General features: G+C 38.7%; 1 protein-coding gene across 21 annotated transcripts; it reads right to left on the bottom strand.

Moving 5' to 3' along the window:
• Nucleotides 1–47631: 47631 nt before the first annotated feature.
• Nucleotides 47632–124503, bottom strand: NRIP1 (nuclear receptor interacting protein 1). Of its 21 annotated transcripts, none has more exons than XM_035540255.2 (5): nucleotides 124323–124475; nucleotides 117324–117408; nucleotides 72006–72054; nucleotides 71205–71262; nucleotides 47632–56528 (listed from the first exon to the last, which is right to left on the bottom strand). In XM_035540255.2, the coding sequence occupies exon 5, from the start codon at nucleotides 56163–56165 to the stop codon at nucleotides 52707–52709; it is 3459 nt and encodes a 1152-aa protein (XP_035396148.1). In that variant the 5' UTR covers nucleotides 56166–56528; nucleotides 71205–71262; nucleotides 72006–72054; nucleotides 117324–117408; nucleotides 124323–124475; the 3' UTR covers nucleotides 47632–52706. The 21 variants fall into 21 exon arrangements, with proteins under 21 accessions (XP_035396148.1, XP_035396151.1, XP_050564000.1 ...); XM_035540258.2 differs by having other exon boundaries at nucleotides 124206–124464; XM_050708043.1 differs by having other exon boundaries at nucleotides 124416–124462.
• Between the last annotated feature and the right edge of the window lie 19676 nt (nucleotides 124504–144179).

Raw genomic sequence — 144179 nt, 5'->3', positions numbered from 1 at the left:
CCTGCTATATGGCATAGGTGATTCGAGTCATTTCTTCACCCACCACCCCTTCCTCAGGCACCTCACCTGACCTTTCTCTAAATCCCACGCTCCAGGAAGTGTCTAATTCCCAGTATTTGTCATCACTGGCAACTCCCTGCTCGTCGTCCCACTGTGTAGGGCTCACAGGGTTTCTAGTCCCCTTTGCCTCCCTTCCCTGCCCTCAGCAGGCTCCTGGTGCTCCTACCAGTGCTTTGCTATCTCTTTGGGGTGCAGAGCACCTCCTCTGGGGGGTGCTCGTGTGAGTATATCCTCACTCTATGCTACTCCCTCCCCACTGCTGCCAGCTCAGAGAGGAAGCAGTAAGCCAAAGGGACCCAACTCCTTCCTTGTGTTTGTAGCAGAACTAAATCTGTGTTTTCAGCAGAATGGTATTACAGATGAAGACATAGCTAAGATGCAACAATTATTTTCTCTTCTGATTTTGGTTTTCTTCCTACACTTTTTTTATCATTTATAGTCTTACAATTATTTCTATACAATAGATAGAAAGCAGATAAAATATATGCTTTTATGCTGTTTTTTTTTCTTCTTTTTAAGTAAACAATTTTCATGCCAGCTGCTATTAATGTCCATTAAAAAAAAAATCTATTATGCCAACAAGAAAAAGACTCCGTGCAAGTACTATTTTTTATCCCTAATCAAAATAGAGTTATTCTACAGACTTAATGAGCTACAGTCATCTCTTGTGCAACTGACTGTGCTGGAGTCAAGGGAGTCACACTGGGAACGGATTTGGCCCATTCTGTGGAAAACAGAGCTCAGAGGTCATGGTGACCTGATTTGCAGCAAGAATGTAAATACAAGTGATAGAGTATTTTTATTTTAATCACTGAACTGCAGAATAATAATCTAATTTCTAGACCCTGGTTTTTGTTCAGTTGGGCTCAGTAACATAAGCCCAAGATTTTCTGCATAACAAACGAATAGCAAATTGCACATCAAAACATGGATCATAATCCCTTTTTACCAAATTATTATTGTAAAATCAGTATTATTAAGTACTATTTACACACCTGGATCTACAAAGTGCTTCACAAGCTGGTTGAGCAAACTGTAGAGCAGAAATCTCATTGCCTATTCCTAAAATGCAGCCGTTTCTGTAACAAAAAAACAGCAGCTGTTAACACTACACAGCTGTACTAGACAAAAGCTTGGGGCATAAAATGAACATGATGACTCTACTTATCCTAAATTGCAAGTGAAGTGTAAGTAGGTAGAAAGCATGGTAATAATCCAAATACAGAGAGTAATACACTGCCATTCTCTTGCCAGAAGCAAGAGATTGTACTTACGAGGACATCAGTCTTATCCAAAACCCCTGCAGATCCTTGCCCATTAATGTCACAGGCAGAGATTAGCTCTGCACTGGTGTAAAGAGAAGATCACAGTGGCTAACCTGATAACTGCACTGTATTCTTAGAGCACCTCAACATTTTCCCAGGAGGGCCTCCTACAAGTAGCCCCCTTAATTAGTGAGTTCTCCCAATTCAGTGCTTCCACAGACCACAAAAATGCAGCCTGTGAGGAACAAAAGGTGTTTCCTATCTGTTAACCACAGTCTCTTCCTTTTTTGGTTATCTGGGCTGCTCAATGGAGATCCGGATGATGGAGAAGCCTTTCCATCTTCTCCAAGCCCCCTCTCTCCAAAGGTAAACAAATTGTTCAGAAACAGTGGCAGTATAAAGGGAAAAATCTGCCATCTTTCTTCCCCATTAAACCAGTTATCTTAAAGTAATATAAATAGAGACTGTATTAAAAATTTCCATGTATGTTAGCATGTGTGTACTCTAAACACAGAGTGCTTTATCTTACAGCCAGGACAGCAGGCCCTACTTCAGATATTGTTACTGTCACATCAAGAAAGAGGATTCTCTAGTAATTTGAACACTTTTAGATTACTTTTTTTTGAAAAAATACAAATGAAAAAAATATTTTTCAGCCTCAGTTGTAAAAGCAGCCTGCTGCTAAAGTTTTCATTCAGCATGTGCCATCTCCAGATGCAAACTGTATAACATGATATTTTACCCATCTCTCTTCATATCCTGGTTGTCATGAAGTATTTTCAGCAGGCTCACAAGATGTGAAAACACAAAAGCCCAGTAATGTTTTCAACATCAGAGGCACAAGCTCCCTAGATGTCCCTACATCATACAGTATTTCTTTAAGTTCTCTCTTCTCTCCTCCCCAGCGGCTCCAAAGCCTCCAGAGAGACCCTGTCCTCCTCCATCTCACCGACAGATATCTCCACAGTGGGGGGTCCCTAGCCATTAAGCAGCCTATTAAAAAAATGAATCTGCTTGCCACGCTACTACGAAGAAAGGCAAAATTTGCCTAAGAACCATGTGACAGACTAAAACGTCCTTGGGTCTGTCAGGCTGCAGAGAAGAAAGCACCTTACAGCCAAAAAGACAAAAAGCAGGGAGTAAAAATGCCGTGCTGGCAGGTGAGAGCAAAGCTTTTTGCTTCATGTCTCCCAGGGATAGGGTGGAAAGACCTGCATTTCTCTATGGGTTTTGTTCCCCCCTCTCTTGGGGAGCACCTCCAGCTGACCTGACTATGTCAATGCCTCCTGAAACTCTTTCTAACAACTTCCCTCCATCGCAGTGACACATCTGATGAAAGCAACATTGAGCTGACCCAGGGAGCGGCTGCACATTCCTGGAACTGGCTGCAGCTCCTGTGCTACCGTGAACTTTGCAGATAGGGATTTTGCTACCCTAAAAGGAGAAAATGGCAGTAGGATGGAGGAGAGTGCTGCACTGTGCCCATCGCCACCAGGGAGAAAGGGCAGGCTCAGCCCGGTCCTAACCGAGGTCTCATGCAGTGCTTTTTGTGTTCTTCATTTTTTTTCATTTCTTCCTTAGGGAGGGCTGTTTACTTTAGATCTATCAGTGCTGGAAACAAAACATGAAGTTTCTTATGACATTAAAATTACCCTTCTTCAGGGAACAGGGTACTTGTAAACAAGAACATGTTAAGACATAACGTAAACCCATTTTGTTAAGTGTAATGTGCAACAGCTAATAAAGCAAGTCAAATTTACAGCTGTGACTAGCAAATGTGAGGGGATGATTTTTTTTTCTTAGGTGGTAATGTGCTTTAAAAGGAGTGTAAATCTGCATTTTTTGGTGGGAAAAGCTGGGTCACGGGCAGAATTCAAACCAGATGAGGACTCCTGCTTTTCTTTCACTGGGTCAGATTCTCAGCTCTTTTTTTTTTTTTTTTTTTGTGATTTTGTTGACATGCTTACTACAATTTACTTCAAATTCCTTACATAGTGACAAGTTACAAAACTCACCAATCCTTTAATTTCCTTTAATTTGCTTCTTTTCTGTGTTCCTTCCTTCCATGTATTGTCCACCTTCCAATACATGATGGTGGACAAATATTAACTCATTATAATGATATATTTCTACAGTATAACAAGAATATTTTACAAGGGGAAGTGAAGCAAACATTTTTGAGATAATAACAGCAGTTTTTCAGCATTGTGGAGTCCATATTTTTTCTGTACTACCTGTGACCACATATTTTATCTTCACCGTGGACAAACACCACAGTTTTTTACTTTGATTTGACTTTTATGGCACATCCAGAAATTAAGCCTTGGGAATGAGTAACAAACATTCAAAATCCAACATGTCCAAACAGGTATTCCTTGAGTATAGTGTCCAGCAGTCCTGATGACTCTGTGTCTAGTAAGGTAGGACTTGAGGCTGAGATGTTAGAACAATACAAATTCCTGAACTACTTCCAAAATACCAACCTGTACTCCTCATACCAAACAGAAACAAAACCATTAAAATATGAGCAATTTATTAATGACTCTTTATATATATTATTTTCAGTTCCTCATGCTAATACTTGACACTAGGAATACTAAGGGTATGCTATCTACCATATGCAATAGTGTACAAGGGACACTGAAAAGTCTTTAAGGATTTTTCTTAATAAAATAACTTGTAAGATTTTACTTACACATCTGAGAAAAATATTCTGTTGTCTCAGTAGACAGATTGAAATCATAGAATCATTAAAGTTGAAAAAGACCTCCAAGATCATCTGGTCCAACCATCCCTCTACCACAAATATCACCCAATAAACCATGTCCCTAAGTACCACATCCAACCTTCCTTAAACACCCCCAGGGTCGGTGATGCCAGCACCACCCTGGGTAACTCGTTCCAATGCCTGACTGCTCTTTCTGAGAATAAATTTCTCCTAATTTCCCCTGGTGTAACTTGAGGCCATTACCTCTTGCCCCATCACTAGTTATCTGTGTCGGAGGAACAGCATGTTCTCAGATGAACTAAGCTATGCGCTTATACCTTAAAACAAAACAAAACAAAACAAAACAAAACTGATGTTTTTATATTGAAGAGACTGTGAAATAAAAGAAAATTTTATAAAAATAAAATGGAAAGCAAACAGGAGATATGTTCCCTATCATGGCACTATGAGAAGTTCAGCTTCGTGGGATGAGCTTGGATTTTATGTTTTCTTTTGATTTGTATGCCACTGTCTGCTTGTGCATTTCACAAACGCATTGTTCTCAATACTCATAGCAATAAATCAGCCCCACAAACCTAAACAAATAAATAAATTAAAAAAAAATACCTTTTTCCAGTTCACCTTAAACTATGAAGGCTTTGATGAGAATGCAGTCTTTTTTGCCAATAAAATGCCTGTTTGGCTTACATCTATTTACTGTGTTGTCTTGCTATCCTTCATTATCAAGTCTCAAATTTGATTGCAAATGCTTTTGATCAGACATCACATCTTTATCCCTGTAGACACTCCAACATCGTCTCAGCAGAGTCAAAAGAAACAATGAAAAACAGTCACACACATCCATCAACCAACCCAGCATAAGTACTAGTCACTGCAGACAAATATTTGCATATTATTAGACTCAGGAATAATCCAAGAAAACAACATATTGGGGGTGTAAATGCACACCTTCAGAGAAGCCTGATTTCACACTGTCAAGCAATCACTTTCTCGATCTCCAGTATGGCCCCTTTTTGTTGGCAGGGCTTCATCCTTGCACTCCTTGCAACCACTCCTCCTGTCTGGCACTTTGAATCAGGGTCTTCCCATGACCACGGTATGAAGTAGGCAAAATGGCTCATCTGAAAAAAAAAAATTAAAAAGAGCTGCAGGGGAAAGCTTTAACATGATTCAGTCCCACCTACAGATTTGGCTTTTGGTACTCAATGTGTCAGTTAGATACTCGCGGCTGCGCTTAGGCCAGCCAGCAGCTGCTGCAAGCAGCACAGAGCCATGCGGTGAAAAGATGGATGTGTGTTCCCTGCCAGTTTTTACAGCTATTATGTTAAAACTACCATGATGTGACTGGTTCAAAAGTGTACCCAGCATGGTTAAGTAGACCAGCCAATTCACAGTGGGTGAAACCTTAGCCACCTTGAAATCAGCAAAATATTGCCTGTGATGGGCAGTTTCACCCAGTCTCTCCAGCAGTGGGAAGTACCCTGACTAACTGCTTGCATTTAGAGCTAGGTCTTTCCATTTAGCCATGGCAAGTAGGGCACACTCCATCTAAATGCCCAAGCAGGGACTGTTGCTCACTTATTAATTCCTTCTGTCTTCCACCTTGACTAGAATTAAACTGTAGTATTGCTTTGCAAGGTGGAGCAGGTTTTCTCTTTCTCTTCCTTCTGTGCAATACATTTCAGCCTTGACCATTTGGCTTTGAAGGACTCAAGGGCAGAGTGTGTGGGATGTGACATTTATCAGGATTCCTGTTTTACTCTTTGTTCAATGCTCAGGGCCAGGTGAGAATTTCCTTTCCAATTTTGACAAACTCTGTCCATCACACACCCACATAGAACGCAGTGAAAAGAAAAACTACCTACGTTCACCATGGGAGAAGGATTATGCCATATGGGTTGGGTGCAGGATTGAGAAAAAGGCTTTGGCTTTCTAAACCTTGTTCTGATAGTTTCTTCCTGAAGTGCAGGTAAGACATTTAACATTTGTATACAGGAGATAATAATTTGAGGGTTTATATTTTATCTTTTTCCATAACACCTGCATGCTCAGTCCAGGAAAATATACACTGCAGCCTTGCCCCCATGTTTTCGTATAATATAGTTACTGTGAGGATTAACTGAATTTCCTGATGATGCCTTATATGAGTGCTAAGTATCTCTATTGCTAGTTTTTTTCTGCTTGCATCTCCATCTCCAATAAATGCTGAACACGTTATCTGTGCTCAGGAGGCAAGTCTGCAAAAACAGATGAGTTTGCTCTTTGCTCTGATGAACGGCAAACACAGGTCAGCCAAGATGAGGGTATTGCCACAGAGAACAACCGGTATTTATCCACCAGTGCTGAAATCTAAGGGAAAGCAGAAGTTCCACAGGAACAGTGGTGCACAAAGACAGATGAATTTGTAGAGGTCTGATAGAGGAAGGCACCGCCAGTGTCTAAACATGTGTCTAATTGCCATCCTTAATCCATGCCTAGGGTCAGACTGATACTTTCTCACACAAGTAGCTCTATAGTACACAAACACATGTAGGTTGACACTTTCCATCCATCCACACACTTACATGCATACATACTCATGCTGATTTTACACAACTTATGTCTGTGCGTGAGCTACAAAATTGCAGGAGGGGCTGATAGCAAGGTTTCCTAATGCTCGTTATGATAAACACCCTGCTATCAATTGCCTGTAACTTTGCCAAATTTCTCCTGTCTAGCTCCAGTGCCAACTATATTCTTTTTGGAATATTTCAGTGAAATATTTCAGACTGTTCAGTGATCTGAATCAGGCAAAAAATGCACTGTTACATCTATAAAAAAAAAAAAAGAAAAAAAGAAAATCTGGATAATCTGCTAGTAGAGATGTTTTTACTTGCCCCCCATATTTTTCAACAGGAATTTAAGCTTCACTGGATGACATGGACCTTTATTTCAACGGTGCTTTTGCTAACCCCATGAAAAACAGCCCACATTCGTCCTAGTCACTGGTCTCTGAAGCATCCTACTGTGCAGTGGAAAATCTGGAAAATCTTCAGAGCTAAAAGCTGTAAAAGGAGCAGGGGAAAGCCTGTCCACTCTCCCAGTCTGCTGCATGTGATGAGCCAGGTCAGCCTAACCATGAGACTTTGCCATGATTTTCATGCTCCCCCTCGAGGTCAGGGCGGGATGAATGGATTCATCCTGGGCCAAACGTGCAGAAGAAGGAAGCTAGCTCTCACAAACATAAATGACTTCTCTTTACAGGCATGGACTGGGGTGGGCTTACAAGGGCCCTGTAGCTCTGGCTTGCTTTTTGTCCCAGTTGTGCCAGACTTCAGTGGGGACCAGGAGGAGAAAAAGACTGAGTGCAACCCTCCATTGCCTTCAAGGAAATGGTCGCTGCTGCCTGCAAAATTCCCCTTCCCAGCCCCTGTGTCCTGCTGGTTCTGTTGTGGAAACTGACATGAGGATGAATGGGGGGCTCAAGACCATGGGGGCCATATTTTTCAACCCTGGCATGGTAGGGACTCCACCAAGTCACAGAGACCTTCCTCCTTCCCCCCCTTCCCCTCCCTGCCTGCTTTCCTCTTACTGTGGCCTGAAGAGTAGGCCACGTCCCCATTGAGGAGGAAAGGAGGAAGACACCTGGCTGGCTAGGTGCTCAACAAGACCCACTGCTCAGCTGCAGGCCTCACAAAAGAAAATGTATATTTATACCTGTTTAAAAAAAAAATTATGAATTTTCTTACACGTAACAACTAAAGTGTTCTTTCCTCCACTGTGGGTTTTGATTAACAGCAATGTCTATTAATAATTTCAGTTTCCCAGTGCATGAACAGTAGCCTAAATGCTTTTCTGAGTTAAGACAAAGTAGATACAGGGCAAAATTCCTTTCAGATTTAATACAGGTATATTTAATTCAGACTTGCTAGGACAGTCCTACCCCGTATGGAAGCTTATCACTGAGCCCAGGTGTCCTTCAGCATCCCTCTACCTACAGATTTGAATCCCAAACAACCCAATGTAATTCTGAAAACTACTAAGGGGCATGTATGATGTCTGCAGCTGGTGGTAAGATTAAAATTAAATAGCTGTTTATTAATCTGTTCACACATCAACCCTTACAGGCACACCTCTGGAAGCAGGGCTACAAGGCAGCTCCTTCCCAGCCATGAGATTGTACTGCAAATTTCCCAAGGACGACCACTCCTCCATCCACTGCTATAGGCACTGCCCCGTCTGCGTATTCCCACACCTGCATGGACATGCTGCTGCTGCTGTGGGTGTTCATCACATGGGATCAGACCTGAGCTAGTCTGAAACATACCCCCACATGCCTACGGTGTGAATGCCAGGCCCTCCACACTAACCATTTCACTCTACAGAGCAGCTTGAATTGCATCACACTATCTGATAACGCAGCCAATGTTCTTAAGCAGTAGAAAAACAACTATAAACAATAGCTAACCAGGCTAATCTAGTGACTTTCCAAGATAATGTGCTTTTTTTTGCCAAAATTTTCAAGACTTGTGTTTTCAGATTTCTTTTCATTGGGATATATAGGGCGTATAGGGCGATTCCCTAAATAACTCATTGATTTCTGTACTTGTTTTTAAAGGGTTTCTTCTCTCTCTCTCTCTCTTTTTTTTTTTTTCTTGTGCTCATCTGGCTTCAATCAAGAGGTTTGAAAAATCGTCCAAATTCAAAACTTTCAAAATTTATGCATCCATCCTTACTGTAACATCCAGCCAGCCTCTAAATAAATAAATAGATAGATAGATAAATCCTGGTAATCTTCTAATAATCTTAACACAGCAATTTCATGCTCTAGCACATCTGCTTCCAAAAAAATGCTTTGCATGTTTTTCTGATTGTGTTTCTACATTTAGACAAAACTGAAACAAATTTTACAGTTCCCATTGAACACTGTTGAGTTCCTCACAGAGTAGATAAATGATTGCTATGACTGGAAACACCATGATATGCAAAAAACATTTAGAGAATCAGAAGACATTAACTCACTTGTGTTCTTTCTTTTGTTGTTGTGAGAATGCCACTTATTGAAATTTTGCCCCAGAAGCTTATAGCTTTCTCTTAGAGGCAATATTTTCATTCAACATTATTTGTATATTTTTTAGCTAAGTTATTTTATATCCAACTACATGGATTCAACATAATTCTGTTTTACACCCCAATAACACTAATGGTGGGAGATTTAAATGAAGTTCTTACTGCTTCCCACATAGTTCCCCACACTAGTTCACAGTAAATAGCATTCCTGATGAACAGTTAACAGATAATTTTTGTCTTGCTGATACAAGAAGTATAGATTTTTCTTCCATTTATGTAAAGGGTATGAGAAAGTATAATTTATGTGCTCAAATACAGAACTCACAATACTACTTGTTTGGTTATTTCCTAGTCAATAAATCCATAATCTCCTGGGCTGCTGAGTATCACTATGTTTAAAGCTTGAGGAAGTAAAACGCAGTTGAATAAAGAGATAAAATACCCCCACTTTGCAAGGAAAATTTTGCTCAGAGGCAACACTAAAATATTGTTGCATGTCCTAGAGGTAAAGCCTAATGCAGTCTGAATTACAAACCTTACTGCAGTGTCTGACAGATTCATGGCTTCTTCTCCCTTTTGCTTGCCTACTGTACTTGCTAGTTCCTGGAAAATAGTTGTCTGTGTCACTTCTTGTATCCAAACAATATCTCCCTTGAGTTTTAACTGCTACACAAATAAAAATATGACACAAAGGACAGAGGATAATTTTGGCCTGATGGCATTTTTTGTGTCTGTGGGTTAAAGAAAGTTAATAAGAGAGTTTACTGTGTATAACACTTGCACACTAAAAATGTTCCTCAAGAGGTTAAAAGTTCAAAGTTGAGTCAAAGTCTGTACTGCCTCCGCTCTTCCCTTTTAATTATCCGAGGTCAGGAAGTTAATAATACCAGAAATCCCCAGTAGAGACCTCTTGCTCTGTGTATGAACTTTAAACTTGTTCAGTTTTTTCAAAGGGTAAAAAGTTCAGTGAAAACACAGTGGATTTTCCCTCTGGTCTCTACCAATTCAACCTCAAGGGTTAAAAGTTTAACTGTAAAAGAGAAACCTTTGTTCTCTGAGCTACATTTAAAGAGTTCACTTATTAGAAGGTAAAGATTTCAAACAGAAGTTAAAGTCCAAAGTTATTCTTTTCCATAATGACGAAAATATCGCAATAAAAAAAAGTCCTTTGATCTGTTATCTCTTCTCTCAGAAGCGACTGTCAAAACTTATTTTTCTCTTTATTTTGAACTTTGGATGAGTAATGGAGTCATGTGGGTCCCTAAGGCCACGTGTATCTGTTAAACAGCAACATCCTGCATTTGTGAATTTGTCCTACATTTTTCAGCCAGACAGTATCTTTTTTCCCGCTGAAACATTTACAGTAGATGTTTATCCACCAAGACCTTTTACACAGTTTTTCACACAAGCTCAGGTAGACCAGTTGCCAATGGTGAAAGTGTCAAGTATAGGTGTTTTTATTATCTTCATTCTGTAAATAAGATCCTCATGCTTTCTCTAAATAGTAAGATCCTCATGTTGGCCTTTTAGCAACTATGCTGGTGGAAAATATACAAAACAGAGGTAATTAAAATATATTGTTTTTTATATAACACTGTTCAGGTCTGTGCTGTCAGAGGTCCCTGAGGGGTATTCACTAGGTGCGAAGAGACTGATACTAATTGTTAGGGGTCAAAAGGATTCAGGAAAGAAGAAAAGCCAATGAAAATGTTACTTCTGTTTTTAGTATTCGTCCCGTGTTAACTGACAGAATAAGCTTTTATGAAACTCAGATAGGAAATGCCCTTGGCTTGAAAGATAACAGTTAGCTGTTCATGAATTTGGGACAACTGCAGTCTTGCAAAACAACAATTTCTAATTTGGACTGTCATTAGGGAATTTCTCATTATATGAATTTCAGATTACTATGGCATGAGTGGTCTTTTCATTAATGATCAATTTATTAATGTACAAATACTCACATAACAGTTTGGTCCTGCTTCATTTATGAAGAAGATGAAGCTCAGCATTTCAGTCTTGCTGTATATGCAAGAAAAACCTCCCAATGTGCCTGATAGCATTGCTCTGACCAATAACTGTGGCTGTGATCTTTGATACAAACCTCAGCAAAATCCAGATGAGTTCTACCTTCAGTTTTCTTTAGATCTGACCATCTCACTCTCAGAACATAGCTGGAGATTTTTTTTCCTCCTCCTGCTCTACCCAGCCCACATTTTCAATTTTGAGAAATGTGATTTTAAATCTAACTTAACTCTTGAAATTCTTTTACTTGGATGAAACATACACTTTGCCTTTCTTGTAGAATAATGTCTAATGCTGTGTCTATAAAATAACAAGCACCTCACGATCTACCTGCAAATATTCCCTATTAAGAAACTTGTCCTAAACTACCCCTTTGGTTTTCGTTCTCCTACAGACTTTGTATGACTTTTTCTTTCAGTTAATCTATCATTCATCGAGTATTTCTACTAGCATCTTTCCTTTATCACTTCGGTCACTTTTTTTTACACTGTCTGAGGACTAGAGCAAACAACTTTTCTTTAAATATTTTGAGAGATTTTATGTTTCTTTTATGTGGTCAGCAATCAACTATGACACATGAGCCATTTCAAGTTAATTTCAGTAGGACAGGTTTGCTATTTTGTCAGAAGTACATTACTAGGTTGAGAGGTCCTGAAGTTCAGCTAATGATAGTGACCTTATGAAAGGGTGTATTTGGGCCAGCTCAGCCACATTTGTATCAGTCTCTCGAAAGGGGCTTCTGGGCATTAAGAACAGAAATATACGTAGAAGTTATTTTGCAAATATATATGTATATATATATATATACACATACATATGCCATGCAACTAGCTCCACATGACCTTCTCAGCAAGCTCTGTTCAAAACCCAAACTTACAAATTAATAACAGATTCTGTGGGTTACAGGCCATCCAGATGGAGGAAGGGATGACAGGATCTGATGATAAAAACATTTGTGAAAGTTGCAATAGGCAGTATAGCATAAATTTTTATTGGAAGATATCTCTTTTGTACATAATTATCATTTTACTCAACTAATTATAATTATGTTTAATATGGAAAGAAAAGCAGACTGTTCAATACAGCTGACATTAACAATATTTGTGCAAAGCATGACTGTTTCACAAATACAGTCTGTGTTCAAGTGATTCCAGGACCAAATTGAATACCTGGCAATCAAACCTCTGTGAATTATCGTTTTAAAAGGAGCATACTTTTTCAGCTTCACTGCAACAAGAGCCATTCCAGTTCACTTTTGCTTCTGTTTCCACATATACCCTTTTGCCTTTAACTATAGCTGTTTCATGCCTCAGCTCCACCTCACTACAAGCTAACTCAAACAAGCTTTTGCTGTGTCTTAACCCATAAGCTAAAAAATTAAGTTGATATTTTTCTTGATAGTAAAATAAACTTCATGGGCAAAGTAGCTAACTTACACTGTACTCTCTTGAATTTTCATTTTATTTTATTTTATTTGGGGGGTGGGGGGTGGGGGGGAATTGTAGTGCAATTTCAACCATAGAGTTCAAAACCAGTACTTCAGATAGCTTTTTTTACTCATCTCTGCAATCATCTCATCCCCTTCACACACATGTATCCCATACAAAAGCGTTTCTGAGTGTAAAATTCAGCTTCTGGCCAGAAGGATAGTAATACTTTCTAAAATAAGAGCTCTGAACCCCAAGAACCATCAAACTGCACTGGGAAGAGAGCAGGATTAGGCTTCCCACCTGTCCACTTAGTTGGCAAAACATTCAAGTGTCTCTACTCCCGTCATCTCAATCTACAGCCCTGTGTATTAATATACTATGCAGCAGTTTAAAGTAAAACAACCAGCAACGAGATGTGGCAGCTTATATGCCATCACATATGCAGATCTGCAGCCTCTGCATCAGGGGTGATGACCTCCCACTGAGGAACTGGGAAGGGTGGAAAGCTCTGCAATTTCATCAAAATGAGTCACCAGCACTTGTGAGAAGTGCCCTGAAAGACACAGCATACTTGGGGGTAGGAGGAAGCTTGGTTTTGGATATTTTCATTGTTTCTGTGCTTTGTCAAGACTCTACAATTTGTTCCATCTCCAATTCCTCCTTCTAATTCTCTGCTCAGCCATTATGCACTACTTATGCCCTTCTACTGTAAACTTAACTGACAAAGCTCCGTCCCTTGACCTGCAGGAACATACTGCAATGATAGAAACTAGGAAAATTCAAAGTAATTTGAATGTCTTTCCTACAGAGAGAGCTCTTCTGGAGGAGCTGCTCCATATTCTGTATGAGAAGAGAAGGAGAGAACACAGATTCAATCACCATACATTACAAAAAGTTACCCACAGATAAAACAAAATCTGACGCTATAGCTCCTAAGCTTAGTCCTAATGGGTCCTTTGAACAAATGAGCATTTCCTCATAATGTAGCCTCTGCTTATCTAAAATGAAAACAGACAAGAAAAATAGCTGGATGCCAGCTGCCCACAATACATTTCAGATAAAACCTGTTAAAAAAAAAAAAGTCACAAGGCAGTAAACAGCACACTGCTACCTACAGACAGCTCTAACAAACAATTTGGGATCTTATTATTATTTTATTGTAGTATTTTCATGGCTATCATTTTACTAGGCTGGACCCACCTAATGAAAGGATAATGTATCTTGTGAGTGGATGATCAGATCACCTATCTGACAGCTGTAGAGAAAGGTGATGTGAAAAATTAGAGCCTCCCTTGCATCTGAATCCTTCCACAGGTGATTCATTTTATGGGATTAAGTTAATATTAATTCAACGATTGACTAATTTAAAGGAGAGAAATGTCTTATTCCCTTATGAGTTCAAACTCTGAGTTCAGAACCAGGTGTGCTGACCACCACTAGGACCATGGTTACACTTGCCAAAATTACATCTTATGCAACCAAGAGGAAGGAAAAGAATAAAAGAAGAATAAAATGTGAGCTTTCAAGTAATCCCTGAAGACCCAGGGCCCTGAAACACTGAAACTTTTGTCTTTTCAAGAACAGCAACAAAGGTTCTGAAACAAGCTTTGCAAATAAAAACACATGACATGTCCCTTTTCCCCCATGCAGGGAACACACATGTAGGGAACAACTTGGTCCAGTTTGGAATGTGTCAGACACTGAAACAGCTGCTTCTAAAGACATAGCTGAGTTAGAAGACCTCAATTAAAACAAAAGGATGAGCACAAACAATACAAAATGGCTACCTACTCTTGTCAAAACCAGCTGTGAGATGAGTAGTCCTAAAACAATGGAGTCTTTCAAAAAATAGTAATAATAATAATAAAAATGCACACAAATTAACTTAAGCACACAGCTTTTGCAATTAACTTGTGTGTTAGCCCTCTATTCCTTTTACAGAAAAAGAACATTGAAGGTCATTAAAGCAAATGGGCTAATGGGAAATTTGCTCTGAGCAAATTTCTCAAAGAAGTTTGCAACCCCTCATGAAGACAATTCACTTACATAAATTATTGGGTGATAACTAGTATGAACATTGAAAAGATTTAGGCAGTACCCAGTAGAAGAAAAAAATCTGCTTTGACCTATCCAAAAATATGAGCAAACCATGTAGAAATAATTAATCATATGCAACCTATTACAATTAGAAGTGTATTCTTAAATAGCTTCTTGATTGAGAACAAATGCCTCATTAATCTGGAACATATCAACTTAGGAACACAAGAAATGTCAAGTAGAGAATGATGACCGACATGATATGGGACTCCACATGCTGCATGTGTTCCATCTCAAAGGCTCACAAAGAACAATCAACACAAAGTTCAGTGGACGTGATGAGTTGGAAAAAATCCACTGAATTTAAAAAAAAAAAAAAAAGTAATATTATTTCATTGTAGAGCATTAAATTATACAGGAGCTCTAAAGTGGTCACGTCATCCCATCTGCTATTTTTTTCAAATGCACCTTCTATCCTGATATTTGTCTGGGAATGTCTCTACTATTGTTAAAAAAAAAAAAAAAAAAACCACTGTTATAACTGCATCTTACTGTATGTCCACATAATGCTTTCTAAGCAAATGTGAGCTTACTCTGTCCATGATAGAAGTGACTTAAGAGGGGTACAGTCACACCAGAACAACTCCAAACCTAATGCCACACATCTTACCTCTTGGCTGGCTGTTCTGTCCTGGGCTTGGTATCATGTTATTCAGGAGGCAAGAAAGTTGCTCAGCACAAGGCAAGTTTCTGGAAAGCTCTAGGAAGATCGAAACACATGCTTTAAAATGACTTCACCTTTCAAATTATTTATATAAGTTCACTGCTGATTTTCAAAGGCCACACTCTAACATAAAAATATTTTACTGTTACAAAGCTGCAGTTTAAAGAGGAAATTTCAGTAATATTTTTACACTAGAATCTCTGGTACAAATACAATTACAAATAGCTTAAAAGTGTTTTTCCTTGAAGACTTCATTTTGTTGGTGGATTTCATTCAACAACTCAAAACTGTCTATCATGACACAAAAACTTGTGAGGTCTACATTGCACTACCACCAGCAGGACTCGGCAATAGCTGTATCAGCAAACCTCTTTCAGCTACAAATTTAGCCTTAGCCAGTTAGGCCATTAGGTCTCCATAGCACTGTTTGAGATGAAGAGGGTTTATATAGCTTCTCTCCCCTCTCCTCCCCTCCATAAGGAAAGCCCTAAAGCACTATGTGGCCTGTAACTGCCACCATGCATATGCTGCTATTACCTCTCCATGGCAAGATGTCTCCTTTGACAAAAGTGCAGATTTCTTGGCATTAATTAAGTGTCTTAAGGGAAAGGGAAGTTTCTGTAAAAACCATAAGCACAGGTGGGGGAAAACTATGTTTTCCTGATAAGTTATTTCTTTGTTGAGAAGTAACTCCACTGTACTGACATTACCCCTCTGACTGAAATGCAGCAACAAACCACAGGAGTTATTTGATGAACTGCTTATGGGAGATGACGGTGATCTTTCTCATATCTTTAATCTTCTGTATGTCCCAGATTGTATTTCCTGTTACACAGTGTGAAGTTCAGGAGAGTTGTTGGACTAGGGTAAATTCTGCTTCTGTTTCAAAGTGTTTTAAAATTGATTTGTGTGTTCACTGTAAATATATGCTTACAATCGGGTTTATAATTGGTTGAAAGGGATTAGGTTTGTAGGGAAAAAAAAGTTACAGGCATGGGAGAACTGTCTTGACTGCACTTACTGTCCAATCAGAGAATAATGGCAATGCAACATAACTTACTTTTCATACATAACCAACAGGACTTCAAAAGCAAGTACAAACATAAAAATCTCTCAGAGTGCTTGATTGAAATGAACAATGAAGTAATACTTTGTCAAATAATTCTTAACAACAAATGCAGCAAAGAACATTGCAGCTTTCACAGAACTATTCCATGAATGGAGAGAAGAGTTACATTCATCAAATAAAGTACTAATTGCATGTAAGTCATTTTAACCTCTCTGGATATTGCAGCAGGAAGATTTTTCTTATTAAAATTTTGTTTTTCAATGACAAAGTTAAAAATAAAATTGTTTACAATGATATTCTGAAAATAGTACTATAATTGGATCATGCTGTTTATTTTACTGCAGCTCAGCTAGCTGTGCCTCATGCTTTTCCAGCCTTCAGTTCCCTTTGGGGAGAGGCTTGGCTCCCAGCACTCACTCACCATCTCAGAGGTTGATGTGTTTTGACTGGTGATTGAGGAAAAGGGAAAAATTGTCAAGAACACTGCATTCTGAGAACGCTGCGTGCCTGCAAAAAGGTTCTCAGGAACCATTGTGCAGGTAGATACTGCCAGGTGAAATGTAAGACCAAAAGAGGGCTTAGGTAGCTATTAGTTTATTGATAATATGTTCACATTCCTAACAGCACAGAAAGCCCCAGTGGCAAGGCAGGTTGCAAGGGAAAAGTGTCAGGTCAGGTCGAGGATCTGCTTAGGGATGTTCCTGCCTCAACTTACACACTTTTCATTTTGTCAGCAGATTAAATACATCATGCCCACGTTATTACACATCAAACGATAGAACACTGCAATAATTAGAAGCTGGGGTCATTGTGACCTGATGATCATCAGTGGTGGCAGGATGTTCACTCTGTGAACTGAGGATAAACCATACACAACAAGCCGTGTCCTTGACTTCTCGCCAACTTTCCAAGTCCTTCCTTTGCACTGGGTGCCACTGTAGAGGATGTATCTAACTAAACTGAATTTAAGTTTTCAAACACAGGGCAGGGAAAGTGAATGAAATTGTGAGCTATTCCATATATCTTAATCTGTAACATTCCCCTTGGTGTAATGGATCAATCTCCATTGCATTTCTTGCCTTCCAAACAACCTCCAAACATTGTCTTTCCTCTTACAGCAGTGTATGATGCCCAGTGCATAAGTCTGTTTTGGCTCTATCAGTTCTTCCCCGTGGACTAATCAATTACCTTCCACATGACTCCACCAACATCTAATAACATTTGTCAGTAATTTAAATATGTGGGTATATTTTAAAAACACACTTATTTTCACAACTTTGCCTAGACTATAGTAAGTTGTAGTTTAAAATAAGTCCTCAGATAATCTGTTACTTCAATTAAAATTAATCCTTTAAATAAACTGCAGAAAATCAGAGACAAAGGTGAGAAGGCTGCTGAGGCTGGAGAAATTCTACAGGGAGATTATATGCAAATAAACTAGAGAAAAAAACTTTCTCGTGTACTACTCACATGTCACCTACTGTTGAATCAGGGTCTGAGTGTTTTTCTGATATTTGAGTTCTAAGGAAACAATATTTGACAGCCTTTAGAAATGCTTTCTCACCATACATGCTGATGTTGCCGGTGGTCCTTGGGTGGATCCAGATTTGGTCATGCTGAATACAGAGCACACACATCCATCAAACCATATGGAGTGCCTCTCAAGCAAGAAACGTGTGCCTGCCTCACCAGAAAGGACCAAACTGCAGGACTTTTAAGATAACCATCTTGGCTATTCAATTTTGGTCAGATCCTTATCATTTTGCTAACATGAATTTTAAGGGGTGACAGATTTTTTTTCAAATTTTCAGATTTTTTTTTTTTGTACTGAACTATCTTCTTTTAGTTGAGACTGTCTAATAATTGGTCTAATCTTTATTAATACCCTTGGTGTTCATCATGGTTACATTAATCATGACAGCCTCATTTGGTATTAATCTAGATGTCATATACTTTTGTAGGAATTCCATTGTAATTCACCCTTAATTAGTTTACTGTTCCTGCCAATTTTGATTGAAAATTTAAGCAGTACAGCACAAAAATCATTCTGAGAATTGTCAGGATCTTTGGTACCTTCTGTGTACTTGGTAAGAAGTTTAATGACTATTGCTGTTGCTTCTATTAAATTATTTGCTTACAATACTTCTCATAAATCAACATTTAACTGTTTACTGTTACTTGCTTCATAGTGACGTAAGTACAATAGTTGTCAATTACTGAGGCATTTTAGGAGAATTTGTTCCCCTTGAGGTGCCTCTGCTCTTCTCACTCAGCCTGACGGATGGCCATGGATGGGGCAGTAGCATTTTAAGCATGCGTAGTTGTGTTTGCAGGCACTGGCTGATCATGGCCTTAGTCTCCTAAATATTCAACTTTATTTTAAATCAGAGACTTCAAGTAACAATTCCAGATGGCTTTCAGCAAATCAGGGACTTAAGTACTGGCTGGTTGAAAACAGTACTTACAATTTCTTACCTTTTCTTCAGTTCATAGCTTGTCCCTCCAATTATTAAACCTGAACCACTTAAACCACCAACTAAAACTCTGCTTTAGCAGTCTCTGATCCATTGTTTGCTATTAGCTTCTTTTTCCTTGCATTATACAGTTGTCCATTTGATGCTCCAAATCCACTAATAACATTTGTCAATAAACCCAGGAAAATAACATATTTTTTAAATCTTATGGTATTGGTGTCATGGTGTCTCTCACTACCTTTCATATGATGTACTAATGGGATTAAAAGAGATTTCATTTTTTTAATTAGTTTTTTTGCATAACACCAATGTATCAATGCAACAAACCCTAGAAGACACATTATTACAACATGACCATGGAGTAAGGGAAGACATATCCATGGAATAGGAACCAGGAAATAAAGATATCTGAGATAGACTTCTTATACATTACGATTCATTCAACCATACAGCCCTTTCCAGTGTAATGGATTTTGCCAACTAAAATGAATAAGAAGTTATGTTGAATTCATGGAGTTTCCATTCATCCATCAAAGTAGAAAGATCATCAAGCTTCTGCATCTGAGTCCATACAATTCAAGTGCAACTCATATGGCACCTTGAAAGAAGAATGCTCTGCTTATGTCTAATACTTCTAAGAAGTCACCCAAGCTTGAATAAGCTGTAATTTTACATATAGTCCCACTCAGGACAATAAAACTCAGCACTGCATAGAGACCACAGTCCAGCTTCCACCTTCTAACTTTGGTCGCAAGGTATACCACTTTGGTGTCCTGCATGTGTTACAATGTAGCCTAGAGACAATGAGAAACACAACAGACCTGCCTTTTTGACCTTCCACTACCCTTACAATTTACACATCTAACACACTATAGTCTCAAACTACAGAGCAAAATCCAGGCAAAAGTTTTATGCTTCAGAAAATGCATCTGAACTAAGCTGGGCCCAGTAATCTCTGCAGTTTTGTGAATAAAATTCTGTGAATTTCCAGTTATTTATAGCTATGTAATAGAAAAGGAATAACTGTCTCTTGGCTAGACAGTTTCTTTGTCGTAGGAAAATGAACCCCCAGGAATAACAGATTCTAAATTCTTGACCTCTCTTACATTGCTACTTGTGATAAATTATTTCTATGACACCCAGATACACTTACGCTTTTTAAATACAGCAACTGGTAAACTCAGGTTAAAAATGTACAACTCTGCAACAGAAAATACACTCATTTCTTTTCATGTATAAAAACATATAATACTTCGGACTGACAAAAGTGTTTCTACAACATTCAGAAAGAGTAACCAGACCATCAGGTAGACTGACAGCTGATTTAGATACTCACCAAAAAAATATTTAGCTACACAATTAACCTAAAATGGTTGGGAAACTTTTAGGTAGCCAAGTATAAAGGAAATTAACTCCACCCTAAAACACTTCCATGTAATTCAGATTGTATCCACTTCATGTGCCTTCCAAGAAGAGGGTTGCAAGAAAAAGCCATTCTCCCTCTGTCAGCTTAGCATTAGTTGAAGGTCCCCAGCCAGAAAGACTGTTATATGAGAAAAATCATGCCATCTTGTAAAAATATGACAAATCATGATTTTACGGGGAAAAGGCTAATGGATGCTACAATGGCAGAGCAATAAGACTCTTAGCAAGTATTGCATGAAGCCATACATTAAAAGGTACAATGCTATCCATACATTAAAAGGAACAATTCTATCATAGTAATAATGTATAATTATACCTTCATACTTATATCACCTCAGATTGGATACTAAGGAAGGTAAGAATAAATACCTTCACTTTGCAGTTGGCATACCAGAGAGCAAAATATCACTCTCAAAGTTGCATAGTAGAGCACATAATGAGTTCAGGTGGCCTAAACAACTTTGGCTTCAGTATATCATTCTGATTCATCACCAACAAAATAAATGAGATTTTGTGCAGAAGAAAAGTGTTTTATGGATCTCTGTCTGTATGATGCATAAAAGAGCATCACTACAGAATTCCGCAATCTAGAGTACCTGCTTGCCATTCTTCAGAGACCAGGGAAAGAAAACAGTTTAAAAAATGACAGATGAGAAGAAACATTTTGCAAAAACACTCAAGATGTTGCAATAGTAAAATTGTATTCAACAGTACCTGATGTGCCCCAGTATTTGCCCACAAGTGTAACAGAGCTCTTCAGGGATCCTATTCTTGCTGTATTTTAGGATACCCAGATATAGCAACCTGCTTGCTTTATTTCCAAACATGTTGTTTAGAGATTTATATATACTGTATTTACTGAAATGTTAGTGGAGAAGAAGAATGTAACACTTACATGCCTAGAACAACAGAGAAGTAAATAAGAAGGTTAATAATCAGCTACATCCTAAGACAGTGTAATTACAAAATTAAATCTGTTTTGCAAAGTATTTTGCAATTTTTTGGATCTAAGTGTTGCAACAGGGAAAGGGTTATTGTTCTGATGTCTTCGCCGAGGGACATGATAAAGTGCCCTTTCTGGGAGCTAAAGGCATATCAGATGCCATGTGCCTCACCAGCAACCCAGGAAGACCAAATATGTAGTCAGGTCATGCTAGACAATTGAACATGGGGTTATAGACCTGGGAAAGGATTTGGGCAACTTCACAACCTGCAGGGAATGGCTTGAATGACTTACAAGCAGCAAGAAAACTCTAAGACTGAAACACGTTTTAAGCATGTAATCTCCCATCACGTGGTATAATGCAGGAAGCTGCTTGAGTTTGGAGGTGACAGGGCTTATTCTCTTAGCCAGAGCTGGTGCGTTAGCAGGAGATTATTGCTGTGCATGTAACAGGAAAGGAAAAGGATTGCAGTGCATGTGACGTAGGAGAGAAAGGAGGTTACGCAGCATGAGCTAGAGAAGGAGAAAGATCTACAGGCACAATGGAAGCAGAACGTGACAGTCCCCGTGACTAGTAATGACAGAGCCGGCATCCTCTGTAACAAGAAAGATCAGTTATTTAAAGTTGAAATCGCAGCAACTGAATCTCAGAGGAAACAATCACTGAACATTCGTTATGAAAAATAAATAAATAAATAAATAAATAAATGTTAATTTGTGAAATGTAATAGCACCCTTTAGAGTAAGCTAAGAATTTCTTTGCAGCCCTGTACAGTTTACTTTACAGTAATGATTCGTTTGGATATGCGAAAATTCCAATGAATTCTTGATGTATTGCTGAAGTCCTCAAAAGCAAGCTGACTCCACCACTTTCACTAGCACTGAACCTTGCCATCATTTTTCAGAATCAATACCTAGAGATGTTTCCAAGGCATCACAATAAAATTTTGGTATTCTTACAAATGAGAAAGCATCCTCTTTGGATCTGCGTGTGTGTGCTGCCTTTTAGGTAGACATTAGCTTCTAAATCTTTCATACCTGTTAGAGGAACAAGAAAGAACTATGCTACTTACTATTCACTTCAGACAACCATTGGGGATACAGAAGGTATTTAGTAAGGTTCAATGAAGTATCAACACTCCATTTATATTTTTGCAAATGATATAAAAAGTCATAAGGTTGCAGATCCCTCCAGTGAAGACTATCACATCACAGCATGCATCTAAGAATGAGCAGCTGGTAATTCATGTCACTGATTTACATTTACCAGGCACATGAAAGTCTAGATTTTTATTTTTATTTTTCTAAAAAAATTGATACGTGAATTAGTAAGTGTTTTAGGCATGAAGGTTCTTGTCATAGCAATTCCAAGTGCTCTTTTGTCATCTTGTGAGGTGGAAATTGACTAAAAAATGGCGTGCTCTTTTATTATTTTTATTTTTATTTTTATTGGAAAAGACAGCAGTAGCAGCAGCATGCCTATTTCTTCTACAGGGATTTTTCTGACATATTTTCTATCTTTATTTTCAGTCTTTGGCTTTTGCAGACAACTTTCCTTGTAGTTCTGCCACATCCTCTGCTTTATTTTTCTCTGGACTCAGTAAGCATTATGACTCCCAAGACTCTAAAAGTCTATCTTTTATAAGGGCATGTAGTGGTTTTAATACAATAAGTGATTTCCAGAACTTCATTGTCACTTCTTGACTGCACTGCACTTGACCATATAGACCATAACTTAAATTTAATTCTGTTAATAAAAACGGTTTGACTTTTTGCCTTATATGCTTCCATGCTCTGCTGGTTCTCTCTTGGTGACATGCATTATCCCTAGTTTAGTCTGAGACTGCTCTTAGTAGTTTATCTGTACTCCTTAGCTTTTATTGTTCTGGAGTTGAAATACTAATGTAATGTCACTTGCAGCCTGACTGCTGACCAACTGGTTTTCTTGAATTCCATGTCTAACACATCAGCTTTGGTGTTTTTTTGGAGGCTGGTAAGGAAAACGTAGGGGGACAGGGTAGCAAGACAACAAACAGGAAAAAGTACAGAAAAGATATCTAACAGTTCTAACAGAACTTCAGCTAATGTCATTATCAGAGCCTCAATTTAACTGTGCTACACTGATTTTCACAAAACTAGCTTCTTATCTATTAAAGATGAAGCTGAAAGCCTCATTTCTTTGGCCTAGTTACTTGTTAAAGCTTTCTCTAGAGATGCATCATTCCCAGTGACTTTAACAGCACCATTCCATCAGAGTTTCTTTAAACCTTAGATATTTCACTTCATATTACCTCCACAATCAAGTTGCTTTGTTCAGCAACTTTGAAATATTACGTAACTCCAATTTTTCTTGTCCCCTTGAACAGAAAACATTGCTATTAATTCTTTTGCAACTGTGAATCTAAGCCATATCACTTCTTCTATAAACTTTTTCTAAAGTTGATAGAAAATGCAGCAAAGGTCTTTTCCAAATTTAAATTTAAGATTTTTTTCCAAATGTAGTTCTACTCTATGGGTCTTTAGGTCAATCAACTAAGACAGATATATTTAAAGAAAACATCGGATGCACTGAAACTGACAAGATGCTGATACAGTCTTCTGGGCATTTTCAAATCTGTAGACTGAAATCACTGCAGAATTTAGACATGCATTAAAAATGTAAGGCTGAACTTCATTGTAATGAGAAGCTTGTTTTGTTTGTTTTGTTTGGTTGGTTTTGTCATGGTATTTTATAGAACCTAACTTCAGTTTTGTATCTCTTCTCACATATTGCTCAGAAGTTACTCAGGTAGGAAAAATATACATTCAGCCTAATTGTCTCTAACACATGAAACACATGTTAAGATTTTGTGGAACGGTGTGAGAAAGTTTATAACTATATCCTCTATATTCTCATTAAGAAGCATTTTAATCTAACCAATTAAACTAGCGCTGATAAAATAAATTCTATTCTTATTCAGGATATACATCTGAGGGCTGCTAAATGAAAAGTAACTGACTCACTGGGCAAAACTGCTAAAAAACCTTAAAATTCTGCAGATAATGAAAAAAAATGAAATCTTTCTCTGTACTTTGAGTTTAATTCAGATCCCTGTTCAGTTCTGAATAAAGTCAGTGGTTCTTCATTTAACTTCAGTAAGCTACAGATCAAGCTCAAGAATCATTGTACTGCCAAAGTAGAGATACTGTTGTATTGCCATTGTCTCTGCTGAGGTAAGAGACCTGCAACTGAATAACCTTTGTTTCTAAAATTTCATACACTGATAGATCAACTATATGACTTCTAATTTAAAAAGTGAAAAGAGAGACCTTCTTAAAGTGTGAAAACAAACAGAAACTTTCAAACATTAACAGTACAAGAGTTGTAAGCATTAAGGATCTTTGATTTTGCTTCTGTAGTGGAGCTTAATCAATAATTTATTAGTTGTCCAACACAACTGACAGTCACTGCTTGGCAGTCAGTTCTAACTGTGTTTACTTTTACCATCTGTGCATACAATGTCAAAACAAGCCAGTCTAGGATGAACAGGTATTATTTCAGACCGAATATATAAATTTCAGGTGACCAGAACATTATTATGTCTTCTCGTTAGCTTTTCCTCTGTTCTGGCCAATGGCTTGCCTGGGTGCTTCTTCTAAGAAACCGAGCCTGCATTCAAAAGATTTGACAGAGATATCTGAATCCAAAGACTTTACCTGACACACAATGGTAACCTTACCTTTTGGGCTGAAGATTTTCAGGGTGTTCTTAAAAGGCTCAAGTGTCATCCTCAAGGTGATCTTCTTTATAATAGCAGACTGTGGAAAAAGACAAGCTGGAGGATGCTGCAAACCCAGGAAGGATCATGCATTGGCAGTTTTGCTACATGGGAAGTTGCTGCAACGTAAGAAGCTCAGTGTTTGTTACAGAGTTATGCTAGTGAATATCCAAAATTAGCAGCATTGATAGAGCTGTTTGACTGCTGAATATGCTTACTGTATACCATCCCACCTGTGGAAAATAGCAGAAAGTAAACATCAGATCCTCGGCAGAGCACTGGATATCTTAATTCTAAATAAGACTTAACTGATGATCAAAACAAGCTTTATTCCCCAAAGCAAAGAGATGTTTCGTCCTCCCTTACTGCTGACCTGGAAAGAGTGCTATAAAGGTAAACATGTCAATCACTTTGAACCTTGTTTCATCAAATTTGGCTGTGAAAAAGCTGAATAGCTGCCTTGGGTCAGCTCATACGATGACCTCCATCTTCTGTATACTAGTGGAAAGACAATTGTCTCTGGATGACAAGGCAACTGAGGGTAGCCTAAGGTCTTCCAGCAAATAGGTATGCAATCCTGCATTCATCAGTGAATGAAAACTCCTGGATGATGCCTCCCTGGGTTGGGCTCTCAGTCAGATGAGGTTAAGCTTCACTAGAGACCTTCAGTTCTCTAGTGAAGGTGCATTCCTTTGTCATGCTCTGAGAAGCATTACCAAGGACAGAAAAATAAATAGGCTAGGTTCAAGTACAGAACCTTGTTTGAGTCCACTGGGAACAAGAAACTACTCTAACATGGAGGATTATGGGCTTTTACATCATCTTGAAAGGAGCAGATGAGGTTACAGATTCTATCAGACTAGCCTGGCTTACTGAGGACTTGCAGACTGCTGAGTTTTGAACAAGAAAATCAAATAGCTTAGTCCAATTAGCAGCACTTACTTAGAGTATGGATTCTGATCTGAAGAAATACTAAGATGCTGATTGCTGAAGCTCAGAACACACTGGGGGAAGTAGTAACATGTTTTCTCTCTTCTTATACTCACCCGTAAAAATCCACTAATAGCCACTCCAAGCCAAAACACTGGACAAAGATGGATCATTTATCTTAGAAAGCACTGAACTCTTCCTAAGCTCTCTGTTTGTCCTAGGTTTGCCTGTCCAGAAATAATTATTTCAGTGTTACCACAGACCGTCCAGAAACTGCCTGCTCATGAGGCACCACTATCAGAAGGATAAGCTCACATTGCAAACAATCTGAACCAACAATTTCTAGAGTATAAATTGGAGGAAGATGCAAGACTGTTCTCACATATTGAACAAACACATTTCTTTTTTTTTCTTTTTTCCTTTTTTTCTTTTTTCTCTATAGATATGCAATTAAAGCATCCTTACAGTCTTCTACCACTACTCCTTTTCTACAAATGTGGGTGAATAATGAAAGGACAACAGACAATAGTTTCCTTCTTCCACACTTAAGTATGCTAGCAGCTATCCCACCATCCCTGGGGATGTATCTTCTTGTAGCACTATTACATATAAGATTTTTATTTGATCACATTGATCCTTGCATGAAGGAGAGGAGAGGTGGCTGACTAAAGGGAAAAGACCTTATTCAACTGCCAAGATCAACTTCTTTTTCACATGCAAAATGCTACTCCAAGATCTGTCAAAGTAGTTAAAGATGGAAATGGTAGTACCCCTTACAAAGATCCTTGCAGAAATATTTTTGATATTGTATGTACCAGTAAAGGCTTACATGTCCTCAGCATTGTCTTTCTACCATGCATCTTTTATTTCCCAAAGGAGTGTCTTTTTTATAATGTTCCTGCTTCTTGAGTCCAGAAGGATCATTGTGAAGTTCAACATGTGATCTGTGCTAAACAGAGCCTGTTTGAGCTCTTCATAATTTGAGTCAGTCCATTTTGATGTCTGCTTTCAATATAGCCAGTAGCTGTTTTGGGTAAGACAAGTGAGATATCTTTAAAATGTGCTGCCAGTTTTTCTACACTGCTGCCTTCACAGCTGTGACTTGAGATGGAATAGAAGTGGTGTTTGATGTTAGGTGTGAGGGCTGCCCCCAAGGGTGAGCTCTACCACACAGAATTACAAAGAACAGTTGAGGTTGGAAGGGATCTCTGGAGGTCATATTGTTCAATAATTATGCTCAAGCAGGGTCACCTAGTGCAGGTTGCCTGGAACCATGACCAGAAAGCTTTTGAAGATCTTCAGGGAAGGAGACTCCACAACTCCCTGGGCAATCTGTGCCAATGACCAGAGACTGGGCTAGGGACAGGGCTGGAAACAGGTACAGTTGCCCAAAGGTGGAATGGGGCTCCTGGGTCCATGGGGAGAGGGTGTGAGTCCTGCATGAGGATGATTAAGACCTATTGCTGCCCATGGAGCTTCTTCAAGAAAGACTGGAATAATGGGTTTCTATTCATTTTCATGAGTGTAACTACAGCTTTGGATTCCCATACATGAGATAAAATACACCATGCATGTTATGCATTTCCCACTGTAGATAGCAGTGAGATCTGAAACAAAAGATTCTCAGTCATGAAGGGTCTACCAAAGTAAGTAGCCAGACTAGAAAAAAAAAACAAAACAAAATCTTCACACACCATAACAAAAGTTAGCTGTTATGGCTCCATTACCTTTTCACCCTAATGTGCCATTTAGCATAGGTAGCCATGGGGAAAAGAAAAGCCCTTAAAGAGAAAGGTTCACAATTTGTTGTCGCTCTTAGTCTGACTTAGTCTTTAGAGGAAAAAAAAAAAAAAAAACACCACGCATCACAAGAAAGTAGCAACAACAGCCATAGTATGCATTCTGTTGAACAGGAAAGCTTAACCCATAGGGTTAGCAGCACATATTAGTTTGTTGACACTGCACAGCAAATGGGAAATAAGCATTTGCCCCTACCACCTGTACAGTTTGGCTCACTACCCCACTGCCTGGGAAGCATGAAGGGACTTCTGGTCTTTTGCTGCTGACCTTATTATAATCCTCTATTTTCCAGCTTTCACCTGTAATCCTGACAAATGAGATCTTACTGGATGCCTCTACTAAGACCTATGGCTGATCAGCACCAGAGTAACCTGTAAACTCTAAAAAAAATATATATATATATAATTTTTAAAAAAATAAACAAATGAACTTACATTTTTTCCTGGTATTCAGGGTACTTGCTGTTACCATTAGGCTCATTTGAGTTTTCTTCTATGATGTTGATCCTCATAGAATCTTTCAAATAGCTGCAGTTCCCCCCCTCCCTTTTTCTTTTTTTTTTTTTAGATATTATTTTTTCTTTTCTACCATAATGATGATCCCAGTAAACAACTGGCATGCAAATAGAAGAGGAATAGCAAATGGCAATGCTTGTGGAGATCTAGAAAAAGCACATTCTTGATTAAAGTATGAAACAGGACTTGCTACACTAGGAATGTGTGACTGCAAGTATCTAGGCTAAGACAGATATTTCTCTCCTGAGAATTCAGTGTGAAACATATGGAAAGTGATATATCAGGCTAAATTTTGAAATATCTATACTGACGATATCTACAGAATAATGTGTGACCCAACCAGCTGCTGTTTAATTTATATAGTGCAGCAGATAATCAATGTTACCTGGCTACAACAGGGAAATAAAATGCTAATAAAAGTGACTAGACCAAGGTATTACAAGAAAGAAACTTTCACACATTCCTCTATCAAAGCAAATTTCTGCCTTTCTGCTTAATTGGAGATTGCACTACTGGTTATATCAAAATACACAGATTTGAACCAGTTCTACAAATGAATATCTTGCACAACATGAACTGAAAGAAACAAAAACCTGATTCAACAGCAGTTACAGTAACTTGCCCTCAAGCATAATGAGTTTCAAGAGACTATCTTAATGCAAACAAATAACTACCTCAGTTATATGAAGATCTAACAGTTTTAAGAAGTTTTGTATGAATACTTGCTAGAATTCCTCACTATTGGTTGAATCAATGGGCTGCAATTAAAAGTGTGGGCTCTGGAAAATATGTATAAAACGTAATATGATATATATTTTTACAGCTATTTGTTGCAAAAGTAATGTTTTTAAGAATCTCCAAGGAAAGTAATTTTCTGGCATGCACAACCTTCAAACATCATTTCTGTTTGCTTATGAGGATATTTTCACACTAAGCTTTCACATTTGCTGTGGTTGATTGCATCCAATTCAGCCATTCCCATTGACTTCTAATGGCTCTGGAGAAAGTGATCAGTGACCTGATGTGTTCTACCTCTTCTGTTTATGTTTCTTTGAAGTCCAAAATAGTTTTTAGTGATGTGGGTACAAGGCAGAGTTTTCAGTTTTATTCTGTAAGTTGTGCTTCTGTAAATAGAGGATGATAGCTTATTTTCCAATAATTATGAATCTTAAATAAAGCACCATTAATTTCTAATGAACTTCAGTAAAGATCAACAAAATAGAGCACTCTCCCTTTCTACCATTAAGTTGTCAACAGTTTAAGTTGTCAGTTTTCTGAGGAAAAGGTTTGATGATCTCCATTTAGATACCTACTGACCGACAATCTTAACAAAGATCATAGTCTTATACCTACAATCTACTGATAATCTGAACTACAGCAGACCAGCATAGCATTCAACCAGGGAATTCATATGACACATGCCAAGATGTTCTCTACATAAACTGAACTGATATGCTCTGAGGACACAATTACACTTATGATCCTAAAATAAATAACCTTGGAGAGAGTTCCTGTGAAGGAAAGACAGAAAAATGAGTAATCAACGGTTTCTCTGGGACAATTATCTCACTTTAGCTCACACCCCCCACCAAATACTCCTACAACCAGGTTTAGCATGCATTGGAGATTCATATACAAGTCTAAAATGTACTTCTTTTTTTCCTTTTTTTTCTTTTTAATATATCATGTAAGTTCATCTTACCAGGTAACACGAAGCACTAACACTATGATGTTTTGCAAAATCAGAGCACATTTATAGAACGTTGAAGCACAAGCCTCTTTCTCTGGTCTTTGGGTTTGGGATTTAGCTGATTATGGTCAGCATCAGGTTTGTATTTAGACATACAGAATTAGAGAAATCATTTGTTTGGTCTCTAGTGACTAAAGGCATACTTTGAACCAACCATAGCGAAAGAGAACACATTGGTGCTAAAATAAAAGCTATTGTGTTTGACCAGGAGCTTCTTTTGCAGGAGACAGGGATGAAGAGGAGACAGCGATGAAGAGGAGACAGCACTGTTGCATCCATTCTGTAGCAGGTGACAATCAATTATTCAAAAGAGGTCAGGCAATAATTCATATCCTCTACAGCTCTTTCTTTCCTGCCACCCACCCCAGCAAGCAGTCGCCCCTATCTGGGTAGTGACAGAAGTTGTGAGATATCTCGCATCTCTCTCAACATTGGTAGTTTTGGAAGAAAGCTTGGCATTTCCACATGCAAGAGAAACAGCAAGCATGCTGAAGTCAGCCCAGGGGTGCCTGCCTCATAACAGTAGTTGACATTTCCACTGGGGGCTCTACAATCATGAATGAATTTACTTACCCAACACCCCAGACGTATATATGCAGAACTTGTATTATACTACACTCCATTTACTGATTCAGAGAGAATTGTGATACATGCAAAAGTTAATGGAAGATACTGTTAAAAGCCAGTTTATGCTGCAGTACATGTCAGAGTTTGGAAAGCTTCCATCTGTTTCCAGCAAATTTATCCTTTAACATTCACACAGCAATATATTTTTTTCTAACTCTGAATTGCCTCTCAGAAGTTTTCTGCTTGTTCTCTTTTCTATAGAGAAGTATACTTAAGAAACTTAATCCATTTTTGATCCATGTCAAATTTAAATCTTAGTTTCCAACTAGTGACAAATTTAAAAATGCTATTTTTTTTCCCTCACACTAAGACCACAGAAGTTGCTCCTTCAGTATGGTTGTTCAGACCTGAAGCGTTTTTCAAAAAACTGTGAGGCAGTCTTTAGTAGGATTAAAGAACTGTAATAGGATAACTCCTCAGAAATCAATAAACAAACATCTAATAACGTAATGCAAACCACTCAACTTTTCTATATCAGGTGAAACATTTCTCAGTAATTGAATTTACCTCAGATCCTTTAGGAATGCTGATGATCCACACAGCTGCCTGGAATTAAAAATTGGAATATGATTCTAAGTAATTTTATTTAATACACAATAGAAATTTATCACTGAACAACTTGTGTCAAAGGTTCTTCATCGTCTTATCTAAAAGGATTGTGATGAATTTTCACTTGATTCAGCAGTCACCTATGTTTTTATTACTAAAGCCTCCCAAATACCTGGTGAAAACATCACTGACGTGTTGAAGTATCACACAGTGAAAGTGGTGCTGCATACTAAGAGAAAACCAGGCAGGGGTATGTCCCCTGTGGAAAAATCTCAGGCCAATTCTCTTCTGGCATATCATTGCTTTCACTGTGTTATAACATGGGATTGAAAAGGAGAACCTTGCTCTTTAATTTCAGGCCCTACAGCTGGATTGGAGGTGAAAATAAAGTAAAGCACTATATTTTGTATTTTGATATTTCAGGATTTTATTTTTTTTTCCTAAAGAGTAAATACTTGGAGATAGGAAACAAAAGAATGAACCTGGTAGCACTGTACAATTAAACATTGTCTTTGAAAGTAATCTATGTTTTTGTTTCACAGAAAAAGCAATTTTACAAAGTCTCGCTTTTCACACAGCATCAGTTTTTGGCTGCTGTATACGTTACACTTTCAGAAAACTCTATCTTAGCTAAAAGATGTATTATTGTAATTACCCTGCTATCTGAAAAGAGAGGGACTGGAGGTGTCAACCAGGTGATGCAAATCAGCAGAGCTGCACCAAAAGAAAGAACATACCAGTTTCTTAGCTAAGACTTTTATCCCAGTGAGTGTGTTTCATGACTATGTATACCTTTGGCATACACAGAGAGAGCTGTTTAAGGGAGTTGTTCTATGGAATTTGAAATGGTTTTTGCTCAAGGCATGAGGGATAACAAACAACTACCCTTCCACAGCCAAAAAAGGAAGTTGTGGACGTAGCACAAGGAGCAGCAGCAAGCCTGTATGTGGGCTTCCTACTGAAGGCACATTCTCAAGTTCAACTACTTACATGGGATGCATGTGACCACTGTATTTTAACATGAGAGTTGAACAAAACTAACAAGGAACAAAAACAAATCTGATGTTTTTAGAAATGAAGTCATGGCCTACTTTTACTTCCTGACCTCAGGCACATGATTGACATTGGAGCAGACTGTGACCTGTTTAGACTCGTTTAGTGTGTCAACTGCCACCTGGTTTTATGTCATTGAACACGTAACGAGGCTCACTGAATAAGGCAGACCTAACCTAGAAAACTGCATCAGTCTTCACTTATATTTTTAGGTTGATTTCTTCTCAAATAAATTTAAATACCAACCTGAGTCATTCACTGTGAAAGCCTGTACAAGCTTTCCTGTGCTATCAAAAGAGATTAACGATTCTAACTAGCTACATGGTGTCATTTCAATTCATTCTGTGTTGTGGGGGGTTGTTTGTTTCTTTGTTTGTTGGTTGGTTGATGTTTTTTGAGCTACTCTCTTGTTTTGGGCTGAAAACCTACAGCCAAACAGCATGCCAAAACCAGAAGTTTCTGTGTTTTCAAGACGGAAAAAATACCAACTTTTCTGAAATGCAAAAAGGGAGAAGTCGCCTGCCCACCCCTGTAATTGGCCAATTCTCCTGCTCCTCCCCAGTAACAAATTAGCAGTTACTCTATTTTTACCAATAGCACTGGAACCATGTGAGAGAACAGTGATCATGCAGCTTGCTTTTCTAACGGCGACCAGCATACTTGCATCCAATAGCAATGCCCCAGCCTGCTGCAATTCTGGGTGTCCTGGTGGGCTCTCAATCAAGGAGGCATTACCTATAAATATATCAGGGTGATATATTACTTAAATCTCCCAGTAGAAGCTGAATACTTGCTACCTTTTCTTCTCCACCATGTAACACCCAGAGAGTATCAACCTTGTCACGTGCAGAGAGACTTTTGGTAGCCCTGGCTGTAGGTAGGCTCTGCTCTTGCTCAAAGCAACAAGTGTTGGGTAACACTGTGCTAGAAGAAAACATTGTGGCACTGCACAAACCCCAGATAGAAGCATAATGTTAGGACTCAAAAGGACAAAAAAAATTCCATGCTTGTTTTGCTCTCACATGGATGTATTCCTACCACTGTTCCTAATAAGTTCATATTAAAAGTATGGTGTGTGTCAGCTGAAGCTTAACCCTTTACAATTTTTTCCCTGACTGAACACTTCTTAAATAAAGATAATGATTTAGTATAATTTTCTGTGTTATTGCAGCATTAGGTCTTGGATCAGACTTAACAGATGTTTAGTTGACTTCTGGATCTTCTGCAAAGCAATGGCTTTAGGCAGTGCCTATGTTTTGAAAAATATGCAGATACTTTCTGCAAGTTATTCAAATTGCAGTGCTGGGTTTAAACTCACTGACCTACTTTAACTTGCCTTTGAGTGGCTGAGTTTCAGACTTATCTTCATTTTATCTGAATGTTAAATATTGCTTGGTTTTCAGAATTATTGTGCACAGTTCCATCTGTAGTCATTCTCTTCTCTAGGTAGGTGGTTTCCTGTCTTCAATTTTCATTACTAAATGTAGTCTTTACTCATGTACACAACAAGCACCATGCCAGGCTACAATATCATCCATGCATGCTGTCATCCGTAAGAGGCCTTCAGACATCTGGGGCTTTATGCAGTTAAGTACTTCCACATCTAAACATATTATAACAAGCACATGGAAAAAAAAATAAAAAAAATAAAATAAAAATAAAAAGTGTTTGTCTTTTTCCTTAGAATCCCAGCAGTTGACAACCTATCAGAACACCCAGTCAGTTTGCAACAATGGATCAAGTGCATGGGGAAAGGCTGGCCACCAAGAGTATTACACATGATAGGGCTGTCAAATTGCAGAGGAGAGATGCAAATCTTCAAGCACTCCACATCTGAAGGCAGCTGACCAGACTCAGTTCATTTCATTTGTTGGAGAATGTAGCCTCAGCATTTCATTCATGGTGGGCAGATGTTAATATTCTTGTTCAGTGCTCCTGTTCACTTCCTAAGAGCTGCCTGTCAGCATCCCTGTTCTGTGAAGCATCCCAACTGTTATCACAAGTTTTTCTTGCGAGGAATTTTCGTGCTCTTCTGCAGACATAGTTGTGCAGACTTGAGTTTCACCAGCATGAAAACAAGAACAACAGTTTCAGACACCACCACACTGCCTTCCCTGGGTGTGTTTCAGTCTCTGCCACTCCCTTGGTCTGTGCAGTTTCTGAGATTCCTCTCTGACCAGTGACACCATTGAGTGTATTGCCATTTCCCTACACCCAGCACATCCCCCCTGGCTCTTGAAGAGAAAGGGGCTGTGAAACCCTTGGTCAGGAAGCCAGAAAACCCTTGGTCAGGAATGCTTGTGCATTGTTGCCCATATTTTGCGAGTGTCTTACTCCAAATTTCTCCACGGCAGCTCTAGAAGTTGTCATGTTTTCTTAGACCATCTCAGCTCTTGATTAGCTCATAGACTTGGGCATGGTACAGATGCCATGCTAGTTGTATTATTTGATTTTGTCCTGTGAGACTTTGTCAAGACATGTGTGGAAAAAAGCTGCACTCAGCAGGACCACTCCTCTGACTTCCCATCCTCACCTTTTGTGAGCAACTCCAAAGTGCTCCTGCGAGATCTGGCCCCCAAAACCCACTCCTTCAGTGCTGTATGGTGACTCCCTATTTTGTTCCCAGGACAGGAGGACATGTTGACTGAAGCATATTCCCACAGTGGGCACCTGTTTGTTTTTTTATGGCTGCATCATGTCTGTCTGACCTGGTCAGAGAAGCAGCATGACCCAGCTGGAGCCATGTATTGGTACATTTGGTGCCAGGGAAGAGGGTGTGAAATGGCTTGACGTAATTCGGGTGAGCCCAAAATAATCTCAGCATGCTCTTGCCAGAGATGACAGAACTTAAATCAGGAGACACAAGACTAGTCATTACTAGTCACAAAACACAACAGATCTGCTGCAGTGAAAAAAAAAAAAAAAAAAGAAAAAAAAAAGCATTTGAAAGACATGTTGGAAAAGTCACTCTTCTCTCTTCTTCATCTTGAGATCTTGGGTTACATGGTTTGTTTTCCCCTTTCAGGGCTTACAAAAAGATGTCAGAGGATCAGGCATGTCTTGCAAGCACATCCCACCCATCTCCCAGCGCTTTCAGACATCACCCCCAAACGCTCTGCTCATCCTGAACCAGGAAAAATGCCACAACCATCTGCTGGACAGCCATTACTTGTCATAGCCCTTGCAGCTGCCCAGGCTGGACCTCCCCATGGAGCCCCATGGCCAGGATCTGAGGAAGGCCGACTGAGGCCTGGCCAGGATGGTGCTGGGGGGTGGCAGGGCCCAGCAGCTGGAGAACAGTCTATGCCTGAGAGAGTTTGTCATGGCAGCCCCGATTATAGGTGTTCTACAATGAACTATTTCACAGAGGAAAATACTGGAAATTTAGTGACAGCAATGACTCAGCTAGGCATGTAACCAAACGGTCAAGACAAATACCCTACTGCAACAGTGCCAGCTCCTGTGCTTCCATATACACATGCAGAAATTGGAATTAATGGTAACTTTAATTAAAATACTCCTCCTGGTAAAACCCCTCATCAGCTCCAGCATGTTAGCCACCAAAATCTCCTCACAGCATAGCTGTCATGTCACGCAAGATGCAAACCCTTCATGCACAGTAGCCCTAGTTATTTTTTTGTTTTTAATTAGGACTGTAAGCAAACATTTCTTCAGCAAACCGCAAGATTTGAGAAATACATAAGCTGTGAATACTTACCCACTTCCCTCTTGAGCACTCACTTTCTCAAAAAAAATGGGGGGGCAGAGGGAGTATGAGGGCTGGCTGGCCCAAGCCAGGAGCAGACAGACACCAGTGCTGTCCTGCTCCCCAGGCCTGCTCCAGAAATCTCCTTTTGGCACTCAAGTAGTTGTTCATCTATACAAATAGACGGAGTTCTGATTAAAACACAGGTGTTGTCAAATCTGGGGGAAAGGCAGATATACTTTCTGTATGTTAGAGTAAGTGTCTCTGGATGGTGAATTTCTTTTACTTTGCAGAGAATTGCAGAGGACAGGACAAGAATGTTTGTGCTTGAATTAACTTACGCCACTGGGTGGAAAAAAAAAAAAAAAGAAGCTTTTTAAAAACTTGTAGTAGCATTGCTAAATCACTGTGACAGGAAATGTACAAAGATACAAGAAATATTACCCTACTTTGCAACACCCGCATGCTAAATACAGAAGCTCTTAAAAATGGTTTAAAATAATCTCCCAAATCGTATATGCTGCAGATCCATTGGAAAGGTACTGAATTTACACATGCAGATTCAAATGCCTCCTTTGCAAGGAATCCTTGCAATGACACAGACCTCAGCAGAAACACAGGTGTGCAGAGGTTCTAGCATCTGCCCATGCCAAGCTATATGAGAGCTCGAGGAGCTACCCACAAGCATGTCTGAGATACAAATTTCACAGCTTTCATACAGGCAGGATGGTCTTATGCTTGACTTCCTTAGTTTTAAGTCAATAAGAATCAATCACAATAGAGTATACGAAACCTTTTCTTGCTTACAGAGCCATAATTTACTTAAGTATAAGAATATAATATGGAGAAGTGCTTGCGTGTTTAATGCTGTGTGCTTTTTTCTGTTTGAGGCAGCAAACCAGTACTAAAATCTGAAGATGCAATTCAGAGCGACATTGTACAATAAAAAAAAAAAAATAACAACTGGGAAATATAAAAGATAGGACTGGCAACACGAGTTGAGATTGAGATTCACAAGCACAGCTGAGTTTGGAGTTGTCATGGTACCAGTGCTACTATGTGTGAATCACAGTACCATCATACCACACTCTGAAAAGCAGCAGTTTTGCCTGCATACAAAGCAAGCAAAACCTTGGAACAAACTGTTCCGTACCTTCAAGGAACTCTACATTCACTCTGATCTAGCAGTCTGGATTCAGTGTTTAAAGAGCAGTGAAATTTTAGATAAATTGATAACTTTCTGCAAGCTAGGCCTCACTTCACACTGCTGTGACATTACAGAGTTGCAACTCTGCAACCTGTGGATCAAGTCAGAAGCACCAGAAACACCACAGTTCTTCTCACAGCATTGGTCTTCATACAATGTTAAAGAAACATGGTGTTCTTAGGCAATTGCATTTTAACCCTGGCAATAAAAACAATCAGCAGAATCCCTACCTGTAATCAATGTGTTTATTACTATTAGCCCTTTTGTACTCTGCAGAGAACCATTCACAATGTAGCATGGATACATCACTATCCTGTTAAACATATTTTGCAAAATTTTACTTGAATATGTAGGCTAAGCTTTGCTCCTTTTATTGCTATGCTCCTAATAATAGTGTGCAGCCAAGTGTAAAAGATCTTCTGTCTTCTCAATTAACAGATTATTAAGCCTTCCCCTAAGAGTAATAAACTCCTGTAATTTGGCAGGGGCAGCAGTCCACAAATGCAATTTTTTTTCCCAAAGTGCAACTTTGTGTTTCTAGATCTGAGCAGGTTGTTCCAAACAGATTTTGCTGAGGAGACACACAGAAGATATATTTACATTAACTAGAATGTTAAACAGGTGAAAAGTCATCTGGCATACAATTAAATCTAAATTGTTTCAAAATATTTCCTTCCATCAAGTATTCGTGCATCTTTTACTTGTAGTACATGAATAATCATTAGAGACTCTCTCTCTACAGCAGACATTTTTCTTCTAGGACCATAGGGATTTTAAACATCCATGGAAAATATAAGAAGCCTATGAAGGACACTTGGAAAAAGCAAATTTTTCTGTTAGGATGGTTAATTTCACTGACTTAATAGTGTCTGCCTGCATTGTTCTCAGAAAGAAAGAAAGAAAGAAAGAAACAAACAGACAAACACGCAGGAGGCCATAAATTCCAGAACCCCTGCTCCAAAAGGAGGAGTTGAAGAATAACTGAAGATAATAGAAAATTCCCCCCATATACAATGTCAAATATCTGGAGAATCTGGAGAATAACATGCAGTTTACCTAACTTTATATCTAAATGCACAGTTGTTTATTCTAAATCTCAGCCTTCTCCATGAAAAGGTAAGGAAGGTCAGTCTGCAGAGGTGAGGTGTTACCAACACTCTTTAAGTTACATCAGAGAAGAACCAAAGATCATACCCAAAAGAAACAAACCTGTTTTGTTTTCATGGTGAAAAGCAAAGGCTAAGGGTTCATAGCTTGAGAAAACCAAGGCCAAGTTCTTAGGTCATTTAGAGAAGGACAAAGAATTCTTTCCTGAAATGTATGGTCTGTAGATTGAAGAAATACCATCTGTACTTTTTCTCCATCATTCGTTCTAGTGAACAACCAGGTTCATCTGCCACCTGTTGCTGCTTAGCTCCACTCTATGTGGGCAGCCCCCATGAGCCCCCAAAAATATTATGGAAGGAAAGATGTGTATAGGTTCTTTCGCAGTTTATATGGAAGATAATGTCATTATCAAGATCTGTATAAAATCATGGTTGGTTTGAAACCTTCCCAACAGCTATATCAGACATAACTTATTTGCTTGACCCTTGCAACCATATAGAAGGAAAATTCCTAAAATTTGCTAGTAGAAAGTCTCATTACATTTTTTTTCCAGCTTGCAGTGATAAGATGGTATTGTCAGCACTAACCTTTAGCTAAGCAAAGACTAGCCTTGGGTTGCAGTGTGGGGACCACCCACACACCAGACTACACTTCTGCGCTAGTTAAAAGCAGCCAAGTATAAACAAAGGGAGCACCCAGGGACTTGGAGTCAGTTCTCTTCACATAGCTTTGCCTGTTTTTACCTTGCTACTGCTCATTTTTCAGAACTAGATGACATTCGCTTCTCTGCTAAATCCTCAAGGCCAGTCTGCATAGCCTCCTACTGCTCTGCCTCTGTAGCTGTGCAGACATACCCACCCTAGCTGTAAATGAGTTGGCATGGGCACCTGAAGCATTTCCAAGAACATTAGAGCTTTTAGCTAAAGATGTAAACACCTCCATACATATTTTAGACTTTTTAATATATTAAACAAGGCTTTTTGCATTTTTTTCCTCTCTTGGCAATTTAATAAGTTAACTTCTTTCTCACTCCACTTTTGATCTTCAGTTTTTCCCTATACTTATTCCTTGTTTCACAGAATGTTTTTTAGGGGACTGCTGGGGAACTCCACAGTGAAAGGTCCCTTTTCTGATCACCGATGTGGTACAGGCTGTAGATAATCATTCTTGTTTCAAGTTTAGAAACAAAACCTCTCCTCCAGAAATTAGGAATACCAATACCTAGGTAGCAAATTTACCATTTAAATAAATAATTCCCCTCCTCCATTCTTGTTCTATTTAACTTTTTTTTTTCCCTAAATTTTAGAAGATATTGAATGCTGTGGTTTGCTTCAACTCCTGAGAATTAGCTCAGCATTATCTGTAAACAGTGTTTCTTTACTAACTCCAAATCAAGCTCAGGTAGTTCCATAGTAGTTCAGTTCCATATACGCGCATTTTTTCCTCTTCCCTTTCCTCCTGAACTCTTATTTTTTCATTGTCTTCAAAAGCCTTTAAGTCCCCCAAAAAACCTCTCTTCACCAGTTCATCCTGCTTCTCTTTCCTCCTCCTCTCCCTCACAGCCTCTTCAAATGGGAAGTCATCTTTCTCCACTATCAAGAATAAAATCCACCCCACACAGGAGAACTGATACCAGATCCACTTCAGTCTTCCAAAGAATTTCACCTCGGATGACTTTCCCCCCTCCTCCTCCGAGCTTATTCTCTTCACAATACTTTTCAACAATGACCTCAGCCAGATTCCTTCACTACTGCTAACTTGTACCAGCACTTAATGTACTTTATGTGCCTGCAGTGTTTTTTTCTGAGTTTGTAATAGGCTGCAAATTTCTTGAAGCATGTCTCATTATATTTTGTATAGCTCCAATCACTCTGTCTGTACTTAATAAATAATGGCTACTCTACAAGAATGCTCACTGTACACCCCTACTGTTTTAAATATCAGCCCTTGTATTGTCAGATTTCTTAATTTTTCTTTTGTCTGCATGAGTCATTGTGCCCATCTTCTGCATGTGTTTATGGACACATGCTCCTTCACATTTCTCTCCACAGAAAGAAATGCTAAAATAATCCTGTGCACTGAAATTCCTCATTTTTGCAAATAACACCAAACATTTTGGATTTGCTGGAGACACAGACAGCTTTAAAAGTATCCCACTTCTTTATTCTTCCTAGAAAAGTACCCTTTCTCTACGCAAAATATAATCAGAAATTATAAAAGCACTGTTTGTGTTATTCAACAAAACCTATCCGGCAAAATCTATTTTAGACACAAGGTCCCATGTTTAACTTTCTATGCTGTAGACATAATATATGGCAGATGATAAACAACATGCTAAAAATACGCTCAAATTATGAACACTGGAATTAAGCCTAAGAGAAAGAGCTTTATGTTGAGGAAAGCACAGTGAGGTGTACCCCAGCTGAGAAAAAACAGTCATCGAGCTCCATAAGCATAATCATAACAAGGCTCTCACTGCTGCAAGGTCTTATTTACTTGTCCAAGCCTATTAGGTGTTAGATCTGCAATACAGTTGCAAGCCTGGGGTCAGCTTTCATGGGTTTCAGGTAAAAATCATAGCCAGTCCTCTGCTTCCACTTTGGTTACTCTCTGGCTTCAGAAGCCTTTCTTCCACTTTCTTTATCATTATCTGCTTTTAAACTTGCTCATTTAATGCCTTGTAGTTGAGTTATATTTCCAAAATATCTCTTGCATGTACATTTTAACCTAGTTTTACTCAAAGGTCTCATGTGAGATGATCAAAGAAGGGGCAGGGTTGCAGAGTGCGGTTTCAATATCTGATGCAGAGACAGGAAGCAAAAGAGACAGGAGCTGCGGAGTTGACTTTCTGCTCTGCGACCCTTCACTTGCAAAGACATTTCTGATAGACAGGTTACCAGAGCACACCAGTTCCATCACATCCAAGAATGTCCCCAACCAATGGGAACATTCACATTTAAGTGGTCTAACTAATAATGCCAAATCACATGCTAAGCATTTTAACACACCAAACTCAATATAGGACAGATTATACCTTTTTGTCTATTTCAGGTACAAATATAGTTGATATTCCACTAGCATTGAAGTCTCCCTAACATGAGGAGAAGTCTTTTTAGGTCTATTTAACTCTTGACATGCAGTATAACCTTATGCCCTACCTGAAATTTTATGAAAACCCACAATGCAAATCTGAGGGTTCTGAATGAATTTGGGGACTATCCCTCCTTTCCTGGAGAGAATGGTGGTAGGTAACAATCAATCTTGACAGGGTGCAGGCTCAGCCTGGCTTGATTTACTTGACTACCTATGCTGTTTATTTCCAAATACTGTGGCAAGAGCAACCCTTGATCATGGCAGGAAAGCTGCACTGATGACAGCTGAACTTGAGTAAAGAGTGGTGCAGCAGCTGTAACTTCTGCTACAGAAAAAGAAAACAGTAAACAGGGAGTTCTGCTTTTCCAAAAGCCCCATAATTTTGGCTCTGTAAGTAGACTTTGCTTGCTGAGAATCTATAACAAGGCCTTCTAGTACCACACTGCTCCTCCTGAGTTCCCTTCCTGAATGTTCATCTTACCTTGGACTTTTTCAGCAAGCCCAACCCAGCCAACATTCCTTTCAGACTCAGGATGCTACCATGTATCTACCAGCTGGCCACTGTGAACCCTCCACCCCATGGAGCAGCAGGAGCCAGCAGGGCTCAGTTACCACAGCCCCTTTCTGGTATCTTGTTTACTCTCTGCCAGATCCCAGATGAGATCTATCATGACAGGAATTTGCATACTATCTAGAAAAGACATAGAGCCAACTGCTCCTCCTTTCACCAAGTTACTACTACGACTGTCTCCTGGCCTTGATATCTTTTTTTGACAGAGGTTGAGACTGCGCTTTACCACCTTCCAATCTGGTCCCTCACTCCAGGCACTGGATTTAGCCCCATAAATGCCATTCTCATTCATCCAATTTTTCTCTTCCTGGTTCCCAGTACAGAAAAATACAAGTGTATCTAGCAGAGGAGCTGAGCAAGCTCCAAATGGCTAGCATAGCTGCTCAAAAATAAAGGAGCTCTACCCTGCCCTATAGTTGCTGCTACAGCTATTAAGAGTTTGATCTTGTATGCTGAATCCTCTACTTTCCTGCAAAGCACGGGGCTCTGCATTACAGGCAGCCATATTCCACACCAAAACGAACAGCATCAGCTTAGCTTCAGTGTAATCATTTTTGCTTTGGGCCAACTGGGCACATGCTTGCAGGGTGGCACTGGCACAGCTTTGCCTCAAATGTGGGATAACATGAATATTAGTGGATGGATGTCTGGAAGCTGCCTGCTACTTTTGCAGTCTATGCTCTATGTACTGCCAAAAATTTCTGTATCCCCCTGATCCAACCTGGGAGATACAGGAACTGAACTAGGCAGAAATGTATACAGTGCTCAGTATCTCATGTCACTAACGTTACCACTTACCACTCCAGGCATCCTAGCAGTGAGGAACAACGGTTAGCCTGGGTCAGAGGAGACTTCTGTTCTGAGCAGGAGGTTCCTGGAAGTGTCAGGAGATATTTTGCATGCAGAGTTGTAGCACATTACAGGTGTAGTTTGAAACCAAACAAGGGACAGCAAGCCTTTTTTTTTTTTTTTTTTAGCATAAGCATAGCATAAATGTTTATGTAAGAACAGAAAAAGATGACAAGAAAACTGCAATAGTGCATTTCTTACCAAAATGAACCCAGTTTTCAAGTGCTAAGCAGATGTGCTAGGAACAATACTAAAAAAAATCCACTGAAACCACTGGATATATAAAAAAGCCCTCATCTTTTCATGTAACTGGGTTTATCCTTACACCTTTGATGCAAGCTTGAAAGAGGGGAATGTATTCAGTACAATAGCTGTTGTTTGTTTCTTGACAATCACTCCTTTTGCTTCTAAATTAATAACTGCAAACCTGCAAAATCCAGGATGATTCTTTGGTCTGCTGACATTTTTCAGCTGGGGATTTCAGTGCCTTCTCTTCTTCCATCAGTAGCTGCCACTGTTTTGTTCAGAGAGAGCAGCCGCCACCAGCTCTTGTCTCTCTGCGTCAGATCTCATACAAATGGCTGCATTTGGCCCCCTGGGAAGCAGCCACTGCCCATGCCGCCCCAGTGCATCCCCTCAGTGAAACAGGTGGTGGCACAGAATGGGAGCAGCAACAGGCTGCCAGCTGGACCACACTGAGGACACCAAAAACAAACAAACAAACCTCCCTCTCTTTCTTTTTCCTTACAGCCCTTCTTTCATTCTGTTCTTGGACTTGCACCTTTTATTCTGTGACATTTCAAAAAATCTTAAATAGCAATTTTTTGTTTTGATTTTAAAAAGTGGCTTTGTCACTTGCACTTTGCTTCTTTCTGTCATAGTAAGCAGTGTTCCCAAGTTAGGGAAAGAGATACTGGGGGGTAGATGCCGTTAGAGGTCATCACTTCTCATCCCAGCGTGCAGGCATTATACAATGCCTTGGGTAAATACTTTCAGCAGGAGAGAGCAAAATGTTACATTCAATATAATCATAATGAAGTACCTTACCCAAAAGCTCATTTCAAAACAGTTTTTTTTTGTTGTTTTTTTTTCGTCTAAAAAAAGTATATTTTTCCCCTTGCCTCCTCTACCATTCATGGGTGCTGACTGGGCTACCATATAGTTTAAAAATAAGATGAAAGGACTCAAAATAATAGGGAAGAGGAAAGGGAAAAAATAGCACAAGAGTTAACAGTTGCTAGCATGAGAGACAGACTCATTACTACTTGCAAAGATTAGCTAAACTAATTCCTTTCAGATTTACAAATGTATTTACAGATCAACCAAACAGTTATTGGTACTTCTGCATAATGAAATATAAGGCTACTTTGGCTTTGAATCAGGAAGTAAAGAGCATCTATACACTCTAAGATGTATCCAATTCTTGCTTCAGATGCTAATGAAGACTTCCTCCTTGTGACCATGCTGAATAGAGGAAAATGAGTTGGGATTAGAAAATAAAAAGCACTTGGGAATAACATCACTGTAGTTTTCTACCCTAAGGTTCGCCTTTCCTCTCTTTCTTCCTCCTCCTCTCCTTAAATTAATTGTGGCCCATGAGGTGAGTAGTTGCTGGTTTGCCACAGCACACACAAACGACAGCGATGCAGACACATTCAACCACTGCGGAAGTGTGCAGCAACCGAGGGAACACAGACTTCCTGTGTGACCAAAGACAAATCACATGCTGAGCTATTTGTAAGGCATGTGAGAGATTCACACAGGTTTCTTTAAACAAAGCAAAACATACACAAGGGATGTGAATAAAACTTTTTTTTTTTTGGGGGGGGGGGGGGGGGGGCGGGGGGAGCAACATTCTAATGGTCAATAGAGGTATTAGAGGAACTTCCTTCCTTCACAAAGCCTTAGCAAAGCTTTTCCCAAGTTATCACATACGAGAGGTTAAGTGTCAGGGCAACCAACTCCAAACCATGCTTGAAGTTCACCTCTTACTCTGCTTCCCAGTACTGGTGATGACATTTGTATGTCGGTTCTAGTCAAGCAGAACTTGGAAAATTATGACATTTCACTGGAGTTACAAAGGTGCAGAAAGGCAAAGATGAAGAAGTGACAGCAACAGATTGGATATATCTGTGTCCCAGTGCCAACCCACAACTAATTTGCAGAAGTTACCTTTGAAGTCTGTACTGAAATTTTCAATTTCTGAGCATGCAAGGGTATAACCTAGAAGTTAACATCAGCTTCAGCAAAGGCTGGAGTTGGAGAGCCTCAACTAACTCAGAAAATAATCTAGCTTGCCTCGTGAGACATCCAGTGAGGATGTGTCCTCACCTCAGCACAGTAGACTGGGCAAAGAGAATCAAGGTCACCTAGTACTGAAAAGAGGGACAGGGAGGTATTTCTCCATCTCTCTCCCCAACACAATAAGATGCACTGAAAGCATATGTTGAGTTTAATTGTGGAGGCAGGCATCAAGCTTATCTAACAGGCACAGTTGCAAGCCAATAATGCTTGTTTCACTTTCAATTAAATTCTGTGTGGTTTAATCAGAATAGTAACCTGAAAACAGTGACAAATCTCTTTATTCATTAAGAGCAAGCAGTCCTTAAAAAGTAAAATCAAAGTGGGCTACTGTGAGCTCAGATCAGCATATGCTTTCATAGCTGCATTGATATTTACCAGCAGAGAACTTGCCTGCATGCCTGCAGCATGTGCCATGCTGTCTTTCAGTCACTCTGATAATCAAAAGAAAATAAAAATACTATCAACAGTTGTTACCTGCATGTCTTAGCCACTGCTCAAGGTCCGTACCAAGTCCCTACAGATGCTCCCACTGGTGTGCGGCATCTCTAACGTGCTGAGCGGCACCATACAGAAAAAAAAAACATTTTCATTGTATTCTTCAGTTTCAAAAATCCCATTTTTCTTGGCAATGTTTAAGACCAATCATGAACCATTTGCTTTACTTTTATTTGCAGATGTGTGTTTGTATTACTACTGCAACAAATTTTCTACTCTGATACAACTTCCCCAATACACAGGCCTGCATACCACACATCACCTGAGTCAGCATCCGTCGCTGATGCCCACAATGCCAGTTTCACTGAGGAGCACAAGATAGGGCTGCCAAGTCCTGTGCACATGGGTTGCTATTTATTTCCTATGTTTTGAAATCTCTGAAACAAAACTTTCGTTTCTTTATCCAGAGGCTGTTTTGTAATAAATCACGAACATCACACGCATCTTTTGTGAGGAACAAACTGAAGATCAAGAAGATGCTGCAGAACCACGGGTCTGTCTGTGAAGAGTTCACTGGTGGTTTGAGGCATTTTTGAGTGAGTTTATGAATTACTAAGCAAATGCTGATAAATTTTCACTTGTAGTGAAACATCTCTTAGAAGATTTACACCCATTCAACATTTTTGTCACTCCAAAGGCTGTTTAGCATACCATACGCTCAGCTCCACAGGCCTATTTGTTCTGGTAGACAAAACAAGTGTTACGTGGTGTTACAGTATATTGTGAATAAACATATTGAAATTAAAAGAAAGTGCCTGAACTCCCCCTGAGTAACAGAACAACAACAACAAATGGTGATACTCAGGTGCCCCTAGGAAACTGCCCTAGGATATTTCACATAAGAAATAAAGGCATACCATTGTTTTTGTTTGGTTGGTAGAATTAAAATTAAATGAATCAAGTCAGTGAGGAAGCATGTATTTCAGAAATGATTTCCCAGCTGTATTACTATTAGAAGACTAGATTGTCTCCTTAGGCATACAGCATTTTTATGTGGCTGTATTTTGGCTTAGCCATTCATCTCTGAAATCAGGTGCATGCCTATTCATGGAGAGAAGAGGCTAAGCAGAAGCTGGGTATAAGGGCCTTTTCCCTTCAAAGCACAGCTGAGCATCTCTGGTGGCATCATATGTGGACTTTAAGACAGTCAGTATCCAGACCCTATCTGATTTACGATAACAATCAATCAAAATGCTCAGCAGTACACCTCATGAAAACCTACCTGAAATCTATGGAGTTATGATTATCATTTTAAAATTACATTTATGGATTATAATTTATACTTTCCTGAAAGCTTCCAAAGAACCTCACAGAAGCATGTTTATCTGTCTTAAGAAATCAGAAATTATAGGATGATCCATGCAAATCGCTGCTACTGTTACCTAAGACAGTCATGACCCAATTGCTCGCTTGCAACTATACAGCTCTAGACAGTGCACCTGTATGACCTCGAACAAAAATTCTCTGGGGAAACGCCACTTGCACTAATGTTGCAACCCACCAGTTGCACTGATGTCATAACCTAACTTAAAAAAACAGTAGAATATGATGCAAACACACTGTTAGATCTTTCTACAGTCTTAACAGGCAAATTGTGTTAATTTTTCCACATTTGCTTAAGAACCTAAGCTCAACGCAACCGAAAAGTCCCTTATGTGATGTGGGCCAAAGTAGATTTTAATTGGAAAGTACACATTTCTTGCCCTGCACAGGCAACCTGAAGATGTTTTAACATTTGCTTAAAAAATTTTCAAATTAAAAATTCCATTTAAAGGTTTCTAGTTTATGGTCACTGATTTCAAGTTAATAAGGAGAAGGATATTTGAATAAAACATAATGGAGTGCATTGTAAAGTAAAGCTGCTAATCTGATTTAGATTGTTTCATTTCCAGCTCCTTGATTGTTTCGAGTCAGTAGCCTTGCTGAAGAATACATCCCCCTAAATTTCTTGAGATATTTTTGTTGTCAGAAATTTATATTAATAGCACTGATGCAGAAAGCCCACTAGCACTCCAATAACAAAATGTACCCATGAAATAAAGCAGATTTAAAAACCATCAAGACAATGCATTTTTCTCATTTATTCAAATCTTCTGCAGGAAGTAAACACTGAAAGATTTAAAAAAACTTCACACTGCAGTATATACAGTTTTGTGACATCACATGAGGAAATTAATTTCTAATAAAAAATGAGACCAGTTAGATAAATTACTGAAAACACATCACAATAAAATTGGTTGTGGTAAAATCCCAAATTCTTACGTACGGCAATGAAAAATCAATATTCCTTTGTTTTACAGCAATGGAATAGTCCTGGTACAATATTTCAATTACGTAAAATGGAATCCTGAACTTACGTGACTGATTATAGTTGTATGAGTACTTCATGTTTTAAAAGTAGTTTTGCATTTTTTTCCCAGACCCTTTTGATTTGAAGCACATTCTTTCACAAAGCTAAAATACCACAGCAGAAGTCATGTCCAGAAGTGGAATACTGTTGTGTTTTGAACTGACCTGACTTGTTAAGACATTTTTGCCAACGCACAGATGCACAGGGTCCCCCATGCACTTTTCATGCAGCAGGTTATCACAACTTTAAATAAAAGTATTTTTCTATACATTCTTCCAGACTTGCAACTGTATACATACATGCAAAAGTTTTTAAACCTATCTGATCATATTTACAGTTATACATGGAATATACATAACAAAAAAAAAAAAGAAGATTAAAAGGTTTTTCTTTTCCTTTGCATTAGAACAATACAAAATATGTATTTTTCATTAAGGAAACCACTATTTACATCACCTTTTAAAAACCAATTTCAACATATTATAGGTGTAACAAGTCAATATATTTACATTATATATAAATATATATAATATATACTTACCAGTTTACTCCTCTGTAAGATGTGGCAGAGAACAAACTGGTAATATCATGTCACTGACGTCAATGAGAGCTGTAATACTTTCACCAACATTTAACAGGGAAAATTTAAACCATTCATATCTTTCTTTTAAAAAGATTTGTAAATCAAAAATTTAAAAATATTACTAAGAGAAAATGACTAAGAAAAGTGAAAGTTATGGCTGAATTCCCTTTTGATCTGACAGTGTTTATAAACTTCTCAAACTGTGCTGACAGGTTAAGTGGTATCAGCAGAGAAGCTCTCTAGCAACACAGCTTTTATTCTGTGGTTGTGTGTCACCCCCCTATCATTGTCTCACACTGTGGCAGAGGAGATGCTAAAAATCTGGTTACCTCAGTCCCTTACACTTTCCTCTGGAAACAAAAGGCATATCTGTGTGGGAATTACAGGTCAAACCCCAGACCTATCCAGTTTGAGCACTGCAGCGACACGGCAGATGAAGCAGCACGAGCCTGGAGATCCGACCTCGAGCAAGGCATCGGGCACTTAGCATCACAGCTGCTGCTGCTGCTGCAACTACTCAGAGTTAAGGAAGGTTCAAGCTAATTCCAGTACAAGTCTCAAGGGGCTGCAGCTACAACTTTAGGTGTGGCATACACACATTCCTATCTCACTTCTTCACTGCTCCATGAGGTGGAGGCAGCTTTCCTCCAGAAGTCTCCCCCGTTTACAACTGCAGCGCAACCTCCTCTCCTCCCTCCCTGCTCCTTGGATGGGGAGGTCATGCAACAGCACCTAACAGTCCCGCACCTCCTGCCTACAGAGCTACTGCTCCCCTTATCTGACACGGCCCTGCTCCTTTCCAAGTCTACAGTCCAAAGGCCTAGCTGCAACCTCGACCTCCTGAGCTGACTTATCTTTGAAGCCTCCACTCCCACAGGCTGAGGAAGCATACTGGGGACAGCTGAAATACATATCCTAGCAGTAAATGTCTACTGAACCAAGGAGACCAGAGCTGATGAGAACACAGAGTATTACACAACAAATGACCTTGGTTTGTTGCAGGGACCAGGGGAAATCAAGGATCTTTTGGGTTGCTTGGGAAAACGTGGCCAGCCCTACCAGCCCTTCTGCTGGGGCAGCAAACCCAGCTCCTGCACCTCCCTTTTCTGATAGAAGAACTGAGGAAAAATGTCCCAAGGATGACAACAGTGATTCCTTTTCACTCACCCAAGCTACAAGATAAAAAATAATGAAAAAGCCTTCGGTTCTCAGGTTTGAAGGCTGTAAATGTAGATGGGGCAGATTTTGAAAAAGAACTCTCTTCCCTAGGGAGCAGTAACACTAGTGATGCTGGAGAATTTTGCATAGAAGACTGTTGCCCTTTTAGCAACTGACTGAAGAGCATTAAGTTAGCATGACCTTCCCTCTCAAGGGCCTCATCGTTATGCTACACACTGCTTTGAGATTGCAGTGACCACAACAGGCAACATTCTTCTATGAACAGCATGACCTACAATTAAATTCTTGCGTATTATAGTCTAAAGATGTGTCAGAATTGTAATACCCTTTCATTAACACCACTTAAAAGAAAGCTAAATCATTAACTGGTCAAACTTAACATTTTAACTTAAATGTTTTATAAAACTTTAAAAATTAAATGTTCAAAAGTATATATTATAACAATAGACTTACCATAGAATAAATACATAGGTAAAGCACACTCCTAAACTCCAGTATTACTTTTTGTTAGGGTTAGACTCTCTTCCCTACTTTTCATCTGAACCTTGCTTTGATGAAATTTTCACAAACAGATTATTTCACCTCCATTCAAGCTGCATTTTTTTCTGTGGAGCCCTTCAAACAAATTATAGCCCTGTATTTACTCTGGGGAGCATCTATTATTCTATATTGTACATATTTCCTAGCTATATACATGTTGTTTCAAGAAAAATAATCAATTAAGACTTTAAGAGATGTTTAATGGATGGAACAAATGCCTTTTTTTTTTTTTAATATTTCTGTTGGGTTGACTCATATAAAAAGAATTCAGTTCCACTGTCAATGCAAAATATACTTTATATAATTAATGACTATTCTATGAGACATCTGAATTGTCATTGGGCCACTTATAAATTCAAATATTAAAGACAAAATTTATTTCTATAATACACTTCAGACAATGACATTTAAAGTAATATTAGATTTGTGTGAAGGCTTTAAAATATAAATCTTTGTACAGCCCATTAATATATTACGCTTCACCCAAATAACATAAAAATATATCTTTAAGTTGCTCTGTTATTTCTCATATAAACCAGGGGAATGTTTTATATTGGATACTGCCAAACATCTGTGTTCCCTAAAAGAAGGTATCCCCAGGAGGGTTAAACAGAATCCTGGTGCATTTTCCAGCTGGCAGACAGAAGTCCTTTTCAGTAGGGACTGCACTGAAAAGAGGGGAAACTAATCCCAGGCAGTGGGCAGAGGATGAGAAAGGGACAATAGCTCACTCTGTCTAGGTGAGCCAGAAGGGTGGGAAAAGGGTCTCTGAAACAAAACCAGGAAGGAAGAGAGCAAAATGCCCCACCACTCATCTCTGCAAACTTGAGTCAAACAAGAAACAGCAGAGTTTTTTCATGTCATCAGCTCTCAATGGTGAAAATGGTCAACATTAAAAAGAGTGCAGCTTTCATTATCTGTGCAAGCCAGCTACTTAGCTGTTTTCTGATAACACAGGGAATTATCAATGAAATTAAAAGCTACAGAGAACATTTTTTTCAGAGGAGTGAAAAGTTCAGTAAAACTTTTAATGCATATAATTTAGAGGAACCAGATTTTGTCCTCCTCTTCCCCTGGGAGAAGTAAGGGCTCCACATGGAGTTAACACTGACAATGTTAACAGTGCTGCTTGGCTCTTCCCCAGTCAGCAATTCTTTTAAGGTGTCTCAGCTTTGACTGCAATTTTCAGTTATTCCCACCTCAGGCTGATATTGCCAGATGTTACAAATCACAGCACAGGTGGGGACTGATGAAAAGGGCAGAGGAGAATTTCTGAGACATGTCCCACTACTCGTTACAAAACATGACAAAACTACAATTTTATCCTCAGTGCAACCTCAAAAATTATTCTGAAACCAAGTTTTCTGCAGAGAAAAGGCAGTGCATTATACTGTTCATCAGCTGTTCAGAGAGTAATAAATATTGGCAGAATATGGATTCTTTCCAGAGGCCAACACATTTTTTCATTAAAATCGTATTCTATATTTGAGTGGAAGCCTGATGTGCTGCTTTAGTGCAGTTGATACTCTTCATTAAAAGAAGCAAGATGGTGCTAAACAAACAATTCTGATTAGCTACTTCACAAACTTTCCACCACTTTCCTCACAAAATCTATGTGCTAAGCTTTCTGAACTGCAGTACTCCAAGAGGCATTTTGACTTTCCCCTTTTAAGGAGGGAAGTGACAGGAATGCACCAACAAAAGACTCATGTAGTATTTCCACAATATATGAAAATCTGCCTTTTATATAAAAACCTAGAAAAAAAACCTTAATCGTAACTAGGAACTCTTAACTATAGCTAAGGATTTTGAGGAAGCCTTTTGTCAAAAGCAGGGCAGAGAAGAAAAATAGATTTTACACCGCTATTCTGGCAGGACCACAAACAAGGTTTTTAAAAAAAAATAAAAAATTTGGAAGCACTAAAAATTACATTTCAGTGCAGTTCAGTTATTAACACTGGCACAGGTTTTCCCCATGTGACAAGCTAATACCTTGGACAGACTGCTCCATTTCTTTAAAGTTATTCTTAAAATTTCACAAAACTTACTAAACATTCAAAAAAAAGGTACCCTGTCTCTATGCTCAGGCTTCCAAAAATAAGGACTATTTTACAGGAAAGGGAGGAAACGCAGCATTACCACCACCTAGGCTGTACGGTTACACTTTATGTTATACCAAAGACTTGCAGATCCAAATAAGACTCTGATCAAAGAGTACTCATAACTTAATTTGATGCATACAGAAATGTCTTGTACAAATTACAACCTAACTTCCTTGTGACGATCTATTGTAAAGCAAGTTTTATCTACATGTATTTTAAATAACATCACCAGAAAAATAAAAAGTTTATCAAATGAAAACATGTTTCAATTAGACCATGCTTTTCTAAAATCATGCTCAATTTGTACAGTAGTCAAGTTCGTATTCATTTTTATTTTTTCTTTTTTTCCTTTTTTTTTTTTTTAACAAAGATTCAAAACCACTGATTGTAAACTCATTGATGAGACTGTAGTTTATTCTGGCTCTTTTTTGATTGTTAGCACTTTTTCTAGAAGTCCATGCACTTCACCATTCACACCATGTTGATGAGAGGTCTTATTCCCCATATGGCTGTTATAAGGGCTTCTCAAGTTATTAAAAGGAGTTTCAAGCTCTGCATCAGATGTTAACTCCTCTTTGATTTTAACATGAGTTGAACTATCAGTAAATGAAGATTCATTCCAAATTTCTTTGTCGTGTGCTTCTTGGCTGCTAACAGAGTTACCGCCTTTCTGTAACATGTAGTACAATATCGGATTGGTTTTGGTCAGTCTTGGAGAGTCTTTTTCATAATCATTCTTGTCCATACCTGTGATAACCCATCTGATGGGACCTTTCTCACCAGGCACAGGACACACACTAAACTGGTCAGATTCGAGCCTAGACACTGTACTCCCCAAATGCTCAGGGAAAGGGGAACTGGCAGGACTTTTTACCACTACTGGATAGTGAAATGTTCTGTGATCTGCACAATTGCTCTGTTGTACAGGACTTCCCATTAATGTGTTTACTGAAGAAATGCTGAATTCAGGTTTATTAATTGTTGCATTGCTTTTGTTTCCTCTTTTCTTGCCCTCCATTAGTAAGTTATTCCTATGTTGTGACAGATCTCTCTCACAGTTTTCTGAGAGAAGCAGCTGTTTCAACACATTAAAGCCTTTGCTATCTCTAGACCAACTCCTATTTTCACTTTCATTATTTGAACCATGACTTACAGCATATTTAAATTCAGAATCACTTCTGCTGAATTTCAGTTCTTGCTGGTTTAGCAAAGGTCCATACAGTGCCTCTGTAGGAGAAACATGATTGTTTGCAGCATCAGACACGTTAGTTTTCATCTTTTTTAATGGACTTTCCAAAGGCTCAGCATGAAGCTTCCTCTTCTTCGGTACTGTGCAAAGACTCTTTGATTCCAGGTGTGTTAGCTCATTGTTTCGGTGACTTCTATCCAGCTCATCTGCAGGGTAACTATCTTGATTTTGTCTCAGCAATCTACTTAGCAGACCATTTTTGGAAAAAGAAAAATCTTGAGGTGAAAGAGGCTCAGATTTCATCTCCTCAGATACTGGAGAAGCAGCTGTGTTTCTCTGCAGTGAATGAATAAATCCTTGAAATTTGTTACCCTTGCACTCTCTTATTTGTTGTGCATTTGAATTATAAGGAACATTCGATTCTTCAGATGGTTCAGTTTTTATTTTCACTGTCAATATTTGCTCATTCAAAGCCTTATCTGTCTGTTCCTGAGAACCTTCATCTCTTAAAAGCACCCTCTCTTTCTTTTCACTTTTACCTTTATTGGGAGTTCCCAGAAGCAGCTGAAGGACAGTGCGCCTTTCAAGGAGATTTTCTATTTCCGAACCTGGAAGTCCTTGTTCAGTGGGTACAGACTGACAACTGAATATTTTGTTATTTTCTTCATGTGTACTCAATTTATTTGTAAGCAGAGGGCTGTTCAATCTATCAATCAAGCCTACAGGTTTATCTGTGTTCCCTGCTAGCAGATGTTTGCTAGGTCTTTGTTCTTCACTTGACTTGGAAGTCTGCATACCGCACTGAGCAAGATTCTGCAACAGCTTGCTGGCACTGAAAGCCGAAGAGTTTTGTGGACTATCATTTCTGCTCAGCTTGGCTCCTTGAATTTCTTTGCTTTTAGAAAGGTCTATCAAATGTTTAGATGCAGGATTCACCAGCCTGTCTGGCTGGATGCTGCAGGCATACGGCGGAGAGTTATGCTTGATGGCTAACGACTGGTGAGAGAGATTTATAGGAGAGTCTGCTTTTGTAGAAGCAAGCAAAGGTGGAGTGCTTAGTGGAGTCATTCGATTTGCACTGGGACTGTCAGTAACAGGAGTCCTTTTACCAGTCTGTACAGTGAATTTTGCCACATCAGCTGCACTGTGTGGTCCCTGAGGCTCATTACTTTTGTCAACCTTTTCTTCACTCTTATGCCCAAGTAACAACTGAAGTAGTGTTACTTTTTGATGGGGATTCAGCTTAGACGCCTTTGGAGTGTCTTTGTCTTCCTTGTTCTCTGGACAGGAAACTTTTGGATCCCAGCTATGAAGCAAAGACTGAGTCAGGTTATCCAGTGACGCAGGTGGACCTGCATCTGGTTTATCTGTTCTCTGTTTAAAGGATAAGTCTATGGGAAGACAGTTAGAATGGGAGCTTTCATCATCACTGCTATCATCTGTAAAGCTAGGGTTGTTGTCTGAATACTCATCAACAGTTGTCGGTGTGCTGCTCTCTTCATGTCCTTTTAATTGTTTGGTGGTATTCTGGCTTTTCAGGAGATGTAAGAGCAAACTGTTGCTGGGAGAGGTTTTCACATTACTCCTTTCCAAAGTACTTTTGAATCCCACATTTTTGGGAGGCGAATGCGTGATTCCCACTGAACTCTGAAATGGTGCCATATTGCTTTTGCTTGATACCATTTTGGTTGATGATCCTGTTTGACCATTGAGATGGCTTGTCATTCCTTTTGCTAAACTGAATTGGCCAATATCTTTCTGAGCACTTTCTTGTAATCTGGCCATAGCTGCAAGTCTCTCACTTGCTATTTGATTTGCATTTTGTGCTTTTAAAGCATGTTCCCTGGAGTACTGCTGCAAGTGAGCTTCACTTGAAAGGAGTAAAGCCAGCTGGCTGCATGCTACACTGGGCTTTGGTGAAGCAGCAGGACTGGATCGTTTCTCTACCATGCTTGCAACAGCTTGTAATCTTGCAGCACATGACAGTGGCTCATTTATCACTTTAGGTCCGCTCTGCACTGCATGAGGAGATTCTATAAACCTCTCATCGGGCAGGTTCTTTGTTATATCAGGCAGGCTGTTGTCCAACTTCTGATCCTTTGCTTTACTCTTCTTCAGAAGAGTCTTCAGGTGACTGGATGCAACACCATAGCACCTTAAATCCTTCTCCACCTGTAAAGAATCATGGCTAAGGGAATATCCTTGCTCCTTAAGGCTCTGCCTAATCTGTTGTGACAGAGCAACACTCTGCAGCCTAGAGCTGAATGACTGAAGCAAAGAGGCAAGTAATGTGCTATCCTGTTTGACTTTAGGCACATTTTCAACCATGCCAGCTAACAAAGCTTCCTTTTTTCCATCTAAATCCACAATGGAATCAGACAACCGCCTTCTCTTTGCTGTATTCCAGTCTTCAGAAGACTGCAACAGTCTTGCTTTTTTGAGGTGCAGCATGCCAGATCCCTGATATGTATTTGTCTTAAGAACTGGACCATTACTTTGACAGTTGGGAAATATATTTCCAGAAATCTTAAAGTTTTGATCCTCTCCACTATGCCCAGTAGACTTTTTGTCAACTGCAGTACCTGAGCCTCCTGCTGCTTGATGCATTAGTAATCCCTCTAGGTAAGTTAGAACAACAGAATCCTGGTGCATCTCAGAGCCAAGCTCTTCTCCATGAGTCATGTTCAACAAAAGTATCCAAAAGGGCTCTGTTTCTATTCACTTCAAAGACTAGTTTGCTGCAGCTGAATTGAGATGCAGAGTTAATAAATAGGTAGATGTCTATAGCATTTTCTCACAAACTCTTAGAAACAATACAGTCACATTCCAAGCAGGCTTCTTCCCGTGTATGCTGTTTGATGAGCCAGATTTCCAATCACGTCACTGTGTTGATATATAGAATATTTATGAAAGATGTCTAGGAAGAGTATTTAGAACACGCTTCTAAAGTAATAAAGTTCCATTAAGTATTTGCCTTCTTCACCCTTCTCCATGAATCCAGTTTGTTTTTCATCTTTTTCCATCTGCATCAAGCATGTAGAATTCCTAAGTGAAACAAAGACAAAAAAACAGTGGTCAAGAAAAAAGAATTAGGGTAAGATCTAAATAAATTGCATCAGATTTTTTTTAACATACTGTTTTAGACAGATACAGGATATTTCAGTGATAACCATGTGCTAGAATAAAGTAATAATTGAGTAAAGCAGAGAGTCCATGCCACCTAATCTGAAGAACTTAGTTTACTTTAAACTCAAATTCTACATAAAGTTTTCTGTCTCAATCATTTTGACTATTATAAGCATAGCTACTAGAAGTGATCGTTGAATTTCTCTACTCTACAGCTCAAAACAGGAAATGGCAACCATGGAAATAAAATCTAAATATTGCTTAGAAAAATTTACAAAGGATTTTATTTCACAGTTGCATTGATCTTTCTTCTTACTATGTAAATACACAGGTATGAACACCATCCCTGTGAAAGAGAATTAATGGGAAAAGGCATGCCTAAAGTCAGTGTTTAGGTTCATGTTGAATCTGTTTCAAATACCTGTTTTCAAAATAAGTAGCAACATGTATGACCACACTTCTGTTTAGCAGGTAGATGATACTGCCAGAATTAGAAACCTAAGTGCCACTGCTGTCCAGGATTATCTAAGTAATGCAAAATCTGGCATAATAGTACAGCATGGAGGAAATCTTTATCTTTAAACCTGTTATCATTAGAAGATAAAGGCAATAGAAATGGAGAAAAAGGTGCTTCCTGGTAGATCTTTGTTGGAAGATATTTATTTTTACATCATTTCCATGTATTAAATGTAAAATGGTGAAAAAACAGGCCTTCCTTGAAGACTATTATTTTCAAAGCAATTCTTGTAGAACATCTCTACACAATACTTCCTTGAATAAGACATTATGCTGTAAAAATACAAAACAAAATCACAGCATTAAAACACCAGCAATTCATTGTAGTGTAGATATGTATACCCCATGTACCTAAATATCAAATTAAAAGTCGGTAGTTATTACTAAGGTCTCAACATTTCTCTCAGAAATGCAAGTGTACATTGACCAGTACTTACATAATTACCTGCAGAAGACACTGCATTTGTTCAAATACAACTCAAACTTGGATTTGTCTAATTAGAAATTACCTATCATCTCACTGTTCCTTCAAAAACCTGTACGTCTCTGGGTGGACTTTTACAAAGTTTCCATCTAAAGTGGTTTAAATAACAGAAATTTCAAATCCCTGAACAGAAAATCCAACAAATACATTATGCTTCTGATGTATACACCAGATGTCCAGTAAGTACAATGTCAATACAGCTAAGATTCTTTCCTCAAATATTTGCGAATGCACTGTATCTAGAAAATAAAGTTTTCGAGCTTCCGAAAATAAACTGTTTATCTGCAGCTACATTTTCACATTTCAAAATGGAATTAAGTTCACAGCATGCTGTTTGTATAAAGGAGTAAATAGCACTTGATATCTTGTGTTTTGTGTTTAAGAAAATAAAATTGCATATCTTTCACTGTGTTGTGCCTTGTAGGCTACCTTTAAGCCAAAGTCCCAACCAAATGCACCATTGTGTTAAGCCAGTGTTCAGTAAGACATTATTATTTGCAGCTCTGGGTAATTAAAAAAATAAAATTAAAAAAAAAAAAGACAAAGCATTTGCACAAATCCCTCAAGTTCTCAAAAAGACTACTGCAGATGACACTTAGAGCCAGTATAGTTTATATTCAGGATGTACTCTAAGTAGCATTTTGCCACTTTCATGTTTTTTATTTGTTTGCTTGGAATTCCTAAAGGCCCAGGAAATATGCATAATTTTACAGAAGACTGATGCAAGGGAGTCTTCATTAAACAGAATTAAATCTGAAAAGCATGTTAACATCAGGAATAGGACATCACCAAACACTTCAAAGAATCTGTTCTGATCTAGTGCTGCAACAGCTATAACAGCATTATAAAACCCTGCACAACCTAATGTGCAACACACAAATGTGATGAAGTCACCTGTCAAGAATCAGAAATTACATTTCAATGAAAACCATCTCTAAACTTACACCTTATTTGTGATGGGAAGCCTGATAGTAAATTTCAGGGTTTGAAAGCAATCTCACAACTATGCATTTCTAGTAAGTTTTGAACCTAGTATGCTTTTCATTCTCTATCTGATCTAAAGCGTAGTCAAGTAGAAACAGAACCAGCTCTGGAAATTAATGTTTAGCTGGACACTAAGGCAATCATTCAGCAACCCTTTTAAAACATACAGACTAAACCAAAGAAATTCCCTGGACCCACTGAAATGTGCTATTAAATATTATTCCAGAAACTACCTGAAATGAAGGGGGGGGGAGGGAGGGGAGGAACAGGGTGGAGAGAAGTGAAAAGCCCTACAGAAATACATCTCATTTCTCAGTAAGGACTTATTGCAATGAACCTCTAAAATTAGCATCTAATAACTATGAATCTCTAGACCTAAAAATTGTATGTAACTATTGAGAAAGAATTGAGGAACTATAAATTTGATATACTTTCTTTACCATGCAACTATTGTATATGAACTATTTTTTTGTTGTTGTTATTGTTCCAACCCTTTCTTCACAGACTCTCATATCCTACAAATAAACAAAATGCTTGTTTTCTGAGGCTATTTTCAGAACCTACATGAACACAAACCGATCACAGCTCATTAAGTCATGTTTACCTAGACAGAACTAAAGCAGCAGCACGATTCACAGCACAAAAGCTGTAACCTGGCGAGATGCTCCCAAAGTGGAGAGCATACCATGGGAAATCAGTCCTACATCCTTTTAAAAATGCCTAGGGAGAAACTGTGAGCAGAGTAGGAAAATAAGAGAATATTAAAACATACACTAACTATAGAAAACATCGTTGTCCAGAATATTAATTCTACTTTTGCTGTTGTTGGAGCTCTTCTTTGTTTGCAAACAGATATACAGATATACTTATCAGTTGCAAAGATTTCAATGGAATGATAACAATAAACTCTAAGATCCTTTAGTTACCATAAAGTATTAGTGCTTCAAAAGGTAATTAAATTTGAGAACACATCTTCCAGGTTAAAACCACAACATCTGAGCCAACGGCTTTTTCCCATGTGTGTATACACCCACACTTTTTCATTTATTTATTTTTTAAATTGATGAATGCCTCATCTACAAAACCTAAATGGAGACACTAAAACAGCACTTTTGCAGTTAACCAATAGACAATCAGTTGCTGTCATTTAAGAAATTAAAATCGGTTTACAACTTGAACTAGCTAAATTTCATCCTTAAGTCATTTTTCTGATATTTCTGACTAGCATTTCCAGATAAATCTCTCTACTGTGGCCCCCTGTTCCACTTAGCAAATTAACAATGCTAGACTGGTATTATTCAGGCAGGAGAGCTACATGCTCTAACAGAGATAACTGATAAAACTCAATACTGTAGATGTATCTTCTGTAGTCTTAATTCAAGACATTATGGAAAAATCTTACGGTAACTATATTAAGGTATTCGTATAGGAAATTAACAATGGCTAGCAGATCTCCCACATGAACACTCATTAAAAAATATATTATCTAAATTTATGCACATTGTTAAAATGATCAATACAGAGTTTGAGATATGTATATACACACAGATGAAACACTTTTATTAACTGGATTCGAGTCCTTTAATGGTGATTAAATTCATGTGTTAATTTTATTTTCCAATTTTAAGTTGAGCTGAAATCAAAACATGAATTTGTAGAGCTGAAATCAAACTGCTATGTGAAACTAAAATCTTTAATTATTTAATGAATTCAGCATCTTAATGGTTAGAAGAGAAAGGCTCTCACTAGAGCTCACTGCCTGCCCATTCTCATCTTCCCAAATGTAGTGGCTACAGCTCACCACATCAAGCAATGGTTTAGAAAGTTATTTTAATTGTTACAGATTTAAGGAATACAGTACAATGATTGCAGTGGCAGCTTGGGATCCCGGGGTCCAATTACTTGCTGTACTGCAGGCAGGCTCTTTGATTTCTGGTTTTGCTTTTCTGTATTGTATTTTTCTGTATTTTCACAGATAGATTAATAATATATGCAAACTTCAGAAAAATAATTGAGGATATATTATAGGCTGTGGGTTTCTCAACAGCTCCAATAATAGTAGTAAGAAAGTACCTTTTACATAGAATTTTGGATGATTCCTGATCTTTATAAGCTGTCAGCAGTGAGATGCTGCAGAGCACAACGAAGTTATGGTCTACAGAAAGATTCCTAGATGCATTAGGAATGGATACTGCAGGAGAATCATTCAGTGAACTAAACATGAGCATGGCAAGTGAGAGTGGCTGTCCCAGAACTATTTGGTATTGAGCTCAATTTGTATTTCTTTGACTTTAGCAGGCAGGAAGGATGTATTCAGAGTGGTGGTATAAGCACTTCAGTTGGCTTTTTGCTAAGGTTATAAGCAGTGAAAGAGGCCTGATTCATCAACCCACTGTACCAAACCCACAGAGCTGCACAAATGTGCAGGTACTTCAACAGCACTTAAGTACGTGCTTTAAGAGAATCAAGTATTTAAGTGTTTGCTAAATCCCCGCTTTATGTCAGAAATCTATTGAGATGAATGGAGCAGCTGAGACCTCTTCACAGATTTGATTCAGGCTGTCAAGACATTTTGAAGGTTCCATTTGAATTTATTTTTTTTTAAAGGAGAAAAGAGCAAAAGTAATTAGATTACTGAGAAAAATTCAGCAACAGGTGACTTCTTCCACAATTGCACACTAGAGAGCTTGGGAATCAACAAGCCTTCTTCACTACAAATTCATAAAAATGAAACTTGTTCCCTATGATTATAGGATACCACTGAGAAAGCAAAAATAGGCTTCCTCCCAACAGCCTGGCATGTTGTTCATGTCTTCATCGGGCCTACTGACTCCAAAAGACATTTTAAACATGGAAAGGATAGCCGACCGCTTTTAAAAGGCCCTGTCAGGAGAGGGCAGGCCAGGGATCCCGTTGCAGCAGGAGGAGCTGCTGCCAGGCTTTCCCCAGGGGCTCCCCAGGAGAAGCTGGGCCCCCACGTACCTGGGGCCTGGGCTCTTCCCTCAGCACTACCTAGTGCAGTCCTGCTGCGTGCCAGATTACCGGCTGCTCTTCAAAATAACCCTTTGGGTTGCGGTGGGGTTAGCAACAGCAGTAACTTCAGGGCTCTGAAGTATTCACAAGCATAAGAGGCAGGAAAGCCTTTTCCCTGCGGCTTTGTCAGGCTGTGTACTGCCAAACACAAGCGGGGCCTTAGTTTCTCTTGTTCAGAGCTTTAGGCAGCAGAAGGGGGTTGAGTTGAAGGGAAGAATGCCAAACCAGCCCCGCCATGGCCTTCTGACAGTTTCAGCTGCTTAAACAGCTTTAAAAATTCTGCGGAGAACTGGTCCCATAACAGTTGACTCGATAGCTTGAAGAGATGCAGAGAGATAGCATTTTATTAAAGCACACAAAACACTGAGAAATCTTAAGTCATGTAAAACTGTTGTAAACACAGAACCAGCACCACAGCAGACACAAGAAATGTTTATTTTCCTGGGGGAATAAGATAGGACAGGCCCCTGGACTGAAAAATAACCCAGTTGTTCTGGCAATTATGGACTAGTTAGGTTTACTTGGACTTTTGTTTTAAAGCCTGTTGAAGTATAAATGCTAATGAGTGTAGCTGTTAACCGTGGCCCCAGTCACACAAGGAAGGGGCAGCTGTTCATGCATCGTCCCTGTGGGGTGTGAAGCGGGGAATCCAGACATCTAATCTCAGCGTCACTCCGCTCTCAGACTTCACATGGGCTTCTCCACAGTCCGGGAATCTGTGACTCACCCAGACCATGCCATACCACTGCACGGCAATGAGGAGCTTTGGGATGATACATAATATGTCAAGGGGGAATATAATATTTCCACTGTCTGTTTAAATGAGGTGAGGAAATGTCAGAGAGATTTTCATGTTTATGCAGATACCCTTTCAGGGAAGCAGCAGGGCAGACAGGGGACATCTACGCACATGGGAGGAGAGAAGCAGAGTTTGAGGTGTTCCAGCTCCTGATGCAAAGTATTTTTACATGAAAGACCAAAGGCCTGAGCTGTGCTGGCTAACCTGTGACTTTTACAGACCCTGGGGAATTGCTTTTTGCAAAGGAACCCCATTTGACTTGGAGGTGTGCCTCTCCAGGAGAGGGGTCAGTAAGAGCGTAAATGACAGCCATCTGAGAACAGTGGCTGTTGGAGAGAGAGATATGTCGGTACTGCAGCCTGACGTGTACAGAAGACAGGCAAGATAGCTTGGTTGCCAGAGTATGTCTAGCCTGGCGGCAAGGAAGCCCATAGAGCTTAGCCTGAGAAGCAGGGTATAGAATCATAGAATCATTTAGGTTGGAAAAGGTCTCTAAGATCCTCAAGTTGAACCATTAACCAGTGCTGCCAAGTCTACCACTAAACCATGTCCCTAAGCACCACATCCACACATCTTTTGAATATCTCCAGGGACGGTGACTCAACTGCTTCCCTGGGCAGCCTGCTCCAATGCATCACTACTAACACAGTGCTGGTTCCAGCACTCAACCTCTCCCAGCAAAATCCTGCACAACACAGTGTGCAGGCACTCTTAAAACCATAGCGCATGTCAGCCTACCTTAAACTAGTATTTTTTTAATCTAGTAAGTAGAAGCATTGAACTTCACAGAAATGATCATGCTTATGTATGGGAAGACCTCACCTTATTCACGCAACTTTTATTTTACACCTGTAACTGAGTATTTCATGGAAATTTCAGTCAATTCCTCAGCACAGACTCATGCACATGTATTTCTTCTCACAAATACTACTGGAGGAACAGTTCTTTTTGCAACACTTTTACAGAAGTGAAGAATGTCTCCAAGTTCATTTCTTGATCAGGACCTGCTGTCATTTAGACATGAACTCAGAAACACACTCTTTGCCAGTTCTAATATGAAGAGGAACAGATGTTTGGTCTACAGATACCACCTGTGAAGGAACTGAGTATTTGACATCTAAAACTGCTTTATGAAACACTGCTTAATGATCTTTTCTGCTGTTGAAGGCAGGACGGGCAGAAACTAAATGCTAAGACTGAAAAATGAAAACACTCCCTCCTCCAAAGTAAAGGTAGAAATCCCAGGTAGCCCATATCACTAAATCCTAACTAACTTTGGTAGTATTTGGAACAAAGCTCTGAAGTATAGCGTACAGAAAGGCCTTTGTTAATTGAGTCTTCCTATTCAAGACACCAAGAGCAAATGGGCACAAAAAATATACCAAGATCTGATTGTAGGATAGAGGGGTAGATACCAAACAAAATACACTGGTAGGTACAGCAGAACAGACAGAGGATGCATCTTTTCATTCTTTGTAAACCACTTTCATAGCAATTAGCAATTAAAAGAAAACTGACAACCAGATTCCCATTGTCCCTTCCTCCCTACCCCCACAAATGTTTATCACTGATTATACATTTAACTGTGTCAATTCCCCAAGAATGAAACTTGATTAATATACAGTGAAGAAATCAATGTCCTCTTAAGGACAATCGTGCTTTTGAGTTATGATCAATGCGGATAATGCACTTCCACACATCTCTGACCTTCTCTCTTGTTAAAGGAATCTGAAGATACAGCCATTTCTCCACAGCACTACAATAAAATAGTGTATTCCTTGGATTTGGTGGAATAACTGTACATACATGTTCAGTGATTTGTCATGTAAGTAATTTTATGTTATTTTAACCAAGAATTGGTTTCACAAAGGCCAAGCTACACCTGATTAAAAGTGAGGCACAGTTTTTATTGCCAGTAGTGGTTGTGTTCCACTTGGGACCATGTGTCCCATGGCTAGCTGTGAATAAGAGCCACTTCCATGACTTTCAGCAGAATAGGTTTCAACTAACAGAAAACACACACAGTAATTCCACAGTAAGTTGAAGTATAGGATCACACTCATGCAGTTTTCAACTATATGTTTTTTTAAAAAAAAAGTATAAAACCATGTTAAAAGTCCAGGTGATTTTTTATTTTTTTATTTTTTTTTAAGTGAAAGGACAACATAGTTTCTATTTTAATGAGAGACTTCAGCCTTTTGTGGGTCATGTTTCTAAAGGCTAAGGACACAGAAAAAGCTCATATAACTTCTGTTAAGTGGGAAAAGAAAAATCTGCATTAACAAGAAGGTTTCTTGTAGTTCAATTACAATTAAAAAATACATATTTTTTTCTCTAAAGCAGCAATAAAATCAAGCAAAAATGAATATACAACGTAAGAACCAACTTTAGTGAAACCTGGAGAGAAAAAGCTAACAACATCCTGTACAGAATGTCACAAATTCCTCATTTTACCAGTGGGCCAGAGTTAACCTGCAAACATTCATAGCAAATCCCCAACTAAAACAATAAAAACCTTTTAAGTCACATAGATGTATACAGAGATGAATAGACAATTAATGATGCTCTCAAACTTTAGAAACTGGGTTGCAACTCATCCTGAGCCATGAGTCAAATGGACCTAAGTCATGAGTCAAATTGGAACAGTTAAAATGCTGACTTCACTAAAAAACAATGCAAACTATGACTTTGTATACACTGCAACAAAATCGTGGTAGGAACAGTGGAAGGCTGGCAAGGGCAAGTGTTTAACTACCCCTTAATACAAGGGCATGAACTTTGAAGTAATTTCTCAAATTTTATGTTGATAAAAATGACAAGCATTTTAAGCAGAAAGATGATATGCTGTCATGAAGTTGTGGAATAGAGCTTTTACTAATATGTTTTATATCTGCCTTTCATGAGTGCTATATGAAGGACATAATTACAAAATAGCAATATATAACTGTTTATCATTACTGATTGTTCCATTAATGTCAAGAAAGTTGAAATAGGTACTTATACACATTTTAAAACAATATAAAACAAAACACAGATGTGCAATTGATTTTGTGTGTGTGATTTTCCACATGCAAGAACATAACCAGCAAAATGAAAGAGCTATTAAAAATAAACCTATCACCTCTTACTTACATGTAAGCATTAGCTAATTTGGGACCGTCTTTCATAGTACACGTCAAACCAACAATTTCACTAAGCCTTTATAAAGCCATATGCCTACAGTGTCAATTACAAAACCAGCTTCACGTCCATGTTAGCATATGTCTAAAATTAAGCCTGTGCTCAAGAACCCTGCTGAACATGTACAGCACTGGTGAATCATTAACTGTCTACTTGTGAGTCCCATCCCTCTGTAGGAAAAAAAAAGTCAACCTCAGTCACCATGAAGAACTCTAATAAATAAAACAGACTAGTTCAGAAGCTGCACATTTAAAGGCATACAAAAACATGGTTCCACAGGAATTTGTCTGATTTAACCACGAAGCTACTGCCAAAACATGTAGTGTTGTCTTGCTCTATAAATTTTCAGCTGCTTGCTCATGCTCCCTTCCTTACATTGACACATATTCCTACAAAAAGCTCCTACAGGACAAGCAGGACTAAGGACCTCATTGACACCAAAGTGAACCCCAAAGAAGCTGTTGACTGGTTGTTTCACAGTTCTCCATGTGGGGATGTGTGACTGCTGGAGTGGTGTGGGGAAGGACAAAGGACAGGACCTACGTCTATAAGTGCCAAACCACACTTTTGTCAAATGAAAGCAAACAGTATTGCCACTGCTGAGATTCTCTAGATGGAAACCACCATCTCCAGGCAGAATGTCTCTACTGAACACTGAAGAGTTCACTAGTCAGATGAAGATGCCTTTAAGAAGCATCTCCTGAGCAGAATATATATATATATATATATATATATGCATACATATCTCCAATGCGTTCTTTTCAGTCACTGTGAAATTTGAAAAGTTCACTGAAAATAATTCAAATTACTTTTATTTTTTATATTATAGTGAGACATCCCCTGAAGCCGCAGTATAAATCCTATTAAACTGAACTTAGTTTGTCCATCCCAAAAATAGATTTGACATACAAACACAAACACAAGGTCAAGGTCACAGATCAGCAAGAAAGATTACAAAGAGGACTGATGTAAGAGCTGGCATTTGATCAAAACTCCTGAATTATTTATTTATGTAGTATGCTTACCAGAAATACCACATTTTCTTCACATTGGTGCATTACATGTTTTAAGTATTCCCCACCTTTAAGAGCAGCTGACCTGGGCTTATTTATGTTAACAAGAGATGTTAGGCGGGGTATCAAATAAACTAAGGAACAGCTCTTACGTTAAATGAAAACAAAGTGGAAGACACCACTTTTTGCCAACTTTTTTCACTCTATTTAACACATATTAAATCATAAATTTGAAAGGAGAACCCTCTCAGAAGTATAGGACATGGTAGTAACACCACTGCTAAAGAATAAGATTCTCAAGTTTATAACTCTGAGTTACTTAATACAGCAATTGTATATGTGGATGTGCACTCCCAAACACAACACTCGCTCATCTATCCTAACTAGCTGTGAACACAGCATATATTTTTCAATTAAAAAAAAAAGAACCTTGTAACATAAGGTCCCTGCAGAATACAATCAAACTAACCTCTTCTGTAATCAGGACATTTGCCTCTTAGAAAGCTGCTTTAATACTGAACACTGAGTAAGTGAGCAGATTAAACACAGTAGCAACAGTTGAAAGACTCATTAAAACCCAGCAGCTGAAAATAGTTAGCAATGGAGGTCATTTACTGATCTATCCATCCATTCACCCACTCAGTGATACGTTCACAAACCTTTAACCACACGCTGATAAATAATTATTGTACAGGTCATGTCCACCAGACACACCTTCTGACACAGAAGAAAGATGAGGAGTCTTGAGGAACACAATGTCATAATGTTCAAACATGTAACACCATCACAAAGTTTCTGTAACTACATTATAACTAGCAATCTGAAGAACAGGATGGCTTGTACTCTGAGTCTCCACTTTCAACACCAGCAGCTCCGATGTTAGTCTAGACATGACTGGGAGCAGTTTATATTTAGACAGAGCGCTATGTCTATAAATAGGACTGTTCGTGTTGGTATAAAGCTTTCGTTGGAACTCATTTGGGCTAACCTGTTTAACTCATATGTGGGACTCTCAGGCATCACCAGTAAAACCTTTATGTCATTTGACATCCATCTTCATCTCGTTTCTGTTTCAAGATTTGTTTACTGATTTTTCTCAGTCTAATTTTTGTACAGATATTACATTTGTAGCACTCTACCTGTTTGATTGGGTTGGCTCAGTTACTAATGAATAGGCCTTAAAGGAAAAGGGCAAGAAAAATAATGCCAGCTAAGAAGACTGCTCCTTTTTAATAACATCCTTCACATGAGTTAGATTGTCACTCCTTCCAGCTATAGTATTGCCTGAGCTACTGCAGACACACAAATCACTCCTGAAGCCTTGCATGCGAGCTTCTCAGCACAACAGTATAGGTGTTTTTAGCTCTGATACTGATTCATGAGATCTTAAAACAGTCACTGGTTTAAGATCAAACTGAGCTAGGTTTTAGACCTCAGGGCAATGCAATTCTGCTAACCCTTTTCTATCCCCTTTGAGCAAAATGGGAGAAAAGTGGGGTTTGTTTGTTTTTTAAATGGAATTTTTATCTTTCCTATTCTGTAAAAGTTTTGAGAAACTTTCTCAATGCATTGAAATGTTATAAAGAAAAATAAATCTGGTGTCCTTCTACGATGGCGTTACAGCATTAGTGGATAGGTGAAGAGCAACTGACATCATCTACCTGGACTTGTGCAAAGCATTTGACACTGTCCCCCATGAAATCCTTGTCTCTAAATTGGAGAGACATGGATTTGACTGATAGGCCACTTGATGGGTAAGGAACTGGCTGGATGGTTGCACTTGAAGAGCTGCATTCAGTGGCTCAATGTCCAAATGAAGGGAAGGGATGCCATCCAGAGGGGCCTGGACAGGCTTGAGAGGTGGGCCTGTGGGAACCTCATGAAGTTCAACAAGGCCAAGTGCAAGGTCCTACATCTGGGCCAGGATAATCCTGATCACAAATACAAACTGAACAGAGAATGGACTGAGAGCAGCCTTGAAGAGAATGACTTGGGGGTGTTTGTTGATGAGAAGCTCAACATGAGCTGGCAACGTGCACTTGCAGACCAAAAACCAACCATATCCTGGGCTGCATCAAAAGCAGTGTGGCCAGCAGGTCAAGGGAGGTGATTCTCTCCATGCTCTACTCTTGTAAGATCCCATCTGGAGTCCTGAGTTCACCTCTGGGCCCCCCAGCAAAAAAAGGACATGGACATATTAGAACAAGTCCAGAGGAGGTCCACAGGGATGATCAAGGGGCTGGAGCACCCCTCCTATGAAGACAGGTTGACTGAGCTGGAGCCGTTTAGTCTGGAGAAGAGAAGGCTCCAGGGAGACCTTATAGAGACTTTCCAATATCTAAAGGGGGCCTACAGGAAAGCCTGGGGTATCTATTTCTCTATCAGGTAGTGTAGGGATAGGACAAGGGGTAATGGCTTTAAACAAAAAAGGGTTGATTTAGATTAGACATTAGGAAGAAGTTGTTTACTCTGAGGGTGGTGAGGCCCTGGAACAGGCTGCCCAGAGAAGCTGTGGATGCCCCATCCCTCGAGGTGTTCAAGGCCAGGTTGGATGGGGCTTTGAGCAACCTGGTTTAGTGGAAGGTGTCCCTGCCTATGTCAGGGGGCTTGGAATTAAATGATCTTTAAAGGTCCCTTCCAACACAAACCATACTACGATTCTATGAAATAAATCGGGCAATGATTATGATTCAAGATCAAAGGTACCAGAGGTTCATTCAACATCTGCAAATAGTCAGCTGCTTTCTCTCATTTGTCGAGAAAGAAACACACATGAAAAATATACAAGACATTTCACAACCAAAAATATTTAAAGAAACACATTAGTTCATATGTAGTATTTATCTGACACTTTAAACCAAGTCTACCTGGAGCCTAATAGCTTAAGTTTACAAGCACAAAAATTCTAATGCGCAACATTTATTTATTTATTTATTTTATTTATTTTACTTTAATTGAGCTATATTACTGGGAACAATTGCTGGTTCAGTATCACATTAGGTCTCCTCTAATGCTTATGTTATAAAAACTTTCTTTAATCATTATAACCAGATCAAATAAAATTATAACTAAAACAAGTCAGCAGCACTTTTTTTCCTCTTGTTAAATAAAAGTTCACATGCTACATCCTCTGCAGGAGCAGGGGGCTTCAGCTACTTCTCAATTTGGGATCAAACCCCGTCGTTTTCAAGTCAAAGGGATTTTGTACACTGCTGTCAATGGGCAGTGACTATTTTGAGTTTTTCTTACTGTGACAACATAAAGAGAATGCCCAAAACACAATTTTATTTCTATTCAGAGAATCCTGATAGGCAAAACCATAGCACTCAGCTGAGAGCCTAAAAATGTAAATATAGGCCATTTTGAGTGTGCTGCCTTTTAAAAGATGGTAATGACAAACTACAATGAATGACTAGCCAATAGAACAAAAACAAATATGTCAGCTATCACAAAGAAGAAAGTGTTTCTGATCAATTCAGCAGTAAAGTAGTCCACGAGAACAGATTATCTTGAAGCAATGGCTGGCTGCTCATGACTGATTTTGCAAAGGTACTATTTTAATTTTATTTTTAAAGAAATATTGTGTTTACATGCGAAACATCGAATCAAGAAGTATTTTAAAATATTCAAAATGTCAGTTAGATGAATGGTTTAATAGTAACTCCTCTGCATTTTCTTTTTACTTATTTATTTTTACTAATAAATTAGATCTTAGGTCTGTGTTTGTTGTTTTTTTGTTGTTGTTGTTTGTTTGTTTTTTAATCTTTATAGGGCATCAAAATAATGGAAAGATTATGTACATATACCAATTCATGCATCAGAGAAACATTAAATTTTATGCAACATACATTAATGTTGCAGAATTTTGCAGAATTAGGCACCTGGATAGATGGATATATACCACACTGAAAAACAGTAACAGACCACCAGTTTAAGAATCCTGACTAATAAAGTTGAAGCTCTAAAAGTTAATGCAAACTGTTTCACATTGAAGATTCAAATATTTTTCCTACTATAACCAGTTAAGATTTCCTTTTCCAAACTAGACCCGCAAGGTTGATTATTCCAGCTTGCCTGTTCCTTAAGTTGTTCAACACACACCAACCGTAACAAGTGATCTGGTATCTCACAAGCTGGAAGTCTGATACCAATTCATCATCTAACAAAAAAAGCTAGTGGTAACAATGAAAGACAATGGAAGCCGGGTAATAAATCCCCTTCTGTAAACCTTCTCAGTTTTGAGGGCAGGGATGGAGAACAACACAGGAATATCTCAAAATTGTAATTAGAGTTTTAGTATGTTTACTTAATGTCTGTTGATAAAGTGCAGAGAGAAGAAAATTTTCACAAAACTAGAGAACTCTGTCATGAACGTAGTAAATAAACACAAATCTTCAAGTTATCATAAACTATGTGTTATGTAGTAAAGTCGTTATCTAACAGTTAGTATCCAAACCCACAACTCTATCAATTCAGCCAAGCAGGCTAGATACTATTTGCAGCTTAATCTGCCCTGGTCAAGATCTGAGCATGGCTGAAGGGTCACAATCCTTTGTGTTACACAAAGCCGTCTTTCCTTGACGTACCTTGCAGAATCGTTTCCCAGCTCAATATACCAGCATCAATAAGTAACTCCGGTGTTTTCTGGATCAACAGATAGTAAGGCATTGTCAGTGACCTGAATATAACTGATAAGTTTCATTGGCTGCACATGTTCTTACTAGCCTGTAATATAAATATATATATATATATATATATTTTTTTTTTTTTAAAGAGCATTTATAAGAATCCTGCCATAAAGCTAGAGGTTTTTGTTCAACCTCCATTGCTAAATTTGGTCAATGAATAATACCAAAGAACTTCATTGAAGATTACATCAACCTGGTATCTTTCAACAGCAGTTCAGGTTCATACATACCTGCAGAACCTAACAGGACTGCAAGATGACTCACAGATACCAAATTAATGCAGAAGTGAATCATGCTGGACAGCTGAGGTGCAAGCCAAACTGTGCAACAAAGAAAGACCAGTAGGGATAGGAGGGGAGCAGCCGCCACTTGTCTCAAACAGTATTTATACCCTAAAAGCATACAATTTAAAATCCATTTGTCAAGAAAAGGCGAGAAGTTCTGGGGGTCAGGTGATGATGTCTTTAGCTTCCCAGGATACTTCTAGCAGATTGCTGAATAGGGTGCCAAGCTAACAATCTCATGAGAAAGAGATCAAGGACTATCTAGGCATGTGAAATAAACCATCACCTGGCTCAGAATTCTTAGGAGGGAAAAGGTCTAAAGCTTGTGTGAATTAGATATAGTTACGAATCCATGCCTGAGATGAAAAAATACAGTGTAAAAAAGCTTCTTAAGTTCATGGACAGAAACTCATACCTTGAAAGTGTCAATGCTGGAACTCTGTGAATCTGCTTTTCACTCCACCCTGCCAAAAATAAATACATTAGAATCAGGATGTGGAAAATGAAGATGGAAAACAATTTTATTTCCACTTTAACAGTAAAGTCATTCTGTTAGTTCACTATTAGCCCATGAAAGGGAGACTATCTTACTTAAGAACACATCAACAGGCTAGACTAAAATAGAGTTTCCCCCTAAAGCTGGTTATGCTTGTGGTCAGTTTCTGACAATAACAGAGCTTGACCACTGTATAAGAGCTGAACGACATGATAAAGGTAGCATTAAAGGTAGCGTGACATAGAAGGGATGGGTCTCCTCACCTCATTAATATTATCCATTTTGTCCCAAAAAAAAGTTGTTAAGAGGAGATTATTATTATTCTGACATTCCTGCTATCCACTTACTCATGATGACTTACAAAAACAAAGACGTATTCTGCTTTTCTAAAGTTTTACTTGTCTCTTCCTTAAGTTACTTTCATTCAGCTTTCTCTCAAATCCCTACAATTCCACATTACGAACATCCAGCAACCCTTCCGCACCACACAAAGCACAGCTGTTACTGTAATCCTTCCTCTCAACACACACTGACTGTATAACCCTTCACTTCAATTGTTTTTCTCTTGCTTTAGATGAGGTTTAAAATTTATCATCCAAGTTATACATACATTAATAACTCTTTCATTTCTACCCACATAGCCTAACCACTTATTGCATCCCTCTTCCTTCTTCTCGTTTCCACAAACACCCATTTTAATCGAAATATACAGGTACCTTTCACACAGGAAATTCCATTATGCTCCTGCACTGCTCCCCAGACAAAAATCAGCTACAATCTTGAGGCTTACTCTCAACAACAGTAAGTCATCATAGCAAAAATTAATTCAAATCCACCAAAATACCTCCAGGAAAACCACATGCCAAAACACAGATGATGTATGTTGCTTGCCTTTCTTCACAGATTCACACCCTACTATTTGTCCTCTTTCCTTCATCATAGTCTATACCAAGTTTAAAATCAATACATCTTCACCCATGAGATGCTGAGAGTATGAATAATTTGAGTTCAGCTGGACAACAGCTAGATAAAGCCTTAGAGCAAGCCTGGCCTCCAGAATAAGTGTTTTCCCTTCCTTAGGAGAGAAGAAAAGAAGTAAATGCCTGTATTGTTTTTGCAGCAGTATAACCATACATGTTGCTGTAACAATGCAGCAATGTTTCAATGCACTTGATAGCTTTCTTTTTACCACATGTGATTGGAAGGGAAGGGAAGAGTAAGACAGAAAAATATCAACACACCAAAATAGGAATGATAAGGAGGAAAGGGTACAGAAGGGCTAAAATTTACCATGAAAGGGCTCCCATTCTCTTGAGCTGCTGATCTTAAAAGGAGTTAGCAGCAAGAGCTTTCCCTTCCCTAGCTGGCAAAATGAAAATCCCCCTGCCCTGTTGCAAGCTGTTTTCACTTCAGAGAGCACTGGTCAAAGACAGACCAGAAAGACCAGATGAGGAAAGGGAACACTGCTCCTAGAAAAACTTACTTTCAGAATGACAACATTTAGTTATTTATTTATTTTAATCATGACAGAAAATGGTGCCAAAAACAACATGAACAAGGAAATTTTTGAGGAGGAACTTGAAAGCAGAGAAAGTACCTGTCCCAAGGAGCGGTTAAACATAAACCCAGACCACATTCAGTGAAACAAAGGAAGCTTTCTGTCTCGGCTGCCTTAATAAAATAACCTTCTGAGCCCAAACAGCAGACTTACATTCTGTGAGTTCATCTCCCGCGCCCCCTTTTTTTTTCCTGAACATATTTTCTCCTTCCACTGCTTAAATCAGAGAGATTGGATTTACTGGGTCTAGCTCAGATTTCAGATTTGCTGCTAATAAAACTTAACCTGACTTCCTTCCAAAGTCCCTTTGGTGTCTCTCTACTAAATCATGTAAACCAGAGTATCGCTTGTAGCACTTCTGAAGGTGAACAGTTTGGCTTACCAAGAATAACCTACTGGGATGCCAATTTCACTTGCCTTCTTTATATTCTGCCAGGTTTATGAGAACAAGTCTGTCTGTGCTTGACATTTGCTGGGATACACTGTCTGGCATAATTACTATTGTAAAACATTTTATATTCCCATAAATTCAGACTATAACCCCAAAGTGATTACAAACTAAGACCAGATACCGGCATAACTAAGCAGAAAAGAAGGTTTGAAAGGAAAAAAAGTAGATTTAAGGAAGAAAAGCGGCAACAGTTAAGTGAAGGCATAGATGTTATCCAAGCTACCTGGGAAGCTGTCTCACAAGCAGTGTCCTGAACAGTAAGAAAAAGAAGAGCAGGAACAAGATTACATAGGATACTGCAGGCTGCAGAAAGAAAGCAGCAGCCCATTTCATTAAAATATAAAGCCAGAGGTGAAATTCTAGGTAGCTTAGTTCCTAAAATATCAGACGCATTTCTTCACCATTGTAGAAAGTGTTTCCACTGAACTGCAGTAAACACTGTGGTGCAATGCATACAGATGAAAAGTCAAAATCTTCAGATGTTAGCATTAGTTTTATTCTGATCTTGACTAACAGAACAGGAGGAAGGATTGAAAGATCTAAAACATCTTGACTCCATAATCTGCTGCTGAGAAAGGGAAGGCAGATGAGGGTAGAAGCAGTAAGTTACTACCTGTTAAATCACCACTCAGACCAAATGAATCAATTCATATTCGGAAAAAAATCCAAAAAGAAAATTTTAGACTAAACACTTTTTTAAATTTGCTTCTACATGTGAAAAGCAAAATGTACACTGAATGCAAATTGTTTTGTCAGCTGCCCAATAAATATGAGCCATTCAAAAGAACATGGAACAACAGCATGTGCCTTTTTGCTCACACATCTGAACACAGTACTGAAAACACATCAATTTTTTCCACGAGTTATTTTTATTCACCTTTGATTACCTTTCTTTAAAGCAAATAGATATTGTCAAAGAGCAAGCATGATCCTCACAGTTATCAATCACGTGAAAAGTAATAGTATTTACAACAGCTTTGCACATCCAAAAACCAGACTATTCCATGGAGATATTCAAGTAACATTTTTTGTTGCTCCAAGCAATGCCACTAAAACTGCTCTTGTTAAACATCTCTCTTTGACTAGCAGATTTGATTGAGTTTAATTTTTGCATAGTAAAACTCATCCAGCCATTTTTAATTCCAAATTGGTTTGCACTCCATTGTGACTAGCTGAACACTACAAAAACCTTTTGACAGTGACTTCATAAGCCTTGCAGAACACAAGAAATGCTCTTAGAAGCATGAGACTGTTGATAAAAGACTTTTTCCTCCATTGTCTGTACTGTCAGCTTTAACTGTGCAAGAGTCCATACTTACAAATTACACGAAACGTGCATCTGAACTACCCTTCCATGAAATGAAAAAATTCTCCAAATAATAGTCACAGGTAAAACAGCTGAGAAGAAGAAAGTGTCTGAAGCAGAACATCCTGAGCAGCTTGTTTTTCCTTAATGAAACATACAACCACAATTTAAAAACTCCATAATAAAAAACAAACCTGGTATACTCCACCACCAAGCTGCAGATAATAAAGAAGCATCCTAACTGTAGAACAAATTTTCATAAGCTATCCATCCACTACATGAGTCTGGAAAAGAAGAAAATCTCAAGCTATTTAAGACTTCCGTGAACTAAAGAAATTAAATTCCATATTATTTATACACGTAGTGAGATCATAAAAAAACACAAGCAAATAATAATAATAATAAAAATGAAGAAGTATTTCAGCTACCAAAGACCTATTTCAATCTGACACCGAAATATCCAATATTAGATTGCTGCCGCTCATTGCGCACTGATCATAGTAATTTCTCTCCATTGTTGTTCACCCAGACCCCGATCATGTGCACTGTATGCATCTAAGCCATGTTGGAGGCTATTGGGCACTATTAAAATTGCAAGAAGTGTTATTCTGTTTTTGTAAAAAACAGAACACCTTACAAATAACATGCATTTCACCATTTTTTTTATTTATTTTTTTTTTTTTTTTTTACTCTTTCTAGCTCATCTGCCATGCTGAAACAGTCCTAATGAGCTGGCCAGAGCCTATTGAGTTTATTGGAGCTGGAAGGACCACTGCACAGCAGAGAGTTTTGCAGCAGTGGATCTTCTCATCCACTGTCCACTTTCAGCCTCTTTCCTACCCAAGAACAATGAAGTCCGTTTTGAAAGGTCCTTGCTTCTGGATAAAAAGCATGTATAAATGTGTATACACATACTTAAACACTTCCTTTCAGGATAGATCCATTTTTATTTCCTTGCTTTAGAAAGCTGTCAAAGTCTGCTTTTTAGTGGTCTAATTCAGCTGCAATACATTCAGCTTTAGATTGCTAGGACGGATTAGACACAGTTTGTGAATTCATCCACACATACACAAATGTATAAACAGAACTCCAGTAGTCCATGCTCAAAGTGGAGCTACAAAGGAAAGGTGAGTGAAGCTGAAGGAGCAAAAGTGAATTCACATAGGTGGCTTTTCTCAGAGCTGCTGAACTGCTCAGTGGTGCCCAGGTCCTGGAACCCTGAATTCTGCCACATTTGACCGAGATGATCCTGTGAATGTTGCATCAGTAACTAGAACTAAGCCTGCAGAAACGCGTTTGCCTCCCATTTAAACAGAGCCAAAAGGATAGGAAGTATATTCACCTCTTAAAAATAAACACGAACATGTTTCCTTTTGAGTTCTTAGAAGCTCAAATTTCAGCTTTGGAGCTGGCAAGAGTGGCTTCAAAGGACATTTTAAATTGATCTTAGAGTTGTATTCAAATCAGAAGTTTCCAAACTGACCAAGCCTACTAAAAAACTTAGTTACTGTGGTTATTCATTTTTAGAACTTGCAGATACCTGCCATACTTAACCCTTTCCAGAGGGTGAGAAAATACATCAAGTAACTGCCATCAGCTTCACAAAAAATGCAAGTTTGGGAGGAGTAGCGGTATTTCAAACCCTAACTGCTAATAGGCAGTGCCACCTAAGGTTGATGTTATAGAAGCAAAGATCCATAAAAGAGAGTTAGAAAAGACAAAAGATGGTTGGAACTTTTAATAAGCTCCAAGGTTTCCAAATTTTCCAAATGGCTTCAGTAGAATAGATTGAACAAAGAAGAGGATTATTAATCTTGCCTGCTCTAAATCATTTACCATGATAGCAACAGGGCATTCATGCTACTGCCAGAAACAAGTCTCAATTCTTTCTATGACTATACAACGAGAACATCTTTAAAAAACACTTTTTTTTTTTTAAGTGCAGTTTTGCACTTCCTTATCTTACCACACTTGCCCCTGCAAGTAACCCTGATCATGCTTTTATTAATGGTTACACTTTAATCATTCAAACTGATTCTGCTGCTGCAGATGCTCTGTCCAGTAGTCAGGAAAAACAATGCTGGAGTTTATTTCATCAGGCCTTGAAAAACCCTCCCTCATCACCATGATGGAGTATCAGCAACACTTAATTTTCAGGGAAAGTTAACCAACATGATAGACAAAATAATTCCCTCAGGAGGTTTAGCAGCAGTCTCAGGTCAGTACACAAGGCCATTAATTACACAACTGCCTTTAGCATTAAGAGGAATCTGGTAACTACAGCACTTACTGAGTTAAGACTACCTTCAATATCTGCACACAAAATCTGTTTACTTAGAAAAGTTATGCAACACCTCAACTTCCTTTTCTTTACCGTGCTAAAGCATGATAACAGAAGGACAGGGGGTGGCGATGGGGAACAGGCATTTCACAGCCTCAAGGAGGGCACAACTACCTTTCAAAAAGCGCCTAAACTAGAATTCTCTTCTAAAATCTGCCCAACTTGATGATGTGTTCAAGCATCAACTCCAGCTTAATACTTGATTAAATACCTCCAGAGGAAAGACTTTGCTACACAGTTAACCAATGGTGGAATCAACTGCCTGCCTCCATTGTAAGTAAGACTGCTTTTCAAACATGATTTTATATGTTCTTTCTAATAGAACAGTCCACTCCAGTACAAGTTTTAGTCGGAAACCGTCATGCAGATTTTAGTGTTTTCAGGCACGCTGATTCAGTAAAGCTGGCAGTACAAGTTTTAATTCTGCAGACAGCCTTCTACTTTCCATTTAAAAGAACAAACCCAGACAAATCACATGCTATCCATGCTGACATATTCCATGGCACTAGCAAAACTAAGATACCAAAAGCACGCACCATCTTTCCTCTTAACTGTGAGCTCAGGAGCCTACCTCATATCTCCGTTGATACACTAATGATTGGGGGGGGGTGGGAGGGAATAAAACCACAACTCCCAAAACTGGATTTACTACTACTACAAAAAAAGAGAGTTATAAGAAGTCTTAAAGCAGTCAGAGCAATCCTGACTGTTAAAATGTTTTCAAGGACTTGGATTTAATTGCATGTCATTTTCTTTTCCTCTAATCATTTATTTAAAGTCACAGGTTGAATTATTTATGAACAAAAGTTAATTGCATTGAAATGCAGTATTGCCTTGTATTTATTTAGCATCTTCTTTAGAACTCAGAACCTTCCACTAACTAGTTAAAGTCTACAAATGTCAATACAGAATTTAAGATGCAATTTAACCATTTCTGCATTAGCACTGCAATTAACTTTCAATACCTTGTTAAATATGGCCAATTCCTTTTATCTTGTGAACTGCTGTGTAAATTGTGCAACTTTTTTTTTTAAATTGACTTTTTTTTTCTAAATGTTACAACATGTGTTTACACAATTTTCCAAAAGAATTCCAGGAGAGAAGAAAAGCTCACTAACAAAACATTTGCTTTAAGTAAGTTTTGATTAATTAGTTTTAATGAAATTAGTCATCATTTGAGTACAAACAATCACAACACAGCATCTGGGGTTCTCAGAAATTTTCTTAGCTATCAGAGGATCTAGATGATAAACAACTTACATGCATAAGGCCGTATTCATACCCTTCGCAAGGTGTAAAATGTAAGCTCGAGCTTACACTCATAAATATACCACACATCTATAAAGTGTTAATCTTGAGTCTGCAAGGCCATATGACGGAAGTAACTATTATAGTGCATGACTGCTCTTCAGCATACAGTGCTTCCTAAGTCCTTCATTTCCTTAAAGCAAGCCATTTACTTGTCACCTGCCCAGACAATGTGCAGAGAGAGGATTTCAGATTCATCTGTGGCTCGTGTATAATGATAACACACTTGGAAAGGTGGATTTTCATTTCCTCTTCAAGTTATTAGATTAGGTTTGCATCCAGATTTAAATGTCCAGGACAAGTCTGCCACCTGTCCTAAACTTAATTAGTTGGGAATGTCTACATGACAAGAGCAGACACTTCAGATGTTTTGGAATGACCACAAGCAAACATCCAAATAATCACAAACACAACTTCAGGGATGCCAAGAATGAAGCACTATGCACAGCTCTCTGTGAAACAGCCTGAATCTTATTAAAGGAGCACTTCATACTTCACAAACACAAAACCAAGATCAGCAGAGCATCTATAAAACCAGAGAATCAACTGTGTAAAGTCTGCAACAGAGTTGAGAAAATGAAGAGTGCTAAGTTTCTCTTTAAAAAATGGGTGCGTATTTACATGGTTGGAGGAAGAAGGACTGAAGGCTGAAATACTGTAAAGACTTCTCAGCTTTGTTCTTGTCCTGTTTATCATTAATAGCATGTCTAAGATTTCCCTACCTTTACACATTCCCTCACATACCCCTCCATGCAAGACCAGTGCAGCAGATCAAAAACTGGGAAAAAAAGCTATTTTCATTTAAAGAGACGAACACATCAATGTTCAAATATACGTATCTCCCATTTATCATCTTACTAAAAGCTCAAAAAAATCACACTTACAATATTGACCAGAATTTTATCTGTATAGGTACGTAGCAACCACTGACACAGATGTGAGAAACTGAATATAATATAGACAATTCTGTTACCTATCTCCTTACGTTGCCATTGGCATAAACAATATATTTGTCTCATTAGCAGGGGCTACCTAGTTCACTGTAGTAAACAAAGCTGCAGATATGACAGGCTCACATACTTTTCATTCATTCACATATTTTTCTTTACTTAGACTTCTAGCATGTGCCACAGAAGAGCTGAATGTTAAACATTCCTGGAGTGTCACAATATGTAATACAATAAAACAGATTACAACCATACCTTTCTTTCACAGCAGTGGTGCCAAGCACAGGTACACTGTAGCAATCAATTTGTTCTGCAGACAGTAAGGCTTTCATAGAATACTAATGCAAAAATCTTTTCTTTCTCCTTCGACTTGACTCCCCAATGCCCGGGTCCCGACCAATACAAGGAGGAAGGCGGAATGTCTTTTGCTGAGATAACCACAACTACTAATCAAGCATACGTGTACAAGGGCACAGGATTAAACCTCCACCAAGCTTGACACAGGCACCGAGAGTAGCTAAACACATGCACGGCAAGGTCAGAATTAAACACACGCACACACATCTACTTGAGTGAACTAATTTATCACACTTTACCACTGACGGCTTTTTACCTCAGGGGAGTAAAATTACATCCTGGTGAACTGACGAGATTCAGACACAACAGCATCACAACACCAAATCAGATTTCACAGAAACGCGAACTGCGTGCTGAGGTGAACACTCCCCTCTGTACTTAGCAGGCTGTTTCAGAAACTCTGCGTCTGCTATGTGTGTCTGGACGTGCCTGTGTTTGTGCATGCGTGTGGGTGCGTGTGCAACAAAGACTGCTGGACAGAGGCTACAGCTGAGTGATCCCATTAGCGTTCAGAAATGGGTAGTAACTTGCTTCAAGAGAGTTTTCTTTTTGACTGTTTTTATCTACCTCTTTGCATAATCAATCTATCAAGTCTAATTACTCCAGAAGAAAGCATTTTATTATTGTCTAACATAGCAAATGTCAAACAAGCTGTTCGTTTACCTTGAAGTTTATTAGCATAGAAATGCAACATGAAGATGCTCTCAAAATATTGTCACTTGTATTCACAACATATTTTCTAAAACCCACTTAGCAGGTTTTTATTGGCTGGCATAGCTGGATACTGTATTGCTACTTAAAATAGGCAGGACTATCTTCACTGTATCACCCCTGAGCTAATGGAAGAGTTTTTCTTTAAACACACGATTTATATTTAACTTTTGTCTTTGGCTCTTTTTATTTAAAGAGTTTCCCCACATTCAAGTCAGCCATACGTATGTGGATACACGTTTTCATAAAGGTTCATACACGTGCCTTTCAAGTACGAAAGGAAAGTGAAATACTGAAATTTAAAAGCAGGGATTTTCACCCTTCCTGGTATTTTCCTCATAGTCCTTGCAGATGTACATTTTGCCAAAACCATCAAGACAAACCCTGTAAATTATTATTGACAGGGTTTTAATAACGCTGCTTTTGTATGTGATCTGTACTTAGAAGAAAATACTGTACAAATACTCCTAAAAATAACCCTGAAAATAGCATTTGGCACTTCACCTAGAATAAATTAGCAAAATAGTTTTGAAATATCAGTGGCTTCATGGAGACACCATAAAAAAGAAGCATAATCAATACTGATGAGTTTGCCCTTGACATACTGACCGTGTCACCAGGCTACTGTCATGTGATATCATGTCATTTCCCCACCTGGCTCATGACCTTGTCCTTTAAATGACCCAAAGCTTCCCTCAAGTAGCAGGAGGCCCCTCCCCGCTGTCTCAGCAAGGTCGAATGGGTCAGCATGTCCTCATCTATAATCCACCACCATTTGTCAGCAGGGAGGCTGGAGGAGGCAGGCTTGCTACAAGGGGAGAATGCCCAATTAGGCAGCTGTCACACAAAGCATAGGCTGCAAAATTATCCCCTGTCAAAAGAAAGAGCAGCTGCGGGTGCCAATTACAGCAACCTTTCAACCCTTTAGGTACTGGAAACTACACAGAAGTAAATGAAGTACAATTAGTGATAACAAATCGATGAATTAGGACAGTAAATTAGGAATTACTAGCAGGTGAGCTTAGGTCTTCCATAATATTAAGGGCACAGCACACCCCAGGCAAGGGCAAGAGCAAGAGCATACAAATTTCACACAGCAGATCTGCTTTGTCCTATCCGTTTTTCTTGTGTGGAACCTGTTTTCCTCCACCCTTTTCTCCTCACAAGCCTCATCTGAGAGGGACAGCGCAGGGAAGGGAAGAAAAGCAGCCCAAAGGGGAAAGAAGTTGTAGTGCCTGCTCTTTCCTCCCTGTCCTGGCAAATGCAGTTTCCTCCTTTCTCACATGGAGGTTCTGGGAGCCAGCACAATCTGTCTGTAGTAAGCATACTCCATTTCAGCCTGACATTTGACATTTGCTGCACCTCCTGTTCCAGCTGAACAAGATTCACTCAGGAAAAAAAATAGAAAGCCTAAAAACCATAAACACAAAGAACAACAAGAGACATTTTCATACATTCTCAGTATAATCTATGTCATTTACACATGAAACACTCGGCTGGGAGATTTCAGTGCTTAATTTCTGACTGCAGAAGGAAGACTTATTCCTCCATGTTTCAATTCCCCAATGCACCATGCAGTGGCATCTCTGAGCGCACGCACAGCCCGTCTTCTAAGCTGGCTAGCAGAGCCCCTACCCAGTGCCTCTGCTGCTGTCGCTGTGCGCTAGCGACAAAAGCCAGGTTCTGCAGAGCAGGGCAGGGCAGGGCAAAGCAGAGCAGGGCAGGTCGCGCTTCCCCTCCGGAAGCTGCCAGCACAGCAGGTGCCATTGGGATGTGCTGCCAGCGGGAGCAGCAGCACTACGCAGGCAAGCTGGGTGGTGGCTCACAGGGTTCCGCACACACGAGGTGACTGTGGAGGCGTGGGCACCTGGTCGGTCACAGGGAATTCACAGCACAGGAAGCCCAAAAATCAGATCGGGGGAGGAAATATAGGAGACCGGATTAAAAGGATGGACAGGTCACACACACAGCCACCCCAAACCACGTCTCAGACTGTTGAACCAATGTCTCTGCACTTCAGTGCTTCGAGTCACACAGACAAACCTGGGGAACAATTCAGATTCCGAGATCCCTCCTACAATTAGGTTTTCCAGACAGCTCACAGTACTTTAAAACTAAGTGAAGTTGCCATTTATATTGCCGATTCTCTCCTTTCAAGCTCCATTCCTTTATCTCAAATCCGCCTTTATAATAGTCCAAATTTCTTCCAGTAGCACTTCTGAAACAATATGTGCATGCTTGCACTGTAATTCACACACACACATTTATGCTAATACATTCACTAAAATATGAAATATGGTAGAAATTAAGTCACTCGTGTCTAGGAAGCAATTTCCTATGGCTATCTCTTGATCTCTAGCCAGCACGGAATATTTCACTGTAAATAAATAAATACCTAGCTTTCATAACTCAGGTAAGAAAATGCATAATACAATCCCAACTATAAATGGATGTAAAAATGTTCATTTAACAGCAGTTGCAATATTGCTCATCAAGTTTGACATTCTCTTTTAAGTAGCATATGGAAACTGCAGCGTACTGAAAGAGTTAATGTGTTTAGAATTCAGTTTCCATCATACTTGGGTGACTATCTCTTTAAATAATTTAAATCCTCTCCATCAACTACAAAGCTGTTTTGAAGCCATTTAGCTTTGTTCTTTACATGTGTTCTAATTAAGAAATGACCTTGTCATCACACACACCAGAAATCCTGGATTATTTCCTGCAGCAAAAATCTGCGAAGCCAAAAAAAAGAAAAAAAAATACACACTTCTTCCTTTAGTGAGGAGCTGAGGAAGTTGTTGGTTGGCTGAATGCTGAAGCAGTTTCACCGCATAATTTTTTTGCTGTTATTGAATGTCACAGGGCGGGTTAGCATGACCTTGAGCTGCATCAGCAGCACAGCAAGGGTCGAGATGCCTGCAGGCGCCCTTGTACTGGATTTGCAAGACAAAAACCTTCAAACTGGCTGAAGGACATCTTAAATCTCTTCAAAGGTTTTCCGAACTAATCTGGGCTGCTCTTAGCCGGATCTGTGCCCGTTTGAGAGGCAAAATTAAAAACAAGGTCTTTGACAGGATGTTGTCTGCTCTTAACCCTTCTCTTGCAGCAGGCAGCGTATCGCAGGCGTGCTGAAGGGACACTTTCATAAGCAGCAGAGATGAACACGGTTCAACCGGCAGCATTCTTTCGTAACAAAATTATGTAAGCAACCATTTACTGGAAAGGGAGCTGTTATTAATACAGAGCAGGCTCCCTACATAGCAATCGCCATCCCTCTCCTCCCCCAGCACAGTGCCCTTCCCCACACGGCTGTGCAGTCTGGGAGCACTGCGGTGCCATACCCTGGCTCAGGCTGCTCCCAGTGACACAGGTGGACAGAGGGGTGCTCGGGGTGCTCAGCTCCTCAGGGCCCCAGGACCCCTGTCTGTACCTGCTGGGGGCCAAGGGTTTCCTCAGCAACCAGGCAGCACCCATCTCAACAGGTTGCGAGTCTGGCGAGGCACGTAAGAGAAGGAGGGTCAAGAACATGAGGACGACTGCTTTGGCATGCAACAGACATGCTTTATGAGGAGAAATTAAGAAGCGTCCACTCCTCATCTGACCCTGTTATTTCCTTCTCAGTCATCCCGAGCCGGGAAGGAAGGAGAGAACAGGATATTAACATGCGACAGGCCTACCAGGAGTTTCAGGGCATGAGCGCACGTACCGGGGAACTGAAATAAAGACAGCCAGCCTCTCTGCTCTTGACTGCTCATCATCTGACAAGTGACAGAGGTTTTCTAAAAACTTGAGTGAATATACAGAGATAACCAGTAGGAAAGGCCCGAGGCGCACATGGTTACTCTATGAAACCACAGATTTACCCAATGGATGTGGCAGCGTCATGCAAATGCAACTATCAACATGTTTAAGACATGGCCACTTTCTTCAGAAGCATACTTGCACACACAACCTCCAATTTCAGAAAGAATTTCCCAATGAATAACAACTTTTTGTACTCCTACTGAGGAAATAATATGGATTCCCACATACAAAAGTAAAGAAAGGACCATCACCACCTTATCTTCATGTCTGTTTTAGTGGTGTTATTATTCAAACTATCAAATTTCTGCATGCAAAAAATACAAATGGGTCAAAATCTCAGCTTAATCAAGATAAGTTATCACACTTGAGAACCATCTTTTACTATTTCTAGGATATACGCCATACAAGTCCTTGTGGAGAAGAGGAAAACAGAGCCATTCACACCAGCAGAGGGTGTTCTAATTCTTTTCTGGTTGAACATTAACGGCTTAAGTCAGTCTGGTTTTATATAGAGGGTCTTTAAAGTACTATGTACTCCCTCCCAGACAAGAGCAAAACACATTTAAGTTTACTGAAGGACACAGCTTTGGCAGTTACATCACAACTGTTATGACACTATCCTCCACCTACCACTAAAATAGACTCACTTCATCATTCCCAAGAGTCGTGGCGTTTCTCACAAAATATCCTCCTTGTTAAACAACTAACAATGTTACGTGCTAGATTTCCAGTAACACTAGTAAGAGCGCCTTTTATATTGGTAGAGGAGGAACTTGTACAATACACATAGGCCTTCCCACAGACCCGCCAAGGCTTCTAACGTGTTTATTATGCTTGGACAGAGGGCCACGGTGTTCCTGCAGCGCCTGGATGTCAGAATAACCTCTGCCATTATTCAGAATGCTCTCAAGGTTTGCCTCCCAGGAAGGTCCCAGACCGGCTCTGGTTCGCAGCCATATGGGAATGGCACACAACCAAGAATGCCTTCTCATCCATTTTGGGACTCTGGCAAACGGAGATTGATCAGATCCATGCATGTGGTTCATTGATTGTTCTGCACAAATGTGTTCTTTGTGTCCCTTGAATAACAAAACACCAGACAGGCAGCCAATTGTGGTTTAAAAAAAGTTTTGTCTGTTGGCCTATTACACATTTTTTTTTTTTGAAGTAATGGGTCCTACACTGTGTTTCCTAGAAAACTTTCTAGTTTACGCCAGAGTTACCAGGAAAAGGGATTAGGTGAGACCAACTTAAGTAGTTTATATTACACGTCAGTCTAGCAGAAAATACTGAGAAGTACTTTCATGGTATGCACAACTGAACATGAAACATCAGTGGTTTAATTTTTTTCTCCAAACATGTAGCAAAACAAAAATATATTACAGGTTCTCCAAACATCAGGAATTGTGAAAACTCCCAAAAACAAAAACAAAGAACTCACGTTGCAATGTTCCATCTGAACAGGGCGATTAAAAAGTGCAATGAAAGCTTTCAAGCCAGGTAGTAGTTACTGCCAAGCATGGGACACATTGTGTGGCCCTGCCAAAGCCCCCAAATACAAATTACCAGCTTTCTTCCAGGGCTACGACATTCCAGCAAACACTTTCCAACTCAGACCACCTTAAGAACTTCACACAGAAGGCAGTGGTTCACACAGCATCTAACCACAACCCAGAAGTTACAGCAGCAATCTGTATGCCCATACGCAAAGGATACAGCCATCACAGCATCATACCATCTATGAAGGTGGACAGCCATTCATTTCTAACCTTCTGATAAAAATGGTCTTTGGGACTACAATTCCTCATGGCCAGCAACTGCACCAAGGCACACTGTTCTCAGAAGTAACACTATCCACTTGGTGCCTTACACAGACATGCTCGCACAAACGCACACAAACCCAATAATGGACAAGACCAGCATTTTACAACCAGTCCAAGTACAGGTTGTCCATGCAGCCTTAATTGTACCATTTTCTAAATGCTGATTCTGGCTATACTTTAAGCATAGGGCAGTTATTTTATACACACTGTAGCTCAATGCAGCAAATAAAGTAAGTTAAAAAAGAAAACAAAGATGGCAGAGTTTAATATAATCTGTTCTTTTCACACCTGGACCCCATTATTTAATAAAACTGTATCTGCTAACACAAAGATGCTATTGATTAAAAAAAAAATCTCTTGCAAGCAAACACAGATATGCTCCGTTGGTACCAGTATTAACAAGTAACAGTTGTAAAATTGTCCTGTGGCCATGGCACACAATGTTATGACCTGTGTTCCTAGCAATATCAGAAGTAGCCCAATGTCTAACACTGCACATGAGAGTCTTCTAGAGACAGAAGTTGTAAATTATGATTCTAATTTTCTTTGTGAGCTGTGGTGTAAAAACAGTGACAATTTTTTTTAAAGTGCAAATTAGGTAAGTGGGGCTACTTATTTTAAGTAACCTGAATAAATAGAAATTTTGATAAATTAGTCTTTATAGTGGTAGTACTATTAAGTAGTACTAACACAGTAAAAATAGGTGCGCTGTCATGAAAATGGAAACATCGCCAGATACAAACTCAGTACAGAACTAACAGATGAAACATTAATATAGACAAATCTTAGAACGGTTAAAGAAAAACAGAGTGCACGTGAAAATGCACACGAACACAATTATGAAGTGCTAGGTACATCTACTTAAGTTCTACCTATCTTAACTAAAGCCATGGAAAACATGTAAAGAAGTGAAAGTAGAGAAGCCTTAAAATTAGTGTATTAGTTTCAAGTATACTTAATAGAACTAATATTTTTTTTCTAGTATAAGAATGTTAGCTATATGATTAACTTCCTTTTGCATACTAGTACAACTGTTACACTTAAGCAGTAGCTAAGGAGGATAAGTACTGAATATTGTAGATTGAAGGAAACAAAAGTTGCAATTCTTTCCAAATCCACAGGGAAAAAAAAAGGTCTTAACAGATTATCAATGTTTACACTTAGAAAGGATATAGCCTTATTCTACCAAGGTCTCATTTAACACCCAGGCAATTTCCTTTCCAAGTCATCTTTAAGTTCTCCCTCTGCTCTGCCCCTTGCTAGCAAAACCAGTGCTTTAATTCAGTTCTCCCAATGACTCAAGCATTCATGGCAACAAATCTTCCGCAGGTGTTTTTCCAAAAGCACTGTCTTCCAAATCTGGGTCTGGGGACACCTCTCCACACACTGCATCTCAAAAAAGCAAGGCTGACTACTTGCAGAGATAGCACTGTTCATTTGTGGGAGGAGGGTTCATTTCCTGCTTCAGACATCTCAGATACCCATCTAAGAATATGAGCAACAGTTCACATTACACACACTCATGAGTTTGGTTTATTCTAGTATTTAACTTGTGTACCGATCAGGAATTACATGCGCATTCACAGAATAGTGACTATATCCGTGTTTAAGTGTATTTTGTTAAATCAGGGCCCTGAAACTTCATGCAGCTTTTCCACATTGCTGTGCCAGTTCATTTTATTCAGTACAAAACCACCAAAAACCTTTGAGTTCTTCTGCCCAAGGTCATTTTTAACATTCACAAGCACAGCTTTTTGGCTGTCTGTAGACCAAAGATTTTTTTTTTCTTAAGTGCATTTAAGAGCAAAGTGATGTCTAGAAACATCTTTAAATGGTGAAAAACATCATTTGAAGTTGCCTTAATCAATTTGTCTGTTAATAATTCTACTTGGCTACCCTTATTAACCATAGGTTTTAATTTAGTCTTCATTCTCTGCAGCCACCCATATCTAGAAGGTATAACCACGATGCAAAATCAGGCTCAACTCCTGCAATCTCAAAGTCTAAGCTACTCCTCCCACCCTTAGTCTTTGAAGGCATCCAGTAGAGAATCAGGTCCTTGAGTTCCTCTCCCTGCTCTGCCAGATACAACGTTTTCTAAATTTCCACTTAAAAGCATGGGAAGTAGAGGGGAGAAAGCTACTTCCATTCAATGATAATTCATAATTTGCAAATATCCATTAGTTTGTCTATATCATAAGCAGTTAAGAAAGATTCCCTGGTCCCCAACCTTTTTCTTTTACCACTCCAACTGATCTCTTCAGGCTTCTCTATCACTTTTCCATCTTATACTTAAGGATGTGGGACTGAGAGGGGAAAAACTAGCACTTATTTTGCCCCCCTTTTTTTTTTATTGTATTATGTATTAGCCATCATTAATATTTTGTCAGCACCTGATAGCTTAAGTAGTATCAGAAACATGGGGTATAAAAATGTTTTGTTTTCCAAGTAGAAACATTGGTCTCTATCAAACATTACACTGCCAATGCTCACCTTCAAATATTCTCATTTAAATACTCTATTATCTTTGGAAATCTCAGATATCATTACCAAGTAAAAAGCAGCATACTGATTACGGAAAACACAGCAAGTTACAAAAAGCGAGAACCGGATGTGTCTGGCAGGCAACAATCTTTTGTATACAATACACTGTATTTCCATGTATGTGCATGTGTGGTAGACATGCATACTTTTACTGGTAGTCCAGGTTATTTTAAGAAAAGAGAGTAAGAAGCTGACAACCAGAAAAGCCCAACAGAAGAATGAATCATACTTGTACAGTTCCAGCAATGATCACACTGTAATACTGTTGCCAGGTGTCCAGCAAAATAGCTGAAGCCAACATGAGTCAGCAGTGGTTCCTGGTTATTGAGTTTGAGTATTCACTTGCCAATTGCATCTCCTTCTCTCAAACACGCTTCGTTTTTATCTTCAATGATACAAATTCCTAGGTCAAACAGTGACTCAAACCTCTTCTGTTCTCCTGCTAGCAAGAGTGTCAGAAATACATCTAACGTGCATTCTCTTGCTATTTTTTTGTTTTGGTTTTTAAACTTTACAGAATTCTTAATTTAGATTGCCAGTGCTTTGCCTTACACTCGATCAGGGACTCCTACTTCACTGCATAAATCTAAGCCTGAAACATGTTAGATTTTTTTTTCTTTTTTTTTGTTTCCTAATGTTCAAATGCTTATGGATCTTTTTCCTTTCTGAGGAAGGCTAGACAGATCCCTTTAGAAATGAGTCCCCTCAATTGTCTTACAGTAAAGATAATCCCTAAAGCCAAATACATTGCCTCAATAAAAATGAACAATAACTTCATACTTATGACAAAATTTTAAACTACAGATCTTGTGAAACTACTAGTTTAGGAAAATATGGAACACAAATTCTCATGCATTTCAGAAGATGCATTCAAGCATTCAGTGCATGGCACAAAATATAACTCCATTTTTTTTTGCCATGAGAAACAGCCCATTCAAGTTTCCCTAATTTTTAATATTTTGACAGTGATACAAATCTACAAATCCCTCCCTCCAGGCTGACTCAATTACATAATCAGAATTATGATGCTTTCTAACATTTTTTTATTTTTATTTTTTAAATGCACCCAATATTTTCAAAACATTTAAAAGACCTTAGTCACTTCTCAATTATGTTCATTTGTGGATGACTAACAATACATCTGCATGCCAAACAGACGTGAAGCATTCTTCAGGAGGCATGGGGCTACATAAAAAACACAGATTCACTAAATGAAAATACTGTGAGAATGATTATTTTCCTCAAACAAAAAAACAACTTGGAATTATTTTTTTCAGCTTTCCAATCTTGCATTAACATTGCAAAAACAGTTTGAGCTACTAGGAATCTAAATGAAGTCCATAAAAATGGAAAAGTATTCTACCCTTATTTCATCTTCCCTGCTGTACACATAAACTACTATTGAGAAATCATGGATGAGCAGATGATGCAGTGATGCAATATTGGGAAAACAAGCTGAAAACTAACATTCACAAGGACAAAGGAGGTAGCATATTTTGGTCACTACTCTAAATGTAGCGTATCTCCTTTACAAAATAGTTGTATAAATATCAAATGTCATCTTACAGGTTGTTTCAACTTACAATGGTTAACAGATCAGCCACAGGATGGGTGAGAACTGACAGAAAACTCTACAACTTTCCTCCTTGCAATGCATTGGGTATTAGTAGTAACAAGTGTTAAACAAAGCATGACCAAAGTACTGACCATTGCAAAAAAAAAATAAAGGACCCAATTTATGTGCTCACAAGAGTAAAACTGAATGTTACAGTAAACCACCACCACCCCTGCCCCCAAAGCCTAAGACCGCCAAAAAATATCTTTGCACAGAGGGCATCTGCACAGGGGGCTCTACATTGTGGCTGGACTCCCTGGATTCCAGGCGTTACCCACAAGACATGTCTGTGAGAAGAACCTCATGGAAAATTTCCTTCTCTTGATTCTCTTCCTATGAGGTTTTCCAGAGCAGAAGCAATTTGGCTCTGGAATATTCATGACACTGCCACCTGACATCAAGGTTCATTTCTCTGTGAAAGAGCCTCCAAAGGATAATAAAGTAAAAGTCTGAACACTTGCAAGAAATATGTAATAATGCAGGGAAGCAGTAAAGATTACTCCTCCCCTAAGCAAATGGAGTAAGTAGATAATCATGGAAAAGAAATTAAGATCTTCCAAAAGCCTTTTTCCTCTGAGGAACAGAAAAACAATCTGACCTTTGATTGTAACAAGTATCAATATCTAATACGCATGTGTTTCAAAGCAAGCTGGGTACAAGAAACTCGTAAAACCTAAAGTTATATTTTGTAATCCAAATTGGAAAGCTCAAATTGCAACTTGCAGACCACATCCAATCCACTGGAAAAATCTGCCTGGCCTGCAGACATCCCTTACTGTCTTCTTCCCATATGGCTAATTAGATATGAGAAGGAAGCAGACAAGGGTTAGAGGAATTGCCCTCAGATTGCTGTGCTTCACGAGAACCTGGCAGCCTCCACTCTACTGAAAAAAAAAAGGGTATAGGTTACCATGCAGTAGTGCTGGTGCTCACATAGCTGTCACACGGAGCAAAGTTCACATACGTTTACAGGTGTATCTATTAGCATGGCCAGTCCTACATCAGGGTGATTGCATTTCCCAAAAAAAAAAAAAAAAAACGCCTTGTTACAACATACACATGCTCAGTCCTTAGACAGTTATAAACACAGCTGTGGACATTATCATTTGTGGCCCAGACACTCCATAACAAGTTCTGCTCCCTAGAGTGGCTGGACTCTGGATTCTTCAAATCAACAAGCTTCACATTGATCCAGGCAATAAATGCCTCAAATGGCAAGAGTGAGGATGGTGGAGGGGTTCCTCTCAAAACAGGTACAGCTCACCAAGGAGGGCTCTCCGTGCTGAATGAGTAACATTTGCTCGAGAGTGACTGCTAGCTGCCACCACAACTACCTCAGGGTGTGCATACCAATGTTCTTGGACTGCTGCCATATTATCCATATATGTTTCATTATAGCTCATCTCCTTAATGTGCAAGACATTTATCTTTGATTCTTTCAAAATGAGAAAGGGAAAAAAAATGGATACTGTAGAACTGTTTTTAGCACAGTTCAGACTATTTAAATTGGGCCATTGTAAGCTCTTTTAGCAGATTTTTCTTTGTCATAGACACAAGTGACAGCACTACATTATTTTTGCCCTATAAAAAACAAACACCAAAACACTATTCTGAAATATTAGGGCTAAAATTTCTAATAACAGTCATGTATCTTCTAGTCATCAGGAGGTTTCAAAATTAAAAATACAGAAAAATGATTTTGTCTACAGAATTTTCTTCTCTGTTTTACTAAACCTTACAACGAGCATATAGATCAATAAGTACAAGAACCAGCAGTGACCAAACCTGAGCAAAAGAAATCTATCCACAATCAACCGGCCCACTGGCTTCAACACTAGTTACTTACAAGGGGGGAGTGAAGGGATGAACAAAACTTGTAAGATTTAGTCCATGAATTCAAGACATTCAAATTAATGACCTAGATCCACAAGGAAGAAAAACACCCACAAGCAAACATCACAGGAAATACAGAGATCTTCCAAATCCTTACGTATGCAGTGAAATTAAGGAGCACAATTGAAAAGGCACAATTTCAAGCACAACGAAGTTTCATTAATATGTGCTTTCAGAACAATGGCACTTGGATGGTATTCTGTTATTTAAAATGTTTGTCCAATATGTTTCCTTGAGGATGAACTGTATCAGACATCCTGCAAAAATATAATTCATGGTAAAAACCTGAGTATCAGCGATGTGGGAAAAAAAAAAAAGGATACTCAAATTAACTTGACTAATTACTCATAAAAATTTACCAACCCATATGCAAACAGGATTTACTAGTCTTTCATAATGGTTAAGAATACATACTAAATCCTTTAATCCACCCATTAAGAAAACAACTTTCCTCTGTTGCTTCCTTGCTTGTAGATTTTTTTCCTGTTTCACATTAGATGTGAGCAACTTTTAAAGTCTTACTTCCTTGCAACCACTAACATGACACAAATGTCACACAATGTCATTCACCAGCACAGAAATGCTGATTAGGTTACAGGCATTATATGCGCCATACTGTCAAGTCCCACAAGAAAAACCTGCATAAAGTGGCCAAAAAACTCTGATTAGTTTTCTTCTGTCCTTATACAATTGAACTCTTCTATCAGAGTAGTTTGTGTTTCAGTTTGAGTAACAGAGTCTGTATGGGTTCACTAAAAACACAGTACAAACCTAGACATGCATTTGAAACCAGTTCCTGGGTCTATCATTACGTGGTAGAAGTGGGTGAACTCTTCTCCTTTATCAATTGCACACAGCCTTTACACTCTCATATCTTGTTCTCTGTTCCTGCTCTCTCCCTCCTTAATTTGTTGCAAAAAAGGGCATGGGAGGAACCATTTCCACACTCTTAAAAACAGAGAAGTTCTAACAAGTAAGGTTTACAGGTTTACAACCTGCTGAACTTGATACCATCCCCAAAGACGGCTTTTCCCCTTCACTCAGATGTTACATACCACAGTTCTAGCCTACCTGCATATTTATAGCAGGTTATCTTCCTTATAGACAAAATCAGCGAGTTATGTTACTGTTGCAAATAAAAAAAATAAAGAAAGAAAATTGAGTAAAAGGAATAATTTAAATCTTAAATGTCTGTGCATCATCCCACACTGGATCATACTCCAACATACATGCATTAAGCAAAGTTCCACAGTAAATCATACCTAAATATTTCAAGCAAATGCGATTCAATACTTTTTGTTTACATCCACAAAGGTTTAATTCAATGTGGCCTTCTCACTTAATAGTGATTCTTCTACTTACACTCAAGGCATTACTCATTGCAGGAAAAAGAGTTCTTGCCACTATGTAGCTTGATGGATATATGATGGCTTCACGTGGCAAAAAGAGAAAAAACTATTTATTTCTAATAGGGATGCTGCTGGCCTGAATGTTCCTTTTTTTTTTTCTGTATGATATCTATAACAGAGAGTAAGTTGTGCACTGTTGCCCCCTTGAGAAGGAACGTTGCTCCCTGGAGAGGAAAGTGACGTGGGACTAGTAGGGTGCCAGGCCACCCCTCCACAGCACCCTCCTGCCCAGCTGAGCATCCAGGTTCCTCTATTCTGGTGTGATGGCCAAAGAAAAAAGCAGAAATCAAACTGCAAAGTTAGTTTTCAGCTGAGTTCTATCTCACAGAACAAAACTTATGCCGTGGACAAACATAGACGCAAACCCTCCAATGAAACTCGGATTTTGTCAAGTCCATCTTCACTTTTCAAACTACAACATTTTTTTTTTATTTCTTTTTTTTGAATAAGTTTCAAAAAAAATATACTCTGGAAGAAGATTAGTTCGGATTATTTAACTTATACTCTTTCCCTTAAGTTGAACAGCTGTATCCAACAGATTTCTTTTCCAGGGCAAGCCAAAGAAAAATTGTTGGTTCTCATTTTTGATCTAAAGAAGGATACAAATGTCAACAAAACCCAAAAAAGTGATACACAACCTTAGAAATTTACAACAAAGAGGTTCAAGGATCCAAGGTCTCTTTTCTCATGAGGAAGAGGATACTCTGAGATGATTTAAGAGGTTTTCAGAGTTAGATAAAGTGACTGACAGAAAATACAAGTAAACAGGTAAGTCTGGCAGAAGTATTTAATGCTATAGGTAGTAGAATAAGCTATAACAGGTGGCGACTGAAACCAAAAATTTAAATGAGTTCACGAAAGACCAAAATTAGTTTCCAAATTAACAACAGAGCAGCAGCTTCAAAAACAGTCACTTTGGTTTTTTTTCTTCATGGAAGGGAAATCTTAACCTTATGTGCCATCTTTTCAGCACATTTTTTAAGTCTTTAATATTGTACACCATTTGCTTTTTTAATAAAGTAGGTTGTACATACATTAAAACAAAACAATAATTAATCTCGAAAAGAGAAATCTGACTCCACACCAACGAATAAACCAAGTGTGGATCAGACTGGCCCTCCCAAAAATCACATCTTATAAATGGACACAGGCCACACAAGGATTCAAACATGACTGAAAGGCCTCCTGCAAAGGACACTTCCCAGTACCATAGTTGCCTTTATCGCCTAAGCTGAAACCCACATGCCCAGCCAGGTCTCCTATAGCCAGCCAGCTGTCCCACCTCCCTTTCCTCCCCTCAGTTACACAAGATTACAAAATCTCCAATCAGTCCAAGGCCATGAAACTATTTCAGCTTTAATCTGTGCCTGCAAGAGAGCATGAACACAGATTTCATGGGCTATACTGAGCTTGGGCAGTGTCAGAAGTTTGTCCTGAGCTCTCAAAACATTTGATGCTGCTCCTATTAATTTAAAGGCAGAACTCAGCAGAAGACCTGTCTGAATATGCCTTGAAAGAGATGAAAAGGATATCCAGGAAAGAGAACAATCTTCATGATTACTGCTAGGTCAAGTAGCACCAATAGAGGAAAAAAAACATAACAGATTTGGAGAAAAAACAAGGATTCTGAAAAAAAGCATACCCCCCCCCAAAAAAAAAAAAAGCACACAATCCCAAATAAGTAAGAACACAAGCAAGGGCAAAATGAAGAACAGGGAGATTAAGAAATAAAAAAAGTAAGTCAGCTTTAATCCAAATACTTTTTCAGCCATGCTGCAATGTTGCATTATTTCCTACATTTCAATCATCATGTATGCACTCACCTAAATAGCTAGATCTTTATCCATACCAGTTTGTTTTTGCTACTTGACCCTAGATTACACCCTTGTCTTTCCCAGGACTGAGAGACTTCATTAGGGTTTTGTCACAGAGCATGGCTCACCACCCTGTGCGCTTTCTGGAGTAACAGAGCCACAGAGCTCCCCAGGCTCCTCATCAGCAGCATCTTCAACAAACCTCAGGTCAGTGCCTGGGTTGGTCTCAGCTCCAGTACAAAAGCACTTCTTTACTGGCTGAAGGAAGATCAGAATGCAAACACAAGTGTGGGGGAAGAGACATGGCAGGGGGTGAGCAATGGCAGGAGGGAGGCAGGGCAAAGAAACACAAAGTAGTGGTGTTTCCACACATAGAGCGCCAATTAGAAAATGAGAACCACCGATTTAAAATGTAACTTTAGGCTTTAAAATACATTAGGTGAAGAGTCAGCTTTACTGCATATGCATCTGGCTACTAGTATTACTCGAGCTTTCCCAATCTCCACCCTCCCCCCAGTCACAGTTTCATTGTGAAAGAATTTAATTATTATTTTCATTACCAGATGCATACATTATAAAATGAGCCTACACAGACAATGAGCACTCTGTACGAAAACAGGTGTAATAATTAAGAATGATCTGTTTATGTATGAAACTCTTCATTTTTATTGCAAACAAGGCTACCATTTAAAACATACTTTAATAAAAACATTCATAACAGTCATAACACTAAAACTGATGCCTGCCTTTTTCTTAAAGGATTACCCCAGTGCTTTAAATTTTAATATAACCTGAATGAAAACAAATGTTTTGATTTTATTTTATTTCTCTGCTGAAGTTTCCTGAAAATTTTAACTTGAATGAATTTCAGAGAAACAGAATACTAAACACTTTTTGATTTTTTAAAAAGTCCCAGAGACATCCATTATATTGTGTACCCAGAAAAATAAGTTTGCGAGTAAAAGAAAGATATATGTATTTAAGTGTTCAGCAGCTTAATAATCTCAAAGCCCTGAAGTTATAAGAGTAGCATTGTATGGATTCAATAGTAACAAGCGATAGAAGAGTAACATCTGCATATTACTTATCATCCAAAACTGGAGTCAAATTACTGTTTCCAGCATCAATCAACAAAATGTGAGTTCCTGTGTTTTACGTGGCCCTATTTAACAATATAGTACCACACTCCATTTTCACACAGAAAGCAGCTTAAATAGGTCATTTACTTTCCATGGTCCACCAAACGTGCCAGGCGATTTACCGTAAATACCAAGCCTGTCACTAGCAAATACACCCTACTCTGTAGTAAGCACGTCCCCATGGAGCTTACAGTTTGACCACTTGTTGCATCTATGCACACCCACCTACAAATCAATCCCTGTTAGACCAGGGGAATTCAACAGGCTGCTACTTCCAGCTCTTTGAAGACATTTCTTGCTCCAGAGCTGGGCAAACAATACACGTACTCACTTCTTGCCAGTGATTCTGCAGAACCCAGTCTTGTAGTAAAATCCACCACTGGTACTCCGCCGACTCAAGAGGAAGGCAGCAGAACACACTTGCTTCTGCTGCCCCAGCTGCCCTTGCAGTGCTTCAGCATGCATTGTTAGCCCTACCTGGGCAAATCCCTGTAGGCCTCAGGATGTCAACCTCCATTTAGAAAAGGTGTCAAGTCTTTACTCAGCTAGCATTTGACAGTTAACCACAAGCTGTAATAACAGAGCACCCTTGTCTTTCCATTCTTAGATGTGGAATCCAAGCCAGAATTCACTTGACCAAATGAAGATGTTTACAGTGTAGGTGTCAGTACCTGAACAGGTCACGTTAGCCTCCTTTACTGCCCAGGAAAGAGATAGACCCCGCTACTGAGCTCATCCTATAGCATGTGCCTAAAGGAGGTCAAACAATACACACCCTCTAAGTGCCTACTTCTGCCCACTGCCTGTTCTACAGGGTTCATGTATACCAAATATGTACAGGGTCTTCTCCCCTACCCTCCCTCCATTCAGGGAGTAGGCACCTATCTATAAGACAGGTGAGACAAATCCCATGTTATGTCCTAGCTCCATCATAACCATCTCCATTTAAGAATCAGCAACAAAACACCGATTGTGCAAGTTCTCACAGTTTCCCACTAAATACAGTGAATGCCTGCTACTGGGTAACACCAGTCCTTCACATAACTGCTTTTATTTACACGACATGAATTACTATGTTTATTTCAAAACATTCAACAGCTTGCACTTACTCCTTCATTTTTTCTTCTCAGACACCACAAACATTGCCCCACTCTGGGTAGTAACTCTTCGCATTAGCATAGAAACTTCCCCTCTTCATTACCAGTCTTCAAAAAAGAACCAAAAAAAACTTAGCAGAGACCCTTCCCTTTTGGTGTGACCTATATATTTTCTTCTAGTCTATTTCCTTTTATTTTTCAATTTCTTAAGACTTCCCTTAAGCCTTTTTTCTTTAAAAAAAGGCAGAATAAAAGGAAGCATCATTAAAATCTACTGAAACCAGTGAATTTTCAGTGGATTTTAGATCAAGCCAACTGATCAATTTGATCATGTTACCTCTTAATTTTTCTTATAGCATCTTTATTTTTTTTTGAATCATCACAAACTAAAATTATGAATATTCTCAAGTGCTCTAATTTTCTCTATTTCTCTCTATTTCCTAATATTTTCCAGATTTGTTTGTTCCCCTGCATTTCTAATCTTTCATTCCTTCCCTTTCTTCTCCACAACACTGTTCCAGAAATTCTCTAGAAAACAGGCTGTCTGTAAAAGCTTTTTTTTTTTTAAATGGAGGTGTTCAAAGCTTTCCTGTCAAGTCCAAAGCAGACACGCAAACTGAATTTTATCAGCCTGTAGAAATATACAATCTCTCACCTGACAAAATGTGGCATGATGTAGCTGTATGATGTAGAAGTTGGTCCCAGCTCTTTGAACTGCTCTCAGGAGAGCAGAGCAGAAGGGGAGAGTCACTTGCTTTGCCCTGCTGCCCATGCTGCTTTTGATGCAGCCCAGGATAAGGTTGGTCTTCTGGGCTGCAAGAGCACAGTGCCAGCTCATGTTGAACTTCTCATCAACCAAAACCAGCAGGTCCTTCTCCTCAGGGCTGCTCTCAACCCATTCTCCACCCAGCCTTTATCTGTGCTTGGGACTGCCAAGCAGCTGTTATACAACACACCAGACAAAACCAGTCCTTCTCAAAATTACTTTTGTTCCTAAACATTTTTCTTCTCTAAACTGACCAACTGCTTCGGAAATTGCAAGGCTATTAAAAAGCATCAAACACCTTCTCATGGGGGCAAGGTGGGACTACTACAGTCTATGCAGCTATACGTCTCAGTGGGGTACTGTAAACTTAAAGAACTTGGTGATGGTTTGACATCTGCTTGGTTCCTAGCAGGAAGGAAGCTTTCTTTTTCTGGCACTGAACTGTAGCATCTTCCACAAAACTGAAGAAAAGCTGTGTATCTGAATTTGACTTACCACACTTTCAAATTGCTCTCTGTGAGGAAGCATCTTTTGATTTCCTTTCCATGCAAAACATTCAATAAAATTCACCAAAAGCAGCCCTTTTATGTCCACACCCAAGCATGCTGCTTTTTTTCCTCTAAAATACGTTTCACGTGTCTTCCTACATGGCTCAAGTGGAAAAATATTAATTTAGCCATCATAAACAAATATGAACCTGTCTTTCTTCAGGGGCAAAGGAAAACAGGACAAGCACTGAACAATTCTCATCTTCACAGGCATAGAAATCAGATATGCCCGGCACCGAGCCCTCTCAGCAAACTGACTCCATCAGACCAGGTTGGGAACACATTCCACAGTCAGAAGTCCTTCTCGAAGAACTTCCTGCCAATGGCTACTTGACATTAAAAACTAGGATGATCTAGGTCAAGTATCCCAGTTGACATTAATTGCTATGTTGGATCAAAAAAAGCAGGCAGCCTCTCAGCCGGAGCTCAAGTCACGTTATGGCTTAAAAGCAATCAAGGCCAAAACCTTGAATTACACCCAGAAGCCAAAAGGAAGCCAACGCAGCTGCTGAAGAACTGCCCGAGCATGTTCTTGCCATCTATGCTCTCTCTGCAGACAGGCAGCTGCCTACTTCTTAAACTGGGGTTTCGCAGCAGCAGTCAAGTGCAGCCTCAAGACCAGGCTACCCTGTAGCCTCACATGGAGGTGACAGAGATGGAGATTATTATTCTGAAATGAAACCCCCAGAAGCAGACTTCTTTTTTTGTCCTGATGCAGAAGGCTGAGAGACTGCCAGCCGAAAACATCTCAAAACCAGCAAGTTACAGAATGGTTACATAAGATGTTGGCTGCTAGTAAACCAGCACCATCCGTCTCTATAGTGCCATACTTCAATTTGCTGATACTTCCGCCTCTATGTACGCTGAAGGTAAATCTTGTGCTATGTCCAACTGGAAAAGAAAGATGACCTGGAAAGTCATCTTTATATTGTCAAGAGTACAGGACCAAGGCAAGTCACTCTTAATTATTGCCAAGAGTGAATTAGTATTTCAGAACACCATGCACAAGACCATTGGCTGAGAATGAAAAAAAAAAACCACTCCCACAGAAAGAGACTGCATTCTTTGCTTTTCTCTTTTGTAAACAGAAAATGCAATTCTATCTATCCATTACATGGAATAAAAACAACTGCATGATTTTCTGAAAGCAAAGGAGGTAACATTTCTGAGGAAGAATCTGGAGAAAGATAAATGAGCAGCAAGATGGATCAGCACGCCAAGTCAAAGAAACAGACAAGTTTGGTGAGTAGGCACCAACAGATAGTAACAAAGCAGTCAAATATCACTGTTGACCAGACCAAAACTCAAATAAAGGTTTTAAAAACCTGAAACATTCATCTGATAACAGATATCTTCAGATTATGTTTTCCTTGCTTTAAGGGAAAATTGATTAGTAGCAGTAGCAATTTTCAGAACACACCTTAACAATGCAAACAAGGAAAGAATTCAAATTCACAGTTTCAATCCCAGAGTTAACTGATGGCCAATGCCAAGAAAGTCTTCAACATAAAAAGTTGTTCCAGAATCTGATCATCTCCTTCCACATATTCTTCCAATTATTTCCAAAATATTACTTACAGAAGAGGAAGAAAATGTCAAAGTGAGCTCTTGCCATTAATGTGTTTTCCAAAGCTACTATTTTAACAGAAAACCAAGGGGCTCACCTTATGTACCCAAACAGCTTGAACAACACAGCCTTTTTAAGCAAAAGAGATAAAAGGATTTTTTTTTTTTTAAAGAAAAGATGAAAATATATAGGTGTAATCTATAGCTCATAGCAGGCTTCCAAATCATAATCAATATTTTCCTTTGCATTTAAGCATTGCTGAATCTTAATGCTTTTTAGATGTTCAAGTGACAGAAAAAAATAATACTGTAGATAATTGTATTAGAGTCTGTCTGTAGTTTGTGAAGCTCCTGGCAAATCCAATATGGCTTGTGTCCATTTACATTGTCACAAAATTTCTTTACAGTGCAGTAAGGTAATACAATAGCTCGAGCAACTGACACTGAGCTAGTATTTATTGGGCATGAGCCCTATAGCTGCATGTGGACCCAAAAACAGCTGGAAAACCAGAAGTCTACAGCAAATCCAACACTTGCATTATTTTATTCAAAATCTTAAGAATGTGGGTGCTAAAATACACTTTTCAAAGCAAAAACAGTATTTGGAAGAAGTCATTATCAGTCAAGCCAACTACTTGGCAATTACAGCACATGCAGTCCTGTGGACCATTGGCAGCTCGCTCAGTTCACTGACAAAACAAAATGATTCCCCTCCCGCCCCCCTTCAGATACAATCTGCTTGTCCAACATATATATTTAACACTTGGTCTAAATTTTCTTAATTATTTACAGTTCCACATTCAGTTCAAAATCATTTGTTTCAAGGATCATTTTCTAAAAATCTAGCCAGCACCATTTAAAATAAACAAAACAAACAAAAACCATCCTAAAACATAATGCCTTACAATTTTTTCCCCTATTCTACACTGTGCATACTGTTCCACACCCAGATAAGGAATAAACATTCAGATATGACAACCGTCAAAATTAACCCTAAAAGTACTTATAATAAGAAGTACACAACATTTCTTCAGGTAAGCCAACAGGAATCGCTATAGCCTCACTATGTTATGGGGAGTAAAAGCCTGGTGAGTCTCCCCAGTGACCAAATTTTATGAACTAGAGCAGCTCCTTCCCCTTCCCATGATATTTGCAGTCAATAAAATGTTGATAACCTATTAATGCTTCCAAAGAGGCTTTCTGATTTAGAAATACCCAATCATTCCTCTTGTGCTCTTTCATTCAATACTCTGTGATGGGTCTCCTATAATCTTCAGAGCAAAGCTCTGGAACACTGCATACTGAGCAGGTATTACATACACAAATTCTTAGTGCAGACGACAGTTTAGACAGCTGCACAGATTAAAGATTGATGACAGGAACCAAGAAGACCAGCACGACCAACTTCTGTGTCAAAGGCAAAATGCCTCCAGATCTGGGTGGCCTTTGCTCAGTCCCCTGATGTGTGGCAGCCAGCTAAACCCCAGCAGGTTATAGAAGGGCAGACTGAGTTTTTTTTTCTGTTTTTCAACAGCCTGGCATCACCTTTCTGCATCAAGCAGAGAACCTAAACACTACGACTATCCAGGACCTTTTACAATGGCTAAAGGAAGAAAGTTGGAAAGGGCTTCTTGCATTCAGAGCACAGGTGCTGAAAACACAACACACGCGCACAGCATGCACAACTCCACATCTCCCTTCACAATGCACATCTTAGGAAATGCCCATTTCTGCACATAGCTTTATTTAGCACGACCTAACACCTGAACTCCTACCCCCATCTCTCTCCTGCTACTGCAAGTGATGTTACTATACCACAAACACTCAGAAAACAGCAGTATTTAAGGGATATTTATCTTACTTTCAGAACAAGCATTATAATAAGCTGTTAATAATATGTTAATAGGTTAAAAACAAAACAGTACCTCAGACTATATTTCACTAAATGTGCTATCAGCATTTGTAGATAAATTTAATAAATACATTCTACAGTGAGCATTTTAATAATTACTTAAAAACAGATATTGCCTGTTTTTGTCATATCTCACTGATTTTTTTTACTTTAGCTAAAATAGCGTATTTCTAAGCTCTTAAATAAATTTATACACTTAAAAATTAGTAGAAGTTACTAAAAAGCTCCAAAACCTAAGAAGTGGTAAAGTACAAAACATGTTTCCATTTTTGTCATCTCAATGTTTATTCAATTTGGCTATTACCTAAGAATGTTTTTATGTTCCTGGATCAGAAAAGTCTCATGAACCCCAAAGTTGTGAAACTAGACCTGCTTTGGCAATTTCATAAGTAAGCCTTTAAAAACAAACAAAACAAAACAAAAAAACACTTGTAAATAACTTCAAGCCTGTCCTCTTTTTCTGTTATTACAAAACTTAAGGGAAATGAGTGGTCTTTGTAAATTCAATTTTGTTTAAATTAGTACAGATTGTCCAACGCATTCAGAATTTACTCTGATAACCTGTGCCTTTCCATACAGTATGAGGCTAGAGTAGTCATTTATTAACCATAGTACAGATCTGCATTCTACACTGAAAGGATGTTACATGAGACAGACTTCTGATTTAACAAAAATTTCCTTTAGGAAAACTAGAGTAGAATCTCATAAGCCTGACTCCCAAACATCATTGTCTGATGTACCCAAATATCCTTTTTCTCTTTATTTTGAAGAAGTGCTAAAATAAAATATAAAATTAGAAAAGGAAGACAAAAAGAGGAGAATAATAAGAAGCTTTGAACACTGATACAGCTTCTTGCAATGAACGACTATTCTTGCTCAGAGAATCTCCTAACATACGTAAGCTCACGTTTTCTTTATCTACCTCTTGCTGCTGTTCTTGGTTATCTGTCAATAGGTTCAGGTAGGCCTACATGAGATGACGGGGAGGCGATTAAAAATAAATAACAACAATCATTCCCAGTCTCCCACTTTCCCTTACTTTTACTCTTGCAGAAACTTCTCACTACATATCACATCCTCCATTTCCCCCCAACTCTTTAATCAATAAAAACACTCTTTCCTGATCCTGCAATAAGCTGGCTCAAGTAACTAACACAGCAGATATGTTTTTATTTTTTAACAGGACAAATAATTGCATCTCCTTAAACTGCTTCCAGCAGGTTAATACCATTGTCTGCGGCTGTACTAGCGAAGTGCAAAGACTGATGGGCAGAAGAGAGGACTTCCTTTTCAGTGAAACCTGGCTTGAGTATCAATCTATGTATTTGGTCTTTACAGGTAATGCTTCACTCTTACAGCTCTCCTGTATTTCCATACCTAATGAGGTGAGTATGTCTAAGCTTTTCCCTCATATACAACGTCAACCTGCTGTATATGAAAAAAAACTCACATTATTTGATGACAATGGTTCAAAATGAAAATTGGTTAGACAACCCTCATTGATACCCACTTTGAATCCCACCTGTTCTACTACACCCATTAAATAATGCCTCCACACAGTTAGAATCTGTGTTTTGACAGTTCTAGACTGAATGATCACCTGGGAATGCTGGCCTGAGACTGTGGCAGTCTGGGCAGGGGTATACCATTGCCACAGAACTACCTAATGGATGCTCAGTCCAACTTAAGTCCCCGTGTTTTAGTCCCACACCTGTAAAGTTACAGTAGCCCCATTCTTCCCCTTAGCATATGCCTGTGTTTTACACTCCAGAATGCTGTGGAGTTCTACTTCCAGCTACAGTTTCTGCATACCTGTAATACAAAACAATCATTATCATACGAAACAAAAAACATAGTTAAACCTTTGGAGTGGATAAGGAAGGAGAATCACTTTTTCCTTGGATATAATCTACTCGTTCCAGCAAATGAAACTACAATAATCAAACCACCAACTCACAGGAGATGCTACAGCTTCACTGATTTTTGAGCTAAGCTCCCCTGAAATCAGCACACTTAAAGGACAGACTGTTCTTCTTGCAAAAGGCATATTTACTACTATATAGCTCTTAACAGGAATAACTAAAATAACAATTTTTTTTTTTTTTTTTTTTTTTGTAAAATGTGCTAACTTAGATTTAACTGTTCAGTCACAACCTTGATCCCTACCTCCAAATAAAGAAGACAGCTTTCAGGGGGCGGTAGGGCTATTTCCCTAAAATTTACGACTTCCACTTTAGTCTGATGTTCTCTCATACTCAAAGTCAAGGTTTACAATAGGAACAGGAAGCAGCAAAAGCAAACAAAGACAGATTTCCCTCAGAATAGGGAATAAATATTTTAAAGCATCACAAATGTCTAATTTTACACGCTGAAAGAGATGCATACAGCTATCTCTTTAAAAAGTCTCTTTTAGGACCAAAACCTTTTACATCATCTTTCTCACAGGTACATGTTCATATGTTGTAATCTATTTATAGAATGTCCTTCCTAGGTTAATTTTTAAACTCAGCTCTGGGTACTTTTTGCTGTCCATACTTCTTCCAGCCTCCCTCTGCCCAGATATACCCATGGAGCCTGTATATTCCACTACCAAAAGCAGCAATGATATAGAAGTCAGGTTTGCATAGCACACTTGCACAATCAGAACAGAAAGGAAAAAAAGAAAAAGAAAAGAAAAAAAAGATTGAAGAGTAAGCCTTGTATACAAGAACAGGGCACAGCACTTACAGGCCAAGACCCATAACTTCCTGCAGCACGCACGACATTATATGTATTTTCTATCACAGTAGGTGACACATAGTCATCCGATTGAGTGTTAGAAGGCTTAAAATAAGAAAAAAAAGTCAGCACTGTTCCCACACTTTTACAGAAAGAATACATAAGCATACCTGCCTTCATTCACGAGGTAGCCAGCCTGAGCTTGATAGCAGCCCTGTAATGGAATAAACCCACCACAGGCTTCACTGTATACACATGTAACTAAACCTTCTGGCTGTTTTCTCTTTACTAGATGTATTTCAACTCCCACAGCTTTAGCTATGCCTGATACAGCTCATGAAAGGTACGTTTTTAAGCCACGGTCTATTTATTTAGAAAGGTCCTGAACCTGAAAGCCTGTATATAGAACACACACACATCTTCTGAAAGGACGCAGAGAATTCAGACATCCAGAGATGACAATGTCAAGAAATTCCAAGATTCCAAGAAAGGAAGAATTAATTTCCCTTAGACTACATCAGCTCTTCCCATTTCACTTGCAAACAGCTGGAAAAACGATGGGGTTGGCTGGGGGGTGGAGAAGAGGACTTAAACCAGCTATTTTATATCAGCTAACCAGTGTGCGCTATCTACAGACCAGAACCCAAGCAGCCACTGATAGACAAAGTCCCTCTCCAGAGCTGGGAGGCAAACACAAAACTGTTCTTTCATGTAATAGTTCTAGACAGAAAAATATTTTCTGTGACACATTGCATTTTGATATTTTTCTATTTTGTTCATGCCCTGGACCATCAGTCTCAGGGCAGTTCCAGCACATGATATAACATTTTATAAAAATATACTGTAAGATTATTATTACAATGATCATATCAACAGAGTACAAAAAAAAGCAGCAGTGCGGAGGGTAGAATAGTCTGCAAATTCTACGGTCAATTCACATCATTGCTCTTCACCTCCACATCATTGCTCCTTCCTCTAAATTGTTTAACAATTTCTAAGATCAAAGGTTACTCAACCTAGTCCAAAGGGATTATTTAAAACTCCATCATCCATGCACTGTTAACCAACAGATTACTTTATGAACAATTCCTCCCCTTCACCCACAGAATTAAACAAGTCACATAAAAGTTAGCGTGCAAAGTTTTGGCAATATCCTTAGTTCTCCAACCAGTGGTTCCAGTGACGTAAGTAGCAGAGTCCAAGTCCTAAGTATTCAGGACCAGCAAGTCTCAACACCTCCACTGCATTCTTAGGCTCTGTCTTTTGATTAGAAAAGCTCAGGTATCTTCCTTCTCTCTAAACAATCAAGGCAGGCCAAACTTCTCCTCACACCATTGCTTCTAACTCATTTGCTCCATCACTATGCCTGAAAATGATTGTTACAGAATATATTAAAACAGATTAGCACATTTCTCTCTCAATTACTCAATGGTAGGGGTATATATAAGTGGGTATAAACCCTCAGGCACAAAAAGACTTATTTTGTTGCTGTTATTATTGCTGTAATTTTTAAATAACAACAACAAAAAATGTTTTCTACTCTAGTTAGAGCCACTGAGATAAGAATATTTAATTTTTTTTTTCAAGTGCAACTTAAACCCAAAGTCCTTCAATAACTCCTAAAATGCAGCTGAGATTAGTTCAAACATATTACTTACGCATGTAGTCCCAACAGCAGGGAAACAGTTTGTAATCTGAGAGAAAACAATGCCCACAAACCACAAGAAGTATCAAAATATTCAGTGTTAGTCACATCCAATGGAAGACAAGCCTCCTAGTTGTGCTTAGTCACTGAACAACTCAACATAAATCACTCATGCATTTCAGAAGAAAACGTTTTATGTACATTACACATGAGCAAACTGAAACGACTAAATAGCACACACAAGGTAACAAAGAAGAGCTAATAAAAGCATCCAAAAAATATACCTTTTTTCTCCTCCTCTGTGATCTCATTTGAGTAATTAACAAGTATTTCTACATCTCTTAAGTGAATTGCTTGGAAAAAAAAATAAATGCAAGAATACACTTTTGGAACAGACATATCAGAAGTCAGCTTATGAATTGTGTTTATATTTACATACTTATTTCTGTGGTCTAGCAATTGAATCAAAAGAGAAAAATCAGAAATATCTGCCCCTACATTAATTGATATGCAGGCTGAAAGTTAAGCATGTATTTGTTTCTCCAACTCATTTTTAGTTATATCTGAAGACCATTGTATTAGCCATACAAATCACAAGAAGCTTTCCAACATATGCATTTCGCATTTGATCAATCAGGTGAAATCTGTTTTACCCAGAAAGTGCAAGGCTTTCGCTCCTCAGAAGTATATAAAAGCATGCAAAATTATCATGACTTATGCCCTCAGGACTTCTATCATTACATTTTTTCCTGAAGTTTCTACACGTAAGCTTCAACTTTGCTTCAAATATGTCACAAGGTAGACGTCTACCCTAATTCTTTCTAATGAGAATGTATGAAGTCATTTGATAGGTCTTAAATACAGACTCTAAATTAGGATTAAAAAAACTCAAGCAACCAGAAGCCTAGCCTCTTGTTACAAGCTTCATCACCAGGCGTTCACAAACTGAAAAACAAGCCTCATCCACTACTTCCCTCCCAGTTTTAAGAGTATGCAATGCTCCCAGCATCACCAGCTCTAGCATACATGCTGTCACATGCCCTTCTGATAGTCTTTCTCCTTTCTATACCTTTGATACTGAAGCACAATAACTGCAACATTCAGGCATATTTGAGTGTTTTGTGTTACTTTTATGAATTATTTAAACAACCACCATTCTTTCAACAATCTGGGACATGCTAGGACATCTCAGTAGAGTTCTCAGGCTCCTGCAGATGCTCTGCAAATGAGAGGGGTGAGTTACCACAGAAATACACTGTATGCTCCACACGGAACATCTCCATTTTTAAGCTACTCTCTTTGCTGAACAAGGACTAGCAACAGGTGAGGAGATGACAGCACTCACAATTCTGCCATCCTGCTACAGGGAGGAGACTCTTCCATAAAGGAATGGAGCGAGTAACCAGGGTCAGTAGTACCATCATGGATACACTTGGCAAAGTCCACCAGCCACAGCATCAAGCAGTAAACTAATAAGAATTAGATCAGATGGCAGGTCTACAAGTGTTTATTGCCCATGACTCAACTTTACCTCCTGTACAATGATGTAAGGACAGAAAAAGGAGACCAGGATGCTGGTTATATACGTTAAATTCATACAATCCATTATCCAGAGTAATGGATATCTGAGGCTCTAAATCTATTTAAGTAGTAGAACAGCAATGCCCTATGATATCCCAAAAGACCATAAGAAGGGGAAATTTGATTTTTTCTGTTCTCCTGTCGCCTCATGAGGCACACACAATTTTCCTCAAAAAGTAACAAAAAAAGTCATAAGGTAAGAACCACAGAAATATTGTTATCATCTGCACAAGTAATATTTTAAAAGCTGCTTTCATGCCTAAGTTTAGTTTTGCAAAGGCAAAAATATAGGTAGTATTTGCCTAGACGAGGGTCTGAAAACTTCAGTATAGGAACTATATATATAGGATTGTAAACCAAAACACCACAAAAGTGATGTCTGAATACTGTTCATCTCCATTGCACATTAAAACACTTGGAAAACAAAACCAGAGCTGGGTGATGCAAAAATGAAAATCAGGTGTCGCTGGAAAGTCTGAAAAGCACAGTGAATACATCCTTTTTGAATTCAAAAAAAATCACAGTAGAAAACAATTAATGACAATATTTTGAGTCTAAACTATAAAGTTTGGGAAACTGACTGTTTCAGATCAAAAAGCAGTCCATGGTCACATGCATACTAAGATAGTCTTAACCATGTGAAAAATTCTAGCAAAAGAAAAAAAAAGAGTTGGTGAACAAGAGCTTAAGACAGATATGTTGAAGACCTATATTAAAAAAGAGACACTAAGCTTGCACGTCTGATGTTGCAATCCAAAGCCAAACCAGAGTTCAGTAAACAGCAAATGTGATTCTGTGCAACCTTGTTATCTCTTCACCTCTACAGTTAAGCCTATGTCAGGGAGTGCAAAGAGGTTACAGTATGATATCAGCACAGTTTATTCATGTTCTTTCTTCATTTATTTGTAGCAGGATAAAACTTAAGGTAGCAGAGAATAAAACACCAACAAATTGAGAGGACCAGGACTGACAATTGAGAAATCACCTTAACCACCAGGCAAAGACAACCTTTTCTTCAAGACATTTTGCACTCTCACATGGCCACTGTTAAGAAGTTAGGATCAGATTTGCTCTTAGTATGTTAGCTAAGCAAAAAAGAGCAACAAAAGTGCATGGATTCTTCCCTTATCTTTCATAAATAGGACCTAAAGTAACAGATAAAGGACATTTTTCAGCTGTTTTTGCCTTTCTTCCCCATAACCATATACCTCTTGTTCATTATTCAGGAAGCTCTAGAATTAAAGTGAAATATTGGCCTTACTGAAGTCAACAGCACAATACCATCTAACTTAAAAAGGTTAAGTAATTCACACTTACTTGTTGTGCTCCTTTTCCCCTCTCCACATTCAGATTGTTATATTATGATTTTGAACGTTACCTTCTGTACATGGGAAAAGGAAGATGAGAGATTTTTGCTTATTTGTGTTCTGAAAGCACTTTTAGATCTCATCCAGTTATGATTGTTATTATGAATTAGAGGAAGAAAAAAAAAAAAATCAAGCTATTATCCTAGTTGCACGTTTGGGAAGCAAGGATCAGAACCTGAACCTTCATTAAAAAAAAAGGGGGGGGGGAGGAGACAGAAAGAAAGAAAGCTCTTGGGCAGGAGTTATACAGCATCCCCAGAAGCTAGAAATAGTCACATAAGACTTTCATTGCATTAATCAGCCTTTCAAGGATATTAGTTCTCATTGCTGCATAATTTATTTAGCACATAATATTCTAGTAAGCAGAAGAAAGTTAGCTACCTCCACAGCAAGTAGCCTACTATTTTTGCCACACAAAGAAGAAATTATAAAAGCAAGTACTCTACAAAATAAGGCAAACAAGCCAGCAACCTTGCTGTCTAAATGATTCCAGAAAGAGCTGTGCAGAAAGAGGCGTTTCCAAGCTTCATGTAGCTTTGTACATCCTCACTGAAATCAGCCCAGTACAGGTCTGGCAGAACACACTTGCTTGCACACCATTACCCACCACGGATGTATGCTTTTCCAGCTGGGAAGTACATTTTTAGAAAAATGGCCATGAGCACGGGATCAGAAAAAGTATGGGAAAAGAGTTTCCTAATTGACACTTGCCATGTGATTACCTTTCTGATAACTACAAATTTTCTAAAGAGAGTGGAAAAAAAACCAACACTCAAGCAAATGTTATTTTCTTAAGTGATAAGCAAAGCAACTCTGTTCAAATTAAGCTGAGGAATACAGACAAGAACACAGAGATTTAAGCCCCGTTCTCTCTACTGCCTGAGCAGAAGGCAGAAAGCAGAAACGATGTTCTTCTCTGCTGCTCTATACTGCTTTTTCACCTTATTGTGGCAGCAGTAAAAATAAAAACAAGATAAGTTACTGAAGAACAAAATATAAATCCCATTCTTGCAAAAAGGGGGAGCGGGAATAAAAGACTTAAGTGGAAGTGGGTGGACTACTTACAGCAATTATTGTCAAATATTTTTGCAGTCCCTTCTTTAATGTAGTTCCTTTCCTACATAAGAGCTGACAAATAAGTGTGTGAGGTTCCCTTTGTAGGAGGAGGAGAAAAGAAGACTGCAATAATAACACGCAATGAAGATAAATTTTCCCAATAATGCAAGCTACAGAAGACATATGGAGGTCAGATAAAACTATTATTTGGCTTTTCAAGCACTATTTTCTTCAGCTGCTAAATAAAAACATTATGAAGCCACTTTACACAGCAAAACTTAACCTTATATTAACCTTCCATATTAAGTAAACAAACCTTTCTAGCCAATAAGCCTCTCTGTGAACTCTCCAAGATGATAAGCAATACCTTAATTACATTCATTTACATGACTTTGAAATTGTTCCAGATCAAAGTCAACGACTACAAGGTCAAAGAGTATGAAAGTCTGAAATAAGGAGAAATCTACAGCAGGTCAGTTCACATGAACATGGCACAGCATCCTTCCTAACCAGCATGGAAAGGTCAGGGATACAAACCAAGTGCTTGCCTTTGCCATTTCATCAATTACATGGAGAGGAGAAAAATAAAATAAAAAGCAAAGTCCTCTTTGTCCACCTAAGACTGGGAACTTTTTTTTTTTTTTTAAAGACTATTCAAAGTTGAAAACGATAGACAGTTCCGAGTTGCTTTTAATATCTACTGGCCAATCAAGCAGCATGAATATTTTATGCAAATATTTTATATCCTAACTGAAACGCACAATACAAAGATGCCATGTTCAAAAGCAGCAAATTCACTGACAATTACAGAATATTTGCTATAGCGCACTGTTATATTCAGTAACACCGAACTGAATCGTTTTGCACAAATTCATCTAGGAATGAAAAATGGAATGGTAGAAGGGAAGCCACCATACTGATTTCATGTCACCGTACTTCACGAATTGAGCAGACTGAGAGAAGCCCAAGCCCAATAAATATCACTTTAACTCTCATCAACAAAACTAGACTCTAGCCTTAAGATATGGGGAAAAAAGTATCTTGCCTTGTAGTCTCAAATAGATTTTTTTATCATGTTACCTGAAAACCTCTCACTGAATTTGTGCTCCACTTAGAGCAGGAAATGCTAATTACACAAATTGCAGCAACTATAAAGATTTTAATAATGACCACTGCAAGAAACTTGATAAAGTACCTTCTGCCCTGAAAGAGCAAAAGAGCATACACAGCATCCACCCCATTCCCAAGATATTAGATAATGGCTCAGGTATGATCAATAGCAATCCAATTAGCCAAAATATAGTATGCATGCACACTGCACTAATAGGTAGTTTCAGGATTATATTTTGTGTTATAAACATGAAAATATTACAAATATGCATATACAGAAGTCTGAATTACAGCTTCTGGATTTAAGCAATCACGCATCAACACACTACAGCTGATATTTTCTTAGTATTAAATTAGATAAATCTCCCTGCACCCTCACTTTACTAGCCAAGCACTTTTTACACAACTCTCAAGCCAACAACCTTCTGCAATTTAAGTATGATTTAGTGCAAGAGAAGCAATGAGCATTATAAAATTTATGCTTGTTCACCTTCTCTCCCCACAGAGAAGGGCAAGATGCTTTTTTCTAAATATGTATTAGATCCAAATCATTTAAATAGATATTATTCCATAGAGAACATGATGCTGCATATGCCCATTCCGGCTCCATGTTGCTAAATAAACTGCAAGATAATGATGATGCCTTACTCATCCTAAAGGACACTGAAAATATTTCTAGGCTTTCCAAAGAGAAATAGGGGAAGAGACTTTCACAAGATAAAAAAAAAGAAAAAAATAAGGTGGCTTTTACAAAGCTAGATGAGGTGAAGACAAGCTGTTCTTACGTCATGAATCAGAAAATCTCTTCATGAACAGGCCACAGCTGTTACAGTAAAAGTATAGTTTAGGTGTGTGGAGCAGTCTTTAGAATATGCATATAGAATCATTAAAAGAGTTGAAGATACTAAACTGAGTGAAATAAAATCATGTTTGCAAGTACAAAAATATGAAATTTTAGACAGGTGTCACTTTTAAAGTTAACGTTGGAATGTTAAATGTAAGGTGTCTAATGTTAATTTCATGCAGCTTTATTTCTCAATTGTATTTAGCAGAAAGTGTCACTGCTTGAATGGACAGGAAATAGAGAATAGGGAAAGCTTAATAGCTTTTAAATACGAAATCTTTAGTCCTTAAAAACAAGTAAGCACATGTGTCACTGCTTTTCACAGAATCAAAAGTTAATCAGCATGTTACCATAAAGCACACTTTTAGTTAACAATTTAATTCAAAATCACTTTTCTTTCAAATGAGGAAGACTGTCATTGGTCATGAAGCTATCAGATATCATTTGGGCCAAAGTCAGTATCTTACAACACAGTCTGACCTCTACTTGATTTTAAAATAGTTGAAGGTGATTATCCTATGTATGAACCTTGAACATTATCAAAAACAGTTTTATTACATCAACGATTTATTAATAGTCTCATATTAATAGTAATGTAACTTTGACTTTACAAAGTCATAAAGATGACAGGAAACACAGTCAAGACTTAATGTGCTACCTATTTTATTCTGGGCTTAAGGCAACCTCATGTTACAATAAAAAGAAAAACTATCCAGAGAATAATAGCTACAAAAGAAAATCCAAGAAAAATATGCATGTATCATTCCAGTTAAGTAATGGAATAGGAAGGAAACATAGAATGTAATGAAGTCAGGTATAAACACTGAATCCTTTTAAGTACTGAATTTCTCTTCAATCCAACCGTGCTAAGAACTGAAAAACTGTTAGCACTGAGGCAGGTAACTTCAGGACAAATACATTAAAAGTGACGGTCATAAAGAAAAGCTGCAAACTTTTGGTAGGAGCACACGAAGACAGATTCCCCTTCCAAGCACAGCATCACAGAACAGCCAAGGCTCACGGGCCAAAATTCAAAACAGACCTGATGAGGAAACTTTCCACCCAGACCTTTCTGGTTCAAAAACACTTGCTTCAGAATCCTTGTCACATTTTTCATATTGTACAGTCACTTTTATAGCTGTTATCCCCATTACAAAACAGTTGACAGTTTAAACAAAGAGCAACTAAGAAAGTACAATATTCTATAACTGGCATTTACAGCACTGGCCTTGGACTTGTAATCTTTACCAAACGGGCACACAAATCAATCTATCAGCTCATAAAGGTGTGCTTTTTTAACCTCTAAAACAGATGGGATTGGCCAGAAATGTCTGGCATGTCAAACTGCTAATCACTGCTGCCCTTTGCACAAAATAACCCACTTAAGTTGAGGCATGGTTGCACTGTAACAGACATTAGTCTGTGAGAAACCCATTTAACTGTCACATACTCCTGTCACTCCTGCTCTCCCTTAATTAAGCCTAATGCCTCATGCTTTGACCTTTTGTTCTAGCCTATTAACCCTATCTAGTACAAGTTCAAATATGTTAAACTAAAAAGTTTGCTGTAAAATATTAAATGCCAAGCCACTGGGAGAATGAGGGACATCTCCACCCTGCACGTTACCCATCCCTTTACCAGATTTTCTAGATTGACACAACAGAAGCACCACCTACATTAATTCCCAAAGACAAAACACACCCAAATGCTTTGCAGCAAAAGCACAGTTCTTTTCACTTCCATGAAGTCCTTCTTTTCCTCTTTAGAGGGGAAAGGAAAGAAGAGTGAAAGTTTTGTTTGCAAATCCATATCCTCAGGCTTTCATTATTTCTATTTTTTTACCCAACAAGGAAAAAGCATGCTATCAGTCAAGATCACACTACACTCATTTGCTGTTCTCTGAAACCTATCATTAAAAATAAAATGCAATCAGTTTACAGTGACCAATTCTTCTTCAATTAAGGGCTGCCTCTGCCAGCCTCACTCACACTGAGTCACCACCATGTTCTTTTGACATAGTTATAATTACTCCAAGTTTTTAATCTTCATCTGTATCTTTTTGTGACTTGCATCTTTTGAACTTTCATGTAAAAATGGTATATCTGCATAAACTTGAACATAGTTTATGAATTTTAGCTCAATGCTGCAGACTTTTCTTTGATGTATGCTCAGATTTAGACAACATGACTGCCTTCCCCTCCTGTAAGTTACGCAGCCCCAGCCAGACCAACAGTTATGTTTGCAAAGCTGTACTTTTCTGCAGGAATCCAAGTGGCCTAGAATTCTGACTTAAAAAAAAAAAAAAATCTGTAATCAAGAAAACTACTGTGCTCCATGTTAAAACTATTTACAATGCCATGCAATCCAAAGTTGCATACCAAGACAGGTATTCTACAGCATAATGCTGATTAGAAACAGAGAAAGGAATGCCATCTCTGCCAAAATTACCAGACACCTATGCACTAACAAACATTTTCCTCAAATCTTTAGCTTAACCACCGTACTGACAAGCTGATACACACAGTGCAAGACCCTAATTCACAGACGGCATAAATTTTTGCAACTCTGAATAGAATGACTTTTAAACACAGGTAACAATTTGAGACAAAGCTTTCAGTTACTTAGCTATTTTTGAAGACGTGAAACATTTCAACAGCATTGTTGCCACAAAAGCCACTGTCTATTAAGTACTCTCAGGGTTGTTTAAGAAACCCTATCTCTTGCTGACCACAACTACTGTGAAGTTGTAAATAACTATTAATTTTGTTCTAATTTCAAGTGTCTACCTTACCAGTTCTGAGATCAGCAAATAATGCAATTAACTTGCCTGTAAATACAATTGCTCAGACAACTAAGCACTACAGCAGTGTTAGACTTTTTTTTTTTTTTGAGTCAAACAGGAAGCATCACAGAAAAAGAAATGGATCCCTCATTTTGATTTACCTTTATTTCCAAAACACTGCTTTTTGATAAATCCAGAGCTGCTCCGCAATTTAAAAAAGCACAAACATTTTCTGATGATTTCACTATATTCAACTATTTCAGATGCTTAACCTGCAGTACATCAACCAATTCTATACTCAAAATGAAGTTAAACACCACATTTATGAAAGAAAGAATATGCTATATATGTTGTGTAGTTACAGTGGGTATGCTAGAAATTTTTCAGGCTAGGATTTGATATGACTGCCTCCAGCGTTCTAGGCCTTCCCTACTAATGCTCCCAAAAGTTGCCACTGGAGGCAACACAAATGAGTCCTAAGAGAGACCAGAAACAAAACAACAACTGTCTGTCAACCATTACATGCCCAAATTGTATTCTTTATGCTCATCAGCATTCTCAAGTTCTTAGGCATGCATGTAAGGCCCACTGAGTACAGCGGGGCTACTCAAGTGAATAAAATTACTCACAAACCAAAGTACATATACATAAGCAATCACTGGACAACACTTGGGGAATTATTCCCTAGCATCAGAGAAAAATAGGATTTAGAAAATGGGAACCAAGGGAGCACATACAAACAAAATGACAGTGGTGTTAATGTCTGCAAGCCATTGTAATGTAATATCTAATAATGATTTTACTGTGACAGTCCCTTGCCACAGAAGCTCAACTTCAATCTGTTTTATTTTAAAAAAATAGAAGATTGTAACACAAGTTTTATTTAATCTTCTCTTTCACTCTGAAATTACAAGCAAATCAGGTTCTTCTCTATTTAGCAATTACCTCCCAAACAAGTAGGCTAAATCTTCAGAACTTACCAGCAAATTCCATATAAAGCATTCAAACATTACCAAAAATACTGTCTTTAATCAGCACACACTTCAAAAAAAGGAAGTCTGACATTAAAAGAGAGGGATTATCTTGAAAATCTACTGTTTTAAAACATACTGTAATCTTAAAAGACTCGTACAGGGCAGAAAGTTATATGACAGATTTGGCAAGACAAAGAAGAAACCCAAAATTGAAGAAACAAAGGAAACAATTGAAACAAATCATTTACCTTGAAAGTGGTCCCATCAGGAAGGCTCTTCCTTTATGAGTCCAAGGATGCATTAATTTTCTTCCTCAGCAATTCTATGCTTCACCTGAAAGAAGGAACAAAAATTACCCTATGAAAATCTGCATACCAATTTCTCCTCTTCCAATCTATGTCTACCTTTTCATTATTAGTGTAACAAGAAGGGATGTTTTATTTTGAATGTTTCTACTTCAAAATAAAAATGTAGCTCCAAACATCAGAAACCAAAGTTTTCCAAATAGAACCATTTGTAAATCAATTACAAATAACTTGCATTGCCTATACTTGTATTGTCTAGATAACCGGAGAGCATTTCTGCAAGAACAAAGTCCATGTTCAGCTTTGATTCAAAGCCACAGTCCTATTTTTCTTCATTTTATTTGAAAAACAGCTGTGACATGAAAGCCCTCCTTCCTATGTAGGAAATACCACTTAACACTTCAGACTCACACCTATGAATCTCAGTCATATTTTTAAGAGCCCTTTAATATATACAAGAAAAAGATGAGACCATAGTATAATTGGTGAGTAGAACGCCCCCAAAATAATTAGAAAAAACAAACCAATAGAAATGAAAATACTTGTTTTGAGATATTCAGGAATTAAATAGCGTAGAACGGTATACTTAGAACATGTTATCCATCGCAAGAACCACTTTAAAAGTTGTTCTCAGCGCTTCTCTACTATTTCTAACTTGTGCTAAAAGATGCAAACTTACAGGTAGTGCAGGTCATTGTTATTTGTACTACTTAACCTTTAGTAACAGGGCTTGTCACAAGAATAATGCTGATGTTAACTCCTCAGTTTCCAAGTTACCACCCTAAGCAGCAAGTTTATTATGCATAAACAAATTTAACTATAATAATAATAATTAAAAAAACCCTCTGGTTTTGCTGAATTTAGCCCTTCTCTCGTTTCGCACAGGTAGGGTTCCCCTCCTCCTTCCCTCACTTTTATCCTCTGTTCTCACAAAGCCTACAAACAAGAGCTTGTTAAACACAGAATTTCTCTATAGCATGGAGGACTCCAAGGATAGCTACTGGGGCAGTGAGGTAGAGGGGAAAAATGTGTGCTTTGCAGGCAGCTTATAGCATTGCCCCCTTCTGCAAAGCCATTTGGGCTAAAGTCAGTTCAGAGAAAACATCTAACTCTGACTACTGTAATGTACTACCTGGGAAAAGAGATACAGGTGTTGACAGAAGGCTCATCATCTAAAGACGACCTATTCGAAGATCTCAGGTCAAATTCAGGTCCTATTCAAAGATCTCAGTGAAACAGAAGCACACTGGGCTACTGCTAACATCAAGATCCAACAAAAGCAGTGGATCCGCTATGCTGAAAAACAAGTAAATACCCTGAAATACTACATGCAGAGACTATTTCAGATCCTTCCCCTAAATACATCATAAAATAAGCCAATTTGCACCACAGAACAACAGCAAGCCTCAACATTCATATTCAAGTAGGAAAGAAAAGAGATTAAATTACCATTGCAGTCAAAATAAAAGAGAGAAGTGACAGAGATACAGTGACAAATGCAGCAATAAACATCATTCAGAAGTCTTTCCAGCCCCATCTGACTGAAAGAGGAGGTCAGCTGGATGATGGAGCCTCTTGTGACCAAAGAAAAGAGGGACAAGAGCAGAACATCCATGGAGCAGAAGGAAGCTGTGCTTTTAAATTTATATAATAAATTAAGGCGATCGGAGAAGATTATATGTATTTGAGAAAAATAATTAATTTCAGTGGTTCTGTGCTATACTATAGATGTAGACAATATGTTTTCCACCACTGACAGGTGGTTTTATTTAAGTATTCCTACTTCCATGAGAAGGCAGATTTCTATCTAAGGGAGAAACCAACCAAACAAGAAAGAACACCACTGTATTGCCATCAAGGTTCAATGCATACACAAGATTTCCTTCAGGTCAGCATCGAACAATTTTTGTATTGTTCCTTTTGACTACAAAATGTTTATAAGAGTTCAGAGAAAAGAACAAAAGAATTTGCTATTTCTGGGGAAAAATAAATCCATATTTCTTCAATGACGTTTGAGAAATTCTCTGCTAGAATGGTATTTTATTTGCAAAAGCTTAACAGCTGGATACTTGGGTTTACGCACCTTGGTGGTTGACTGTTTCTCTCTTCCTTAATTATAAGTTACTGAAAACGTGATGTGTGATGCATTAAAAATGCAACCAGAACAATCTCCTGGGACGGGACTGACCATTTATTTTCACCTCTGTAGAAGGCTGAGCTCACTTCATCACTAAAGAAGTATTTTCCCTTTCCCTTCCAACACCATTTTCACAATGAGGGTTGGGCAGGTAAAAGAGGTAAAAAGCCAGCAGCTGTGGATTACTTACAGATCACTGTAAAAGAATCAGCATCAGAGCAACAGTATCAGCTTAATGCCACATGGAACTAAAACACTGTTTTTTTCTGAAAGACATATGTCTTGCACTGTTCAGCACTGAAATTCATTAAGTGCTTTCTGAGGCCACTTAAACGATCTCTTCTTTGTTTTTAAATAGAAGGTGCAGTCAAAACTCAAACACTTTACACCCAGCATCTGCCCGATCTGTTATGATCACCTTCTCACAGCTTTCCTTCTTGAGAGGAGGGAGAACGTGCCACGCGAGTTATTCTCCCAATGCTCAACTTTTCTACACTAAACCTCTTAGAAACCCACAGCTAACGGAAGACATGCAGTTTCTGCTTTTAACCTGATTTCGTCTATAAGCAAAAATGTTCTCTGCCAGAGACAGCGATATTTAGAAGTGAAATATGTGAAAGCAGGACTTCTCTCCAGACAGGTAATTATTAAACAGGAGCAATGAGTTCCAGGAACGATTTCAGTAAGAGACTGCATCCTATTTTGGGACAAACTCTCCTGATGGCTCGCAACTGCTTCTTCCCCTTCCGCACCACACAGATGTTTACAGGAATATTAGTTTCTGTTCTCCTTCTTTAACCATTTAAGTCAAGTGACATGCAACAAACAGCCAAACAAATTACCACATTAATTCTTCCAAGTGCTATATAGGTTTGGTCACATTTCTCAGTGTACTTGAAATAAATAATCCAGAAACACTAAAACATATGCATTCATCTTTAGCAAAAGAATTCTTCTTCCCATTTTTCTGGAGACAAATCTTCCCATTATCAAATTCAAGAGTTTATGTGATCACTGATGTCCACTTAAAATATCGCTTGCAAATCTTAGCATATTATTTTCTAATTCAGTATTTTCAAATGCAACTATCAAAATCTGAACACCATCATATCCAAAAGATGTCACACACTTGTTAAATACGTTACTCATATGTGCTGTGGGCAGACCAATACAGCTAGTCACTGTTTGTATCATGTTGGCCTGTTCGCAGGAAGAGAGAGCAAACCACAAATGCTATTACTGTTACTCTTCTTTATTTGGTTTAGGGCTATTTAGACAGACTGTCAAGTTCATATTTTTAATATTTTTATCCATTTGTGCATATTCTTTTGCACATTTTCCTCCTGTTCAGACTTCACTCCCTACCTGCATTATCTTTTTACTCGCCTGTCATTAAGCCCCTGCTGAGCAGTAATGATTTATACTTTAAAATTCACTCTTCTTGTCCCAAAATAGCATTTACCCCTTTTTCCCATTCACGGGATGTGCATCCTGTTTATCCCATCCACCACCTGTAACCCGGCCACACACCTCACACATCACGGAGCCCCAGGGGTGCCGGGCAGCCACCACCCCACCACTCTTGGGGCCGGTGCCCCCACGCCGGGTGCTCAGCTGGAAACCCCATGCTCTTCCCTGTCTCCCTCCTGGAATCCCTGTACATTCACATGCAGGAATAAAAATGCAAGCCATTTTGGTTCTGAGGTTCAGGCCGGTTCGTAAGAGCTATTCTAAAATTAACAAAATATTAGTCTTCAAGTCTTCTCCTGCAGCGAGGCGTCAAGCACTACCACTACCGTTGAGCAAGACAGCTGACTGTGGGAAATGCAACTCCCCAGCTTTGCCTTGGGCAAGTTTATACATGTGCTCGGCACAATGCAAAACAGAGTTTATCTTTTAATATAGTAATGTGCTGCACTGTCACCAGTAAAATTAACAGTGCTCTCAGTGCTAACAATAATACAGGTGGCATTATAGAAACCTTATGCCAATGTTCAAATACAGGAGGAAAAAAAAAAGTTCTCTCTTGAAAAGTCAAAATAAAGCTTTAAAGCAAGCCTTGGTCAATTATTTTAAACCAATCCCACATTAAATAAACCTATCAGCACATATGATCACTACTAAGCTAATCTGTGTTTGAGTCCTGTAACCTTTACTGAATCAGTTTAAGAAATATATGCATCTTTGATGTCTTTTACGTAACAGGAGTCATCCTAAACACAGCTGACTATCAAATGCTGCAGGTGACACAGCCTACATTTAAAGCACCTGTTTTTTAAGCTTATGATATAAAAACATCTGTTCACTTCTTTATCAAGATAGTTTCTATGATTATAATAAGTTTTTGTTATTTTTACCCTCCAGTTTTGTTTAGCATTATCTATCGCATTAGAAGAAATAATTACAGAGAGAAAAGAGGAAGGGCACATTCTCATCTGTTTATTTTTATATATTTTTTTTTACCCTAAGACTACTAGGGGAGAAAAAAAAAACCACAACAGTCCAATTTAGTTATTTAAAAAACATCCATCCTGCATGGTTTGGCATTTGACAGCATCTTATATTGTGTGCATGCACGATACAGAAAAATCTTAAAGCCACTGACAGATCTCCCTCATCAGATAACTCAGAACTGCAGGCCAGTCAAACAGGAGGTCAGTTTTCACCTCAGCCTAAAACATGCAGTCACTACTTGTTACTTCTTCCTTCCTGCTCAACAAAACTTATAGCTGTGTATGTGTACGTGTATATACACACATACATGTATTAATATATATACATAATATATACATTAATATATATACACACACAGAACACATGCATTTAACTCACAAAAAACTGTCTGTCTTGCCTTGTAGTCTATCCCTGGCCATACAAACGCTGATAAAATAACAAGAGAGCCCTTCTCAACCACAAGTTCGGGAAGACAAATACCCCAGACAGCAGCAGTCACAGATCTGCCCAAGCACAGCTCTGAATGAGAACTTTTGCTCTCCGAGACGTCCGCTCCAGTTGCCCGTACAACAATAATTACCCAGATGCCATTAGATCAGATTTAAACCACAAAATACTCCCAGCTCAGAAAGCCTGTGTCATACGGCTTCTTAATGTGTCACTTTCTAGCGTGTTCAGCCAGGCCCACGAGCAGCGCTTCAGGTTGGACTATTAAAGGTTTCCAGCACTCACTCAGGGATACCCCACCTTTCCTCCCTACGGATCTTTATAGGCTAGATCTGCACGCTTTGTTAAGTAAAGCCTTGTAACATCTCTGAACATTTATCGTGCCATGACTCAGTTAAATTCTCATCAGCCAAGGAGCTCTCAGGCACCACAGGCAGGTGCCCCTACACGAAACGCAGAGCAGTACAGTCTCCAGACTCCAGAAAGACAATGCAGAAGGGGACAACTTCTACTTCAGCTCTCCTAACACCAGCACACTGCCAAAGCCAGAAATTCCCCCGTTTTTTCAACACCTTCAACACGCATCAAACATTTCAGCTCGATTCTCCTTTAAATTAAAACGTTGTGGATCGGAATCCACAACAAGACATAAGAAAGGAACAAAACCGATGCAGCAGAGGCACGGTGCTGCCCCTCATTTTGCCCACGCTCTCTTTTTGCCCTGCGTCTCCTCAGGCTTCCCTTTGCTCCCAGTTAATTACCGAGCGGCACTCGCACAGCACCAGCCGCCTCCACCACCTTCCGCAGGGAGACGGCGCGGGGAGAGGAGGGGGGGGGGGGGAGGGAAGAAATCACCTTTAAAGGGCTTCGGGGACAGGAAAACACGCCTGGAAAAGTAACCTTTAGTCTAGAAGGGAAACAGCGACGTCCCCGCGGGGCCGGCGCGGCGGAGGCGATGAGCCTGCATCTTCAGGGGCACCCGCGGCCGCCCCGACCGACGGCCAGGGGGAAAGGGGGCGGGGGGCGCCCGCAGGTGGGGCTGGGGCTGGGGCTAGGCGGGGAGGCAGGACCGAGAGGGAAGGGAAGGAGGCAGGAGCCGGCCTCGGCGCTGCCCCAGGCGGAGCCTCGCCGACCCCGGCCTCGACACTGGAGGTCTCCCTCCAGCCAGCGCTCGGGCTGTAAAAGCCGCGGCCTCCCCTCGCTCACACAAACACACACGGCTCCCCCAAAACTTCCAGCTCGCCCCGTAAGGGGGGCTCCCCCCCGGAAGCCGTCCCCGCCGCGGCCACCCGTCGCGGGGCTCACCCCGGCATTGTTCGCTCCCCGCCGCCGCCCGGCAGCGCCGGCACGGACAGACACACGGACACCACTCCCCCCCTACCCTTGCACACGCAGCGCCGCCCGCCCCGCGGCGGCTCCTCCCGAGCGCTGCCCGCCGGCCTCCCCCCTGCCTCCGCCGCACGGCCGCGGCGTCCGGCCTCCCCCAGCGCCGAGCCTGGCTCCGCGGGGACCCTGACCCGGGCAGGCACCGGGTCGAGCCGAGCCGCCCCGCTCCCCCCCGTCCACCCGCACGTACGCGGCGAGCCGAGCCTGGTGAGGCGCCGCTCCCCTGCGCGGTTCGGGGCTCTGCTGCAATGCCTGCGAGGCTGACTTTCAAAGCCTAACCCGCAACCGCGATCCTCCCCGCCTTCCACCTCGCGCGGCGCAGCCCGGCTCCTCCTCCTCCCCCTCCCCCTCCCTCCCGCGCCATTCATCTCTTCAGCCAAGTTTCTTAACCCTTCTCTCACCCCGCCCGCGGGCCGACAGGGATGGAGGCAGGGGAGGCAGCGCCCCAGCCCTGCCCGGCCCGGCCCGCCGAGGCTCGCGAAGAACGGCATAACGGGGAAGGGGCTTCCCGTGGTTACCGCTTCTTTCCGGCTCAGCGCTGGCATTTTCCGCCTTTCCTCCCAAAAGCACCAGCTGGAAACTTTTTTCTTTTTTTTCTTTCTTCTCCTTACCAACAAGCCCCCCGGAGCCTCCCGCGGCCCGCCCGGCACCCGCGGCGCCGGCTCCCGGGCGAGCCGGAGGCGGAGCGGGCCCGGTCTCCCCCCCCTCCCCGAGCCTTCACCGGCCTCCCCTGGGGCCTCCCCCCGCGGCCCTGCCCTCGCGGCCTGCGGCGCCCCGAGCCCGGCCTCGCCTGCCCCGGCCGGGGGGGCTCGGCTCGGGGCCGGGATGTGCCGCGGGGGAGGCAACAGCTGCCCGCACCCCAAAAAAAAATGCGGATCTGGGGAGCCGGGGCTGGTGGCCCCGTGTCAGTAAACAAGGAACGGGCGGCCTGGGACAGAACCTCCGAGGAGAGGCGGCCTCCATCTTGGTGGGTGGCATCCACGGCGGCCTGGAGGCAGCCTCTGCTGAGGGGGCTGCACTGGGGGCTGCTTTGCCGTCAGGCTCCGTGACCGCCGAGGAGTGGGAGAGCCCCGAGCCACTCAGCCAACTTGTCTGCTGAGACTAGACTGCAAAAAAAGTGCGTGACCCTAGTCACATCATCCATGTGCCTCTGCAGTGCCCGTGTTTAAAACAAGTCTCGATGCTTCGCGTGTTGTTTGACATAGGCTTTAGGAGACAGATCATGATACTTTGCTTCTCTTAGAAGTTAAAGACTGGAAAAGGAGAAGCAAATTTGTTTATGAATCGGTTATGAACTGTGCGATAATATCTGTGTCAACATATGCCAGTATTTTAGTTCTAAAAGTCATGTAAAATAATTTCAAGTGGTACATTCAAACATCTTTTCAGGAAAAAAAATACCGTTAAAGAATGTATGAATTTCCACTTTAAAGAAAGCAAAAGGGAGTCACGCTTGTGAAAAGCCAAGTGCTTTAGCTTACAGATACCATGACTGAAAGTAGATATAGGAATGTGAAGCAAAACCTCTTTTGCTTTGGAATGCACTGATTGTGTACAGGCTTACAGCAAAGCGAGTAATGCACTACTTGACCTATTTTTTGTAAGCCAATGAAAGATTTAGGTTAACTTCATCATCATGTGTTTTTAACCACTTTTTTCCAGAAAAGCAGCAGCATTTTCTAAAGCTACTGCATGTCACATTATATATACATGACAGTCTCTTTTTCTTTGAGGGAATGTCTCACAACGCAGCCTGATCGTGCTTCCAGTAAAACACTGATTTTTGCTCTTCATTTGCATAGTAGTGTCATTAGCAAATTCTCATAAAGAAATGATCTTTAATTTTTTATTTCTCAAAAAATCTTTATCTCAAAAATGTTTCAGTGTTAAGCAGCTGAATTGTCTAGGGGAAAGGAAATTTTCTCATTACTGCAGCAATTTAGCTGCTATTTCAATCAAGAATGTCTGTAGTAGAGACCTCTTTCATTCTTAACCTTAGGGAACTTATTGTGTAGACGAGAGACCTACAAAACGAGGAATCCTGAACAAGCAACGGAAAAAATGCTCATGTGAAATACTTGTTAAAATGCATTTTGTTAGATAAAATATAGTTGGCTGAGGAAACAAGTTCTGTATGATAAAATCAGATGAGATTGTATCAAACAATGCTATATATCGATTTAGCAGATTATTTCCAACCCTTAATATTCATATCACACTGAATTTTGCCCATTACAGTTACCTAAAGTATGAGAATCAAAACAAGTTAGGAAATAAATGCTCTGTACAAGTGAAGAACATACTGCAGCACACAATGAAATCAGTCTCTCAAGAAGTATCAAAGTGCTGATGTGTATTTGTTGGCTTTTTCTCTGCAGTCTTCAACCAAACTTAAATGCACGCTCACTCTCCAAGCATAAAAGATGCACGTCTACCAATGCACCTACCTATCTACTACCTGGGGGTAGTGCCTGTAACTTCACTTCACTATAGACATCGCAGAAGGAGACATTCTTTCAATTCTTCAAGGGGAAATCTTCATTATAAGATCATCTGTAAATTGAAGGCCAATTATGACAGGAAAACATATTGGTTTTGGATTGGTCTTGGAAGAATTTTATATTTATAGGGGTTATGTTAGAAATCAATCCTAGAATTGCAAGCATGTAGATCTCTCACCATGTTTTGTTAGTCATAAATTCACATTTGGTAATAACAGTGAACCAATTATTTTTATATTCATAAATATATATAATAATATACATGTGCACTCACACTTTACGATTGCTAACCATCAATCTCAAGACAGAAAGCCATGGTTTTGATCTACGAGAAATTCTGGCAAAATCTAAATGCAATTGTAACTATTACATTTGTGCAGTTCAAAAAATTAATCTTTGTGACTGTTTTAAAAATGGTTAAATAAAAATGTTGACTTACCCCCAACTTTTCCTCTGGTTGCTTTGGTGGCTACAATAATGCATTTAAAATGATGAACAAAGCTACAGTTCCAGTAATGAAACATTGTCTTTATCTTATCTTGCTAAAAATAAAACATAGGTCTGTGCCATGCAGTAACAAGAAATATATTATTTTCAAAAAGAAAATAAAAATGCCATTACATGATTTCCAAATATGTTTATGCTAATGCTAATTATATCATCTTTAAATTGCATAAAGTGTTTTGAAGAGCTTGGGTGAACTACAGTTGCTTTTATTTTGGTTTTCTTTTCTCAGCCTCTCAAAAAACTAACGGCTCTGAAACTACCTTTTTCAATCAAAATAATTAAGGCCTTGCTTTATGACATTCAATCATCATGTGAAAGGCTTGGGACATGGTTGAAAAGCTAGTTAGCTTTACTGAAATTCATTTACAGCCAAAGTCTTACTCTAAAATACTATGTCAGCCTTACATAGACCAATAATGAAATTCCATCCTTGACTCAGCCTAGTTCAATTCATGTAATATGTCAGATTAGCCACTATTTGGAAGGTACCTTCACAGAGGATTAGATCACCTAATATTCCAGAGTTTATGTAGGCACACAAAATAATAATAATAATAAAAAGGCACACAAAATCATCACTATTCAATAATTGACTTCAAAGGAGGTTTGCCTAAATAAGCGTTAGTTGTACCTTCCTCCTCTGTCTGAATAGTGTTCAGGCATGAATCAGAAGTAGGAAAAGTCTCCCTTTCTTCAGTGGTATTGTCTAGGAGAAACTGAAATGAGTGGGAACCGTACTGTGGGAACTGTATCAGAGGAAAAACCGGTACAGAGTGATGGCTTCTATAGGGCATAGTATATAGCACATATCCCATTTTGTTCATGACAGCAGCAAGTATGCTGTCAGGGGAGGTAGAGTTTAGTTACATGTAAAAGAAAAAGTAATGTACTCTTCATAAAAATGAAAGACATCAAAAGCGTGTATGCTTGTGTTAAAAAGTTACTTTATCTACATTTAAAATGGTAAATATATTAGTGTGCTTACGTAATTCATATAATTTCCTCCTGGAGTTGTTTTCTGCTCTTTTTTTTTTTTTTATTACACAGTTTAGTTATGTTTTTACAAGTACTTTGAAGCAGGTCATTTCACTTAGTTACCTTAGCACCTTAGTTACCCTTAGCACCTCAAGTTCTTTTTTTTTTTTTTTTCTGTGTTTTTTAAAAGTAGACTTCAGATCATGACAATTTGATCTCAGAGTAATAAGCAAAGGACCAGATGCTAGAGTCTTTCCAATTACAAAACATTTAAAGACAGCTGTAACATATAAGCTCTCATGAAGGAGTCATATGCTTTCAGCATCTGGTTAGTTTCGGCCATGCCTCTAGCATACTGTATCTGTTCAGAGGCATGAACTAGAGTTAGGCTTACTTTCCCATATGCATTTCTCATGTACGTGTGTGCATTTTTTGACAGTACACAGGAACTAACACTTTGGGTCTTATATTTTCTGGCAGGAAATAAACACTACTTTCAGCCCCTGTAACACCTTTCATGGAAGAATCAAAGTGGTATACGCTAAGTTGATGCGACTACTTTACAGTAATTGTTAGCATTTTACCAGAATAAAAGACTTGTGTTTTTAGCCAGAAGAACACATCCTGTACTTGTGAATTTTCTGCAATTTCATCCCACTCGCACAATGAAAAACACTCTTTTGAGAATGTTCCTTTGATGAGTCACTCATTACTGATAGCGTGAAGGCATGTCCAGAAAATGGGTAGCCTTGCCTAGAGTTACCACTTCCAAAATCACACAAGGAAGTACCAGGAGAGCAGGTGTAACAGTCAGTGTGAAAATAGTCTTACGACTTGTGGGTCAATGACTTTGCAAAGATAACATTTGAGAAAGATATGTGTGTAGCTGAAACCATTCTGACCATGCAGGTTCTTTCAGACTTCATATTCCTGCTTCTCTCTCCTCTTTTCTTTGACAAACACGTTCCTAATGTCAGCAATAAAGAATTGAATAATAACTGAAGTATCTTGCCTTCTCTGAGACTCAGTATTTAGAAGCTACTGTCAGAACAATATTGTTTCACCAGCACCATTTTTCTGGCCGGCTATCATTAAATCTGGATAACCCTTTGTCGTGGTTCTCATGATGACATGAAACATGTTGTTGAAACAGTATGTTCTAAGATAAAATGAACAGTACGTACAAATTATACATACGGAGAACAGGCAGTCAGTACCATACTGCAAGGGAACAGAGTTCTAGAAATGACCATCAGGAAGCAGCTAAAAAAGGGAAGCTAAAGTGTCCTGTGTGTTGCCCTTAAAAATAATACAGGTACTGACTTTTTTTTTTTTTTTAAACAGATGAACATTTTAATTACATCTTAAAATTCTTATATTCTTCAATACGAATGATCTTAAGTGCTCTGACTCAAGTAAATGAAACTGCTGTGATAAGTTAAACTGTGTATCTCGTGTATTTTTATCAATATATTTACCTGCCCATATATTAGCTTATGAACGAGAGGAGGTTTCATGGAAAAATAACAACATAAGATGCAAGTTATTTAATACACCGAGGCCATGGAAGCCACTAACTTGAAACATTTACTTGATTAACAGAGTTTTAATTTATATTTCTTTTTGTCCTTTTAGAAGAAAAACAATACTGTTTTATCTAATAACAAATAAAAGGAAAACTAGCAAGCCCGGATTTAGTTTATCTGATTTCAGTTACAACAGAGGAGAAGATACTTTTCCTCTGTTCTAGTGGTATGGTGACTGCTTTCACTTTTACTCTGGAAAACAGGAGGACTGTTGACCTCTGGTGCCATCTTACACACCTTACACACAGCCTGGCCTCCAGCTGCCTCACCAAAGTGCCTGCCTCCCCCCGCTCCCAGCCCTGTATGGACATGCTGGACATTATCACAGTTCTGAAATAACATGGGGGACTTTAATTTAGCCAGCTCAGTTACATCCTTCACACCTCAGAAAAATGGACTTTTATTGATGAAATAATACAGTAGCAGTGCTTTAAGTGCCAAAGTAGCATCTTATCTTTTCTATTTGTCTGTAATGTTTTTTGTTTTAAGTTGCTAGTTGTTTTTTCTTTCTTTTTCTTCATGTGAGAGTGGGAGGGAGAAGTGAAGGAAAGAGAACTCAGAGGATTACTGGAATTCAAGACTACAGAAGGTCTTTATCATATGCTTGTGTCATAATGAAAAGGAAAAATATTGTTTTGGAAAAACCTACACTCAACCAGTTTCAGAAATCATGAAAACATAATGGAAAGCAAAAGCACATGGACTACAACCCACCATTTCACAGCGTCATTCGTAAAAGCCTTCCAAAAGGTTAAAAAGTTAAGAAATTCTGAAGAAAAAAAAACTGCTTTCTGTCATTAGGTATCTAAAAAGTGACTGTTTGGAAAATATGGTCCCAGTTCTTAAGGATTAAACATTCTCAAGAAAATTGCTGCTTACCTACCTAATGTCACAGATTTAGTCACAAGTGATTACTGGTACTGTTTACCTTCTGATGCCTAATGGGAAAATCTATTTAAATTGTGCATCCAAAAATTTAAGGAACTCAAATCACTGGGTCTTGTGCTTATACATAAGTTTCTTACATTTATTTTATGTATTTTATGGGATTAGTTTATCAGAATCAAATTAGTTGTGGTTTTATAACTCATCCAACTACATATCTTTGCAGAGTTTTATTAACATACAAATATCTAGGTTTTATTAGGAGACATTAGCTTCACTAAATGTTAGATACATAAAAAATCCAGCTTTGATACTGTTGATCATCATACCGATATTTCACATGTGATGTAAAGCTGGCAGATTTTAAAGAGTGATTCAACTCACCATGAAACAGATAGCAACAGATATGTTCACATAAGTTACAACCTTTCATAGAGGTGGGAAATTTCTCTTGCTACTTTTTATATATATTTTAAAGAACTCAAGATTACTCTTGCTTTGAAAATGAGGGAGTAAGAACATGGCATACTTCCATATATAAAAAGCAGATAGTACAAACCAATGCTATATGAATAATTTTGATTTTGATATGATTGCATCTTTTATTTTTCTTGGGTAATGATGTAATTAAAAGTAAAAGCATACATGAAAACATCTGTGGAGAAGAGAATTCATTACAAATTTTGATGACTCAGCACAGAAAATGTCTGCGTTACATTCTTCATTTGAACAACGTCCATTCTGCTGCATCACAATGGCCAACGTAACTTTTTTAATGGATAAACTTGTGTGGAAAAAAAATAATTACAAAAAATTTACATTTTGTGAAAAATTTGAAAGGGTTGTTTCATGTTTATTTGGACTGAGAAGCAACATTCAAAGTCCTACAACATTATAATTATTGCCCACTATGCAAGTTCCCAGGTGGAAAGCCAGGATTTTAATACTGTTCTTGATAAAATACTACAAAAAGCCTGAACATGGAGGCCCTATTACAGAGGAAGGAGCAGCCTGTACGCCTAGGAATTCCTGTTCCTTGGTTCATCTCCAGCCTACCAGATGCATCCCTGAGGAATCAGATCATCGAGCAGCAAGAAAGAAAAATGTTTTCAAGTTGAATTTTATCTAACTTGATGCCGTGAATCATTTTTATTATTATTTTGTGTAAGCAGAATACTTCCATCACATACAATATATAAATGGATCCACATTTTTCTGACAAACACTATTTAAAATTACTCCCCTCTCTAAAATCCCTTCTTTAACGTATATGACATCTAAACCCTTGTTACATCAGTTCTTCAGCACTATTGCCAACTTTCTTAATAGAAGGGTAAGGCCTCACACGACTCTTTACAAGTATCCTCTAAAATATGTTGTTTTCTATATTCCTCATAACTTTTACTGGTCAGTAGCACTATTTACCTAGCAGAAACATATAAAAATGTTAGTTGAAAAATATATGTGCAAAGATAAATGTGTGTGTGTGGTTTGTCAAGGGCAGATTTCAACTCTTGAAAATGCAAACACTTGACAAATATTTAGCATATACAGAATCACAGAATCATCTAGGTTGGAAGAGACCTCCAAGATCACCAAGTCCAACCTCTGACCTAACACTAACAGGTCCTCCACTAAACCATATCACTAAGCTCTAAATCTAAACGTCTTTTAAAGACCTCCAGGGATGGTGCCTGAACCACTTCCCTGGGCAGCCTATTCCAATGCCTAACAACCCTTTCAGTAAAGAAGTTCTTCCTAATAAAGTTGTTTGGTTGATATACGAAAAATTAATTAAATCCATAAACATTTCTTCAGTTCTCCAAAGTCACTTTATATGCTAGTTATTTGTAATTTGCTACTCTTGCTATCTGACTGATGTTGCTCATATGGGTGCTGTAAGAAAGCCAGTAAATGAGCAAGTAAATGATTTTAGTATATGATGCAATAATTTATATGAATTCTTTTTCTTTTTTTTTTTTGTCATTTTAACAAATAGTTCCATGTGATTTTTAGAGTTATTCCTTTGACGGTAAATAGATTTTATTTATTTCCTTTCTATAGAAAAAAGGAAAAGGCAGAAACAAATTGCTGTGCTATGACCCTCAATATTCTCCACTGAAATTCTCTTTCCCAGTTTCAGAGACTACTGTGATTACAGTAATATCCAGTACCTGGATTTATGAATAAAAAACACAGTGTAAATCATGACTTGAAGACATGTAATTGTTTGCCATGACTCTCCAGCTTTTTCTCAGTTCTTACCTATCCCCCCAGAAAAATCTTTTTTTTTTTTTTTTAATTTAAACTGAAGGGTGGATTTTGTCTATTCCATACCATGAAAAAGACAAAGATACTCAGCCTTTGCTTCTACTGTACAGCTGTCCTGTTAAAGGTTCTGGTAAAGGTTTCCCTTCCTTCTTTCCCGTGTCTCTTCCTTGTGAGTTGAAATATGAATGAACATTTTCAGCAACATTTTACAGTTCTGCTAGAATGCTTCTGATAGAAAGAAAACCTGTAAACCAGAAGCTAAAAAAAAAAAAAACTATACAAATCTTTTCTCAAATTTTTAAAAATTGGTAAAAATCAAATTTGCAGAATGTTTCACCAAATTATTTTAATTAATTGACTTTTTTGCTGTCTCTTCAGGGGTTTAGTGAAAAGTAGTAATGGTAAACATCACTTAGTTGCTGGAATCAAAAAAAAAAAAGCAAGAGATGCAACACCACATGCAAAGTCTGTTTGCTATATTGAAAAAAAAAAGCTACATGAATGTACAACAAAAAGCATAAAATCCTTTAGTGAATTACTGTCTCATTTTACATCCCCATAATCCAGCATCACCAATGTAAGTAAAAGATTTACCATTGGCTTCAGTGAATACAGAATAAAATTTATATATTTTAGGTGTTTTTTTACTATTTAAAATTTTCAGCAACACAGCAATGAGACGTAACCTTCTCCAAAAGACAGGTTCTCATTCTACAGCTATTCTCATTTTGCTAGATCTTAATGTTCTTCTTGAATGCCTGAGGGACTCTATCTTCCTGTTTGGCACAGTTCTAAATTGGCTTAAATCATATTTATCCAACAGTTACCTGCATTATATTTTCAAGGGTAATTTGTGTCCTTCTCCTAGAGCATTTATTTCTTGTGCTCTGTCGGGCTCCATTTTGGCCCTGTTCATATTCAGCATTCCAAAGCTGCCTGTACACAGGATTATTCATTGGCTTGATGCTGGCTTTCATTTCTATGCCAATAAGACACAGACCGATTTGTCAACCAAACCAGCAATTTCAAACTACACTATTACCATATTGACAAGCTGGTGACTACAAAAGCTTCTACAAGCATCAATTTTCTTCACTTGAAATCAAACAGAATAGAGCTGTTCATGACTGGCTCATGCCATCCACCCAAACCCACTTGAACTTCTAACCCATCTTTAAAATTCAACCCAGGTTCATTGGTTAAAAATCTTATGTGGTTTTTGATTGTGAGCTCTTCTTTCTTTATTGCAGACAAAAGATTAAGGCTTCCTATTATTAGTTGAAATAAATGTGCTTTACTTATTACTCATTTATGTTTTTATGTTCCCTAGACTAGGATTATTTTAATGCCCAGCTTGTCGATCCAATAATGAGACCGATTATCAAATTTCATTTTGCATAGCAAATTCTGCTTCCAGGGCAGTGTGTTGTTACAGACTAATGCACGCTTCATACCTGCTGCTCTCTCACAGTGGCTACTAATACATCACAAAATCTATTTAAGCTGTTTTTTTGTTCTGTTTGTTTTTTTTCTGTTGCCCTACCAAGTTTTTCACAAACTTTGACTTATTAAGAGATACTCATCAGGGGGCTGATCCTACCAAATTAAGTTAATGGAAGCTTTGTCACTGACTCCAGAAGAAATGAGCTGTAAGCTGACATAGCCTCTACCTGTGTTCTTAAAGCTTTAACATGCTGGGTGATGGCCTTCTGCTCATATCCTCTGACAAGAGAACATCATAAGTCTCTACCTTCTGTATAATTTTCAGAAAGACTTGTTGAATCTAAACTTGCAGATTCAGAAACCCTTTTCAGCCCCTGGATCCAGGTGTTTGTGCACTCTGACTATATCCTGCATATTGAAATGAAACCTGGGTGTATTCACTATTTCTTAGCAGGCTCTGATTTTCTTCTGAAGGAAACCCACGTGTGACACAACAGGGTCTTCTCTTCTTGGATGGTGCTACTGAAGTCAGTGCAAATTCTCCACAAGAAAACGTACCTTTATTTAAGTAAGAAATGTTGGCATAGCAGAGTTGCCAGCCTACCCTACTGGCCTCCCTGATGGCATGCATTCCTGCTGTAGAGTAGATTACTGATTCGTGTAGCCACTCAGGTTTATGCACATTTGCTCTGATTTGAAGAGAGATCTAGCTTAAACCCTAATATTTCTGGTGATTTAGTTTTACAACCAATATTTTCTTACTTTTTTTTTTAATGAAAATTTGAAGGGTTTTGTCCTCAGGAATTGGCTTTTAATAAAAGACCAGAAATTAGACCTACCAAAACAGTGATTAGAACATTTCCTGAGAACACAGAAATTATGAGGTGAGTAATGGGGAAAGGAAGGATTTATGACTATCTTGCCACTGAAAATGAAGAGCATTTTCTCCTTTACATTATTAGGATCAGACTGCAAAACTTAATTGTTTATTGAATGTCTTTAAAAGGGTGAGATTTGCTGTACAAAGGAGTGCTACTTCTTAAAGGCAAAAGACCAGCTGTAGAACCCCTAAAAGTTGTAGCTAAGAATACGGTCCTACAGGGATTATACTGAAGATTAAAATACTTTTGCTCTAGTGACTGCTGTAATGAGAATATGTATAAAGATAAACTGACAGAGCTGAAAAGTATTTAATTTGGATGAGAGCCTACAAAAATTAATGTGAAAATGAGAATCGCTTAGAGGTAATAGACTGAGGGTACAGGATTCATTTTTGTTAAGTGTTAACCTCATATTACAGTGTTATAATGTAATTAAAATGGCAACATTCTTTGTTTTGGGAATTTATTTTAAATTTCTAATTGCTTTATAGTTCCTAGGTTAGAAAAATTTTCAGGCAATTTCAGAGTGACAGAAGTCAAGGATTTTTCACAGCAATACAATGGAATGAGTGAGCTTCATTGTACTGAGCAAAAAGATTAAGCAGCAACTTGTTTTAATTGTTGTGATTAAATTAAACTATTATTGAATATTAATATTTGTTCTCATCTGCGTTGAATATGAACATAGAAATTCAATGATTTTTTTTTTCTAATAACCCAATCCTTAAGAACTTGCCCCAAACTTCGAGCAGCTTTGATGTTCAAAGGCTTTGGCTGAAATAAGAGACAAGAAGGAAGAGAATGCAGACCCCTTCACAATGTCACAATGTTTTTACCTTTGAAGTCTCAGGTTAAAGGTACGATTACTATTTGCTTAAAGAAGTGAGAGAATGAAGGATAAGATCATGAATTATAATAGACAAATGACAAATGTTTTGCATGAAGTGTATTTCCCTATCAGGAGAGAGAACGTTCTTCTAACAGATTTCCAAAGAGATTGGCAATTTATAGAGAGTCAATGAAAGGGATTTTACAAAAAAGAAAAAAAAATTTAACTGGGAATAAAGAAGTCATTCAGATTTTTTCCCTTTATTTTCCTCTACATTTCATACTAGTGGTAGCAAATGTGCGCATTTTTATCCAAGTGTCAATAAATCCCCTAGACTCAAGCCTTGTACTGTACATCCGACATCTCCCCCATGAAAGCCTTTCATGAAAGCTTCTCTGTCATTCAAGATCATACTATTCCCTCCTTTATTTATTTCAGTGTCACTCAGCTCCATTCCACCAGCTTGGAAAAACGTCAAGAACTTTTATCTTCAGAGTCAGTTGCCAATTCTGTTTAGTGAACAAGCCAGCAGGGACCTCTGGTGCCATCAATGCAGTTCAGTCAGTGCCCCTCTCTTTAGGGATGGAGTATATCATTATCCCGGTGGCTGGACAGAAAAAGATGCATTTTTAGAATAGGTCTCAGGGAGCAGTTACTGGAAATCTCCTCCCTTGAGACAGCCTATTGGCAACAAGTTTTGCTGCTATGACATGAGGTATTGCATCAAGGCCCAATCCTGTCACTAATAAAGTCAGTGGGAAACATGCCATTCTTTCCAAGAGATTTCAACAGTATTATCATAGCAAATAGGAACTAAAAAATATACCTTGCATCTACAAATGCCAATGTAAAGTCATGTCACAAGCAAGAACATCACCTTATGTCTGTTTCCAGACTTTGGTTTAAAGTAAGCCCCTTCCCCCAAAAAATAAAATTCACAGTTAAAAAAAATCCATTTTCTTTCTTTCATATTACAGTATTTCCATTTTCAGATTTTGATGTGTTTAAGTTTGCATCTAAAAATGTCAAGAACAGGCTGTTTCAATGTTTGCAGGTTCGCCCCCCCCCCCAAAAAAAAAAAAAATAATAAAAATATTTTTCTCTAAAACAAAGCATAGACATTGTAAAGATTTAATTATTTAATGTAACTATTTTCTGATAGAAAAGTTTACTTGAACCTTTTCCTTCATCAGCTCTAGTAGGCTTTTTGATTGTCAATAGACACATTACATAGCTGTGCTAGAAAACACTGATTAACTTGCCCAGGTTGAAGGGAGAATTTAAGTTTATAGCAGATTCCAGACCCATGTTTTCTTGGCTGCAGTAACAGGTAACAGTCCCACTATCTTGGAGAGTAAAACTTTCCTTTACAGAAATAACATGGTCCTTGGAGACGTTTTAATTTTTTGCCTCCCCCTCACCCCCCATTTTGTGTGTGCGTGTGTGTGTGTGTTGGTTCCTTTTTTTTTTTTTTTTTTATAGGATATTATCGAACTTGGCAATACTGGGTTTAATTCCACTTAAAATGACAAAACTGAATTGTCATCATTTTTAACGGGTAAAATCTATGCAGTTCGTCAGAGGTGCTGTAAAACCTAATCAGAAATTAGACTGTAAAGTTAATAGGCCTATATTCTGTATAATGCTATTTTATAAATTTGGAGCTGCAGCCATTTTTGAGCTTCACATACAGTGCAATTAAGCAGTGGTGGAATCTTCAGTTTAGATGAATAACTCACGAAATAACTGGTACTCTGCACTCACTGACTGAGTGGCTGCCTTTTACTTTGAGTCACACAAGATCAAATCCATCAATTCCATGCCTGAGCTTTAATTTTAGTGTATTTACATACTGTAGCTGTAACCCATGGCATAATGTCACCAAAATTTGTTTTTACACAGCAAGCATTAGGGATGGCTGCAGCGCACGGTGTTCTTGTGCACATCCTCTCCTGCCAGCTGAAACCAATCCCTTCCATTCAGAAAGGAATAAAGGGAAAAATGGAAAGGAGAGGAGAGACATGCTAAGGAAGGAGCTGGCACATACACATATGTAGGCATAAAGTCCAGGCCAAAGTTTCCCATGCCCAGAAAACAAAATTGGAAAATCCCAAGCAGGACTCCTCAGGGTTTTCCTCCTACTCCCAGCACGGGGGGGCTATGTTTGTCGCTCCCCCAGCAGAAGCAGGCAATCTGGCCCAACATATGTAATGTTATGTAATGCTGAAAGAGCCACTGCTGTTGACAGTGAAGGATGAAAAGGCGGCAATAAGCAGATAGCTAACCTGACTTCCCTATACTGAAATGATTCATTTCTAATGGCAATTTGCACCATTTTAACTCGGAGTACCTCCCACGTAGCGATTATACAGTGTTACTATAAAACCTCAGGGTTCATCTGCAGAAACGTTTCTGATGCTGGAGTTCTCTGTGGAGACATTCTTAGAAAAATTGGTATGAGAGGGAGATTAAATAGATAAGAGCATAAAAACAGATTATAGAATACATACAGTCTTGTAGATCGGCTTCAGCTGGGGGGCAGAAGCTTAAACTCCTTCTACTCCTGCAGATCTCTGTAATACTGGACAAATTGCTTAGTCTCTTTGCACCTCCGCTTCCTAGATTTGAAAGTAAAGTAGTATCTTTTTCAACTCTTTCCCTGCCTTACCTAAACACACTGCAATACTGCAATGTTTCTTGCTTTGTTAGAGACACTGGTAGGCTGTCTAGCTATGGGATCTGGACATCAGTTCAACCTCCTAACGTGAAACAACTAATTATTAATGTATTCACATTTTTCCTTTTGGATCTGATTTGACTTCTCTTTTCCTATAAATCCAGCTGTTCATACCAGCTCTATTTCCATCCCAAGAGAAAATAAACACTACTTGCCAAGAGCAAAAGAGCAAAATCAGGATTTTTTTTTTTAAACAACCTGATAGAAAATATAGCACACTGGAAAAAAAATAAAATCTACTTTGAAATAAATAAATATACAAACATAGTGTTATCTCTTTATATTATTAAAGCCATTCCCTGAAGTAACTTTTGCTTATACTGTTAGTGCATGGTAATGGAAAACAAGGTGAAAACCCCTGAAAAAGTACTTAAAGCAATAAATCTGCACAAAGAATACACTTTCTCTCTATCATAATTACACAGTTAAGAGGCCTTTGCTTTACTGGCAACAATTCAGAGCAACAGGGCTTAGATTAATGCTGTCATCTTGTAGCTACTATTATAGAAGTCACAGTTACACAATTTTCAAAGTGAGCAATTTTATGAAGTTAATTATAAAACATTGTTTATAATTTAAACCACACAATTAATATTATTCACAGGCAAGCATAATGGACCCTTTGTGTTGAATGATAATTTAAAGAAAAAAATATAACTGATTTTGCAGCTAAAATGATTGATTTATGAGGTAAAATTAAAAATGCTAAATATGTATCACTTGGCTACTCACCAGCTAAGTGGATGGGGGTAGTATGAGAAATGTCTATATATAACTAACTGCAGTGTGTGAGTATCAAGGAATCAGAGAAATTATTTAAAGTGAAACAAGGGAACTAACCTAGAAGTAAATGGTGAAGATTTAAGAAAGGCAATTGGCTATCAAGGGAAACTAGGCAAGAATTAGATCTTCTTGCCTGTAAAAATCTTCTCTGATGTAAGGTAATGGAAGCTTCATTCTCTGCAAATTTAAAACAGATGAATCACATGCTATCAAACTGAGAGTTGACATTCCAGTAACATTCTCATTAACATCTTGCCTTTTAAGTAGGTGGTGGGATTTTAAATGGTACCTGGTATGAGTAAGGGAAACTACCTGCCTCTAATGAAGGAAGGACCTCTGCTGTACCAAGGGACCTGACTTCCTGATACTTACCAAGAAGTACTGGAAGTACTTTCCATTTTTAATTCGAGGAAGAAAAAAAAAAAGACCCAACTGATGTCATTACACATGGTGAATGTCACATCAGTTCACAGGCAGTTCCATTAAGAAGCTTTACACCAAGTAAAAATTCTCAGTTTAAATAAAAAACTATGCCCTACTGTTCTCTAGCTTTTATGGTGACAAATTTTAACTGAACAACAGATTGAAGAAGTCACTTGTTTTAATTCACCACATTTCTTTCTCTGAACTGATAGTTTAACAAAAGCATATAAAATCATATTAATGTAAATGACAGCTTTGGAAGAAACACACTGAAGCAATCCACTAAACTTGTTTGTTTGTTTTTTTCCCCCCCAACAGGCTCTTCATTTACACTAACCGAAGGAGAATCTCAGTGAGTCACCATTAACTGAATTCTACAAACATCCCACTATCCCTTATTTAAACTAGCCTGCTTCAGAAAAAATATATATACACATCCATGAAAATTACCCTAATAAAGTACAGTTTTTCCTGTCAAAGGGCAGAAAGAGATGCATTTAGCAAGCATGTCTATATAATAAAAATTTGATCCAAATGTCTCCATATCAATAGTTCTGGACTGAAGCCCTAAAATTAAGGAAGTACCACATTTCTCTGAGACAGTGATGAACACTGGGCTGTAATCTGCTTTTAGGCTAAAACAGGCTAAAAAATATTTTTCCTAGATTGATAACTGCCACATATTTTGAAACAGAAGCAGCACGTATGGATCATACATTACCTTGATTTTAGATACCTGTGTCAAAACATCACAAAGCAAAAACTTTGCATCAACACGGAGTTTTTTATCCCTGATGATCCATACAGATCTTGTAATTATTTGCTGTTGAGCAGTTGTATATATTCCTCTATACTACATAGTTTTGCATATAAATAACATACATAACATATATAGGATATAGAAAAGCAGTTGTATTTTCACTCAGATCCACATTACTGCCTATTCAAAGTTACCTTCTAGCTGGTTAAGTAGTAACCATAAGTTCATTATAGAACTCAGCTTTGCATTTGTGATCCATTAACTCACTTGTCAAAGGAACTTGACCCTTCTCCCACCTGAACATTGACATACATTATAGGCTTCAGCTCTTCCTCTTTTGTCTCAATTTTTTCCCTCATACCTTATCAACTTTCTATCTCATTTTTTTTCATGGATTTTCAGTCACAAGTCTATAAAGAACATTACTTTCTGCATTTGAGTGTGTTTACACTCTTATGCCATGTGATGAAGTAACATTGTGAAATTCCAGAAGAAAAAGCAGACTAAGTGTACAGTATGTCAATAATGTTTATAATATTTCATATATCAAACAAAATGGAAGTTCATAATATGCTGACACTATTGCCTTTTCTTTGGTACCTTGCAGTTTATCAGACCTGTAGCCACCAATCGGAAATGTCCATACTTACTGACAGTTCTGTTCACTCACTCTACTGGCTGAGATATGATTATAATCTCCCCAGAGAAACAACAGCCACTAAGCACAACATGATAACTAAGAGAAAGGAAAAGTTCCATTTAGCAGTCTAACAAAATACTAATGGAAGACCAGTTTACAAGTAAATGGCTGTAGTTGTGAAAAAACAACAACAAACAAAACCACACCACATGCTCCCCTAAAAAAGGTAACGTATCTACTATTTTAGATTTCATTTGTTATTGAATAGAGTACAGTCTACTACAGATGACCTGGTGGCCTTCTAGGATTACAGACTAGAGCACAGGCTATTCAGCCCAAAGGTTAGGGCCCATGTCCAGAACTGAGAAAGGAGCCGAACATTCATAGCCAGAAATCAGGATCCAGAAAGTCAAACCAAGGGTCAGCAGCCAGAGATAGGAATAAGCATCGGCGCTGGAATCATGAGCTGAAATAAGAAACCTACAAGAACTAGTACAATCACAGGGCACAATGCAGAGGTGTTTTCAAAAGTGTATGTTGCATGATGGGATGTGCTCAGGTTCTGCCTCGTAGACCTGCTTCTGAGTGACCAGCAGATGTGCTCCAGCTAACCCCTTAAAAAGGGCCCAAACTGCTGAGAACCTGATTAACTGTTGCAGAAGAAGGTCTTATCCCAGATTGGCAATACAGAGGATAATGTGAAGATAAGGCAGCCATGTATCAGTGTAAAAGGTGCGTGCAGCATATATTTGCTTTAATCATGCTGCAAATAAGCCAGCCATCTACCAGTCCAATGCTGGTGGATAAATAGTCTGCATTAGCCAACGGGCATAGTAAGTTATTTGAGTGTTCCCGCTTGGTTCTCACAAACTTGACGGCTGGCCGTAGTGGATATACTCGTGCAGAGGCTGAGTCCACATAAAAATCCTTGTCTCTGCATCACAACTGTGATTAGTCTTACAATGGACTCTGGGTTAAATGAGCTCTTCTTTGACCCTTATGATTTGGAGAGGAGGTACTGAAGACCTGAGAGTGAGGTGGAAAAGCTTAAAAACCTCTTGGGATTTAAAAATAATAATAATAATCATATACCTTAAGCATATCTACAAGAAAATCCAAATGGATAGTAAAACAAGCACCACTATCTTGTTGCATCAAGATACGTGCAACTGCAGGCATTTTTTCCAGGAAATAAAAAGCAAGTGAGCTAGCTTTCTACCCTTCCGAACTGACGAGGTGTTGAGAGAGATGGAAACTCTTTTCTCTATATTATACCTGTTGGATAGATTAATAGCAGGCTACTATTACTGCTGATGCAGCAAGTTTCAGGAGCATTACATCTGCATACCACTATTAAATTAATTACTAACATGCACCTTCAGAATCTGTTAAAAGCAGGAATGAATTAAAACAAACAGATCAATGTTGCACTAGCATAAATCTTCTGAGTTTTGATAAGCCTTTGACCTTCCTAAGACTTAGTATTGCTGCAGAGAGCAGTGCCAAATTGTCAGACTGGACTTCCACCTGTAATTTTGTATGTGTGAAGCAGCAGTGGAGGACGTTTTTTACGCAATAGGACCCAGCGTGAAAAGTGCAGATTAGAAGATAAAGGATAAATCCTCTCCCTTTGGATTTCCCCAGTGAAAAGTTTACTTTACCTTGGGCTAATACCTTCACCCTGCCAAATCAGGGGCCTTTATCCTACTGGGCTGCTGGGATGCAAGGAAGGACAGCTCTCCTTTCTTGTACACTTCTTGCAAGGACCAGGAGAAATCCAGGCCCTGCATGCTCAGGGGCATAGTGACTCTCTGGCTCCTTAAGAATGCAGTTTTCTCAAGGAAAGCAGCAACTTCTTTGCAGAACAAAGCAGGTTGGGAAGCAAAAGTAGTCTGAAGAGGAAACAAGGCTCTGTCATGTTGGATTGCATTAGATTCAGGGGAAAGAGTAGCTTCTTCACCTGTTCCTAGGCAGCGCATAGTGCTTTCTAGATTCAGGTGGAAATGAACTGTCCACAAATGAGAAAGTAAAGCTAAGGCAAGTGAAGAAGGAATTAGTTGTGGCTGGAGTTGGAGGGCCTGGTGTGCAGGAGCATAGGTTACTGTACAATAGGTTTTGTGAGGGCTGGCGCAGTGACCAGTGTGAAGGACTGCTGCCTGTGCCGTAGAGAGAGCCCAAGGGATGGGGCAGCCCTCATGGCCCTGAGCAACCAGCTCAGCAGCAGAGTGATCCAGGACTGTCCTGAACCCTTTAGTGTAGCATCCTAGGCCCAAGTTCAAATTCCTTCCTGCCATGGCTCCAAAATTCAACTACCTCTGACTGAGACATCAAAACCAGCAGCTATGAAGCACATACCCCTAAGAAGAAAGGGTGGAATGGGCCATGAGCTTCTCACGAGTTTTGGAGCCACTGCTTCAGAAGAGCTGCATGTCCCTGACTGGGGCATTCTCCACCGCAGCAGTGCAGTTCCTTACCGTGATAGTTCCCATTAAACTATTGTAAAATGTTAAATTTAGATTAGGTATATAAGGTATTTTAGGCACATAAGAAATTAAATATGCAAATATTTTGCTGTGGGTCAGACCAACAGCATCTATCTTCAAAAAAAAAAATCTTGTTGAGGATTTTTTTTTAATGACCTCACCCTATTTTTCCACATGAAAGAAAAATATTGTCTGACTTCCTTCATAGCATATTCTACATCTTATTGACAAATCACTTATGACACTAATTTATTAGCATAAAAATATTACTACACTCAAGACAGCCTGCTTTGATTTACTACACCATATGTTTTCATATGCCAAGGTCCTATCATCTCTGCTTGATCATTAAAAGTTCCATGGCTTGCCTTTCTTTCTTTTTTCTTTCTTTCTTTTTTTTTTTTTCTTTCTTTTTTTTCTCTCCTTCTCTCAATAGACAGAGTTTTGCCCTGTTGCCTTGGCTAAAATCCTGAGTATCAGACTGGCTTTGCAGCTCAGAAGGTGAACTGATGTGTAAGAAACACAATATGGGTTTTTCAGAGCCACATTCTTTACAACAGCACCTTGCCACTAAAGTCTGTGGCAAAGTAGGGAGAAAAAGAGGTGTGTAAATACAGAAACGTAAAATTTAATAACAATTAGGGACAAGATGCTTAAGGTGCAACATGTTT

The sequence above is a fragment of the Cygnus atratus genome, chromosome 1 (genome assembly GCF_013377495.2).
Source record: "Cygnus atratus isolate AKBS03 ecotype Queensland, Australia chromosome 1, CAtr_DNAZoo_HiC_assembly, whole genome shotgun sequence".
Classification (NCBI taxonomy): Eukaryota; Metazoa; Chordata; class Aves; order Anseriformes; family Anatidae; genus Cygnus; species Cygnus atratus.
Note: the sequence above shows the minus strand (reverse complement) of the source record. Positions and strands in the feature narration are given on the sequence as shown.

Excerpts from the sequence above, each read along its gene's own strand:
- NRIP1 (XM_035540249.2), bottom strand. The coding sequence starts at position 56,165 with ATGACTCATGGAGAAGAGCTTGGCTCTGAGATGCACCAGGATTCTGTT.